Source organism: Arachis stenosperma, chromosome 5 (genome assembly GCF_014773155.1).
Source record: "Arachis stenosperma cultivar V10309 chromosome 5, arast.V10309.gnm1.PFL2, whole genome shotgun sequence".
In the NCBI taxonomy this organism is placed as follows: Eukaryota; Viridiplantae; Streptophyta; class Magnoliopsida; order Fabales; family Fabaceae; genus Arachis; species Arachis stenosperma.
In genome coordinates, this window is record NC_080381.1 from 137,164,047 (window position 1) to 137,283,139 (window position 119,093).

A 119,093-nucleotide genomic window follows, 5' to 3' on the forward strand; every position below is an offset into this window, starting at 1 on the left:
TAATACACAAATAAGGTACAAGTAGAACAAGTAGCATGTAATCAGGTAACATAGCATATATGATATAGAAATCCAAAACAAGTAGGCAAACCCAAACAATTCAAACATATGCAAATGATGTTTGCCTGCCCTATGGCTGATGATATCATCTGTCGGTTATATAGCCAACCCGACACGTCCTGGTAGCTAACCATGGACAGAAACACCCCTTGCGGAGCAAGTAGGTTTGAGCTACAACCCCCTTGCTACTACCTGCTCAGCCCAGAGCCAGTGGAACAACCACTACTGCGGCTACTACCTAGGCGGGTGTTTAACAGCTCAACCTGGAGCCAGTGGAACAACCACTACTGCGGCTACTACCCAGGCGTCACAATCTCTCACCTGGAGCAAGTGGGACGAACCACAACCCTTGCTACTGCCCAGGTATCTTAAGCATTAACCCGAAACAAGTGGGACGAGCCACAACCCTTGCTACTGCCCAGGTATCTTAAACATTAACCCGGAGCAAGTGGGACGAGCCACAACCCTTGCTACTGCCCAGGTATCTCAAACATATATTTATTCAATCTCAATTCATATTATCAATCCTCATTGTTATCAAATCTCAAACATTAACCTGGAGCAAGTGGACGAACCACACCCTTACTACTACCCAGGTATCACAAATACATTCATTCAAAACTCCATTAAACCCATTTTAAACATCCTTTTCCGTCTCACACCCGGAGCAAGTGGACAACGCCACTGCCTACTACCCGGGGTTACACATCACATTTCAACATCTTCCATTATTATCCATTTAACACATTCATTCATTAATCATATATGCAATTATTCTCAGCCATAATCAATAATGGCTTTGCCGTGACCCGGCAATAACTCAGCCATCCGGCTCATGGTCCAATCAGAAACCAGCCATTTATCAATAAATATAGCCCTTCGGCTCATGGCATACACGGTACTCCTACCGTCATCCTCCATATCTCATATAATCATCGTTGATCGCCATTAATCAAAACTTTTCCCCTTGCTTCACTCGCAAGTTACCACATCCCCTAGTTATTTTCTCATTACTAAGCATATCATAATGATTTAATACATAAGGAGTGAGATCGGAGGCTTAAAAGTATGAGATTTGGATTTTAATACTCAAAAATCAACTTTGGGATGAAAACAGGGCCACGCGTACGCGTACTCCACGCGCACGCGTGGATGGCCACAAAGCTTATCGACGCGTATACGTCATACACGCGGACGCGTGGATTGAAACACAGCCAGACGACGCGTACGCGTCAGTCACGCGTACGCGTGGGTGTATTTGCGCCCCAGGCACAAAACTGGCACAACTCTGGCACAACTCTCGGGAAAATGGCTGGGCATTAGGTGCAGCGCATCGACGCGCACGCGCACACCACGCGCACGCGTGGATGGTGCCTTCTCGAAGAACGACGCGTACGCGCCAAGTGCGCCTACGCGTGGAGGGTCATTCTGCTAAAAATTTTCCAAGTTAAAAGCTGCAGAATTCACAGATTCAACCCCCAATCTTCCGACGGACATAACTTTCTCATTTTAATCGTTTTCACCCGTTCTTCGAACGGCATGGACATCCCGGATCCAATTACATTTCTAAACAGATTTGGCACAAAACAGAGATCCGTAGTCCAAGTTATGTCCCGTCAAAGTATGCCCAAAAACCATGTTTCATATAAAACCACAAAGTGCCATTTTCAAAACAAGCCATTTTCAACTCTTTTCAAAATCAACCAAAACATGCCAATTTCAACCCTTTTTGAAACCAGTCAAAATATATCAAAATTAACATCAAGCCTCCTCAACTCATACATTAACATCTTACCACAATTCACAAAACCGCCATATGACCATCTTTACCCATTTCAAACAAATGGCTAAATTACAAACATCAACATGTCATACATTCTTCCTCATCCCAATTTCCAACAATACTATTTCCAATCAACCATCATTATAATAACCAATATCATACTCACTATCACGTGGTTTCACCCCCAAATCAACCTTAATCATTTCCCAAGCATATATCACAACATACATATCTCTCATGCATTATCATACCATCAAGGCATCAATAATCATACTCACATATATGACCACATAATATATCTCAACCAAAATCAAACATACCTCATCTATACAATTTCACCCAAAATTACCAATTTCCACACTTCAACTCCTCAAACCTCATTATCCAATAACCAACCCAATCATTCATATATTCATTATATGAAATTCATCCAATCACTTGTGTCATCATACAATGCACACATCAACTTACCTCCCTTACCTCTTTCCGGCCTCCGGCCCAAAATTTACGGCCTTCGGCCCAATTTCACAATTTAAATACATAAACCACAAATTAATACTCATTACCCAATACATCAATTTTCAATACACCAAACATACAAGGCCACACATTCTCAATCCAATCATTAATTTCACATTACATACCAACTATGCATATTAGCACCAACCATTTACACAATCCAAACTTAATCCTAGGGCATCTAGCCTAGGAATTCTCATCACACCACACGGTACTTAAATGAAACTTAAACCGTACCTCTTGTAGCCAAATCAATTGAGCCTCTTCTATGGAAGTCTCCACCAACCCTTAGCTCCAAGCCTCACCAAAGCTCCACAAGCAATACCAACCTCCCAATTGTGCATCAAAATCACCAAATACACTAACATAACCAATATACATACATACATCAACCTAGGGCTCATAAAGATGATAAATCACAAGGGTTTGAGCACTTCTTACCTCAGCCCATATGAAGTAGGGATAGAACCCACTTAGAATCCATGTTGGAGTATCCCTAAACACCCAAAATCACAAGATTTCAACACTAACTTCCCAAAAACGTGTAACAGTGGGGAATTTCGAAAACTGGGCAGAGATGAATGGAATACTCACCACAAAACTTAGATAGAATTGTAGAGAATGAGAAGAGCAACGCGTGGCCGCAAACGGCTCGTCAATCGGAGCTCCGTAGCTCAAGTTATGGTGGTTTGAAGATCAAAGAGAGTTAGGTTTTCTCTCTTCTCTTCTCTCTTCTCAATTCAGCGCCCCACACACCTTCTTTAGGGCAAAATGAGCTGAGATGCTCATAACTAATGTTTATATATGTTGGGTCTTGGGTCCACTTAGGCCCAATTCACTTATTTTTATCCGTTGGCCCAATTTTGGACCAAAACCTTTAAGATTAGCGCTCTAAATCGCACTTCAAATATTTCTACCTCCCCTAATTATAATTCCTCATTTCTTAATCCTATTTACTCATAATCAATTTTCTCAGCTGCAGTATCAGACAGGTCTCAGCCGGTACTGCCGGTCAAAATTCCACTGCGCGCTTTTACGCAGAAAACTATGTCTTCCGACTCGGAAAAACTCACTGAATCCAAATATCATATTTAAATTATCAAATTCCAATTGCCAAATCTTCCAAGCATATTCGCTCCTACTTAACTCATCATTTAATTAATTTCGGTTAGACCGGGTATTACAAATCTAGTGGAAGATTATGATGTCGATGATGAAGAAGCTTTCTCGTTTATTCGATACGAGGATGAACCTGGCTATTTTCAAAGGCCCTCTGAAAAGCAGACGTCTCATCTGTGCCCATTACATATCACAGCAGTTATAAGCAGGATTAAAATAAATAAAGTTTTGATTGATGGAAGAGCAGCAATTAGCCTCTTGCCAAAGAGGATGTAGATGAAGGTAGGAAAACACCCTTATGATTTAATCCCCACCAATATTTCCGTGACAGATTACAGAGGAAATTGAAGGTTTGATTAAAGCAAAATTTTTTTGAACTGCACGTTATGTAGAATGGGTTTCAAACATTGTTCCTGTAATGAAAGAAGAATGAAAAATTAAGAGTATGTATCGATTTTCAATATTTGAATAATGCTACTCTGAAGGATGAATACTTTATTCCCATAGCAGATATGTTAATTGATTCTGTTGCATGTAATGAAATTCTAAGTTTCATGGATGGCTATTTGGGATATAACTAGATCTTCATTCCAAAGGATGATGTGTCCAAAACTGCCTTTCGATGCCCTAGAGCATTGGGGACATAGGAATGGGTAGTCATGCCATTCAGCTTAAAGAATGCTGGTGCGACATATCAACACGCCATGAATACTATTTTTCATGAGTACATTGGAAAATTTATGGAAGTTTATATTGATGATGTTATGGTTAAGTCGAATTCAGTAACCCAACATCTCGATTATTTGAGATAGGCGCTTAACACGATGCAGAGAAAATGATTAAAAATGAATCCTTTAAAATGCGCATTTGGTGTATCTGCAGGAAACTTCCTGGAATTTGTGGTTACAAAAAGGGAATTGTTGTTGATAAAAACAAGGCTAATGTAATCTTGGAGTTGTCCCCTCCTAAGTCTAAAAAAAAGTGCAATCCTTTTTTGGAAAGGTTAATTATCTCAAAAGGTTTATATCAAACCTCTCAGGTCGAACTCGAGTATTTACACTTTTAGTAAAACTCAAGAATGAAATACAGTCCGAATGGACAGGAGAACATCAAGAAGCTTTCAAGTCAATCAAAGTTTATTTGTCCAAAGCCCCGGTAATGGAAAACATTCATCCTCATGAGCCTTTAAAATTATACATCGGAGCATCCACGAATACAATTGGATGTATGTTGGCTCAGGATGATGAAGACAGACATGAACAGGCCATATATTATCTTAGTCGGGTGCTAACTGACATAGAGACGAGGTACTCACTTGTTGAAAAGTTGTGTTTATCTCTCTATTACGGTTGCACAAAATTGAAGTGTTACATGGTAGCCAAAACAGTGAAAAGCCCTTGATAAATCTCCAATAATATCCTGCTAAACCTAAGAAGCTTCTAATCTCTGTCACTAATTTAGGTCGTCCCCAATCCATTACTGTCTCAACCTTAGAAGGATCCACAACTATTCCTTGCTTACTCATCCTTTATATACACATCATATACCATATACACAATTCATCAATAATTCATTCAGTTCATTCCTATCTTAGGGTCTTCTAGCCTAAATTTTCACATGACATTAAATATTAACTACGAGAAACTAAAATCATACCTTTGATGATTCTTCCCTAAGTTCAGAACACCTCAAGAATGCACTCTTCCACTAGCTCCAAACCCTCAATTACCAATTTCGCAAGCTTAATCACCTGGATTTCCTTATAAACCGCCTAATTGAACTCTAAATCAACAAAAACACAATCTAATTCACACAATATCACTATAATCATCATAGGGTTCATTAATTCAATGATTCACAAGGGTTCAATAGTTTCTTACCTTACTTATAGATTAATTGGACAAAACTCAATGATTACCCGCTACTAGAGTTCACCTAAACTATCAAATTACACAATCCCTCAATATCAAAAACCCAAAATTCACGAAATTGAGGAGGAAAAGAACTAGGTGAGAAATGCAAATTTTTTTTACCACTTTGTTCAGATAGAATTGAAAAGGATTCCGAGATGAACGCGTGGCCATAAATGACTTGTCAATCGGACCTCCGAATTGAAAGTTATAAGGATTTAAAATTAGAAATGGGGGGGGGGGTTAGGGTTTTTAAACATTAATCTTCTCTTCTTCAGCATATCTCCATAGGTGAATGGAAGGAAAGCTCGTTTGGTGTTTTATAGGTTGGGCCTTGAGCCTAATCCAACCAGTTCAGCCTGTTGGCTCGGTTTTGCGCCAAATTTTTTAAAATTAGTGTCAAAATTCGTATTTTAAATATTTCTACTTCTCTAAACTATAAAATTTGGATTTTTTAATTTTTTTGAATAATAATTAATTTATTGGCTGATTAGTTATTAATTTCGCAGGATTTACATCCTACCCACCTAATTAAGAATTTTGCCCTCAAAATTCAGATTCAGTTGCCTGATAATAGGTGCGAGTATTCTTTTCTCATTTCTGACTCAAGTTTCCAAGTGTGTTCCTTAATTTTAGCTCGACTCCAAACAACCTTTACCAACGAAACTTTCTTTCCATGTGATCACTTAATACTAGTATCGTCAATTCAGACCGGAGTCACTTGAAGCACCAGATTCTCTCTTAATTGAACTGATTCAGGTTCTAAAATATGGCTAGCATCAGAAGTGTATTTTCGAAGCCGCGAAACATGAAACATGTTGTGCAGGTTTGAAAAATGTGGTGGTAGAGCTATCCAATACGCCACCGGACCAATTCTCTTCAGGATTTAAAACGAACCGATATAACAAAGATTCAATTTCTTTGCCTTGATCGCTCTACCCACTCTTGTTGTTGGAGTAACTCTTAAGAATACATGATCTCCTTCATCAAATTCTAATGGGTTCCATGTCTGATCGGCGTAGCTCTTTTGACGACTCTAAGCGGTAAGCATTCTGTTGCGGATTTTTTTAATCTGTTCTGTGGTTTCAGCTACTAATGCAGGTCCCAATAAACTTGACTCTCCAGCTTCATACCAACATAGTGGAGATTGGCATTTTCTTCCATATAGAGCCTCATACAGAGCCATTTCGATGCTCGCATGGTAACTATTGTTGTATGCAAATTCCACTAGCGGCATATAACGATCCCAACTCGCCAGTTGATCTAACACATAAGCTATCAACATATCTTCCAGGGTTTGTATCGTCCTCTCTGATTGACCATATTGGTTTGAGGATGCTATGCGGTACTTAATCTCAATTGAGTTCCAAACACTTTCTGAAACGCTCTCCAGAATCTTGAAATGAAACAAGGATCTCTATTAGAAACTATAGTTATAAGCACACCATTCAGTCTTACAATCTCCTTGAGATACAAACGGGCTAACTCCTCTAAGGAAACATTTTTGTACATTTGTAGTAAAATTTCAGTATAAGAGTTCTGAATCAGAATTATTATTTTAATGAATCTGTTCCATTCTCGTTTCAGTGTATTTGGAAAAACTTTTGGTGTATTTTAGAAATTTTTTGGATTATTTATATTCTGATAAGTTCTGCATAATTCAAAATTCTTCCTCTTCCTCTTCCTCATCTTCTGCTACTGCTTCTTCTTCACCTTCTTATTTCATTTGCTCATAATTCTTCTCGGGAGGAACAAATTAAACAAAGAAAAAAAATACATAATATCGCAAAATCTATAGAAAGAGGAGAAGGAAAAAAATGCAGCAACAATAGCAACAATAAAAAGAATGATGATGAGGATGAAACACGTACAGAAGAAGGAACGGGAAGAAAAGGAGGATGAACTTAACGAAAAAGGAGAAGAAAGAGGAGGAGGAGAAGGAGGATACAAACATTGGAGGAAGAAGAAGAAACGCGGAGAAAAACATTATTTCACGCGCGCGTTATGTAAGTGGGTTTTGTTGGGTTAGGGTTAACTTATTTAGACTTGTTTGCCAAAAAGAGTTATATGAGTAACGGGACTATTTTTTACTCATTACATTACATTTTTCTTAATGATAATTTTAACCTCAAGGTTGTGAAAAAAATTTAAAATCTTAATTACAATTAATTTTAAAATAATATAGTTTTGATCTTATTTCTATTCTATTGTCCAAACTAAAAATTATCTCCAAGATTCTATTATTTAAAGAGTACTATACCCTTCATCTGTTTAATATATTTTTTTGTAATCCAAGATCTACTTGTTGATGTGAATTGAACTCTTATTGATATAAATTGAGCTTGAGATAAATATTGAAGGCCTAACTCAAGACTAGAGAGGTCATCAGACTTCCACCACTTTTCAAAATCTTCAGCCAACCACCCCCAATTCTCTCTCTCTCTCTCTCTCTCTCTCTCTCTCTCTCTCTCTCTCTCTCTCTCTGTGGTGACTTTGTCGGCATCAATGACATCCATGTATGCCTCCGTCGCCTATCTTCTCTAAATCCTGTGTGGTCTCCTTCATCGGCGGTGACCTTCTTTTGTTGCTTTGCCGTATTAAGACCTTCCTCCGTCATGATGTGTGTGATCATCGTCTTCTCTGTTCGTGTTTCATCCTCACGGTCCCAAGGAAAGAAAGAGGCAGTGGTAGTGACGGCTCTGCGATTACAATGAGCGATTACAATGTGTGGTAGTCACTCGCTCATTGTAATTGAAATCAAATCTTTTCCTCCCCTCTCTCTCTTTTTCTATATCTCTCATTCCTTCACCTACGCTATCTCTCTTACTCTTGTACTCACATTATCTCTTTTATATATCATTATCAATGACTAATTATAAATTTGACAATCAAAATGTGTAACATAATATTTTCTAATTGACTAATTACAATTAAAATTAAATTAAAACTAAAATTAAAATATTAAAATTAAAATATAACTATATTATGTATTACTAATTTTACAACCAAAATATACCACATGACACTCTTTCATTGCAATTGAAATCAAATCTTTTTCTCCAAAATTAAAGAGTTATTTCCTCCTCTCCCGCTCTTTTTCTATCTCTCTCATTTCTGCACCCATTCTATCTCTCTTATTCTTATACCCACTTTATCTCTTTAATATATCATTATCAATGACTAATTACAAATTTGACAATCAAAATGTGTAACATGATATTCTTTATTTGCAATTAAAATCGAATTAAAACTAAATTTAAAATTAAAATTAATATGTAGCTATATTATATTACTAATTTAACAACCAAAATATGTCACACAACATTCATTAAAATTAAGTGGAATATTTTTTTCAAAATTAATAAATTTCCTTCCTCCATTCTCTTATCTACTTTTCTCTCATTCTCTATTTCTCTCTACTATTCCCATTCTATATAACAAGGTTCTGAAAACTGATTCGAACCGACCGATTGAACCGTGAACTGCTGCAAAAAAATAGATTGGTCAGATGCCAAAACTGCAAATTTTGAAAACCGCCATTCGTATCGAACCAGACAGGAATTGGTTGTTTGAACCGAACTGTGATTCGGCCTGTTTTTTGAATTAGAAAGCAAACACTGTCGTTTTGGTTGTGCTTAACCCTAACTCTACTACTTCACTCCAGTCCAGCCCTAACTCTAGACTCTAGGAACGTGCTCTCTACCTCTCTCACATTCAGTCCAGAACTCCTTTCATCGAGCTTCTAGTCCTCCCTCACTTCCGTCCAACCACCGCCTGCTCCCTCACTTTCTCTCCATCGTGCAGCAGCCATCGCAACCTTCCTTCCCCTCCATCGCGCAGCCACCATGCGAACGTGGAATCCTCCGTCACGTAGGCACGGTCCCGCCGACGCTAGCTCTATTCCACCACAGCCACTGTCTCGTTCGAAGGTGCTCCTTGTCTCGATGTCTTACTCTTGCGTGCTCTGTTCAAGGCTTCAATGTTCTAGGCTCTAGGTAATTTTTTTTAACTATAATTGAATAATTTTTTGTTACTGTGAAGTTATGTGAACTGTGAACTGTGATTTTTTTTTGTGAACTATGAGCTGTGACTTTTGTTGAATAATTATGAATAATTATTGTTAGTTAAGCTGTAAATTTTGTTGTTATTACTTGTTACTGGGTTGAATAATTATTGAATAATTTTGACTGTTGAGATTATTGGGTTGAAATGGTTTGTCGTGGGTTGTTGTGAACATGTGATTGATGATGATTGATGACTCTGTCGTTGCTCATTGTTCATTGCTTTTTGCTTAAATTGAAAATCTTGTTAATTAAATTGAGCATTGATGATTCAGTCACTGTTCGTTGCTCATCCATTTAGAGATTTTCATTTTTATCTATTTCTTTTTTATGAGAGAAGAATTTTATTAAGATGAAGAGAAAAGAAAATGGAGACAGAAATAACAGAATCCACTTTACAAAAAATCAAGAAAAAAATCATATTGGTCATATGATCTACACAATCCATATATTTTCATATGTTCATAATATCTAAGTTGTGAATTTATCTTGTTACTAGGCTCAACATAGATGCTAATAGAAAACTGTTACTAAACTATGAATTTTTTGTCAAATGGTTGATATTTTTTGGGTTGGTGACTATGATAGGAAATACAAGGAAGCTTAGGACTAAAAATGAGTAAGATGCATTTTTTAATCCATTTTTTTTTTGAAACTCAATTTTGGCTTTCAACTGTATCAATTGCACAGCCTCTTTAAAATAATATAATGGTGAAACAACAAAATGTGTTTTTATTTTTTTATTTTTATTTGGTAACAATTTTAATTAGAAATTTTCATAAGTACATTCTCATATTTTTAGATTGGGAGATTGCAAACTTGACACTGCAGTTTCGGTAATGCCATTTTTAGCAAGCTTCCAATTTGTTTTAGTACCTGTCTCTACTTGTCAATTGTTGTATATATGAATGTGCATATATGTTGATTGTCTCTCTGTTCTCTCTTTTTTTTTCACCTCTTGTTGACTGTGTTGTTTGCCTATATTTATTCACTAAAGTATTTGTATTTTGATAAGATCATATGGTTTTGGTTGATGACATTTCATATAATATTTTAAATTTGGAAGATATTTTAAAATTTATATTAGGTTATAATTATATTTTAGAATATTTATTTATAATTTATCTATTATTTTATTCTAAAACAGTTTTTTAGTTGAACCACAATTAGACCAATTGGATCAATAAATCAGTGAATCAGTGACTAGAATGGTTCAATGACCGATCCGGTTCTCAGAACCTTGATATATAACTTATAGTTTATATTTTATATTACTAATTTGATAAACCAAAATGTGTTACGAAATATTTTTTTATTACAATTATAATAAGTTTTTTCTCCAAACTTAATAAACTCCATCTCTCATTTTTCTTTATCGTTCTCTCTCCTTTCTCTCTCATTATTCTTTCTTTTTCTACATTTCTGTTCTACAAAAAATAAAATTAATAAGATAACATAATTTAAATAAATTCATAAAATTATAAGAAATACATTAAATTTATAGTTAAATATAATTAAAAAATAATTTCCTAATTTTATTTATATAAAAATTTATTATTATTACTATATGCATAATTTTTTTAGTTTTTTTAATTTAGTTTTAAATTTTTACTATTTATCTTTTTAATTTATATTTTTATTTTTCTTTATTCAAATATTTATTACACATAATTTAATTGATAAATTTTTTTCATATAATTTTTTTGTAAAAGTAGTTTGATTCTATAAATTTTTTATTTTTTGTTATAATCTATAATATAATGTCAAAACAAAGCCTAAGTAATTTTCAGAAAAAATTATATTTTCGTAATAATATACGGACAAAAACACTGATATGGTAATATATTCGAGACCCTATATGATATAGCGACTCACAATTTAAATTTGGGATGCTATAGTATGTGAACGAAAGTTATGGAGAAAATAAAAAAACCATTGTTTTGAACCCCACAAAACAATTAGTTTATTGATAAAACAATATTTCGAAAAGTAGTGCTTTTTATTTTGTGGCATTTAAAAAATTAATTCTTCTTGACAAATTCACTAAAAGCCAAGATTAAACTGTCAATAATTTAATATTTTAAAAGAAAAATCTAATTCACTTAATATAAGGTGAAATATTACAATCTTTTATATTTTCAATTTTTAGAAATTGCTTTTCAGAGGAATGAACATATTAATTTATTATAAAATTAAACTTTACTTTTGTATTTAATTTAAAACTTAAATAAAAATCTTTAATTTAATGACTTCTCTAGTAACAACCAACAACCAGGAGGATCTTTTGTTTCTTATGATTGAAATTTACTTTGCCAATATTTTCTTAGGATTATTCAACACACTCATACTATTAACTCCAAACCCTGCTAGGTATTTAATATCATAGAACCCTTTCGAATATCAATACCACATGCAAATTTCAAACAGAAAAGTTAGTAGCAAAAAGGAAAATAAAGCAAAAACTTCAAGTAGTAAAATGTTTATATTAATATAACATTGTAGAAAGATACAAAATACAATAATTTATATATATACATTCTCTATCAATTTATATGCAAATTTTTTATGATGTGGGTATGAATTATATCAAGGACCATTCACTTAAATAAATTGTTTAGAGAATTTATTTATCCAAATATAACATTTTAAATGGTAATATCAAAATACAATTTTTTATATTACTATAGAAATTATTACTGGCAATAGCAGTTTAGAAGAGTACGTAAACTACTACTGACAGCCGTAATTTACGTGAAAGATGATACAAACAGAAACCACTATAGATAGCAATAATTTCTGTGGAATAAAATATAAAAATTTATGTTAATCAATTATTGACTAAAATTGATTCCCTCTAAAATTTTTGTTATTATTGTTATCATTTGTTAGACAAAAATATTAAATTAAAGGCTAGAAGCACTACAACATTTTCAGGTTGAGGCAATATTTAAAAAATGTTGCCTAAAGATTGACAAAAGGTTGCTTTTGATCTATGACAACACTTTTGGACTTAAGACAATATTTTTGGATAGCGTTGCAGATGCACCCGTTGCCTTAGATCAAGGCAACACTTCTTTGTTTCGAAAGCAACGCTTTTGAGAGCAACACTTTGAAGGTGTATTTGAGCAACACTTTTGCAATGTTGTCTTTTCTCATATTTTGGCCACTACTAAAAAATGTTGCCTATTTGCAATAAAATGCAATCCTTTTATATGTTGCTTATAAGTTTGAATTTGCAATACTTTAAAGTATTGTCCATTAATTTGGAATTTGCAACCTTTTAAAGCATTGCCTTTTCTTTTGAATATGCAACCTATACAAGTGTTGCTTTTTTTTGGATATGCAACCATACAAGTGTTATCTAATATTCAAAATATGCAACTAATAGAAAGGTTGTCTTTTTGATAAAAAAAATTACTTTTGTAATAAAAAAACAAAAAAAAAATTTACAATAAAATTTTTTGTTCATACATGTGTAATTATTTTAATTAATAAATAAATTTGTGCACAATAAAAAAATTTATAAAAAAGACAAAATAACTAATAATAAAATTCTAATTAAAATAGATATTAAAAAGTTCAATTAGTATTTCAAATACATGTTCATTAATAATTCTCAACAAAATAATAAAATTCCTGTCTAACAATAATTGTCATAACAAAATAGTAATTAATATTTATAAAAAAGATGTCAATCTACTTGCATATTTTATATCCATGCTTGACTTGTTCCATATGCTAAATCTGCAAATAATATACAACAAAAAATAAGCAACTTATCATTAAAACTGAAAAATTATAATAAAAATTTCTTTATGATATTAAATACTATGGATATAAAAGCAATAAATAGGTCTAAAAAACTCCTTCTAATGTGGCCAAGGTATAGGATGATAGGATTCCGTTGAAACAAAAGAAATATATTCAGAGACACAATTAATACAAAAAATGAAAGCTTAGTTAATGTCATGAGGCCACAGTCCAAAATTTAATTAATTTAGCAACAAATTCCACATCTAGCTACATATATATGTTCACTAAGATCTAACGAACACATACTAAAAGTCTTCTCATTAATGATTTTATTAAATTTAAATTCGTCTTAAGGTAGAGTTAAACGCCTTGAATTTTAGCTCAAGCATTTTAGCTCTACCTTTAAACAAAGGATTCTTTTTTCTAGCATTTAAATAAACAGAAGATTCATTTTTCTAGCATTTTGGCTCTACATTTTCTGTTTTATCAGAAGTGGGAAAGAAAAAGACATTTAATAAGTAAAAATTTCATATAAGGGAAAGAATCCACTTCCCGAAAGAGACTTCATCAAAGGCCTAAATTGTAAAGCAGAGTAAGGTGGGTGGGTTGATTCTGATGATTTTAGAAAATGCTATTTGTCGGACCCATAACCCATACCATGTATATAAATGTTTGCAAAAATCAAAAGCAAAATAAATCAAATTATTCTTGGCAGACAAGAAACAAATTTAAGGCAGTTCTACTTTAAGATTGTGATAAAAGCATACTTATCAAAGCAGTTCTACTTCAACTCATTATGACTTACAATAATAGCTTGTGTTCCTGAATCAAGCTCTTTTCCTTTTCATCCAGTTTGAGTTGCAACAAACACATCAACTTGTGACGGGTCTTCTTTGTTCTCATTCATCTCATGCTACAAGTAAGGGAGAAGAGTATTAAAAATGGCCAAAAATAATATTTATCTTGTTTTTAGATGGTCATTATACAACAAGATAAAATCAGAAATGGAGGCCTAATTTAAGGTGTTGAGATTACAAGAACCAAATTGCAGTGTGTTTGTCCATGTGTATAGCTTCAAGTTTGGTTCTTTCTTATGATGGACATACATAATGGCATTGAGACACATATAAAGTATTAGTAAAAATAGAACTAACCTGTTGCCAAAAGAAGCATGCAACTTAGTAATGATGGTTTTCTCTTCAATGGAGATGTTTTTTCTTTTGAGATCAGCTCTTCCATAGTTGATCCATTTCAATCTGCAACTCTTGCCATATCTTAGTAACCCTTCATGATGAAGAAGAAGAATAAGAGGCTGATGATGAAAGAAATGAAAAGAATAATAGAGATGGAAGCATGCATATATACCAGCATTCTTAGGCAAAGCCCTCCAAGAACCTTTTCCATTGGCTTGAATGTAGTTGGTCAAGATTTGATCCTCCTCTTTTGTCCAACAGCCTTTCTTGAGTCCCACCTTGTCACAACAGGGAGCCATTTCTATCTTTCTAAAGCTATGCCTCCTACAACTACAATAATAATATAATGAAATTGGAATTATACCAATTCAGGACAGGAAGGATGGCAAAGTGGGAAACAAATAACAACAAATAGTGTGGTGGCTAAGGTTAAGAGCGTGAAAAATGGGAAACAAGTAACAACAAATTCCTAACACAATTTTTGATGAACACAAATTTAGGTGGTTTCCAACGAGAACCAAGAAATAAAAGCTAGATAATATTCACCCCTGCATCCAGAATTACCGATCCACAGGACTCCCCAAAAGCATTAAGCCTGTAACAATAATAGAAAATCAGGGGGAAAAGTTATATTAGTAATTCCAACTATTTTTTTTATTTCCAACTCTGAATAGTGCTATGTTTTTTCCATTCCAAATAATAATAATAATAAAGGTTTAGGGAATAGTACTAGAATAACATACATGCTTTTAGAGTCTTTCAATCCATGAAATTTCGCTCCTTAATTAGAGGTACAGATACTTGACAAGAAATAAAAGTTCGAGTTCAATCCAAACGTGATCACATTTTCAAGCTAAATAGTTTAGTAGGGTATGACCTTGTTACATCAAAATGGTTGTTAGAAAACATACCCTCGATGCAGTCAAATTCTTTTATGAGCCTAGCAGTTGGCCTATCTAGATAGTCTCTTTCAGGAACATTAAATACAAAAACACCACTCAATTCTTGTATGTTTCTCTTCTCCCTCTGCAACAAATAATAGAGTAAAATAAGTCACTACTGACAAAAATTGGGGTTAATCCAAAACAAATGGCAATTAATAGAAAAAAGAACTTACAGTGTTGAAAAAGCTATAATAATTCAAAGGTAGACAAACATTACATTAAAAGAACTATATACATTAAAAAAAAGTGCAAAAGAATAACATAAACATATAAAAGAAAATAAGTATAAGATAGAAATATCTTACTAGGTCATGCCGCAACAATTTGCTATATATGTACAATTTGCATTTAGGTAGCATTTGTTTTGAGGTACTGAAACAGAGACTGGAAGACTGAGACTCAGTATCATGTTTGTTGGCCCAATACTTTTTGAGAAATGCTTTCTCCACACTTTTAAAAAAACTTGGAATTGCATATCCAGCAGCATAGCCCTGAGAACAAACAAAAGGCGATGAAGCTGTTTGGAAAGAGTACTTAAAGATTCAATTATGAGACAAACTTAAAATTCACGGATTAAAAATTGAAAATAAAATAAAATAAAGCCCTCTGCATTAAAACTTGACTATATTTCCAATCAAATCAACTTGTCACATGAACAAATACCTCTAGAAACAAAAAAGCAATATTTTATGTCAGAATTGGATGGTTCAATTAGACAGTTTTAGGCAGTTAAGAATGGGATGAAATACTAAAAGAGATATTTTGATAACCAATTTTACAATCAATTCTTTAGAGACAAAAAATCGTGAGATGCATAAAATCTCTTCAGTATAACAGTATTATCTTAAAGCTATACTGTTATAGAAAAGCAATACATTTTTTATGCAAGTTATATGTTCAATTAAGTTAATTGCCAAAAAATTTAGACCACTATATATAAATCACTTAGCTTGAATTTAAGAAATTAATACCACTGAGCCTGGAATTGGAAGATTTGTGTGCAAAATGGAAGAATCTCCTTAGTGTTTTCAATCAGAAGAAAGAAAACCTTGGCAGGAGCATCAGCAACTCTGAAAGCTTCTGCGGTTGCCCGTACTAACCACAAGCTAGGGAAAGCATTGAAAATTCAGCACAAAAAACTCAGAAAAGGCGCATATCATGATGATGAAAGTGAAAATAGAAAGAAAAGAAAAAATACACAGTACATACAGTTGTTTCTGAACATGTTTGGGCCTCGAAGCTCAAAGCATAGTATTTTATGCTAGCGACTCGAAAAAGCATATTCAATAAGCACATACACTAGACCCTCTCAAAGAATATATGTACATCCTAAACACATTCCTCAATTTCCCCAATTTGAGCATAGAATTAGCTTCCTAAGATTACGGAGGAGAAAAAACCCTAACTTGAGACATGATTGCAGCGAGCAGTGAGGATTACAGCAAAGACGGCTTAGGCAGAGCAGCGAAGACGTGAGGCATTGGCGAGCCGACGACAACCATCGAGCAGTGACGACGACCAGAAACGGCTCAGGCAGCACAAGGCAGAGAAGAGGGATTACAGCAGCAGCGGATCCGGCAGCGCAAGGTAGAAACGGCAATAGCAGCGCAAGGCAGAGATAGCCTAGAAGTGCAGGAAGCGGAGGTGGCGACTTCTCTCTCCATTGTCGCCTTCTCCATCTTTATTTCTCTTCTTCCTCCTTTGATGGCGAATCTCCCTTTCTCTCGTTCTCTTTGTCATTCTCCGTGTCCCTCCCCATTGCCGTGCTCACTTTTTCCAGCACAATGTAAAACCCTAAATCTTGGCCCTTTCCTTGTTCATTCTCGTTTGAGAAATACTTCTATTATTTCCTGCCAAGTTAGATTCATTTTATTTCAAATCGGGGGAAAACTGAAAACTAGGAAGCAAAGGTAAATTATGTACCAATTATAAGATTTATTTTTGAAAGAGGTATAAAAAATTCTAGGCAACACTTAGGAGACGAAGTTTAAATAAAGGCCAAGTCTCTGGTGACTATGGCTATAGTGGCTAATGGTGGCTAAGGTTACACTTAAAAGCGTATCCTTTCATAAAGAAAAGCGTCACCTAATGGAAAAAAGTAAATTAGAAGATTTAAGAGAAGAAATAATTAATCTATCGAAATTAATAGATCAAAAATTAATGATTTTAACCAATGTTAATTGTAATGACACTGAATTCTTAAAATCAATACAAAATGATTTTTCTCAAAATCTTTATTTTACTATAAGTTTTATTGAAGGACTTCAAAAACCCGAAAAAACTTACATTTCACATGGAGTTTCTAAAAAATGTTATCATGGAGAAAATTATCTCCATCTTCATCATACTTTTAATCCTCAATTAAATTCTATAATAGATATGCTTGAAGAAATTTTAGTTTCTCAAAAGTTTCAGAAAAATAAAGAAAAAGAAGAGCCTAATATAATAAATAAAATTGAACAAATTCTTGATAAATATTTCCAAAAAGAAATTCCTAAGAAAGAAGAAGTTCAAAATAAAATCAATACAACAAATCTAAAGATTAGACCACCTCTAAGACTATGAATATTGAGGAAAAATTAGAAGAAGTTACAATGCTTTTTAAACAATTAAAAATGGCTCAAGAAGACAATTCTATGGAACAAGGTTTTCAGATTAAAGAAGAACCAGAATTTTCTGAAAGAGAAGAATATGTTTTAGACTATTCAAGTGATGAAGAACCAGTACATCCAGTGCAAGTAAAAGATGAAGCTGGAACATCTGGGAATAATAATCAAACCCAATTTAAATGGGAAACAGGTTTTGAAAATTATGCCTTTAAAAAAGGTTTTATAAGCAAAAATTCGAAATATACTAAAATACCATCTAAATACGTTCCTAAAATCCAAGAACTAGAAGGAGAAAAAATGCTTGATCTAGATTGCAAAAAGAACGAAAAAGAAATTTTCGAAGATTGGATGAACTCTTTTCTATTAGAAGCTTATACAAACCCAAAATTAAATGAATTATCTGAAATGGATATCTGGAATTTCATAGGATTCCACACAAAAGGAACTATAAGAAATTATATGTTATCTGTAGATAATAAAATAATAGAAGAATTAGCTGAAAAAACAACAGCCTATGATAAAATAGCACACATAATGAGAGTTCTATACAAAGAATTCTTTGGAAAAAATGTCATAGATCATAGAAAAGAAATTTCTGAAAAAGAATATTTAGAGGCAAAAAATCATTTGGCCAATATTCAGATATTCGATCTTTGCCATATAGAATCCTATATTTGTGAATATAGAATATATTATTATAAATTAAAAGAAGAAGATAAAAGTCATTATCTTAGCATGTATATCACAAAACTTCCATATCCTGCTAATGAAATTATTATGGGAAGATTTATAAGAGAAATAAATAATAAAACAATTGAAAATAATTTCGGTGGAGCAACTTTTGCTATAAGAGAGGAAATAAAAGAACGCTGTATGCAAGAAGCTACTCAAAAAAGATTTAATAATATAATTAGAATTTGTTGTCAAGATAATGAGGAAATTCCTCAAAAATATGGTTCTAATAAAAATATTCGGAAATACCATCCTTATAAAAATATCCAAAGAAAAAGAAAATATCACTTTAGAAAAAGAAAATATTATCCAAATTGGAGAAAAAAGAGATATTTTAGGGAAAGAAGTATCAATAAAAAACAAAAAAACTTTTGCCCAAATAAAAAAGAAAACTGTAAATGTTGGTATTGTCAAGAAGAAGGACATTATGCAAATGAATGTCCAAAAAAGAAGGATAAAAAAAACCTAACTAAACAGCTGGAAGTTGCAAAAACTTGTTTTATGGAACCTCTAGAAGAATCTGATGATGAACTAAAATATATTTTTGAATATGTCTCAGAAACAGACTCAGAAACAATCTCAGGAACTGAGTAATAGCGCTACGTTTATTACTGTAAAAATTACAGAAAAATTTATTAATGCCTTTATAGACACAGGGGCAACAAAATGTTTTGCAAGTTCAAATATAAGACTTAATTGGAAAAAGTTAGAAAATCCACTAAGAATTAGAATAGCCGATAAATCTATACACAAAATTAATTTAAAAGCAGAAATGGTTGAAGTCTTCATTCAAAATTACAGATTCATTGTTCCATCTATATATAAATTAGAATCTGGAATAGATCTTATTATAGGAAATAATTTCCTAAAGTTATATCACCCTTTTATCCAAGAATTAACATATATAGTTCTAAAAGCCCCATATGATTCCTCCTTAAATCAAAAGGCAAAATTAATAAAAATTCCAACTACTACTATAAACGAAATTTTAAAATTCAAAATATTTTCAATTTTAGAAGAATGTTATTTGAACTTATATTTCCAGATAAAAAGTCCAAAAAATGATCTTGAAATCAAAATAGAAGAGCTTTTAAATGAAGTTTGTGCTGAAAATCCTCTAGATATTAAAAATACAAACAGAGAATTAATAAGCATTAGGCTAAAAGTTCCTACAAGGGAAATAAATGTTCCAAATAGAATTCCCTATTCAGCTAGAGATAAGGAAGAATTTTCATCTGAATGTAAGGATCTTTTGGATAAAGGAATTATAAGACTAAGTAAAAGCCCTCATGCGGCCCCAGCTTTCTATGTTGAAAACAAAAACGAAATTAAAAGAGGAAAACGAAGAATTGTTATTAATTATAAAAAAATGAATGAAGCAACCATAGGCGATGCTCATAAGCTCCCAAGAAAAGATTCCATTCTAGAAAAGATCAAAGGAGCAACTTGGTTTTCATCGCTCGATGCAAAATCAGGATATTGGCAACTTCGTTTAGACGAAGAAACAAAGAAATTAACTGCTTTTACTTGTCCAACAAAAGAATCAACAGGAGTATTACTCTACGAATGGAATGTCCTACCTTTTGGACTAAAACAAGCTCCAGGTATTTATCAAAGATTTATGGAAGAAAATTTAAAAGATTTAAATGAATTTGTTCTAGTTTACATTGATGATATATTAATCTTTACAAAACAAGATAAAGAAGATCATCTTCAAAAATTACTAATTGTCTTAGAAAGATGTAAAGAAAAAGGTTTAGTCCTTAGTAAAAAGAAAGCTAAACTAGCAAAACAAGAAATAGAATTTCTCGGATTAATTCTATCTACTGAAGGAAAGTTAAAACTTCAACCAAATGTACTAGAAAAAGTAGATTTATTTCCTAATAAAATGGAAGATAGAAAACAATTACAAAGATTTTTAGGATGCATAAATTATATTTCTGATCAAGGATTTTTAAAGAATATAACAGACTATACTAAAAACTTATTTTCAAAAATAAGTATAAAAAAGATTTGGAAATGGGAAGAAAAGGATAGCCTGGAAATTCAAAAAATAAAAGAACTTTGTAAAAATCTTCCAGAACTTTATATTCCAGAAGAAGATGACTATTTAATAGTAGAAACAGATGCTTCAGACAAGACCTGGTCAGGTTGTCTAAAAGCTAAAAAAGCTGAAAGAAGCTTGAACAAAGAAAAAGAATCACTAGATTCTAAACATTCCTCAAAGGAATTATTATGCAGATATATTTCTGGAACATTTACACCAACAGAACAAAGGTATACTACTCATGAAAAAGAAACTCTAGCAGCAATAAAAACTATTAAGAAATGGAGGATTGATCTACTTCCCAAGGAATTTACATTACGAACAGATTCAAGTTATTTAACAGGTTTTATTAGATATAATTTACAAGCTGATTATAATCAGGGTCGTCTGGTAAGATGGCAAATGTTTTTATTACAATACCCGATAAAAATCGAGTACATTAAAGGAAATAAAAATATTATTGCAGATACATTGACAAGAGAATGGAGTTCATTATCAACACAATGAATCAAGAAATCCAGAAGCTTGAGCAAGAGCTTGAAAGGTGCAATCACTGTCAGCAGCTAAGAGCTCAGATTCAATCAATCAAGAAGGCCATGGAAGCCATGAAAGTAACCCAGCAGACAAAATTACCTCCTTCAATACCAATGTTGGCAACACCATCAGAGTTCAGCCAGCTAAGCGTGGTGGACCAACCAAAAATTGAAAAAATTTCTGAAAATAAAACTTTGGCAGAAATAATTAAAAAATCAACTCAGGACAAAAAATATTATGTCATCTATAATGGCCCAATGAAAGGAGTCTATGATGATTGGGCTAAAGCAGCCCCATTTACTCACCAACCCAGAACTATTCACAAAGGAGGATTCTTAACAATAGAAGAAGCAAAAGAATCCCTCAGAGAATATGAAGTGCTCCATCCAGAGCAAATTTTAAAAAGAGCAGAAAAAGCTCCAGTCCAAATCCAAAGAACAGCCCAAGCCCAAAGGACTGGACTAATGAAAAATATTCCTACAAGGGCCGAAATAAATGACAAGAAAAGGGTCTGCAGATCAAACTGTAGAGAAACCTTAAATCTGGTTCTAAACTGGACTCTAGATAAAAGAGCAACATTGGGATATTATCCCATTAACAAAGAACAGCTAACAAAGCTGGTAATCTTCCCAGAGGCTTCACCCTCTGATACATATCAGTTTTTCCAATACGGATTAATTGATACGATCCTAATTTTTGACAATTTAAATATCATTAAAGAATTTCCTGCAGGTTTTATAGATGCAGTGAAAAAATTTAAAAATATGATTGATGCAAGAGAACCAAGGGATATATCCCTAAAATTTACAAGTAGTCAGCCAATCTTCAATGAAGAAGGAGAATGTTTGATTCCAGCATTCCAAGTAGTTTTCATGTCAGTTTTCCCAGGAGACTTTCAACCAATAGAACAAGTTCAAGATCTATCAATTTATAGCAACGAAGGAAGATTGGCCAGCACATTGGCAAGAGTCTTCGAGAGAGCTCAAAAAATAAACAAAGAATCCAGAACAAGAATAAACTACAAAAGCAGAAACACTCTAATTGTTTCTAGTAAGAAAAATCAAATTGAATCAAGAGAAATGAGACTCCTAGTGGATTTCGAATCAGCATTTTACAACTTTTCTGGGTTACTGGAAAAGCTTCCTGAAGGGATAAGGAGGAATCTATGCCATTTACTAAAAGACAAAGAAGACCATAGGTGCCAGCTATGCACCTCAGAAATGTCTGAAGAAAGCAACAATGCTGAAGACCCCACCCACGTGGGAAAAGAAGAGGATGAGACATCTGAGTCATCCATCAACATTATTGCTGAATGACGTAAGAGCTTACGTCACAAAAGCACCAATAATGTAGTTGGTGCAAATTTAGTGCTCAGTGACGCATGCAATGACGTCACAAGAAGGGTAAGGATGGGATTTGTCCATCAGACCCAACCACTATAAATAGAGTGATAAGTCATTTGTTAGAGGCATCAGAAATCAGAAAGCAGGAAGCTTAGAGTACTCACAGGCCAGGAGGGCAAAGAGGAAGTAGCTGAGGTGATTCTGGAGTCTGATCCATTAGAAAAATAATTCTAAGAAACTCCCCTCTGGAGTTAATTTGTAAAAACTCCCCTCTGGAGAAAAACACCTAGTGTAAAATAACATTAAATAAAAGTTCATCTCCAGAAAGGTACATCTTCATCTTAATCTTTTTATATTATGAATTACTTAGAAAATTTGGAAATAACTGAAGAATCCGATTATTATAAAATAACTGCTTTACTTGATAATGAAAAACAAGCTATTTTAAAATCAGAGCTAGATCTCAAAGCAAATGAGAATTTTAAACAAAGCTTTTTAAAAGAAATTTTTAATAGAAAGAACATAATATATTATGGAAAAATGCAGTTTGAAGCACCTGTAAAAATAGAATCTGCTAATGGAGAACTTGAAATAGCTCTAATAGATGAAGAACAAATAAACGAACAAATAAAGAAAATTAAAGATCAACAAAAAAGATATAAGATCGGATGGATTCATATTAGTACTATCCAAGTTTTAGTAAAATCAACATATATGAAAGGAATTAATTCACCAATAAGTTTAGCAATCTGTGATAAAAGAATTATTGATCCCACAGATCAAATAATTGGGATTATTCATGGAAATTTAGCAAATGTAAATGTTAAATTTAATACCCATATTGGATATGCTATCCCATTATCTACAAAGAATTTTGATAGATCCATAAGCTTAGCTTATAAGTTTCATAGACAAAGTTTAATGGAACAAAATGACGAACCTTTTTCAATTACATATGCAATAAACTATGCATTAACCAATAGTCATCATAGCATAGAATTTAAAAACAAAGAAGGAATTTATATTGATGATTTATTCCAGAAAGTTGTTAAAACTGAAACACCAAGTCGCAAACCTATTGAAAAACCAGTTTTATTATTAAGAGAACCATCAAGAAAATCGTGTTCCTCTAGTTTTCGAATAAGAGAATCTAAAATCAATAGTCTTTTAAGTTTATCCCATTTAAAAGAAGATGAAAAAGATTATGAAATAAAAGTTTTGACAAAAAAGATTGAAACACTAAATGAAACCTTAAAGAACAAGCTATGACAATAAATAAAGAAGAAATATACGTATCTTATCAAGATAAAAAACAAAAACTCTTTGAAAGAGAGAATCGTTTAAAATATTTAAGGTTTTCTAAAATAAATCGAAGAGCTTTCGAAGCCTTAGTATTATCTTACAACAATCTGAAAAAAGAGGTCAAAGAATTAGAAAGAATAATAGAATCTTTAGAAAATAACAATGAAGCTATGGCAGAAGATGCAGAAATTTTAATATGAAAGATTTCCAAAAAAGACTTTTTTCTTTAAAGACTACTAAAAGAAATATGAAGACAAGGTTTTTGGCTATAGCCATGAAAATAAGAAATTTGGCAACTGAATCCTCGGATTTAGAAGCAGAAATAAAAAAGGTAAATAAGAAAATAATCAGAACAAGAAAGTTAATACAACGTTTTAAAACTAAAAAATCAGTCAAAAGTTTAAAAGAAAATATTAAGAATAAACAGATTTATCGTGCTCGAAGATTGCATTATCTCCACATACAAAATATGATTGCATTACAAGCTTTTGAATCAAGAATACATGTTCAAAATATTCAAGTAATGCAACCTCTTCAGGTTGAACCCCTAGAACAAGAACAAATTGAATCTGAACAAGAATTACAAGTACCTTTTTCACTTTTACAAAATTCTGTAATTTAAAAAGCATATAAAATGCCTGGTTTAGCAAATCAAACGATACAAGATTTAAAAAATGATTTAGATCTTCAAAAAAGTCAAAAAAGATATTATGAAGTAAGATTACAGAATAGTAACATTTACACAAGAAATAGAGAAGAAGTAGAACAATTCTGTAAAAATTGTATAGAATGCATAACAAGAGAAATAGAAAAATTGCTAAAAGAAATAGAAGATTTTAATAATGCAAACCCAACCCAAGAAAGATATTTCAAAAATTAATTTTTAATATGAGCAAAACAGAATTTTTATTTACAAAAATTGGTATTGGAAAAATTATTACAAAAATTGGTATCAGAGCCAAGTTAACGATTAAGGGAAAAATTTTCTCTTTAAGTAACACTTTTAGTGAAACACTTTTAGTTGCCAAATGTCACAACCGGATTGGTGAATTGCTCATAGTCACCTTAGGCACGAGCAAGTTAATGCCACCACAGACGGCACCTTAAATAAAATGTAACATATTGACTTTATAATAATTGTCTTATATATTTGATAGAGCAACACTTGTTAAGTGTTTTTTAATTTATCTAAGACATCATTTATAATATGTTAATTAAAAATGTGTTGTAATAGTTCTATTTACTAGCAATTAATATAAAGTGTTGTCTATTTTTATTTTAGACAACTCTTTTAAAGTGTTGTCTTAAAAATATGTTACAATAGATAAAAAAATGTGATAGTGAAAATAAGAGATTTATTCATTAAAGGTGAATTAATTCAAAATTTCAATTATTAGTTCGATAATAATATACTAAATATTTTTACATTAGTATAAAATTACAGTTATGATTAATTAATTATATATTTAAATTTTTTTAGTTAATATAAAAATGCACATCATTTCTATAAGAAAATGTGAAAAAAAATATGAAATAAAAAAAAATGTGGAAGGTAGAGATGACAGAACAAAGTTTAAAGATAGAGAATACAATTTTTTTTTTACGGCAGTTGTGACACAACATTTGTTTTTTAAAATTTGGGGTGATAATTTTATGTAGGAGTTAAATTTGTTATTAAACTCAATTTTATTTTATTTGTGAGTTGAGAACAACTCAACTCTAACTCTATTTATAGATTGTGGGTATCTAATTTTATCTGAGTTTTTATAAATATACAATATTATTATATAATCTAATAAACATATAAATTAAAAGTTTAATATAAATAATACAATGGTCTCATAAACAATATAATCACATATAATTTTTTGTTTAAATTAATAACACAAACACAAATAAAATATTGTGATATAATATTGTATTTATATATCACTAAAATAGAATCAGTTTTTATATAAACAAAAATATTAAATTATCAATTAATTATCTTGGTTTAATAATAAAGACATTTATATATTACCTATAACATATTTTTATAATATATACATATATAAAGTATAGGTTGATATAGTCGGATAGAATTGAGACTCAACCCACATTCTACTCGACTCACGATCAAATCTACTTCGTATTTAATTTTGTTCACAACGAATCGGATTGACAATCCTACTTAATTCCATTAAATAAAATTGAATATCCGTAACCCCTATTCAAAACGTTAGCTATAATGCTTTCTCTACTAGTAATTAAAACATTATTGTTTTGAATCCGCAACTCTGGCCACGATAATGTTTCCTAACGGGGTTTGTTATAATAAATTGGTATTATGATAATAAATTTCCATGGAGTTCTTTGAATCTTATGTGGTGATACGTAAAATTAAAATTTTTTACTCACAATTTATGCATGTTTAATAGTATTTATATACTATATTTTTAGATATTCCATAAATATAATATGGCATAAAAAAACTTTATATAATAAATACGTGTGAAGTTAACAGTAAAATTGTTAAAATTAATTATACCAAATTTTGTTAAAATTGAACTTTAATAAAACTATAATCTACCAACTTATTTGTTATAAAATTTATACACTATTAATAATCTTGATATATAAAAAAGTATTTTAAATAGACAATGAATTATATTTCAAATGGCATAGTCTCCTCATACTCAAAAAGAGGTTGCAGGTTCGAGTCTTCTATTTTTGGTAAAAAAAAAACATATATATATATATATATATATATATATATATATATATATCTTAAATAATTTTTAATTATATTGCATATACAGAAAATATCAGCCACTATATGAAAATATATATTTGGTAATGTTATAAAAAAATTAATTATTTTAGTGATGGATCATTTTATTAAAAAAATATGTAAAACAACATATATACTTATACATAAATGTATAATAACTAAAATACTGTGATAACACAATAAAATATATGTATGTATATTACTCTAAAATTTATGTACATATAGCATTTTTTGTTAACAATAAATAAAATTTTAATTTAATAATAAATTTTATAAATAATTACTGTAATAAAATTTATGCAATCTTGTAATATTTATTTATTTAAATTTACAATAAAATTATTTATTTCTTCTATTAATAACATAAACATAATCCAAAAAAACAACTAAGAATGAAGCATTAGACGAAGAAATAAAATTGTTGTACACAACGCGGTGACATGACATTTTCATATGTGTGATTATTCAATTTTAACAATAATGTTAAAATCAATTTTTCACTACAAAATTTGCATATATATGGCCAAGCTAGAATCAATTTGTGTGTGACTATTAGTGCATACTAATTCACTGTTAATATAAAAAAAATTCAATTGATATCAAATTAATATTATTTTCATCAATTATTCTTTTTAAATTATTTAAACAAATTTAATTAAAAAATATACTAAGTATACATTAAAATTAACTAACTTGAATTAATTTAGTAATTAATTTATTAATTTATTTAAACAATTGTTAAAAATTCGAACTCGTATTGTGCATACAATAATAATTTTTTGACAAACAACAAACTTAATTTTATTGTGCATGTAATATTTTTGTAGATTTCATATCTTAATAAAATACACCAAACTTTAACAAAATTGGAAAACAGCAATAGAAATCCAATATCAAAATAAAAAAGTGCCCCTTCCTCCATTTTTTAAAAATGTATTTTTTATTATTATTATTATTATTATTATTATTATTATTATTATTATTATTATTATTATTATTATACGTAATATGTGTATTATTAATTAATTAATTATATGTTAATATATTGGACATAAAAAAAATAATATGTGAGTAACTTAGTATGTATAACATGTATTATAATAGTCAATAGCAAGTGAATTTTATAATAATAATAATAATAATAATAATAATAATAATAATAATAATGTATTAAGTATGAATATGTATAAATTTATAAGAATGAGTTAAAATAAAAATAATAAATTAATCTATTTAAAGATTAAGATGATTCAAATAAAATAAAATTATAATTTTTTAATTAAAAGTTTATTCATTTATATTTTTTCTATTTACTTTTCGTAAAGAAAGATTTAAAATTTTTTATTTCCTGCGACAACAATAACAATTAATGAATTTTTTTAGCTATAAAATTATTAAAACAATGTTTTCAAAACAATATGAAAGGCAAACTTTTAGAAAATTATATAATTTTATATATTGAAAAAAAGATTTTTAAACATTCATTTTAGATCTAATAACGGATGATTTTAGTTCTATAAAATATTGTCGAGTAAAATACTAATTTAAAACTAATTTATCTAATAAATATTATGAACTAATATATCTGTTACGACCCAGTTCAACTGACACATTGGCCAACTCGGCCCACGGACAACCCGATATGCGTGATCGGATTGGCATGCATAACCCGTCTAGTTTGCAATCCGGACACGCACTCCTGCTACCAGCTGCATGACAGCTGTGGGGAAAGAAACTTTCAGGAAGGAGGCCTTTTCTTGTGGGGCCTGCTCTACTGACAGGATATATATGGGGAGGGTCCTACCCCTCCCCCCAAGGTACGTCACCATATCCCTTCACTCTCATACTGCCTACACACTTTTTCTGACTTGAGTAGCATCGGAGTGTCCTTACAGGTGATACCCCCTTCACCTCTTGAAGAGCTCGGGAAGTCGGTTGCACCCGCCTCACACGCCCCAGACCCAGATCGAGGCTAAATCCAACCTTCGCACCCAGAAGACATTCCTGAACCGTTCGGAATTCGACCAACCGAATAATATCAATATTTATGTATTAGATACTAATTCATTTAGAGAAAAATATTAAAAACTAATTTGGAATATTATGTGTGTATATCCGTCTGCTAGTTAACATAAAATAAATATAATTAACATTATATATCTTTGCCGGTTATTTAAAAAAACATATAAAAAATTACTATAAAAAAATATTGAATATCAATAAAAAATAAAAATAATTTGTCAATGACATTATTATCATCAATTTTTTATCGAATTAAATTTGACGGTATAAACTTTATCGGTAATAGTTTATCATTGAATTTTTTTGTTTGTTGGTAACTTACGACGAATTTAACAACAAAATATGATGATTCGGGAATGAAAATCTGATAAACATTACCAGTGAAAAAAATCTGATGATAACATTAGCGCTATAAGTTGAGACTAGAATTTAACCAATTGTGGTAGTTTTTTAATGGGAGTTACTAAAAATCTCCATAATATATTTTATTTGTGACAAATTATAAAATTTCCTAAATAATTAACAAAAACTTTCACTGTTATAATATTCCTAATTCAATTAATTATAAAACAATTCAACCCAAACAAATATTTATTTCAGCACATAAAACAACAAAAAAATCAAAACAGGGCTGGGCTTCAAGAGAGGGAAAACGAAGGAGTGTGAGATCGAAATCCTAGAATCCACCGCCACCGCCACTGCCATTCATTTCTGTCATTGTTGCCGTTATTGTCTCCTTCGTCGACACGTCATTGTTGGAGTTATGAATGAAGGACAAGGTGATCGTGGAGCCTCTCCTCCTCTGCTTCTGCGTCATCTTCCACGGCGGGTTCTTCCGTTGGTTCTGCTTTTGCTCTGGTGGCTTGAAGCACTCAGAGCGCAATTTTGGCACGAACACGGTGGCACTGGCAGAGCAGGTCTGGAAGGCGAGCGAGCGGGAGTCTCTGGAAGCTTTGATTGAAGATGCTTTCGAAGCTATCAGATCTTGTGAAACTGATTCTCATGTCGTTCCAAGTCATTGCAGTGAGAATTTCTTCCTAATTTGTTCTTGTTTAGTTCGGAACTTAAATTTTCTCACTCACTTCCGTTCAGAATTTGTTCAAACAATCTCTGTGTTTGTGAGAGAGGTGAATTGAATTTGATATCTCTATTAACTCCAATTTGTGCCTAGTTTAGCTTCATACGGATACTTTCTCACTTGCTTCTATCATCTCAATGATTCCAGATTGCTATTTGTGAGAATGAAAGAAAGGCTAAGAGCAAACTTAGGGAGTAAAATAAGGTTTGCAAGGATTTTTAATAGAAAAGAACTTGTAGGGAGTTTTCATAGGAGTATTTTATTCTCATTCACTAAAATTATAGCATAGATGATACTATATATATTTCTGTAATAATGTAGCTAAAACATCATCAAAAATAAGAAAGAAAGTTAATTCACATCCTATTTTCTCATATTGGCTTTGTTATAGTTAGTGCATTATTGTGGGTAGTGTTCAATTTCATATTATTTTCTATCTATTAGAAGTCAAAATTTCGCTACAGACTCAACAATTGGTATCAAGAGCCAACGTTATATTATTCATTATTTGAGTGGTAAAATTCAATTTTGAATATAATGGCTTCTACTAGTAATAATGTCAAAGTAGGCAAATATGAAATCGAGAAGTTCAATGGGAAAAATGATTTTTCCTATTGGAGGATGCAGATGAAAAATCTGCTTATATCACAAAAGTTACACAAGGCACTAGCGGAAAAAGAGAAAAAGCCGGAAGGAATAAAAGATGAGGATTGGGAAGAATTAGATCTTGAAACACGAGCTGCAATAATCTTATGCCTTGAGAGGGATGTTGCTTTCTTGGTGAACAAAGAAGCAACTGCAGCAAGCGTCTGGTCAAAGTTAGAGAGTAACTTCATGACAAAGACTCTAACTAACAGGATCTACTTAAAATCCAAATTGTATACATGCAAGATGGAGGAAGGCACCTCAATCCGAGAATATATCAATAAGTTTGATAGGATCATATCAAACTTAAAGGATATAGATGTGAAGGTTGATGATGAAGACCAGGCACTCATATTGTTACTTTCATTACCAAAGTTCTATGAAAATCTGGTGCAGACATTGATGCTGGTGGGTGACACTCTGACCATGGATGAGACGAGGGCATCACTCTTAGCAGATGATCTACGTAAGGTTGCTACAAGTGTAAGGTCATCTTCAAATGGAAGAGAGTATAATGATCAAGCACAAGGATTGTTCGCGGCTAGAGGAAGGACTAATGAAAGAGGAAAAGGTAATAAGCATGGAAAGTCTAGGCCAAAATCTAGACCTCACGCGGAGAGAACATGCTTCAAATGTGGTGAGGCTTGACATTTCAAAGCAAATTGTCCAAATAAGAAGATAACTTTCAAGAAACAGAACAACGACAACCCAAAAGAAAAGCAAGAAGCAAGCTACGTCTCAAATGATGAGGATGAGGAGGATTGTTACTCTGTAACAGAACAATCTTATGAAATCTCCGGTAAGTGAATTCTTGATTCAGGAGCCTCTCACCATATGTGTCCAAATAGAAAGTGGTTTACTACCTATGAAAGCATAAATGGTGGCACAGTTTTAATGGGCAATGATCATGCTTGTAAAACTGTGGGGTTGGGTACTATAAGAATTAAGATGCATGATGGAATAGTAAGAATCTTAAAGGATGTGAGACATATTCCAGACTTGCGGAAAAATCTTATCTCCATAGGTTTGTTGGAGAAAAATGGTTGTAAAATAGTTGCGAAAAATGGGGTACTAAAAGTTGTTCATGGTTCTTTGGTAGTGATGAAGGGAGTTCGTCACGGTAATCTTTATTCTCTTTTGGGGACAACAGTCACATGTGAGTTAGCAGTTGGAATCGGTGGAAGTAGAGATCAAACAAATTGCACAAGGATATGGCACATGCGGCTTGGACATATGTTAGAGAAAGGTCTATCATTGCTTTGTGGACAAGGTTTGCTGAAGAATATGAAGAAACCACAAATAGAATTTTGTGAGCATTGTGTGTATGGAAAGGCACATAGGGTGAAGTTTTCTACAAGCAAGCATAAAAGCAGAGGGTTGTTAGACTACGTGCATACTGATGTTTGGGGCCCGGCTAAAGTTACTTCCAAGGGTGGTTCTAGGTATTTTGTTACTTCTGTTGATGATTATTCCAGGTATGTTTGGATTTACTTCCTCAAACATAAGAATGAGGTGTTCGATACTTTTAAGCAGTGGAGAGCAATGGTTGAAAACCGAACAGTTAGGAAGCTGAAAACTCTACGATCTGATAATGGCACAGAGTACATGGATGGGGCTTTCAAGGAGTTCTGTGACCGGAAAGCATTACAAGATACTGGACAGTTAGAGAAACATCACAACAGAATGGAGTCGTCGAACGACTAAATCGTACGCTACTTGAGAAGGCAATGTGTATGCGCTCTAATTCCGGATTAGGCAGAGAATAGTGGGCAGAATCAGTTGCTACAGCTTGCTACATAGTGAATTGATCCCCACATTCTTCTCTAAATAGAAACACACTTTATAAGGTGTGGTCAGGAGAACATGCAGATTACGAGAAACTCATAGTCTTTGGATGCACAGCCTATTATCATGTCAAAGATAATAAACTTGATGATAGAGCTAAGAAGGCAATCTTTTTAGGGTATCCAAGAGGGGTTCAAGGCTATCGCCTTTGGAGTGTAAATGATTCTAAGTTTGTAATTAGCAGGGATGTTACCTTTGATGAACTATCTATGGTAGCTTTGTCTAAAGATATGGTGCCAAATGATGGTGATGTTGGAAAAACTTCAAATACTCAAGTGGTGGAGATAGAGTCTAAATACCAACAAATAGACTCTAGTAATATTCAGGTGGAGCATCCTAATGCTACTCGAGATGACGCAGAGGATGAATTTGATCATGAGAAAATTCAACAAGAAAATGCACATGCATTACAACAGCAGCAGCAGGATTCTTTGGCATCTACTAGGCCAAAGAAGAATTATAAATTTGTCCAGAAGTTCGGGTCAGACAAGCCTTTGAGACATTATGGACAAGTAAACTTGGTAGATTATGCACTGTTAGTGGAGGATGATGAACCGATCACCTTCAAACATGCTATCAAAGACAAAGATAGAAAGAGTTGGTTTGTCGCTATGGAGGAAGAGATGCAATCTCTTCATAAGAACAAGACATGGGATGTGGTCCCATTACCCGTAGGAAAGACTGCAATTAGCTGTAAGTGGGTGAATAAAAGAAAAGAATATCCTACTAAGTCAGATGGTACAAGATTCAAAGCTAGGTTAGTAGCAAAGGGATTTGCACAGAAAGAAGGTGTTGATTACAATGAGATATTTTCTCCTGTGGTGAAACACACTTCCATACGGATGCTTTTAAGTCTTGTCGCTTATGGTGATCTTGAGTTGGAACAACTAGACGTGAAGACTACATTCTTGCACGGTGACTTAGAGGAAGAAATCTACATGTATCAACCTGAGGGTTTCAAGGTTGAGGGTAAAGAAAGTCAGGTATGTCGCTTGAGAAAATCGCTATATGGATTGAAACAATCTCCTCGGCAATGGTATAAGCGATTTGACTCCTTTATATTAAAACAAGGTTTTTTCAGAAGTAATTATGATTGTTGTGTATACATTCGTAAGCTTCCTGGAGGTGATTATATCTATCTTCTATTATATGTGGATGACATGCTTATTGCCTCTAAGAGCAAGGTAGAGATAGATATGTTAAAGGTTCAACTTGGTAAAGAATTTGAAACAAAAGACTTGGGTGCTGCACGAAAAATATTAGGCATGAAAATTGAAAGAGAGAGAGATCAAGCCAAAAATTGTTCTTAAGCCAAAGAGGATACATTGAGCGCATTATTGAAAGGTTTGAAATGAAAAATGCTAAATCGGTGGTAACGCCGTTGGCTCCACATTTTAGGCTCTCTGGTAAACAATCTCCCACAACAGCAAAGGATAAGGCTTACATGAAAAATGTACCTTATGCTAGTGCAGTCGGTAGCCTAATGTATGCTATGGTGTGTACACGACCAGATATTTCACAGACAGTCAGTGTTGTTAGCAGATTCATGGCAAACCCGGGTAAGGCACACTAGGAAGCACTCAAGTGGATATTAAGATACTTGAAGGGTACCATTGACACAGGTTTATGCTTTAGTGGAAAATCATGTGAAATCAGGGGCTTTGTTGATTCTGATTATGCTGGTGATCTAGATAGAAGACGTTCTACGACTGGTTATGTATATAAAATACAAGGTGCTCCAGTTAGTTGGCGATCGATGTTACAATTTACAGTGGCACTATCTACTATAGAAGCTGAGTACATGGCAGTAGCAGAAAGGGTGAAAGAAGCATTGTGGCTAAAGGGTCTTCTAGATGATTTGGGGTTGAAGCAAGATTGCGTGAATTTGAGTTGTGATAGTCAAAGTGCAATTTATTTGTCTAAAAATCAGGTTCATCATGCTCGTACCAAGCATATTGATGTAAGATATCACTTCGTACGCGATGTTATAGAGAAAGGTAACATTTCTCTTATAAAAGTACACACAGATGAAAACCCTGCTGATATGTTGACTAAAGTAGTGTCAGGAAACAAGTTCCAACACTGTTTGGAATTGCTCAATATTGCTTCGTGTTAGGCATTACATGGAGAAATAGAGGAACTACGATTGGTTTGATCTTGAACAAGGGTACGTAGGCAGTCATTGTAAAAATGATGCAACCAGATATGAATACCACACTTTGATCGTCCAAAATTTGAGTTGATTTCAAATTGTGAACGAGGTAGAGAATTGTGAGAATAAAAGAAAGGCTAAGAGCAAACTTAGGGAGTAAAATAAGGTTTGCAAGGAGTTTTAATAGAAAAGAACTTCTAAGAAGTTTTCATAGGAGTATTTTATTCTCATTCACTAAAAATATAGTATAGATGATATTATATATATTTATGTAACAATATAGTTGAAACATCATCAAAAATAAGAAAGAAAGTTAATTCATATCCTATTTTCTCATATTGGCTTTGTTATAGTTAGTGCATTATTGTGCGTAGTGTTCAATTTCATATTACTTTCTGTTCCGGGGCTTATCTAGAACCGGACGGTGGTTGGACTTGTTTGAAGCCCAAGCGCTGGAGGAGTGTGGTCTCCGACTTGGTTTACGTCTGGGAGCCGCCTCCGAGTTGTGTGTTCCAAGAGATGGGGGTGGTACCTGCAAAGACACTCCGATGCCTAAGTCAGCATGGGGTTAAGCAGGTTTAGAATGTATTGGAACTTAGAGATACCTGAGGAGTGTCAGGGTATTTATAGTGGTGATCCAATAACCACCGTTGGAGTAGTGCCACCTTTTTAGGTGGATAACCGTCCCTTTTATCTAGGGATTGTTGGGATATGGCTTCTAGAAGTGGTTAGAGAGATTTTAAGGGCAGTTACTTATTTGAATAAGTGTTATCTGCCAGCTATCTCTTGAACCCGACTTCTTTGGAAAGAAGTCTGTGTTGAGTCCGACCTCTTCTAAAGAGGTCGGTGAATAACGAAGGCCAATCTTTGGATTGGGCCTTTTGGTGTATTTGGACCTGGGCCATACCGTTGGGTCAGGGTAGGAACAGTGCCCCTACTCGAGTCCAATCTCTTTTGCTTATGAGTTGGATTCGAGTATTGAACTTGGTCTGTAGCTGACGTGACTTTTAAAACTGACGTGATTTTAAATTTCTTAACCGCCAAGTCTAATCAAACATCACGTCTGTTGGGGTTTTCGCATTTACACGTGGGAGCAGTTACATTGGTAACAGCGCGTTTCTTTAATGATCGCGTCAATTTACCCTTATGCCCCTGGCGTGCTATAAATACTTTTCCCTCTTTAAACGACTTGTTTTTGGTCAAGTCTTTTTTCTAAGACTGATTGGTACAACTCGTTCTTTCTGAGTTATTTAAGGCTTGTAGGCTTTGTATGACTGGTTTTAGCACATCGTGCTTAACCAGAAAACATTTCTTATCCTAATTTTGTACAACTCGTTCAGTTCGAGCTGTTTTGAGGATGCATGACTTGTTTTAATACAAATCACCTTTCTGAAACTTATTCTGATTTCTTACGACTTGTTTTGATACAAATCGTTTATTTCAAAACTCGTAATTATTTTTTAGTATAACCTCATCTAGCTCGTTCAATGCGAGTAGTTTTAAGGTCTTACGATTTGTTTCATTTCAAATCGTTTAATTAAAACGTGGCTATTTCTTGATCTAATTTCATACAACTCATTTAAATTCGAGCTGTTTTTTAGGACTTCACAACTTGTTTCAAGTACAAATTGTTTATCTTGAGTCCTTTTAAACTATCAGATCATCTTTATAACCATCGGACTTCGTTGCTTTATCCATTATGCCCCTGCTCGAGGTCGAGCTTTATGAAGTCGGACTCGAGCAATCAAGCAGAAAGGATTTTCGAATGAAGCCTTTTTTTGTTGAACTCATTCATTCTGAGTTTTCTAGATGACTTGTTTTTTATACAAGTCACTTTTTTGAAGCACAACTTGTTATATATCAAGTTGTTTTGCACAATTTAAATTACTTAGATCATATGGTTATTTTTTACTCGATTTTGTTCAACTCATGGGCTTGAGTTGTTTTAAATCATCAAGCCGTACTATAACCATTGGACACCAATTTATACCTCGTCGCTTTATCCGAGCGACCATTGAAAAGGCCAGCTCGTGATTTTTGCGCTTTGTCGAGCATAAATTGGCGCCTTAGGTGAAAGGATTATATGCTTATTCCCTCCCCTTTCTAGTTTTTACAAGGTTGTTGTCCTTGTGTATGATACAACTTGTTTTATCCAAGTTGTTTTGGAGGATAGTTTTTACGTTTCGATTTTGTTTAGAAACGTTTACAATCCTTCCTTTTTAACTCGTTTCTATACAAGTCGTTTGGTTGAAGTGATTCATTTTGATACAAATCACTTTTAAAGCTTTGCTTTTAGATAGACACGACTTGTGCTTAACACAATTTCGTTGAAAATATGGTTGACTGGCATAACTCGTTTAATCCAAGTTATCCTTATGTTGTTGTGAATGCTAGAACGAGTTTTCTTGGAACAACTTGTTTTTGTGAAAGTGTTCCATTTTATACGACTAGGTCGTTTATTTTTAGAACTTGTAGAGATGAGATTGTGGGCTTGAGATTTTGTACGATCCATTTGTTATCCGTGTGGATCGAGTTGTTAGATCGTATTTATGCCTCAAGGGACATATTTAGTTAAGTTACTTTTGCGACTTGTTCTAAACACAACTTTTTCAACCCGTTTGGCCTGAGCCGTTTCAAGGTGTTTTCTTTCCAATTCGCATATGTAACTTCTTTCCACCAATTGGTTCCTCGTCACTTCATCCAGGCGATTTCTATATAATCGGCCCGTGATTTTTGCAGTTTATCGAGCTTTAATTGGTGTGTGTTAATTGTAGAAAATCAATTTTCATAAGGAATTGTTGTATCTCCTTATGTTGGAGGTGTGTTGCGACTTGGGTAGTTTTTCACCCTCGAAGTTAGACACTTTGTAGTAGCCCTTTTCTAAGATTTCAGTAATCTTAGAAAAAACCTTTTTGATCTTTGTTTTGAAAAACCTTTTTCTTGGCTGACTGTCCCTTTCTTTAAGTTAAGTTTTCCTTAACAACTCGGGACAGCCTTTTGCCTTAGTGCTTTCAATAGGTTTCCTGATCTCTTTTTGGTATTCCTTATACTCAATTTTTGATTTATTGAGCTCTTATGATTTAGGTTATTTTTGCGATGCGTTTCCTTTTTTCTCGGTTTTTCCAACTTGTAAGTCAGATAATTTCCGAGTTTATTACGATCGACTTTTATAACCTCTTTACACCGACTTGTACCTCGTCGTTTTATCCTGACGACCATCTAGGTCGGTTCATGGGATTTTCATGCTTTGTCGAGCTTAAGTCGGCGCGTTTCGTAGAAAGAAAGAAAAACGAGAAGGAATTTATAAGAGATAAAAGATCTTTATTTATTTGCGAAGGTACTTTTATTGCTACTAAGGGTTTTTTTACTATCTATGATCCCTTAGTCTCTACTACGATGCCTCGTTAAAAACCCTTCTTCAGAAAAAATCCTTTAATTTTTGGGAAAAAATCATGAAGTTGGAAAAAGAGTACATCAGGGAGTAGAGTTCGTTTTTAGTACCTTTTCATGTTACAAGCATGCCACGACCTTGGTAGCTCGGTGCTGTTTAAGTCAGTCACCTTGTAATAACCTTTTCCTAAGATCTCAGTAATCTTGTAGGGTCCTATCCTTTTTGTTGTCAGCTTTCATTTGCCCGAACTCAGTAGCCTGATATTTTTTCTTATCAAGATGAGGTCTTTTGCGGCGAATCTCGTAGCCATCCTTTGTCTCAAGAGCTCTTTCCTTATCTGAGTTTGCTCTCAGGTTTCGGAAGGGGGTCACGTTCTTCTTTCGTGCTCTAGCATCATTGTAGAATGTTGTCTTTAGTTTTTAATAATTTTGGACTTAGCTTTCATGATAAGCCAGTGCCCCTACTCAAGGTCGAGCTTCATAAAGTCGGACTCGAGTATTCAGTCATGCCATTCTTGAATCTTACTATTTGTTGCTATGTGACTTTTACAAGTTATTTTGGACTCTCTTTTTGGGAGGTCGGATAACTTGTTTTATACTTGTTGTGTCAACTTAGTAAGGTTGGATACTTATCTCTTGGCTTGAGGAGGCATTCTTATAAATCGCCATCCTTTCTCAATTTGTTTTATACAAATTGTTGTGACGTCGGGTTTACATCCTCTTCGTGTTGATGTTTGATTATGATCATGTTGTCCTTAAGTTATTTGTGCAATTCATTTTAGGCTTTGCCCCTTGCCAGTTTGATTTAGTACAAGTGGCTTAATGAGGTCGGACCACGATTTGCATTTATAACTTCTTACGCCACTTTGGATCTCATCACTTCAAGTCAGAAAAAGTGTGTATTAAGGAGTAAGGTGCACTTTCTAGCTGTAGTATCCCTTTTGTTGTAAACATGGCACAATCTGAGTAAGTTGAGTATGTTGTAGTAGTTCTTTTTCAAGTCTTAAGTGACTTTGTTGGGATCTTTTTTTGGTGTTGGCCTTTCTTCGTCCGATTTTGGTTTTAAGAAAGAAGTCGGACTTTTCTTTGTAAGCTCTTAAAGGAAGTCGGATTTTTATTTGTGGACTTGAATCCTCAGAGGAGGTCAAATTATCTTCATAAGCTTGGATCTTTAGAAGAGGTCGGATTTTTCTTTCTAAGCTTGGAAAGAGGTCGGACTTTCTTTCTAAGCTTGGAGGTTTTCAACCTCATTGTAGACTCTGATCTTTAAAAGAAGTCGGAATCTCTTTCTGATATTCTTCGAGGTTTTTGACCTCATTGTAGAGTTGATCGTGAAAGAGGTCGGATTTTTTACAGACTCTAAAACGAGGTCGGATTTTTTTCTTGTCGGATCTAAAGAGGTCGGATTCTTCTGAGCAATGAGGTTTTAGACCTCATTGTAGAGTCTAACCTTTAAAAGAGGTCGGACTTTCTTCGTGGGATCTAAAAGAGGTCGGATTTTCTTTGTGATCTCCCAACTCATCTGACCTTGTTGTAAAGTCTGACCTTTAAAAGAGGTCGGACTTTTATTCGTGAGCTCTCAGAAAGAGGTCGGATTTTCTTTGGTGAGCTCCCAACTCATCCGACTTTGTTGTAAAGTCTGACCTTTAAAAGAGGTCGGACTTTTATTCGTGAGCTCTCAGAAAGAGGTCGGATTTTCTTTGGTGAGCTCCCAACTCATCCGACTTTGTTGTAAAGTCTGACCTTTAAAAGAGGTCGGACTTTTATTCGTGAGCTCTCAGAAAGAGGTCGGACTTTCTTTGGTGAGCTCCCAACTCATCCGACTTTGTTGTAAAGTCTGACCTTTAAAAGAGGTCGGACTTTTATTCGTGAGCTCTCTAAAAGAGGTCGGATTTTTTTGGTGAGCTCCCAACTCATCCGACCTTTGAAGAAAAGTCTGACCATCATTCCCTCCAATGAAGACTGGGCCTTTGTCGCTCCGACTTTCTTTTTTCTTTTTTCTTCCTGGAAGACGTCCATCTTTATTGGTGTGCAAACAACATCAAATTCTACCGCAGGAATATTTCTTTCCATATTCATTGGCAGTGATGTAATTTGTGAGCAACCAACGAAAGATGTACCATGTGAATTTTTCGTATTATTCACTGCTCTGTTGTAATTGATATGTGAATCCAATGAAGAAAAAACTGGATTCATCACTTCATTGTCGGATTGGGTTGCATTCAAATGGATTGATGCTGCACTTTTTGGCATAAGTTGAAAAGAAAGGTTTCATTGTTTTTATCAACAACATTTTCCCTTCTTTCTTCAATTACTGACTAATATGGGATATTTTATTTATTTATAAAACCTGTGAATTTGGAACATGCAACTGCTCCATTCCATGAGTGGGTATCATGGACTTTTCCGAGATTGTAAGTCGGCACAGATGTCATTGTCCATCCTATTTCACGAAGAGGTTGGGATTAGTCACGTTCCCTTTTCCTCTTTTTTTTTTTTTCACGTAACTTCTTTTGCCAGTTGAATTTTCTGAATTGAAAATTCTTTTATTCAATTGGCTTTCGAGTTCATTTTTTTTTTTCAAGTAACTTCTTTTGCCAATTGAATTTTTTGAATTGAAAATTCTTTTATTTAATTGGCTTTCAAGTTCGTCTTTTTTTTTCACGTAACTTCTTTTTGCCAATTGAATTTTCTGAATTGAAAATTCTTTTATTCAATTGGCTTTCGAGTTCGTCTTTGGTTTGCCTTCTACAATGGCCTTGGGACGGTGCTTTCTTCTCTTTTAATCCAATTTAACTGTAGAAGTAGAATCATCATCCCTATTTGATATCCTCTGCCCATTGGGAGAAGTTTTTACGGGATTTCTGGTATCCATAGAAACTGTACTCCAGCTTCTTTTTAACATGCTTTCATCTTATTCATGTCGAGAGGTTGTCTGACCATCTTGTTGATCATCCGCCATTATCAAGGATTGAGCTCCAGGTCCCCGGCAACGGCGCCAATGTTCCGGGGCTTACCTAGAACCGGACGGTGGTTGGACTTGTTTGAAGCCCAAGCGCTGGAGGAGTGTGGTCTCCGACTTGGTTTACGTCTGGGAGCCGCCTCCGAGTTGTGTGTTCCAAGAGATGGGGGTGGTACCTGCAAAGACACTCCGATGCCTAAGTCAGCATGGGGTTAAGCAGGTTTAGAATGTATTGGAACTTAGAGATACCTGAGGAGTGTCAGGGTATTTATAGTGGTGATCCAATAACCACCGTTGGAGTAGTGCCACCTTTTTAGGTGGATAACCGTCCCTTTTATCTAGGGATTGTTGGGATATGGCTTCTAGAAGTGGTTAGAGAGATTTTAGGGGCAGTTACTTATTTGAATAAGTGTTATCTGCCAGCTATCTCTTGAACCCGACTTCTTTGGAAAGAAGTCTGTGTTGAGTCCGACCTCTTCTAAAGAGGTCGGTGAATAACGAAGGCCAATCTTTGGATTGGGCCTTTTGGTGTATTTGGACCTGGGCCATACCGTTGGGTCAGGGTAGGAACACTTTCTATCTATTAGAAGTCAAAATTTCGCTGCAGACTCAACACTATTTCTGCACCTCTTCTGTGGATTTTGTGAACTGAATTGCAGAGAATGCAAGAATTTCAAGCCTCAACTCAAGCTTCTTACGATTTCTAAAGTGAACGATAACCAAACAATCACACAACTGATGCTCTCATTGCGGATTCAGAATCAGCATCTGCTACAATCAATGATAGCAAGAAAGTTTCATGCCAAGACATTGAATTTGTAAACAAATCCTACTAGCTTCTTGGAAAGCTAATTTAAAGAAATAAAATAAAATCTTAAAACAAAATTTGTTTACAGATGCAGAATTTGATAGAAAGGTGCCTACAAAATTTTTTAAATGATATTCTTGCTTATATGTTGTGTCTGCTTTGGTAATGTTAAATTTGTTATAACAGCCGTTACCAAACTGAGTGAAAGCCGTATTTGCCTTGGATAGTCTTATATACTCCTCCTTTTTTTTGACACCTGTGTTGCTTGAATTTGGCTGATGCAAAAAAGAAAGGCATTAAGGATGAACTTCAGAAGCTTATCTCCGAGTGGCCCAAGAAATTTATTAAGTACAGGAAAGGAGAGGATCAAAAGGTAAACCATCTCAGTGCTAAGAAATTTGCTTTTCATATTTCTGAGTTTTTGCCCTCTAAGACTAATGTGCCATATTCTCTCTTTTTTTATCTGATCTACTCGCAGACACTAGCATCGTCTTTAAAATCCGATATCCTTGCCATGGTTAGTCAACAGAACATGGGACTTGAGGCAAGTCTACATTTGGAAGACCTTAAGGGATAAATGCTTGTTCAAGGATGAGCTTCATACCGTGATGATTTTTCTGGGTCTTCTGTTAGGTCCTGAGTTCAAAGTAGGAAACGTTGATTACTTACATTGGAAATCATTCTTTTTTCTTCTAATCATACCTTTTTTCTTGTTTCTTGGTGCCAGCATATTGATTAATTTTCTTTGTTTGAATGCAGGTTTCAGCAATAGTCTCTTTTGTCTTTGTATTTGTTTGCAATTTCATCTTTGGCTTTCTGCCTTATGTCGACAACTTTGCAAGCATTGGAGGTTTCGTATCAAGGTTCCTTCTTGGATCTGTGCTTCTACCCAGTAGAAAGCTTGAAGTTTCGTATCAGGTTTCGTATCATGATTATTTTTGGATCTGTACTTCTTGCAATTCAATCTACCATGCATTGATATTTTCTTTAACAGATTTATTTAAGAGAGATTACATTCTTTTTAGGCATTGAGACTCATAAACAACCATCAAGCTCTAACCATTTGTATCAATCCAAATATATTAAGGATGTTTTATCAAAAGCTGGAATGGAAAATTCAAAAGGAGTCCATTAAACTCATTGGCCTTTACATGCAAACACCACAAATTCAGAGTTCGTTGGCCTCATGCACAAAGGTCTTGCTTCCAATCAAAGATGTTCCTGATGGCAATGATCCAATGTTAGGCCGCCAGAAAATACAAGTGAGACAACTTGCTTGAGAGGTTCTTATTTAACGTTTTTGTCAGCTCAGTTTGCTCAACCAGTATCAGACACTTAAGCTTTCTCTTGTTCTGTTTGATACCCGGAATTTTGTAGTACGCTAGATGATTTAATTTGTTGTTACTTACTCTTGGATGGCAAGACCTTGTTCTATTCAATGGCTTTCTGAAATTGTTAGCACAACAATACATAATGATCATACTCCCAATCTCTATTGTTTGTACTAAATCTATTTTTTCTTCTAATTGCTTTTATAGGGAAAAAAGTGCTGAGTAAAAAGGCTAAATTGGGTCTAGGTAATGTAGCTTTCACGTTACTTAGTATGTTTCACTTTCACAGTTATGTAATCACCTTCCACTGATATTTTGTTTTGGCTTTGTTCAGTAGGTTTGGGTATTGGCTTCTTAGTCATCTTGATAATTGGGTTGCTCTTGCTCTTCCGAATCTACAAGAGAAAACGTGGTTATAAATTCTTTTAGAATGCTTATGTATGCATTGGTTGAAATGTGCTATAAAACCGAATAAGGCCAAGAATGAGAAAGATTATGTTATCCAGTAATTTGGAAGAAAAATCACATCCTTAAAAATATAGTAAATTCCATCCTAATAAAAAATAATGTGCTATAAAATTATTTCTTAAACATGATTTCTCATGCCTTCAATCATCAGAAAATTATAGAGAGAGGGAGTCATCCAAATCATCAAAACTTTTCTTTTTATAGGTAAATTCAGGCCACATTTTTCTTTTTATTTTTATGGAATAATATCAGAATATGTAATAAAACTTTAATTTGATTGGTTTCAGAATTCAGTGGTCGCAATGCCAGGTGGAAATGGAATGCAAGCAGTGGCACTGAGGGTAAATAGTAAGTGTTCTATAAAGTTAAGATCAAAGGAATACAGGACACTCTCTTAGACAACACAGGAACACTCATCTTTGGCAGCCTAAATCACTCTATGAGGTATCAATAGCATTATTTACTCTTTTCATTTCCTAGTTTATTAGTTCACAGGCAGAGCTTTGTACTAATGTGGTTTTGGTAGGTTTTGCAATGGTGAACTGCCTAGTGATATTAGTATTTCCATTGATATTAGTGATATTAGTTTTGGTATACTAGTGTGGTTCTGGTAGCTTTGTTCCTTTAATATCTTGTATAAATTTTATTTTTGGATGCATGAAGTATAACTCCGTTTTACTGGGCATGCAAATTTGAGTTCTTCCAACTATATATTATAATTTCTGGTATCTCATTTCAGGTATACATTAATGATTATGGCCTTGCGAAAAAGTATAGGGATCTTTAAACTCGTAGACACATACCATACAGGTTAGTATCCTCATTATTTCAAGATATTAAGGTTCATTATTTAAGTAATGATCTTGCCTGGGAAAAAAGGGGTCGGCTTCTACTCCTCGGGATCAACCGATCTATGGATTGGAATACCGAACGCCGAGCTTCTTGCTGTCAAAGCCGTGCGAGAGTATGGGCGACGAAGAAAGGGGGGAGTGTACCTGCAAAGGCACTCCGATGCTTAAGTCAGTATGCAGAAATCAATATTCGAAGCTTAATAATCACTTACCTCCTTGAGATGCCTTTTCCCTCCTATTTAAGGAGGGTCCTTCTTGTTCGGCAATAAATTGTTGGTTTCTCGTTGTGCCATTTTGAAACGTCGGTTACGGAAATGCGTACGTTACCGAGTTATAGCTCATCAATTCCGAATAATAACGGCTGATGGCGAGTTATGATATTTGCCGATTAACGGTTAGGAAACCGAGGTATACGGCATGTGTTAATGATGACCATATCACAGCCCCCAAGCTTAAGCTGAGGAAAGTTTTTTAATGAAGCAGGTTGAGCTTTTGTGAGGAGTTATAACTCGGTTGAGTGGTTTCCTGGGTGGGCCCCCAGTTCAACGTACTTCATTAAAAGTAGTTTGCTTCTGCCACGTGGGACAACGTGTTTGTTTTTTGTTGAGGAGAGAGATTGAGTGGGTGCTTCATTAATAGTGTGGTAGTTTCCAATGCTTCATTTGCCTTTTCGTTTGATTGATGTAGTGGTGATAATGTGAAACGCCTTTTGATTAATGACGTTTTACTGATTGGAATTTGGGATTTTGACTCTCTCCTTCTCTGTGAAGAATGAGCAAGAGAGGTACGGCTAACTCTGTGTTTTTTATTATTTTCTTCCTTCTTCTTCTTTCTGTTTGCTGTTGCATGTTTGTTTGGATTTGCTTTCGTTGATGGGGTTTGTGAAGGAGAAGAGAGATAAGGTGGATTGGTCTTACGATTGGGTTGGGGATGATGTTAGGTCTCGGGTATCGTTATTTTGTGATGAAGTCGCGGTGAGGGAGGTTGATGTGACTAGGTTGGTGAGGCCTGGTTCTGGAGTTGGGATTGAGTTGCTGCCATGTAGTGCGGATGATAGGGTTTATCATCGTGGTAGTGGGTTTGAATTTTTCTACATGTATAGCTGTGTTCTGGAGGAACTGAGGGTGAAGTTGCCCTTCACGGATTTTGAGTGCCAAATTCTTAAACAGCTGAACTGCGCTCCGTCACAGCTTCATCCGAACGGGTGGGCGTTTCTGCGTTCGTTTGAAATTCTAATGGAGTTTCTAGAGCAGGTTCCTTCTGTTCATCTTTTCTTCTCACTATTTCAAGCAAAAGGGGTGTGGAAGGGGGGTTGGATAAATTTCAACAGCACCCCTGGGTTTGGCATTTTCAAGTTGTACAAGTCTTCGTTCAAAGATTTCAAAGAGATGTACTTTAAGGTTAGGGGTTTAGAGAGGGATTTCCCATTTTTCATAGATGAAAATTTGGCCGAGAAGTTTCCTTTGTATTGGTGTTCGGAACCTCAGAATATACTCGGACCCGAGGTTATATCTCCCAGAAATGCTTGTTTGATTGAGTATCTTGTCGAGAATATTGGTCGGGGGGATCTAATTTCAATGTATGAGCTTCTGAAGTGGGAAGAAGATAAGGATGCTGTTTTAAATTACTTGGGTGAGTTATAGGGCTGTGCGTAATGTGATTGTTATCAGATTTCGGTTTTCTGATGATGTTTTGTTTTTGCAGGTGGTAAATATCCTGGGGTTTCAGCTGCGTCTCTGAGGATGCGCTTTAAGAATAAGAATTTGGAGAAGGAAGTTTCATCTTCGAATGTTGAGAAAGTTGTCGGGAATGTTGAGAAGGTTGCCGGGGCTGGTGAGGTAACCCAGCCTCGGCAAGGTCGGAGGAAGGTTATTGCTAAACGGAAGAGGAAATCTGATGTTGTGGATTTGTCTGATGATTCTGAGGGAAAGTCGTTTGGGGTCCCTGTGGAGGAGATACAAGCTTTCATGGGTAATCAGAAGAGGCTTCACGAGATTTCTGAGCAAAGTGAGGGTTTTTCTGTTTGGGGCAGCGAATATCCCTATATGGCGGTGGTCGACGAGTATTGTCAGTCTTCAGCCGATGTTTCTCTAGCAAAGGAGGTTGGAGACATGGCGATTGGTCAGTATATGCAGGTAGGAGCTTTAACTTTTCTGACTTTGTTGATTTTTTTTGAAACTTTTACAAGTTTTGTATTTGTTTCTGTAGGTTGTTGGTCTTCGTCTTGCTAGTCTTGGTCGTAGCCAGGAGCTGAAATGTAAGAAGGTATCCTCTGATAAGGCCGAGGTTTCTGTCCTGAATGAGGAGTTGGTGAAGAGTAAAGGTGTTGCTGCTGAGCTTCAGGTACGCCTTACTGAGGCGGAAAAGTTATTGAAAGAAACAAAAGATAACTATGCTCGGGACGTGGAGGATTTGAAGAAGAAGGAGATTGAGTTGGTGAGCGCGCAGACTCGTGTTATTGAGGTAACTGCTGAGTTGAAAGATTTGCAGAAGAAAAAATCTGACGAAATTTTGGATTCCTTTGTTGAGGGATTTGAGCGGGCGGTGTTACAAGCCAAATTCTTGGCACCGGAGGTGGACTTGTCCGGCATGGATCCGGGGAAGGTTGTTCTTGATGGCAAAATGGTTGAAGATGATGGCGATGGCGAAGATCAAGCAGAAAATGTTTAGCTTGTTTTTTCGGTTTTGGTATGTTGTTTGATATTTTGAACCTTTTGTCTAACTATTTGAAAGAGTATTGTAATTTAGCTTTTGGGATTTTCTGAAGCGTTATTGTGAATTGATGCTTTTTCTCTTGTTGGAAAGCATTTGTATGACCCGGTTGAGATTGTTATTCTCGTTTGAATGTACTGCCGAGTAGTGGCAGGTTGCACATATATAGTTGAGCATTGTTATTGAATTGACAATGATTTGAGATAGAAATCGCATACTTTTATGGGTGATGCGGATAGTAAAATTGTAATTGTTTGAATACAAACTCTCAGGTAGGCTGGCCTCGTTAAAACCTCTCCAAGCAAAACCCTTTGGGAAAAAACTTGGTAGTAGGAAAAAGAGTACCAACCTGTCCCTGATTTAACTGTAAAATTTCTTTAGGGATGAAGCATTCCAACTATTCGGTAATACATGTCCATCAATTAATTCGAGTATGTATGCTCCGTTGCCGAGTACTTCTGATATTCGGTATGGGCCGTCCCAGTTGGCGGCGAGCTTCCCGTGTGAAGGTGGTTTCCGAGCAGTTTCGGTTTTGCGGAGGACTAGGTCCCCTTTGACGAATGCTCTTTTTTTGACCGACTTGTTGTAGTGTCGCGCGATTGCTTGCTGTGTTGCTCGTTGTCTTAAGGCGGTGATTTCTCTGATTTCTTCGATGATGTCAAGTTCGGCTCTCCGAGCTTCGTCGTGGTTGCTTGTGTGAGTTCTAATGGATTCTTGGGAGATCTCTAGAGGAATCATTGCTTCTGATCCGTATACCAGTCTGAAAGGGGTTTCTTTTGTAGATGTTTGAGGAGTGGTGTTGTATCCCCAGAGGACTTCAGGTATTAGCTCGGCCCAAAGTCCCTTTGTGTCATCAAGCTTTTTCTTTAGGGCATGAAGGATGACTTTGTTTGCAGCCTCGGCTAAGCCATTTGTTTGAGGATGTTCAACGGATGCGAAATGTTGCTTTATTTTGAGGTCCTGCAAAAAAGCTTGAAATTTCTGATCGGAAAACTGGCGACCGTTGTCAGTTGTGATGTGTTGAGGTATGCCGAAACGACAAATAATATTTTTCCAGACGAATGAAATCATTTGTTTTGATGTTATTTTTGCTAAAGGTTGGGCTTCCACCCATTTGGAGAAATAATCAATTCCTACAATTAGAAATCTTACCTGGCCCGGCGCCGTTGGGAATGGCCCGAGTATATCTAAACCCCATTGATTGAATGGCCAGCTGATGTCGGATTGATGTAATTCTTCAGCTGGTATGTGTATTAAGGGTGCATGCCGTTGGCAATTGTTACATGACCTGATCTTTTCTTGGCTATCCTGTTTCAAAGTTGGCCAGAAGAATCCGGCTCTCAGGATCTTGGATGTTAGACTCCGAGCTCCCGTATGGGTGCCGCAGATTCCTTCGTGTGCTTCTGCTAAAGCTATGTCGGCTTCTGTGTTGTTGAGACATTTGAGCAGAGGCCAAGTGTAACCTCGTCGGTACAATGTCCCGTTGAGTAGTGTGAAGAAAGATGCTTGTCGTCGGAATCTTTTATTGCTCTCAATCCCCTCTGGTATTGTACCTGTTTGTAAATATTGTATGAAGTTGTTCCTCCAATCTGCTATCTGTGATACACTCAACACATTTGTCAGAGTCACAGTGGGTGATGTTATTGTGAATTGTTGCAGTGTTGATAGCTCGGACTGTGTGCTTCCAAGTTTAGATAAGATATCTGCTCTTTGGTTTTGTTCACGTGGTATGTGTTCTAATTCAAACTTAGAAAATTTTTTTGTTAACTTTTTTACTAACGACAAGTATTTAGAGAGTAGAGGGTCTTTAACTTGAAAAAGGTCGTTTACCTGCTGGACGACTAGCATTGAATCACAGTATACCTTTATTGCTGAGATTTGTAGATCTAAACAGAGTTGGATTCCGGCGAGCAATGCCTCATACTCTGATTGGTTGTTGCTTGCTTTGAAACCAAAGTGTATTGAGTGTTCTAATATAAGCCCATCGTCGGCCTCCAGGCGAATTCCTGCACCGCATCCACCGTTGTTTGAAGAACCGTCGACATATAAGATCCAGTGTTTCGCATGGTCGTCTTCGGACGGGATTGTAAGCTCGGCGATAAAATCCGCCAGGAATTGTGACTTGATCGGTCCTCGGGATTGATATCTGATGTCAAATTCGGATAGTTCGACTGCCCATTTTATTAGTCTGCCTGCAAGTTCTGGCTTGTGTAACACCTGTCTTAATGGGTGATTGGTTCTGACGTGGACAACGTGACTTTAGAAATAAGGTCGGAGGCGCCGTGCCGAGAATACTAGTGCTAGGGCGAGCTTCTCAATCCTTGGATAGTTGAGCTCGGCATGTTGTAGTGTCTTACTGACGAGGTACACCGGGTGCTGAACATTGTTTCTTTCTGTCACAAGGGCTGAGCTTACCGCCCAATCAGTAACTGATAGATATAAAAATAAATCTTCCCCTTGTAGGGGTTTTTGTAAAACTGGCGGTTGTGAGAGTGTTGTTTTTAATTTTGAAAATGCTCTCTCACAATCGTCGTTCCACTCAAATTTGTTTTTCTTTTTAATTGTTTGGAAAAAAGGAATGGAAATTGAGGCAAGGCAAGGAACAAATCTGGAAAGTGCTGCGAGTCGTCCTGTTAGGCGCTGAACTTCTTTTACCGTTTTGGGGCTGGCCATTTCCAGCACTGCTCGGCATTTGTCTGGATTCGCCTCTATTCCTCTGCGGGTTAATAAAAAACCCAGAACTTACCCCCTTGGACGGCGAATGCACATTTCTCGGGGTTGAGCCGCATGTTGTATTTGCGGATCTGGCCGAAAATTTCTGTTAGGTCATTGATGTGGTTGTCTCCGACCTTTGTTTTGGCTACCATATCATCGACATATACTTCGATGTTTCTGCCGATTTGTTTAGCAAACATCCTATCCATGAGGCGTTGATAAGTTGCACCTGCGTTCTTTAATCCAAATGGCATAACTTTATAACAATAGTTACCCAAATCAGTGATAAAAGCTGTTTTATTTTGATCAGAAGAGTGCATCATTATCTGATTATATCCGGAATAAGCATCCATAAAACTTAAAGTGGCGTAGCCTGATGCATTGTCCACTAAAGAGTCTATGGATGGCAAAGGATAAGAATCCTTTGGGCATGCTTTGTTTAGATCAGTAAAGTCGACGCACATGCGCCACTTACCGTTTTGTTTTCTTACCATTACCACATTTGCTAACCAAGTGGTGAATCGGATCTCTTTGATAAATTCGGCGTTAATGAGCTTTTGTGTCTCTTCTAATGATGCTTTCTTTTTTTCCTCGCCGAGTTGACGTTTCTTCTGTTGCACTGGTCGGATGGACGAATTCGTCGCCAACCTGTGACTGATGATGTATGGATCTATGCCGGGCATGTCTGATGGTGTCCATGCAAAAAGGTCGGCGTGTTCTTGTAGGAAAGTTGTATGGCCTGCAACTCAGACGCATCTAGTGAGTTACCAACATACGTAAATTTATTAGGGTCGTTGTTGAAGTACACTTTTTGTAAGTCGTCAGAGGGTTTTGGGCGGTCGAGGAAATCTGCTCTTGGATCCAGTTCGGCTAGTGTGTGTTCTGTTGAGTTGAGGCCGACGTTGTTGACTTGTTGGGTTGGGCGACTTTGCAATTTCATGCTGATGTTGTAGCATTGTCGTGCTTCTTTATGGTCGCCGTGGATTGTGACAATCTGGTGATCCTGCAATGGGAACTTCACACAGAGATGAACAGTGGATACAATAGCGCCGAACTTATTTAAAAAAGGACGGCCGAGAATAATGTTATATGGACTGAAACAATCAACAACTAAATATTGAATATCATTAGATTTGGAAAGAGGTTGCTCACCCAGTGTGGTTTGTAACCACACTGACCCGAGTATCGGAACTCGTTCTCCTGAGAATTCGACTAAATCTCCTCCTGTTGACTGCAGCATGTTGTCGCTGAGCTTCATCTTTTGGAAGGTGGAGTAAAATAAAACATCGGCACTGCTTCCCGGATCTAAGAGAACTTTCTTTACTAGGAGATCTCCTAACTGCAGGGTGATTACTACAGGGTCGTCCAAGTTTTGTACATTGGAGTTAAAGTCGGCATGCGTAAAAGTGACTTCCGGTTGTGCATTAGTGATGGTTACGTCTCGTTCTGGTCTGTCTACCGAGCATATTGCCCTGTATGATCTTTTTCTTGCCAAATTGGAGTAGCCTCCACTTGCGTATCCCCCTGAAATACAATTGATTATACCTCGCGGTCTTTCGTATTGGCCTGAAGGCGCTTTTTCTTTTCCGCGGTGTTGTACAGGGACGTCATTTGCTGTTGAACTCGAGCCGCGCTTCTGGATGTGACTACCAATGTATTTGTCGAGGTGTCCCTGTCGGCCTAATTTCTCCAAAAGGTCCTTGGCGACCACGCAATCATCGGTATTGTGGCCATGCTTCTGGTGGAAAGTGCAGTACTTCGATTTGTCGATATTCCTTGTATCTTGGTATGTGCCTGCCTTTCTCGGTGGTATGATTAGTTTGGAATTTAGGATTTCCTTGATTATGTCTTCCCTCTTGGTGTTAAACTGCGTATAAGAATCAAATCGAGGTGTTAGCTTAAAACTTTTCTTACTGGACGAGCTCTTTTCTTCTTCGCGGAAGTGTGGCTTGTCAGACTTCCGAGCTTGTCTGAGCTCCTCAATGTCAATTTGTCCTTTGGCCTTTTCTCTAAACTCTGCTAAAGTCTTTGGTTTTGCTACTGCGATCGTCTCCTGGAACTTCCCGGGTCGGAGGCCGCTTTTAATTGCATGCAGATGGACCTCGGGATGGAGATCTGGGATACTGATTGCGACTTTGGTGAAGCGAGTCATATAGTCTTTTAAGCTTTCGTTTGGTCCTTGCTTGATAGTGTTCAGGTAGTCGGAGTCGTGCAGGTATATGGCAGATCCGGCAAAATGCTCTTCGAATAGCTTCGCCAACTGATGAAAGCGCGAAATGGAACCTGCAGGCAAAGCACACAACCAATCAAGTGCAGGGCCGTCTAAATAATTCGGAAAACATCGACATAAAACTGTATCTGATGCACCATTGACGATCATTATTGATCGGAATTTCTTTATAAACTTTTTTGGGTCTCCGAGTCCGTCATAAGGCGTGAGGGTCAGCGGCAGAGTGAACCTCTTCGGTAGTTCGAAGTTCATAACTTCTTCTGTAAAGGGGCCCACAGCGTCCTCAGACTCTTCTTTCTCGTCATGTGGCTGTCGTTCTTCATTCCGAGCGGTTTCCGACACATGGGACGGTTGGGACTGATGCTCCCCGTCCTCTTCTTGATGAGTGTTGCCATGTTCAATCCGAACATGATTCAGTTCAGCAATCTGTGCAGCCATTATCTGGTTCTCGTCAGCCATTCGTTGATTGGCTTGTTGCAGCTCGGCTACCATCCGCATGAGTTCGGACAGTGAAGGAGGCGGTACGTCTGCCATAGGTGTAGGTAGAAGCAAAAGGGCCAAAATAAAAATGTAATATCTTCGGCCCCACGGTGGGCGCCAATTGATCTTGCCTGGGAAAAAAGGGGTCGGCTTCTACTCCTCGGGATCAACCGATCTATGGATTGGAATACCGAACGCCTAGCTTCTTGCTGTCAAAGCCGTGCGAGAGTATGGGCGACGAAGAAAGGGGGGAGTGTACCTGCAAAGGCACTCCGATGCTTAAGTCAGTATGCAGAAATCAATATTCGAAGCTTAATAATCACTTACCTCCTTGAGATGCCTTTTCCCTCCTATTTAAGGAGGGTCCTTCTTGTTCGGCAATAAATTGTTGGTTTCTCGTTGTGCCATTTTGAAACGTCGGTTACGGAAATGCGTACGTTACCGAGTTATAGCTCATCAATTCCGAATAATAACGGCTGATGGCGAGTTATGATATTTGCCGATTAACGGTTAGGAAACCGAGGTATACGGCATGTGTTAATGATGACCATATCAAGTAAAAACATGAGCAAAACAAAGCTCGTAGTATTAAGGTTCATTATTTTGGCATCTCTTTAGCCAGCTTTAATGTCATTTTCTAGTGGAAAGTGAAAAGTTTAAAACTTAAGTTTTGGTAATATTAGAATATTTTATCTAATACCATCAAACTGGGTTCTACAAGTTCCACAAGTTCCACTTAACTCTTCTAGAAGAGTGCATTATGCGAATCCAAACCCAGTTACCCAAAACAGGAACTTAAGCAACCTGGGATTTATATTCGGTTTCAATATTTGAGTAAAAAGTCATGTTTATCTTCCTTGAACAGGGAAAATAAGAATCTTACTGAATAACGTACTTAAGCCTGGGACCCTTAACTGAAAAGGTTTCATTATTGTTGTAAATAATTTTAGTTTTGTTGTAAATGCTTATAACTATTTTATTGAGTTTTACTATATGTTATTGATTAATGTATGTATTTTGCATATATAGGTTTATTGATTGATGTGCCAGTGCAAGTGTATTCTTTTACTATAGAGGTTAAGCCTACTAATTAAGCCTACTAATCTCTTTGATGCTCAGAGATCAGCTGGTGATAGCAAAGAATATCCGAGAATAAATATTTAAGATTTTTATGTAATTAGATGATATTGAAATATTAAAGTTATTTTATTTTACTTTTTAAAGAAAAACAGTAATAGTTATGTAGAACAATACCATATGCAATTATGTTTGAAATTATTGACATTGAGAATTTTTTTTATATATAGAGTTATGTCTTATATTGAGGAATTGTGTTATAAAATATTTAGTTTTTAAATTTTGATATTAAAAAATAAATTTTTAATTTAAGAGTATGTAAATGAAATGAGATTAATGATTTATTTGAAATTAAAAATAAATAAATAATTACAGGATTTGTGAAAGTTTGAAAATCTCACACAATAGTTGATTTTTGTTAAATTAAAAAATTAATTTATGGGATTTTAAACTGTCACAAAAGTGATTTAAAATTGTTTAAAAAGTCCAATATAAAATTCCCCACTAAGCACATACAAAACCCCCCACTGAATAGATTGTGGAGGTTTTTAAAAACTTCTTACAAAAGGCCTTGTAGCACCTCAAATTTTGGGGGTTTTTAAACTCCCTAAACTATTTGGTGGGGGTTATAAACCTCTACAAATAAGAAAAAAACTCACACAAATAAATAAAAACCTTGTATTGTGCAACAACACAATTTATTAAAATTTTTAGAAAATTTGACAGGTGTCTCCTATAATTAAAACCTTCCACCAAATTCAATTATTGTTTTCTCCCAAACTAAATATATTTTAAATAATTTAAACGAAATTTTAGCATAATTTTTTTTTTAATTCAGAGACATCCACCAAATAAATATAACAGTTTTTACAGAAAAATAATTGCAGACATAAATTAGGACAAACACATATTCAATAACATATCAAATTCTAACTGTTCTAGTGCACAACCTCTCATAATTCCACATTTTTTTTTAACAAATAAGGGTTTCGAGAAAGCGCCTCTATATAACATTCTCTTACTTCCATCCTAAAATGCCATTCTAGAAAAAGTAAATCCGGTATAAAACTTAAATAATTGATTACATTTAGGCTTGAAACACGGATGTATAGACTACAAACTATAGAAGAAGCGAACTCTAATTGATCTCAGAAAATAACATTGTACGCCCTAATGAAAAAGACAACTTATTAAATTTAAAAGGTGAAATTAATTCAATAAACAAAATAAAATCTTCTAACAACTCAAGTACTCTTAATCTCACCCTACTTAACATATCCTAACTTAATTTAATATTTAGTTACATTAAATTAACATAACAAATCATAATCACGAACTTCATTACATTAAGTTAATCAATAATTTAATAAAATACCTAACAAAACTCTAAATTCACAAACAAATCTGAAAAAATAAATAAAATTATAGCAAAATTATCTCTAATGGTGGCTGTAGGATGGTGGAAGTGTGGTGGTGACAAGAGGCGGCAGTGACAGTGACAATGCAACCACCACCGACGGCGACGAACACAAACAGCGGTGATGGCGGCGACAACTACAGTAGCAGTGAAGACGACAACGACAGCTTCAACGGCGAAGAGAGAAGATGAGAGAGAGAAAACGAGAAGAGAGAGAGAGTTCGCAAAAATAAAGGAGAGGAATTTCGCGTTTGAATTTTACCCCAATTTGACCGTCGAAATTTCGCCGGTAAATTGCCTAAATGCCGCGTTTCACTAAACTGATATACCAGTGAAAAAATTTCGACAAAAAATCCGCAAATAAAGTTAGCGCTAATGAAATAGATTTCACGCCACTAATTACCGTCAGATTTAGTAACGGAATAAAAAATCCGACGGTAACCAATTATGGGAACAAAATCTTGCTCGTATCTGACACAAAAACTGCCGGTAATGACTGTCGCTAAATCTATGAAATTCGACGATATTTAGCGTTTTTTTTTTGTAGTGAATCTTAACTCATCCTCTTAATTATTTTTCTAATTTTTTAATTAATTTTTTTTAATTTTTTAGTATTTTTAAAAAATAATATATATTTAATTTTTACTAATTTAAGTATTAGAAAGAGAATAAAAAATAAATTAAAATTCTTAATCATTACCTTTTTTAAGTTTTTCAAAAAATTTAAACAATATCTTAATTTTTTTTAAATTTTTTAAAAATTATAATAAATTTATGTATATAATTACTTTTTTCTAAAAATTTAATAAATGATATTTTAATAATAGATATCTTTTTTTAAGAATACAATACTACAAAGAATTTTAATATTAAAAAGATTGAAAAAATATATAAAATATATTTTTGATACAATTAGTATTGAGTTAGTCCAATTAAAAAATTATATTATAAATAGGAGTATTATCTTATAATGTAAGATAAACATGATGAAATTGAAAACTCTATTTTTTCTCTTTTGGCCCTATTTCTAGGGATTTTTCTTCTATTCTTTGTGACTATATCTAACTCTATCTAGTTCTTGATACAATTTCGTATCAAATGGTGCTTTCATTGAGAGCCATGTCAAATTCCCATGATGACGCAATTTGGGATCAGATTCAAACTAGCTTAGAAAGCTTGAATTCAGATTATGAAAAACGATCCAAGATACTTGCAGAAATTCAGGCAACTTGCACCAAAATATGTGCTACCTTGAACAATCATCAACGACTCCAGCAGCCTCCAATTTTCCAGTTTCAGGCCAAATCAAACTCAGAATTCCCACTCCTCAGCAACAATTCAACAAAGCTAGCAACAGAAAATTCAATAATCACGGATCTCCGATTTTGGAATTCAGATCCAGAATATCAAATTGCAGAATTAGAGTCTACAACAGCGAAAGCTTCAGAATCAGCAAGGAATCCAGAAATTACAGAAGAAGTTCACATCAAAGGAGAAGAAGGAGACTCATCAGATTTCAAGTTTACATTTCAACCTCAACAACAAACAAAATCAACACAGGTGGCAGATCGAGCAATAATTCAGCATTCATCTTTGTCTATTTGTAATTACTACGATGCAGTATCACCATTTCAGCAACAACAACAAACTTCTTGTCTAAATTCAACTCTCATAGATGCAGAAAACGAAGAAGAAGCAACAGATTTGGCTGAAGTAGAAGAATTAGCTTTCAATTTTGAATTTCAACCAGTAGAATCAACAGCCATTTCAGTTCAAGCAGGATTCCAGAATTCAATTCCAGAACTGCAATCAAAATTACCTATCATTCCAGAACATACAAGAGAAGAACACCTAGATCTACATTTGGCGCATTTGGAGGAAACGGCTCTGGCCGAGGAAAAAGTTGTCATCCAGGGCGGCGGATCAGCAGTGGAGGAATTGAATCGCCCACCGCCAAAGCCACCTTACTCGCTTACAAAGGCGGCGGTTGGCCCGGCGACAGCAACTGGCGCTGGCAAAACTGCGGTTCTACCTCGAGCCAGCGGCGCCATCGCAAAGGTGGAGGGAAATGACATCGTGCATGAAGGAGGCCGCTGGGCCCAGAGCAGCGAGAACGACGATTCTACTACTTCTGCGCCCACTAGAGGCAGAGATCTCCAAGCTTGTGGGTTCCGTTGTGTTTCTCCTCTTGTGGCACGCCCACCGAAGCTCCTGGTGGCGGTCTTCCCTTGGGATCGAGGCGGAGGACGACACATCGACGATTGGCAGTGGCGAGCGGCGGTTTTGGCAAGTGGCAGAGGGAACACCACAGCGAGCGGTGCTGGCGCGGCTTTAATCCTGCACGGCGGTAGTGACGCCGAGGATGGCGCCCTCGCGAGGGGACAGCGAACACTCTTGAAGGCCTTGGTTGGTGGAGCAGCGACGGGTAAAGGCCGAGATCTCCACTCTCGGTGGTTCAGTTGCGGACTTCCGATGGCGGCTATACCATCACCGCTCATGGCGGCATCGTTTCCCTGGGATCGTGCTGTACCAGCGACAAGCCTCGAGTTCTCCAGCGGTGGCCATATTGATGGCGGCACACGCGGTTGTTGGCTCGTTTCGCAGTGGGCGGCGCGCGAGGAAGGAGCAAGGAAGAAGCGCGAGGTGGTGACAGAAGGGGAAAAGTCCTGGCGGCGCCGGTAACCACAACCCCTGCTCCAGTGGCGGCGTGTTTGGGCGGCAAAGGAGGGGCTCACCGTGTTGGAGGAAGGTTCTGGAAGGAGGTTGAAGGTGAATCCCTATGTTTTGGAATCCTGGGCTTAACTATATTTGATTTGGGCCCAATCTCTAATGCAGCACAGAATTTTGTAAGTATTGTGCATGTTTTACAAAAATTTGGCATAGGAGCTTACTTTAAGTGGACTCATGTTCTATCTATATATTTGGGCTTAACTCATGTTCTTCACACTCTCAGGTTAATTTGAAACACAGCATTAACTCCATTTCCATCACGCACACTTCGTGAAACACAAACGCAATGAAACACGTGTGCAAAAAAGCTAAGAGCTCAGTTGCGGACTTCCGATGGCGGCTATACCACCACCGCTCATGGCGGCATCGTTTCCCTGGGATCGTGCTGTACCAGCGACAAGCCTCGAGTTCTCCAGCGGTGGCCATATTGATGGCGGCACACGCGGTTGTTGGCTCGTTTCGCAGTGGGTGGCGCGCGAGGAAGGAGCAAGGAAGAAGCGCGAGGTGGTGACAGAAGGGGAAAAAGTCCTGGCGGCGCCGGTAACCACAACCCCTGCTCCAGTGGCGGCGTGTTTGGGCGGCAAAGGAGGGGCTTACCGTGCTGGAGGAAGGTTCTGGAAAGAGGTTGAAGGTGAATCCTTATGTTTTGGAATCCTGGGCTTAACTATATTTGATTTCGGCCCAATCTCTAATGCAGCACAGAATTTTGTAAGTATTGTGCATGTTTTACAAAAATTTGGCATACACGCTTACTTTAAGTGGACTCATGTTCTATCTAGATATTTGGGCTTAACTCATGTTCTTCACACTCTCAGGTTAATTTGAACACAGCATTAACTCCATTTCCATCACGCACACTTCGTGAAACACAAACGCAATGAAACACGTGTGCAAAAGAGCTAAGAGCTCAGTTAGTCAGCACACACTTTCCGTTTTCTGTTGTTAACTTCGAGTTCCGTTGTGCCGTGCTGTATATATACTCATACTTGTAATAATCCAAGGTCCCCACAGTTCCCCAACCTCTCCGCGCATCTTCTCATTCAAATCACCACTTTTGTGATACTTTCCTATTCAAATGCTACCGCCACAGCCTCCTCCTCCTCTTCCTCCCCCTCCGCCTCCTCCTCCTCCTCCTCCCCCTCCGCCTCCTCCGTTTGAATGTGCTTTGTGTGGGAAATCTTTTCCCCAAAAAAGAAGTTTAGAGGACCATTGGAGAACCAAGAAGCTTTCAAAGTACAGACACATCTGCGCGTACTGCATTAACAGGTTTGAAACGAAAGCCTCCTTAAAACAACACCTCTGTGAGGTAAGTTCTTCTTTCCATTCTTTATTTTCTTTGTGCAGTGTGTTCATTAATTCATTTTTAATTTAGTTTAATTCATCGTTTCCTGCAGTGCGTTCATTTCCTCCTCCACCACCAGAATCAGTGACGCTTTGCGTCACTCCTAAATTATTTTTTGTTCAATGACCTGGCTATTGGCATCTATGGATACAATCTTCAAAAACAAGATTGTGCACTGCAAATTCTTCTATGAGATGTGGGATACTATTCTTGAATTCTTTATAACATCATCAAGGGCAAGAATTCAGGTCTTTATAAAATCTGTAATATTGTTATAGTCAATTATCCTTTTTGGTGAATTTACTTGCATATTTCATTCACTTGTCTTATATAAACAATGGACTAACTGGTAAAAGTTGGCATTCATATTGTTCAGAAGAAAATTGAGAATCAAGGAAAGCATCTTTGTTCAGTGGTATATGACTCGCCGCCACCAGAAACTCGAACAAGGCAGGTGTGGACTCTTAATTACCTAAGTTTTAATTTCCCTGTTGCCTTTCACTTGTTTCATGGAAATCTGATATTTGAATTTAAAGTTTTACTCTCTCTTTTCATACAAAAATTTATGCTATTTGTTTCCTTATTTCGAAAACTTCACGTGTGTCAATAATTGACAATAAATATCATGCTAACCAAAATCAGTTGTGGTCCAGTGTTATTTATAATGGATTGTATTTGGATGCCAACCCTTAAGGATTTTCTGAGTTGAAATTTTAATTAGGACTTCATGCAAGCATGTTCAATGATGCAACAAGTGAGTTTGATGTTCTAGTGGCCAGTGATGCCATTGGAATGGGTCTTAATTTAAAATATCTAGGATCATATTTTCAACGTTGAAGAAGTTTGATGGTTTTGAATTTTGGGACTTGACACTACCTGAAATAAAACAGATTGCAGGTAACACAAGATTCAACTAAGTAGATAGACATCTTTTTGTAAAAAAGAAAAAAAAAGTCAATAATTGTATTTTATGTTAAGTTATTAAAAATTAATCAAATTATATTTTTATATTCTATTCAAATTTGGAGACTTGGATATTTGAATCTTATTTTATTCCAGGGTTTTTGCATGCATATTATTGAAGGGAGAGCTGGTAGATATGGGTCAAATTTTCCTGTTGGAGAAGTAACATGCATAGATGCAGAGGATCTACCCTTGCAAACGATGATGGGTCAAATTTTATAATATTGGTAGATATGGGTCAAATTTTCCTATAGTATTTTTAAAAACGATGATGATAATTAGTAGTTACGACTTAGACTAGTATTATGGTATTTTGCAATGATGATATAATGTGATTGTGGATCTTACATAATACTTTATAAATCAAATTTGATGGTAAATGTTCAATTAGTTTTCTTTAGTAACTTGATTCAAATAGTTAAGGTTATTTATTGATATTTAATTAAAAAAAAAGTTGGAACTATATGAACACTTGACACTGTATGAACAAAATTCAAAAAGGAAAATATAACATAGAGAAAGAATGAAAATAGTTGGGCCCAATCAAGCAACTTGAGATACTCAGAGAAATATGTGTGGGAATGGAAAAACTAACTTAATATTCATGTTAATAGTAGGACACATATACATAGAAATTACAAGATACTATGGTATTCAACACTATTTCCATTAAAGCACAATTTAGTATTGCCAGAATCAATTTCTTAATTTAGCATTTGGAGATAAATTTCAAATTGTTCATATATGCATGTGGAATTGTGAACAGAGAAAATGAGATAACTGGATCCAATCAGGAAATGCAGTAGCGCATAGAACTTATCACCTAAGCAGATGAAACATATTACCCAATGACATAAACATGAAATTCTAGCATTACAAACTCCAATTTCCTATAGCAGAATATATGACAAACCTGAAATCATGGCCCCAACTTGAGATGCAATGTGCCTGAAAATTTGGCAAAAGTGAAATTATTATAATAACCGGAAAAATCAGAAAAATCACCTGAATCATAATTTGAAATGTTTTTCTTTCACACCTCATCTATGGCAATGAGACTTAGCAGCCCCCTAGCATAAATCTTTTTCAGCTTTGGCATAAACCCCGCTGTTGCTATCAACTCTGGAGTCACATATGGCAGCCTTGTAGAGGGTTTTCCAGAATCAAGATCGTCATGAATCTTAAAACATAAAACAGAACATTTCAATTTCCTAAACTTGTGAATAAGTGAGGATTTGGTTACAGTCATATAAATGAAATTTACCTAAATTCTTTCCCTCCCCATAAGGACAAAATCACATAAAATCAATGACATTAGAGACAATAAATTCAAAGGGGGCACAACAAAGAAGCTTGAATGTACCAAACACAATGTGCTTTAGAATCAATATAAACCAAACCCACTCTTAATATAAATCTCAGGATCAGAGAATATATATATGTAACCATCTATTCAAACTGATAGACAAAGATAAATATCTTTTTCAAAACCTTCCCAAGAATCATTGGAACCATCATCAGAGCTGAACACTACATCAATTACGCCACTTGGGCTACCAGGGATTTCCTCATACTTTCTCTTCTTCCCCCTACCTCCATTATTATTATATTATTATTTGTCACCTCCACTATGCCATTATAACATTCATCTACATTCTCCTGTACACATGCATTGCAATTAATTAATTAATCTGCATTCTTTGCATCACCACTTACTACTAATCTAATCTATTCTAAGCTGCTCATTATTCATAACTAATATACTAACCTTGTTCATGTTGAGAACTCTAATATTCTTATTTATACCCCATTATTGTAACTGAAAAGACATGATCCTAGGCAGCAGGATTTGCTTGGTTGGAGTCTTGCTGCAGCTGTCTCCACTGCTCTGGGGTGACAGCTTTCTTGACAGAGAGAGCGTGAATCTCTTTCATTTCCTCCTCCAACGCAGCATTCACCATTCGATGCCTCTCCAGTAGCCTCTTGCCTTCGAATTCTTCTGATACAATCTCAACTACGAAACTTGCACCGCATCTGATACCGACATGAATTTTATTAGCTTTTCATCAACAAAACGGTTTAATAGCAAAAAATTCAAAGTAAGGTAAGTTTTTTTTACCCTCCAGATGTATCAACTACTTCCTGAAACAGAAATACAAAAAGTGTAAGAAAATAAAAGAATGCCAAAATTAATAGTTTCCCATGAAACATATCCAGTATAGATAAACAAAATCAAAGGAGTGGCTGTTAGTGGTTGAAAAAAGGAAAAAATATTCTAAAAGACCGTTGGGAAGAATTAATTATTAAAAATGACCTTTAATACCAAAATTATTAAGAAGGACCAAATTTTTTTATAATATTTAATAAGAAGAACTAAATCTTTTTATAAGAAGATAAATATATTCTTAACTATTTTTTATTTATTTTGTATAATCTTTAATATATGCTATTTGATTTACAATGTATGAAGATATTTATGAATATTCACTTGGAATTAATTAGTTATTTAATTTAAAAAGAACTATTCTACAAGATTGTTAGAGAGATTTAATTATTAATATATTGATTCTTAATATTTTTTATTTATTTTTTATAATTTTTATATTAAAAATTTTTATTTTTTCTAAAATTTTGATAATTTTTATTATTTATTTATTTATTTATTACTTTTATGATTTTTTGTCTTTTTTTCTTATTAGGTAAAGATCATAAAAATAAAAAATATATAAAAATAAATATTTAATTAATAAAAATTACTAAAATTTTAAGAAAAATAAAATTTATCAACATAAAAATTATAAAAAATAAATAAAAAATAATTAAAGATATATTTATCTCCTTATAATAAGATTTGATTCGTTTTCTAAAATATTATAAAAAGATTTGGTCTTTCTTAATAATTTTAGTATTAAAGATCCATTTTAATAATTAAATCTTCTTAATGGTCCTTTAGAATAATTTTTCCTTGAAAAAAAGCAAATGAAAGAACCAGAATTCTACTTAGAAAAAATGCAGCGTGGAATGAATGATCAATGATGCAAGAAAGAAACCCTTGGGAGAAGAAATTGAACGAAAACAAGTAGTGACATACCAGGTGAGTAGGGTTGAGTTTGGATTTCAAACAAGATTCAATTTGTAGTTTTTTGCACTTCGAGTTCAAAGAAACTCTAGCATAGAATGGCATGTTAAAATACACAAATCTATTCATGTGAGAAATGATTCATGACAAACAAAAACACACAAAGATAAACCCATTCATCCAGCAATGGAAAATGTACCTCAAATATTACAGAAATTATGATAATCTGGCGCGAAGTTCTCCGCCACGACCGATTTCTCCGATTGACCCTGGCCATAACCACAGCTTCCTCTTTGGAAATATACTGCAGCCTCTTCTTGAAATCATCGCTACGTCTTCTGAATATCAGATAATATCAGTGGCTTAAAAATTTCAGATTTTCAAGTAATATACTCTCCGGGTTCAAAATATATGTGGCTTAAAAAAATTGATAAGATAATATCAAGATACCAAATTCTCAAAGTGAAAGATATTTTAGAATAGAGGAAAACAATGGAAAGCATGAGGCATACATGATATGCCCATACAATAGGTTACACGGTTCTTGAAAATATACTACCATGGTACCAATCATATATGATTGTGTATAGTACTTGTGCATCATTAAATGGTGAACAAAGAATTTTGATATTATTATATGAAACAGAACAGGAAGCTAGTAGAACTTACTTCACCACTACTGCTGCTACAAAATGCACATTCTACTTGTAAATCAGAAGACCGCAAAGGCATTTACAGCCAATAAACTGAATTGATGAAATGCTAATGCAAACTAACCAACCCGACACTAAGGACAGATGCAGTAAGAATTGACTCTGCAAGGCAAATCAAGGAAATGCCAAATACTAAATGAAATAACAGTATGTTACATTTAAAGAAAAGCTACAGCCATCACAACAATTTGAGGGTTGTATATAAAGAAGCATATACTATGGAGAAATGAAAGGAAAGAATTGTAAAAACTCAAAAAAAAAAATCACCTACAAGACAAGCATGACCTTCTCCTTCTGCAGTGAGTCAGTGAAGAAAAAAAACAAAAGTGAGTCAGTGAAGAAAAACAAAACACATTCTTGTAATGTAATGTATCGTAGAACAAAGGGATAAAAATGAAGGTAAAAGACATCACAGTCATAGTATCAAAAATGTGGTGATCATTACCCCAAGTGGTGCCAATACAGAAGGCCTTCTCCTTCTGCACTTCCAAACACTCCTGCCAAATAAATAAATAAACAGGGAGTTTAAAAATGAATTAGAATTAGTATTCATAATTTCATCTGAATCAGAAGTGAAAGCGTGAAGTAGCTGAGGTGTTCACCTTGTCAAGATCCTCACGAGAACGAGAGGTTCTCGTAATTCTTGTACTGCTTCAATCGAGTCTCGCGGTACTTCTGTAGCTGTGGTTAAGCTTCATCCATGGAATCCGTTGTATATCTTTCCCATGGAGCTTCAGTACAGCCACACGCAGGAGGAGACAGAGACCGGCGACGCAGGAGGAAAAACAGAGCGTTATGGGTTTCAGCCATGGAGGAAGGAGCGACGTTTGAAGGCTTACGAGAGAGTGAGCACGACGGAGGCTTTGAGACAGAGGGAGCATCGATGGAGGGAGCGGCGAAGCAGGGGTTGGAAGTGAGACGAAGTTCTGGGGTTAGGATTGGAGGCGCGACGAAGCTCTGGGGTTAGGGTTGGATGCGACGACGGAGGGAGCCCGTGCGACGCAAGGGATGACAGAGAGAGATCCTGCGACGCGAGCGGCGGCGACAGTGGCGGAAGAAGCTGGTGCGACGGAGAGAAGAAGCAACTCGGTGACGAAGAGAGAGGAACAAGCTCATTTGATTTGGGTGGAGTGTAATGGATCGAGAGGGTAGAGATAAAATTAGGGTTAACTCAATATTTCCGACAAAAAATTTTAAATTACAGATGAATTTTTTGACGGTAATAATTTAATAAAATGCAGCATTTTGTTTATTTAATTACATATGGATTTTCCGTCTGTAATCATTTCCTACGAAAAAAATTAATTTTTTTGATAAATTTATTGACGGATTCTCCTTTTCGTCTGTAATTTATGCTATTTTTTTTGTTTTTCGACAAAAAATCCCTCTGAAATTCCGTCTGTATTTTCATGGGATAAAATCCATCAGAAATATCCGTCTGTAATAACTAGTTTTCTAGTAGTGCAATAAGCATCAGGTGAGTAATTGATTAATGATGTTGCTATGAATGGTGGATTGAGGTGAGAAATGTGCTGAGTTTCATTCATTGTTCCTTATTTTTTTTTCCGGTTTTCTCTACATAGTTATATCTTTTTTTCTTGATTCTTGTAAATTAATCATTTTATGTTTTAGGGTGCTACTACTCTAAATGATTGGAAGTTGGTCATCGCTGTTTGAAAAGAGCAATGCATTACAATTGCCCTGTTTGCTTTGAGGTATAAACTATAAAGACTATTATTCTGTTATGGTAAAATCTTTTGGGAAGAACCCCATGATTTCATTTTGTTTGGTTTATGAATTGGTTTCACTTATTATGAAATTTGTTGATTGTTGATTGTTGCTATGATGATGTTGGTTTGTTCTGCCATTAGTTACTTTGTTGATTGAATTTTTTTCTTTAATGATATTTTGTTCTGAGCAATGTTAAGAGAAAATAGTTTTGCTTCATCATCAGTTCCTACTTTGTCATCCGTTGTTGTCCATGCTCTCCTCTCCGCTTGCGTCCACTGCACCGTCCCCCACCCTCGTCCACTGAGGTTCGGTTATGGTGTGTTTGGATTAAGCTTATTTTCTGTTATAAATCAAAGATTAGCTGAACATGTTCTCTCAATGTAAAAAGTTAAGCATAGAAGTTTTGTTTTAGTTCAATTTGGTTTGAAATTAAGCTAAGTTGTTTTATTGAGCATAATGTTAATGTTAATGGTTGTTTCTCAATTGCTGGTTAGTTTATTTTGTTAGCATGTAAAGTGGCTGGGAATTCCAAATTGATTATCTCAATGGATGTCTTAATGTTTCACAAAATAAGTGTTTAAATTATGGTAATATTCAGGGACAAAATTTGTTTGATGACTCGGCTGAGGACATTCTCGGTGGCAGCAGACCTGGAAACAAATTCCGCAGCTTGTCTGAGAGCCAAGTCCTTAGGAGTCCCTCAACAGATAAAGAGAGAGCAAACAATGTTGCTAAGATCAAAGTTGTGGTATGCTTTGTGTTGTATGTTTCTTAGTTGGTAATGGCTTGGCTAGTGTCAACGTGTATAAATTTTAAATTTTGAAGTTTTTTAAGTGTGCAAACAATGAATTAATTGATTCTGATTTGGATTTGAATTTAGTTTGGTGCATTTTAAGTTGTCAAAATGATGCAAAGCAATGAGTACTACTTTTCTTTATTATGTATATTTTTCTTTAGTCAAACTTCAGTGACACAAAAATTTGTCTGTAATAATTTTTAAGTTTCAGCATTGTCATATTCAAAATGAATTAGAATTTTCACTTAAGATTATGCCTTGCTATTATATTTTGAAAAATGATGATATAATTTGAAGTAGTTATGACTTAGATTAGTATTATGGTATTTTGCATTGATGATATAATGTGATTATGGATTTTACATAATACTTTATAAATCAAATTTGATGGTAAATGTTTCATTATTAGTTTTCTTTAGTAATTTGATTCAAATAGTTAAGCTTATTTATTGACATTAAATTAAAAAAATAGTTGGAACTAATTTCAATGTAACATGAGAAAACTATTGTAAATAAAAATGTTAAAATTATAGAAAACCGTTGTCAAAAGTCACAAAAGGCAATGGTATTAAACCATTGTCAAAGGCAGCTACAAAATGACAATCGTATTAAAACCGTTGCAAAAAAAACCACCAAAGGCGACGCTTTTAAACCGTTGTCTTTATGAAAAACAAAACTATAACAATTTAAAACCGTTGCCTATCTAGTTATGGTTTTAAACTGTTACGTCATGAAAGATAACGATTTTAAACCGTTGCCTATCCAGTAACAGTTCTAAACCGTTCTTTAAAAATTGTTGTCAAAACTGTTGCCTATACCAGTAACTATGGCAACGGTTTTTTGGTTGCCGTTGCCTTAGGTAAAAAACGGTTGCCTATGAGCATTGGCAACGGCTGCATATACCACAGGTCAAAAACTGTTGCCAAAGCGTTGCCTAAAGTTTTAAGAATGGTTTTCTGATCTATGTTAACAGTTTTCTACCATCTATGTTAATTTTGCCACTTATTTATATGCACAATACAAATAACAAATACTAGTATTATTTTAATATACACTCCTATATACTTACAACAAAAGCTGGAGGTAAAAACTAATAACCACTTTTTCTGGTCAACTCTGTCTTTATCATATCTTCATATCTGCTACTAAGAGTAGCACAAGAGAATCAATTGGCTTGTTTGGTATCAAACTCTTGAATACATCTTTGCGAGTTGCAACTTCTGCAAAATATATCCTCTTTATCGCTGCCAAAGATAAATTAACATAAATAAAAATAGCTAAACAAATCCACAACATCGTTAAAAAACGATATGCTTATTAAGTTTACTTACTTATCCACCAATAGATTACCATACAAGTATGCTGTAATTGTAAGTTTAATATTGTCCACACCCATCGAAGCTGTTGGTTTAAAAGACACGTGATCCACTAAATATAAAAAAAAGCCTGTTACTATATTATTATTATTATTAATAATAATAATAATTATTATTATTATTATTATTATTATTATTATTGTTATTAAAGAACTAAACTACTTATTATATTGTACTCATAATCAATGTTGACAAAATTGCATGCAAGTTCGTAGAAATGCACGTTTTTACGATTCGACTCCCTCTTTTCATTGCGCTTCTGCTGTACGAGTGTGTAGAGTAGAAATCATGCAGAAGTGTTGTGTAAAATGTAAACTCTTCAGAATCGCGACTTTGCCAGAAAGAATATATCTCAAGAAGGGTGGTCTAAAACCTTGCTTTTCACTTAAAAAAATGTACATACTATATACATACTATTATTTTAATTTACTAAAATGTACATACTATTATTTTCAATTTTTAAAATATTAAATTATTGACATGCTATTTGTTTCCTTATTTCGAAAACTTCACGTGTGTCAATAATTGACAATAAATATCATGCTAACCAAAATCAGTTGTGGTCCAGTGTTATTTATAATGGATTGTATTTGGATGCCAACCCTTAAGGATTTTCTGAGTTGAAATTTTAATTAGGACTTCATGCAAGCATGTTCAATGATGCAACAAGTGAGTTTGATGTTCTAGTGGCCAGTGATGCCATTGGAATGGGTCTTAATTTAAAATATCTAGGATCATATTTTCAACGTTGAAGAAGTTTGATGGTTTTGAATTTTGGGACTTGACACTACCTGAAATAAAACAGATTGCAGGTAACACAAGATTCAACTAAGTAGATAGACATCTTTTTGTAAAAAAGAAAAAAAAAAGTCAATAATTGTATTTTATGTTAAGTTATTAGAAATTAATCAAATTATATTTTTATATTCTATTCAAATTTGGAGACTTGGATATTTGAATCTTATTTTATTCCAGGGTTTTTGCATGCATATTATTGAAGGGAGAGCTGGTAGATATGGGTCAAATTTTTCTGTTGGAGAAGTAACATGCATAGATGCAGAGGATCTACCCTTGCTTCATTCATCTTTAAACTCCCCATCACTCACTTTAAAGGTAACTTGACTTTGATCACCTTATATGTATGTGTTCCTAGACCAAAAAAAGTTGATGAAGAAGAAAAAATGAACAAGAAGGCTCACTTTAAGTATGAATCACTTTATGTCAAGCCTTTTTGATAACTTGATATGAATAAATTTCTTTATTTCAAGACTTCTATTTTGATGATTTATGTTTTAACGCTTAATCTGATGTAGTGTGCTGGATTACTTCCTACTTCACACTTTTGCTATTTTTTGTTTTATTTACAGGAAAACCATGTTGAAGGGAAAACGAACTTAATTAAGGTCACAAATTTTGAAGAACAAATGTTAGCGAGTAAAAGTAATGAACTTGTAGTCATGATGACGATAAATCTACATGCTACTTAGCTATTTCAACTCTCTTTTGTTGTATTTTTCGCAAAATTAGATGATATAGTTCATAATAGGCTAGTACTATAGTATTTTTAAAAACGATGGTGATAATTAGTAGTTACGACTTAGACTAATATTATAGTATTTTGCAATGATGATATAATGTGATTGTGGATCTTACATAATACTTTATAAATCAAATTTGATGGTAAATGTTCAATTAGTTTTCTTTAGTAACTTGATTCAAATAGTTAAGGTTATTTATTGGTATTTAATTAAAAAAAAAGTTGGAACTATATGAACACTTGACACTGTATGAACAAAATTCAAAAAGGAAAATATAACATAGAGAAAGAATGAAAATACTTGGGCCCAATCAAGCAACTTGAGATACTCAGAGAAATATGTGTGGGAATGGAAAAACTAACTTAATATTCATGTTAATAGTAGGACACATGTACATAGAAATTACAAGATACTATGGTATTCAACACTATTTCCATTAAAGCACAATTTAGTATTGCCAGAATCAATTTCTTAATTTAGCATTTGGAGATAAATTTCAAATTGTTCATATATGCATGTGGAATTGTGAACAGAGAAAATGAGATAACTGGATCCAATCAGGAAATGCAGTAGCGCATAGAACTTATCACCTAAGCAGATGAAATTTACAAGAATGAGTTAAAACAAAAATAATAAATTAATCTATTTAAAGGTTAAGATGATTCAAATAAAATAAAATTATAAATTTTTAATTAAAAGTTTATTCATTGATGTTTTTTTTATTTACTTTTCGTAAAGAAAGATTTAAAATTTTTTATTTCCTGCGACAACAACAACAATTAATGAATTTTTTTAGCTATAAAATTATTAAAACAATGTTTTCAAAACAATATGAAAGGGTTTAGAAAATTATATGATTTTATATATTGAAAAAAAGATTTTTAAACATTCATTTCAGATCTAATAACCGATGATTTTAATTCTATAAAACATTGTCGAGTAAAATACTAATTTAAAACTAATTTATCTAATAAATATTATGAACTAATGTATTTGTTACGGTCCAGTTCAATTGGTACATTGACCGACTCGGCCTGCGGACAACTCGATCTACTTGATTGGATTGGCGTGCATAATCCGTTCGGTTTGCGACCCGGATACGCACTCCTGCTACCAGCTGCATAACAGCTGTGGGGAAGAAAACTTTCAGGAAGGAGGTTTTTTCTATGGGGCCCGTCCTACTGACAGGGTATATATGGGGAGGGTCCTACCTCTCCGCCCCATCCTACTGACAGGGTATATATGAGAAGGGTCCGACCTCTCCTCCCAAGGTACGTCATCATATTCCTTCACTCTCATACTGTCTGCACACACTTTTTCTGACTTGAGCGTCGATGTGTCCTTGCATGTGACACCCCCCACCTCTTGAAGAGCTCGGGAAGTCGGCTGCACCTGCCTCACACGCCCCAGACCCAGATCGAGGCTGGATCCAACTTTCGCATCCAGAAGATATCCCCGAACCGTTCGGAATCCGACCAACCGAACAATATCAATATTTATTTATTAAATACTAATTCATTTAGAGAAAAATATTAAAAACTAATTTGAAATATTATGTGTGTATATCCGTCTGGTAGTTAAAATAAAATAAATATAATTAACAATTTAACATTATATATCTTTGCCGGTTATTTAAAAAAACATATAAAAAATTACTATAAAAAAATATTAAATATCAGTAGAAAATAATAATAATTTGTCGATGACATTATTATCATCAATTTTTTATTGAATTAAATTTGACGGTATAAATTTTATCGGTAATAGTTTATCAGTGAATTTTTCTGTTTGCTGGTAACTTACGACGAATTTAACAACAAAATATGATGATTCGGGAATGAAAATCTGATAAACATTACCGGTCGAAAATATCTGATGATAGCGTTAGCGCCATAAGTTGAGACTAGAATTTAACTAATTGTGATAGTTTTTTAATGAGAGCTACTAAAAAGTAAAAACCTCCAAATATATTTTATTTGTGGCAAATTATAAAACTTCCTAAATAATTAACAAAACATACTCAATTAAGAGGTTGCGGGTTCGAGTCTCCTATCTTTCCAAATTTTTAGCCAATGAATTATAACTCAAATGACATAATCTCCCCATACTCAATTAAAAAGTCGCGAATTCGAGTCTTCTATCTTTTTGGTAAAAAAAAAATTAACAAAAACTCTAAGTGTTATAATATTCCTAATTCAATTAATTATAAAACAATTCAACCCAAACAAATATTTATTCAACACATACAAAAAAAAAAAATCAAAACAGGGCTGGGCTTCGAGAGAGAGAAAACCAAGGAGAGTGAGATCGAAACCCTAGAATCCACCGCCACGGCCACGGCCACGGCCACCGCCATTCATTTATGTCATTGTTGCCGTTATTGTCTCCTTCGTCGACATGTCACTGCTGGAGTTATGAATGAAGGACAAGGTGATCGTGGAGCCTCTCCTCTGCTTCTGCGTTGTCTTCCACGGCGGGTTCTTCCGCTGGTTCTGCTTTTGCTCCGGTGGCTTGAAGCACTCAGAGAGCAGTTTCGGCGCGGACGCGGTGGCACTGGTGGAGCAGTTCTGGAAGGCGAGCGAGCGGGAGTCTCTGGAAGCTTCAATTGAAGATGCTTTCGAAGCTATCAGATCTTGTGGAACTGATTCTCATGTCGTTCCAAGTTATTGCGGTGAGAATTTCTTCCTAATTTGTTCTTGTTTAGTTCGGGACTTAAATTTTTTCACTCACTTCCGTTCAGAATTTGTTCAGACAATCTCCGTGTTTGTGAGAGAGGTGAATTGAATTTGATATCTCTATTAACTCCAATTTGTGCCTAGTTCAGCTTCATACGGATACTTTCTCACTTGCTTCTATCATCTCAATGATTCCAGGTTGCTATTTCTGCACCTCTTCTGTGGATTTTGTGAACTGAATTGCAGAGAATGCAAGAATTGCAACTCAAGGTTCTCACGATTTCTAAAGTGAACGATAACCAAACAATCACACAACTGATGCTCTCATTACGGATTCAGAATCAGTATCTGCTACAATTAATGATAGCAAGAAAGTTTCACGCCAAGACATTGAGCTTGTAAGCAAATCCTACTAGCTTCTTGGGAAGCTAATTTAAAGAAATAAAATAAAATCTTAAAACAAAATTTGTTTACAGATGCATAATTTGATAGAAAGGTGCCTACAAAATTTTTTAAATGATATTCTTGCTTATATATTGTGTCTGCTTTGGTAATGTTAAATTTGTTATAACAGCCGTTACCAAACTGAGTGAAAGCCGTATTTGTCTTGGATAGTCTTATATACTCCTCCTTTTTTTGACACCTGTGTTGCTAGAATTTGGTTGATGCAAAAAAGAAAGGCATTAAGGATGAACTTCACGAGCTTATCTCCGAGTGGCCCAAGGAAGTTATTAAGTACAGGAAAGGAGAAGATCAAAAGGTAAACCATCTCAGTGCTAAGAAATTTGCTTTTCATATTTCTGAGTTTTTGCCCTCTAAGACTAATGTGCCATATTCTCTCTTTTTTTATCTGATCTACTCGCAGACACTAGCATCGTCTTTAAAATCCGATATCCTTGCCATGGTTAGTCAACAGAACATGGGACTTGAGGCAAGTCTACATTTGGAAGACCTTAAGGGATAAATGCTTGTTCAAGGATGAGCTTCATACCGTGATGATTTTTCTGGGTCTTCTGTTAGGTCCTGAGTTCAAAGTAGGAAACGTTGATTACTTACATTGGAAATCATTCTTTTTTCTTCTAATCATACCTTTTTTCTTGTTTCTTGGTGCCAGCATATTGATTAATTTTCTTGTTTGAATGCAGGTTTCAGCAATAGTCTCTTTTGTCTTTGTATTTGTTTGCAATTTCATCTTTGGCTTTCTGCCTTATGTCGACAACTTTGCAAGCATTGGAGGTTTCGTATCAAGGTTCCTTCTTGGATCTGTGCTTCTACCCAGTAGAAAGCTTGAAGTTTCGTATCAGGTTTCGTATCATGATTATTCTTGGATCTGTACTTCTTGCAATTCAATCTACCATGCATTGATATTTTCTTTAACAGATTTATTTAAGAGAGATTACATTCTTTTTAGGCATTGAGACTCATAAACAACCATCAAGCTCTAACCATTTGTATCAATCCAAATATTAAGGATGTTTTATCAAAAGCTGGAATGGAAAATTCAAAAGGAGTCCATTAAACTCATTGGCCTTTACATGCAAACACCACAAATTCAGAGTTCGTTGGCCTCATGCACAAAGGTCTTGCTTCCAATCAAAGATGTTCCTGATGGCAATGATCCAATGTTAGGCCGCCAGAAAATACAAGTGAGACAACTTGCTTGAGAGGTTCTTATTTAACGTTTTTGTCAGCTCAGTTTGCTCAACCAGTATCAGACACTTAAGCTTTCTCTTGTTCTGTTTGATACCCGGAATTTTGTAGTACGCTAGATGATTTAATTTGTTGTTACTTACTCTTGGATGGCAAGACCTTGTTCTATTCAATGGCTTTCTGAAATTGTTAGCACAACAATACATAATGATCATACTCCCAATCTCTATTGTTTGTACTAAATCTATTTTTCTTCTAATTGCTTTTATAGGGAAAAAAGTGCTGAGTAAAAAGGCTAAATTGGGTCTAGGTAATGTAGCTTTCACGTTACTTAGTATGTTTCACTTTCACAGTTATGTAATCACCTTCCACTGATATTTTGTTTTGGCTTTGTTCAGTAGGTTTGGGTATTGGCTTCTTAGTCATCTTGATAATTGGGTTGCTCTTGCTCTTCCGAATCTACAAGAGAAAACGTGGTTATAAATTCTTTTAGAATGCTTATGTATGCATTGGTTGAAATGTGCTATAAAACCGAATAAGGCCAAGAATGAGAAAGATTATGTTATCCAGTAATTTGGAAGAAAAATCACATCCTTAAAAATATAGTAAATTCCATCCTAATAAAAAATAATGTGCTATAAAATTATTTCTTAAACATGATTTCTCATGCCTTCAATCATCAGAAAATTATAGAGAGAGGGAGTCATCCAAATCATCAAAACTTTTCTTTTTATAGGTAAATTCAGGCCACATTTTTCTTTTTATTTTTATGGAATAATATCAGAATATGTAATAAAACTTTAATTTGATTGGTTTCAGAATTCAGTGGTCGCAATGCCAGGTGGAAATGGAATGCAAGCAGTGGCACTGAGGGTAAATAGTAAGTGTTCTATAAAGTTAAGATCAAAGGAATACAGGACACTCTCTTAGACAACACAGGAACACTCATCTTTGGCAGCCTAAATCACTCTATGAGGTATCAATAGCATTATTTACTCTTTTCATTTCCTAGTTTATTAGTTCACAGGCAGAGCTTTGTACTAATGTGGTTTTGGTAGGTTTTGCAATGGTGAACTGCCTAGTGATATTAGTATTTCCATTGATATTAGTGATATTAGTTTTGGTATACTAGTGTGGTTCTGGTAGCTTTGTTCCTTTAATATCTTGTATAAATTTTATTTTTGGATGCATGAAGTATAACTCCGTTTTACTGGGCATGCAAATTTGAGTTCTTCCAACTATATATTATAATTTCTGGTATCTCATTTCAGGTATACATTAATGATTATGGCCTTGCGAAAAAGTATAGGGATCTTTAAACTCGTAGACACATACCATACAGGTTAGTATCCTCATTATTTCAAGATATTAAGGTTCATTATTTAAGTAAAAACATGAGCAAAACAAAGCTCGTAGTATTAAGGTTCATTATTTTGGCATCTCTTTAGCCAGCTTTAATGTCATTTTCTAGTGGAAAGTGAAAAGTTTAAAACTTAAGTTTTGGTAATATTAGAATATTTTATCTAATACCATCAAACTGGGTTCTACAAGTTCCACAAGTTCCACTTAACTCTTCTAGAAGAGTGCATTATGCGAATCCAAACCCAGTTACCCAAAACAGGAACTTAAGCAACCTGGGATTTATATTCGGTTTCAATATTTGAGTAAAAAGTCATGTTTATCTTCCTTGAACAGGGAAAATAAGAATCTTACTGAATAATGTACTTAAGCCTGGGACCCTTAACTGAAAAAGGTTTCATTATTGTTGTAAATAATTTTAGTTTTGTTGTAAATGCTTATAACTATTTTATTGAGTTTTACTATATGTTATTGATTAATGTATGTATTTTGCATATATAGGTTTATTGATTGATGTGCCAGTGCAAGTGTATTCTTTTACTATAGAGGTTAAGCCTACTAATTAAGCCTACTAATCTCTTTGATGCTCAGAGATCAGCTGGTGATAGCAAAGAATATCCGAGAATAAATATTTAAGATTTTTATGTAATTAGATGATATTGAAATATTAAAGTTATTTTATTTTACTTTTTAAAGAAAAACAGTAATAGTTATGTAGAACAATACCATATGCAATTATGTTTGGAATTATTGACATTGAGAATTTTTTTTATATATAGAGTTATGTCTTATATTGAGGAATTGTGTTATAAAATATTTAGTTTTTAAATTTTGATATTAAAAAATAAATTTTTAATTTAAGAGTATGTAAATGAAATGAGATTAATGATTTATTTGAAATTAAAAATAAATAAATAATTACAGGATTTGTGAAAGTTTGAAAATCTCACACAATAGTTGATTTTTGTTAAATTAAAAAATTAATTTATGGGATTTTAAACTGTCACAAAAGTGATTTAAAATTGTTTAAAAAGTCCAATATAAAATTCCCCACTAAGCACATACAAAACCCCCCACTGAATAGATTGTGGAGGTTTTTAAAAACTTCTTACAAAAGGCCTTGTAGCACCTCAAATTTTGGGGGTTTTAAACTCCCTAAACTATTTGGTGGGGGTTATAAACCTCCACAAATAGAAAAAAACTCACACAAATAAATAAAAACCTTGTATTGTGCAACAACACAATTATTAAAATTTTTAGAAAATTTGACAGGTGTCTCCTATAATTAAAACCTTCCACCAAATTCAATTATTGTTTTCTCCCAAACTAATATATTTTAAATAATTTAAACGAAATTTTAGCATAATTTTTTTTTTAATTCAGAGACATCCACCAAATAAATATAACAGTTTTTACAGAAAAATAATTGCAGACATAAATTAGGACAAACACATATTCAATAACATATCAAATTCTAACTGTTCTAGTGCACAACCTCTCATAATTCCACATTTTTTTTTAACAAATAAGGGTTTCGAGAAAGCGCCTCTATATAACATTCTCTTACTTCCATCCTAAAATGCCATTCTAGAAAAAGTAAATCCGGTATAAAACTTAAATAATTGATTACATTTAGGCTTGAAACACGGATGTATAGACTACAAACTATAGAAGAAGCGAACTCTAATTGATCTCAGAAAATAACATTGTACGCCCTAATGAAAAAGACAACTTATTAAATTTAAAAGGTGAATTAATTCAATAAACAAAATAAAATCTTCTAACAACTCAAGTACTCTTAATCTCACCCTACTTAACATATCCTAACTTAATTTAATATTTAGTTACATTAAATTAACATAACAAATCATAATCACGAACTCATTACATTAAGTTAATCAATAATTTAAAATACCTAACAAACTCTAAATTCACAAACAAATCTGAAAAAATAAATAAATTATAGCAAAATTATCTCTAATGGTGGCTGTAGGATGGTGGAAGTGTGGTGGTGACAAGAGGCGGCAGTGACAGTGACAATGCAACCACCACCGACGGCGACGACACAAACAGCGGTGATGGCGGCGACAACTACAGTAGCAGTGAAGACGACAACGACAGCTTCAACGGCGAAGAGAGAAGATGAGAGAGAAAACGAGAAGAGAGAGAGAGTTCGCAAAAATAAAGGAGAGGAATTTCGCGTTTGAATTTTACCCCAATTTGACCGTCGAAATTTCGCCGGTAAATTGCCTAAATGCCGCGTTTCACTAAACTGATATACCAGTGAAAAAATTTCGACAAAAAAATCCGCAAATAAAGTTAGCGCTAATGAAATAGATTTCACGCCACTAATTACCGTCAGATTTAGTAACGGAATAAAAAATCCGACGGTAACCAATTATGGGAACAAAATCTTGCTCGTATCTGACACAAAAACTGCCGGTAATGACTGTCGCTAAATCTATGAAATTCGACGATATTTAGCGTTTTTTTTTTGTAGTGAATCTTAACTCATCCTCTTAATTATTTTTCTAATTTTTTAATTAATTTTTTTTAATTTTTTAGTATTTTTAAAAAATAATATATTTAATTTTTACTAATTTAAGTATTAGAAAGAGAATAAAAATAATTAAAATTCTTATCATTACCTTTTTTAAGTTTTTCAAAAATTTAAACAATATCTTAATTTTTTTTAAATTTTTTAAAATTATAATAAATTTATGTATATATTACTTTTTTCTAAAATTTAATAAATGATATTTTAATAATAGATATCTTTTTTTAAGAATACAATACTACAAAGAATTTTAATATTAAAAGATTGAAAAAATATATAAATATATTTTTGATACAATAGTATTGAGTTAGTCCAATTAAAAATTATATTATAAATAGGAGTATTATCTTATAATGTAAGATAAACATGATGAAATTGAAAACTCTATTTTTTCTCTTTTGGCCCTATTTCTAGGGATTTTTCTTCTATTCTTTGTGACTATATCTAACTCTATCTAGTTCTTGATACAATTTCGTATCAAATGGTGCTTTCATTGAGAGCCATGTCAAATTCCCATGATGACGCAATTTGGGATCAGATTCAACTAGCTTAGAAAGCTTGAATTCAGATTATGAAAAACGATCCAAGATACTTGCAGAAATTCAGGCAACTTGCACCAAAATATGTGCTACCTTGAACAATCATCAACGACTCCAGCAGCCTCCAATTTTCCAGTTTCAGGCCAAATCAAACTCAGAATTCCCACTCCTCAGCAACAATTCAACAAAGCTAGCAACAGAAATTCAATAATCACGGATCTCCGATTTTGGAATTCAGATCCAGAATATCAAATTGCAGAATTAGAGTCTACAACAGCGAAAGCTTCAGAATCAGCAAGGAATCCAGAAATTACAGAAGAAGTTCACATCAAAGGAGAAGAAGGAGACTCATCAGATTTCAAGTTTACATTTCACCTCAACAACAAACAAAATCAACACAGGTGGCAGATCGAGCAATAATTCAGCATTCATCTTTGTCTATTTGTAATTACTACGATGCAGTATCACCATTTCAGCAACAACAACAAACTTCTTGTCTAAATTCAACTCTCATAGATGCAGAAAACGAAGAAGAAGCAACAGATTTGGCTGAAGTAGAAGATTAGCTTTCAATTTTGAATTTCAACCAGTAGAATCAACAGCCATTTCAGTTCAAGCAGGATTCCAGAATTCAATTCCAGAACTGCAATCAAAATTACCTATCATTCCAGAACATACAAGAGAAGAACACTAGATCTACATTTGGCGCATTTGGAGGAAACGGCTCTGGCCGAGGAAAAAGTTGTCATCCAGGGCGGCGGATCAGCAGTGGAGGAATTGAATCGCCCACCGCCAAAGCCACCTTACTCGCTTACAAAGGCGGCGGTTGGCCCGGCGACAGCAACTGGCGCTGGCAAAACTGCGGTTCTACCTCGAGCCAGCGGCGCCATCGCAAAGGTGGAGGGAAATGACATCGTGCATGAAGGAGGCCGCTGGGCCCAGAGCAGCGAGAACGACGATTCTACTACTTCTGCGCCCACTAGAGGCAGAGATCTCCAAGCTTGTGGGTTCCGTTGTGTTTCTCCTCTTGTGGCACGCCCACCGAAGCTCCTGGTGGCGGTCTTCCCTTGGGATCGAGGCGGAGGACGACACATCGACGATTGGCAGTGGCGAGCGGCGGTTTTGGCAAGTGGCAGAGGGAACACCACAGCGAGCGGTGCTGGCGCGGCTTTAATCCTGCACGGCGGTAGTGACGCCGAGGATGGCGCCCTCGCGAGGGGACAGCGAACACTCTTGAAGGCCTTGGTTGGTGGAGCAGCGACGGGTAAAGGCCGAGATCTCCACTCTCGGTGGTTCAGTTGCGGACTTCCGATGGCGGCTATACCATCACCGCTCATGGCGGCATCGTTTCCCTGGGATCGTGCTGTACCAGCGACAAGCCTCGAGTTCTCCAGCGGTGGCCATATTGATGGCGGCACACGCGGTTGTTGGCTCGTTTCGCAGTGGGCGGCGCGCGAGGAAGGAGCAAGGAAGAAGCGCGAGGTGTGACAGAAGGGGAAAAGTCCTGGCGGCGCCGGTAACCACAACCCCTGCTCCAGTGGCGGCGTGTTTGGGCGGCAAAGGAGGGGCTCACCGTGTTGGAGGAAGGTTCTGGAAGGAGGTTGAAGGTGAATCCCTATGTTTTGGAATCCTGGGCTTAACTATATTTGATTTGGGCCCAATCTCTAATGCAGCACAGAATTTTGTAAGTATTGTGCATGTTTTACAAAAATTTGGCATAGGAGCTTACTTTAAGTGGACTCATGTTCTATCTATATATTTGGGCTTAACTCATGTTCTTCACACTCTCAGGTTAATTTGAAACACAGCATTAACTCCATTTCCATCACGCACACTTCGTGAAACACAAACGCAATGAAACACGTGTGCAAAAAAGCTAAGAGCTCAGTTGCGGACTTCCGATGGCGGCTATACCACCACCGCTCATGGCGGCATCGTTTCCCTGGGATCGTGCTGTACCAGCGACAAGCCTCGAGTTCTCCAGCGGTGGCCATATTGATGGCGGCACACGCGGTTGTTGGCTCGTTTCGCAGTGGGTGGCGCGCGAGGAAGGAGCAAGGAAGAAGCGCGAGGTGGTGACAGAAGGGGAAAAAGTCCTGGCGGCGCCGGTAACCACAACCCCTGCTCCAGTGGCGGCGTGTTTGGGCGGCAAAGGAGGGGCTTACCGTGCTGGAGGAAGGTTCTGGAAAGAGGTTGAAGGTGAATCCTTATGTTTTGGAATCCTGGGCTTAACTATATTTGATTTCGGCCCAATCTCTAATGCAGCACAGAATTTTGTAAGTATTGTGCATGTTTTACAAAAATTTGGCATACACGCTTACTTTAAGTGGACTCATGTTCTATCTAGATATTTGGGCTTAACTCATGTTCTTCACACTCTCAGGTTAATTTGAACACAGCATTAACTCCATTTCCATCACGCACACTTCGTGAAACACAAACGCAATGAAACACGTGTGCAAAAGAGCTAAGAGCTCAGTTAGTCAGCACACACTTTCCGTTTTCTGTTGTTAACTTCGAGTTCCGTTGTGCCGTGCTGTATATATACTCATACTTGTAATAATCCAAGGTCCCCACAGTTCCCCAACCTCTCCGCGCATCTTCTCATTCAAATCACCACTTTTGTGATACTTTCCTATTCAAATGCTACCGCCACAGCCTCCTCCTCCTCTTCCTCCCCTCCGCCTCCTCCTCCTCCTCCTCCCCCTCCGCCTCCTCCGTTTGAATGTGCTTTGTGTGGGAAATCTTTTCCCCAAAAAAGAAGTTTAGAGGACCATTGGAGAACCAAGAAGCTTTCAAAGTACAGACACATCTGCGCGTACTGCATTAACAGGTTTGAAACGAAAGCCTCCTTAAAACAACACCTCTGTGAGGTAAGTTCTTCTTTCCATTCTTTATTTTCTTTGTGCAGTGTGTTCATTAATTCATTTTTAATTTAGTTTAATTCATCGTTTCCTGCAGTGCGTTCATTTCCTCCTCCACCACCAGAATCAGTGACGCTTTGCGTCACTCCTAAATTATTTTTTGTTCAATGACCTGGCTATTGGCATCTATGGATACAATCTTCAAAAACAAGATTGTGCACTGCAAATTCTTCTATGAGATGTGGGATACTATTCTTGAATTCTTTATAACATCATCAAGGGCAAGAATTCAGGTCTTTATAAAATCTGTAATATTGTTATAGTCAATTATCCTTTTTGGTGAATTTACTTGCATATTTCATTCACTTGTCTTATATAAACAATGGACTAACTGGTAAAAGTTGGCATTCATATTGTTCAGAAGAAAATTGAGAATCAAGGAAAGCATCTTTGTTCAGTGGTATATGACTCGCCTCCACCAGAAACTCGAACAAGGCAGGTGTGGACTCTTAATTACCTAAGTTTTAATTTCCCTGTTGCCTTTCACTTGTTTCATGGAAATCTGATATTTGAATTTAAAGTTTTACTCTCTCTTTTCATACAAAATTTATGCTATTTGTTTCCTTATTTCGAAAACTTCACGTGTGTCAATAATTGACAATAAATATCATGCTAACCAAAATCAGTTGTGGTCCAGTGTTATTTATAATGGATTGTATTTGGATGCCAACCCTTAAGGATTTTCTGAGTTGAAATTTTAATTAGGACTTCATGCAAGCATGTTCAATGATGCAACAAGTGAGTTTGATGTTCTAGTGGCCAGTGATGCCATTGGAATGGGTCTTAATTTAAAATATCTAGGATCATATTTTCAACGTTGAAGAAGTTTGATGGTTTTGAATTTTGGGACTTGACACTACCTGAAATAAAACAGATTGCAGGTAACACAAGATTCAACTAAGTAGATAGACATCTTTTTGTAAAAAAGAAAAAAAAAGTCAATAATTGTATTTTATGTTAAGTTATTAGAAATTAATCAAATTATATTTTTATATTCTATTCAAATTTGGAGACTTGGATATTTGAATCTTATTTTATTCCAGGGTTTTTGCATGCATATTATTGAAGGGAGAGCTGGTAGATATGGGTCAAATTTTCCTGTTGGAGAAGTAACATGCATAGATGCAGAGGATCTACCCTTGCAAACGATGATGGGTCAAATTTTATAATATTGGTAGATATGGGTCAAATTTTCCTATAGTATTTTTAAAAACGATGATGATAATTAGTAGTTACGACTTAGACTAGTATTATGGTATTTTGCAATGATGATATAATGTGATTGTGGATCTTACATAATACTTTATAAATCAAATTTGATGGTAAATGTTCAATTAGTTTTCTTTAGTAACTTGATTCAAATAGTTAAGGTTATTTATTGATATTTAATTAAAAAAAAGTTGGAACTATATGAACACTTGACACTGTATGAACAAAATTCAAAAAGGAAAATATAACATAGAGAAAGAATGAAAATAGTTGGGCCCAATCAAGCAACTTGAGATACTCAGAGAAATATGTGTGGGAATGGAAAAACTAACTTAATATTCATGTTAATAGTAGGACACATATACATAGAAATTACAAGATACTATGGTATTCAACACTATTTCCATTAAAGCACAATTTAGTATTGCCAGAATCAATTTCTTAATTTAGCATTTGGAGATAAATTTCAAATTGTTCATATATGCATGTGGAATTGTGAACAGAGAAAATGAGATAACTGGATCCAATCAGGAAATGCAGTAGCGCATAGAACTTATCACCTAAGCAGATGAAACATATTACCCAATGACATAAACATGAAATTCTAGCATTACAAACTCCAATTTCCTATAGCAGAATATATGACAAACCTGAAATCATGGCCCCAACTTGAGATGCAATGTGCCTGAAAATTTGGCAAAAGTGAAATTATTATAATAACCGGAAAAATCAGAAAAATCACCTGAATCATAATTTGAAATGTTTTTCTTTCACACCTCATCTATGGCAATGAGACTTAGCAGCCCCCTAGCATAAATCTTTTTCAGCTTTGGCATAAACCCCGCTGTTGCTATCAACTCTGGAGTCACATATGGCAGCCTTGTAGAGGGTTTTCCAGAATCAAGATCGTCATGAATCTTAAAACATAAAACAGAACATTTCAATTTCCTAAACTTGTGAATAAGTGAGGATTTGGTTACAGTCATATAAATGAAATTTACCTAAATTCTTTCCCTCCCCATAAGGACAAAATCACATAAAATCAATGACATTAGAGACAATAAATTCAAAGGGGGCACAACAAAGAAGCTTGAATGTACCAAACACAATGTGCTTTAGAATCAATATAAACCAAACCCACTCTTAATATAAATCTCAGGATCAGAGAAATATATATGTAACCATCTATTCAAACTGATAGACAAAGATAAATATCTTTTTCAAAACCTTCCCAAGAATCATTGGAACCATCATCAGAGCTGAACACTACATCAATTACGCCACTTGGGCTACCAGGGATTTCCTCATACTTTCTCTTCTTCCCCCTACCTCCATTATTATTATATTATTATTTGTCACCTCCACTATGCCATTATAACATTCATCTACATTCTCCTGTACACATGCATTGCAATTAATTAATTAATCTGCATTCTTTGCATCACCACTTACTACTAATCTAATCTATTCTAAGCTGCTCATTATTCATAACTAATATACTAACCTTGTTCATGTTGAGAACTCTAATATTCTTATTTATACCCCATTATTGTAACTGAAAAGACATGATCCTAGGCAGCAGGATTTGCTTGGTTGGAGTCTTGCTGCAGCTGTCTCCACTGCTCTGGGGTGACAGCTTTCTTGACAGAGAGAGCGTGAATCTCTTTCATTTCCTCCTCCAACGCAGCATTCACCATTCGATGCCTCTCCAGTAGCCTCTTGCCTTCGAATTCTTCTGATACAATCTCAACTACGAAACTTGCACCGCATCTGATACCGACATGAATTTTATTAGCTTTTCATCAACAAAACGGTTTAATAGCAAAAAATTCAAAGTAAGGTAAGTTTTTTTTACCCTCCAGATGTATCAACTACTTCCTGAAACAGAAATACAAAAAGTGTAAGAAAATAAAAGAATGCCAAAATTAATAGTTTCCCATGAAACATATCCAGTATAGATAAACAAAATCAAAGGAGTGGCTGTTAGTGGTTGAAAAAAGGAAAAATATTCTAAAAGACCGTTGGGAAGAATTAATTATTAAAAATGACCTTTAATACCAAAATTATTAAGAAGGACCAAATTTTTTTATAATATTTAATAAGAAGAACTAAATCTTTTTATAAGAAGATAAATATATTCTTAACTATTTTTTATTTATTTTGTATAATCTTTAATATATGCTATTTGATTTACAATGTATGAAGATATTTATGAATATTCACTTGGAATTAATTAGTTATTTAATTTAAAAAGAACTATTCTACAAGATTGTTAGAGAGATTTAATTATTAATATATTGATTCTTAATATTTTTTATTTATTTTTTATAATTTTTATATTAAAAATTTTTATTTTTTCTAAAATTTTGATAATTTTTATTATTTATTTATTTATTTATTACTTTTATGATTTTTTGTCTTTTTTTCTTATTAGGTAAAGATCATAAAAATAAAAAAATATATAAAAATAAATATTTAATTAATAAAAATTACTAAAATTTTAAGAAAAATAAAATTTATCAACATAAAAATTATAAAAAATAAATAAAAAATAATTAAAGATATATTTATCTGGGTAAAAAACCATAATAAGCCAACTGGCTCAAAAAATGACGTAAATACGCCAAAGCAAAAATCGTTTCAGCAATAAGCCAGACCGTATTTTTATATAATTCGAACCAGGTTGGTTCGAACTCTATTTGTTAGTAAATCGAACCAGGTGAGTTCGAATTACTATTTTCTGTTGGTAATAAATCGAACCAGCCTGGTTCGAATTATATTTGAAGGTAATTCGAACCAAGGTGGTTCGAATTATAGAGAGAGAAGGTTCGCATGTAATTCGAACCGGGCTGGTTCGAATTACACCAATCATAGTTCGAACCAGGCCGGTTCGAACTATGTGTGAGACTGACTGAGCTGTGTATCTATGGACGAGGCAGATCCGAATCGGCCAAAGAGATGCGGCCTATGTCGCCAACCCGCACACAGTTTAATAAGAAAAAATAAACGCTAAACTGTTTCAAGATTCATTGATCATACAAAATAAATGTCCCAGAACACAAATAAAAAAAAAACATAGGTAAACAGACTATAACATAACAAAAAAAGTACAAACCACTATCATACATGATTGAACTTTAAAGAAAAAAATACATAATTAAAGAAGCCATATTCATTACAACTCGCAACAATCAAACTAAAAGTCATGTGCACTAATGTAAATAATACTGACACTAACAACATGGGAAATAATCTAAATAACTCTAAGACTAGCAAGATGCGCACTACTGTAGATAATGCTAACACTAACAACATGCATACTAATGGTGTCCTGTCTGAGACGAGCCTCCAACCTGTGGGCAACTACGTCGTGTGTGTCCGGGTTGGCGACATAGGCCGCACCTCTTTGGCCGATTCGGATCCGCCTCGTCCATATTCGTCCGTATCCTAGTGGATCTAGGACGACCCTCTCTGGCACGCCTCTTGTCAGGGTCTGGAATCACCGTGGGCCCGTCGTAAGGTGGCCAGAAGCCCTCTGGGATCGGAGGTGTGAATCCCATCCGATACACATTGAAGACCGAGCTAATCTGATAGACGCTGTGAACGTAAGAGGTCCAGGTGACCCGTGAGTATGCACAGCACGCAAGTGCGTGCTGACACGGGAAATGAAGAGCCTGGAAGTACCCGCAGTCACATGTCCGAGAGGCAAGTGATACTCTGTAAGTACCCAAGGAGAAAGAACCAGTCGGAGTGGTCTCTGCTACAGTGAACTCGGAGTTATCCCGGTCATACAGCGTCACCGTGAAGCACCTGGCCGTCCTCATGTTGGCCTCAATACACTTCACCAAATGCTGACTGAATTGTTGTCCTGTTCCCATCTGGGCCTCAGCCTCTCTCCCCTTGCGAACAAACAGTTCCGCAAGCCTACAATATGTTGCCTTCACAAGGGATGCTACAGGGAGATTTCTGATTCCCTTCAGGATAGAGTTCACACACTCGGAGATGTTCGTCGTCATGTGACCGAATCTCCGCCCCTCATCACGATGCTGAGTCCACAACGAGTAATCAATCCGGTTCGCCCACTCACACATCGCCGGATCTTCAGATCGCAGGATATCAAACCAGTAATCAAATTCAACCTCCGTCTTCGCATACGCCGCGTTCACTAGTAGCCTCCTAGCGTCTTTGCCCTTGAATGTTAGGGCAAAGTTAGCCGCTACGTGTCGTATGCAGAATGCACGGTACGCAGATGGCGGTAGCCAACCGCCGTCAGGGGCCTCAAGCGCAGCCTTGATGCCGTTGTGCCTGTCCGATATAACCAGCAGACCAGGCTGCGGGGTCACGTGCTGTCGAAGGTGCGAGAGAAAGAATGTCCAGGATTCCGCATTCTCACCCTCTACTAGTGCGAATGCGACAGGTAGAATGTTGGAGTTCCCGTCCTGTGCAATTGCGATGAGCAACGTCCCCCCATACTTCCCATACAGATGTGTGCCGTCAATGCTCACTAGCGGCTTGCAATGACGGAATGCCTCGATGCACGTCGGGAAAGTCCAGAAAAGCCTGTGAAAGTACGCTTGAGACTCGTCCACTTGTCCTCCAACTCGAACCGGGGTCGTCTTAAGGACGACAACACTACCAGGCATCGTCAGCTGCACACCCAACACCCACCTAGGCAGGTCGTTGTAGGACTCATCCCAGTCACCGTATATGAGGGCAATAGATTTCTGCTTCGCCATCCAAACCCTCCGGTAAGTCGGCCTAAAACCAAAGTGCGCTGCCGTGGCGTTCAGGAGCACCTTGATGCTCACGGATGCATCGGCCCTAACCATTGGCATAATGAACGCCAAAATCACATGATAATCCAAACTCCTGTGGTCACTCAAGATGGATGTGGCCAGGCAAGTGTGAGGTCCATTGTACCGTTTGACCTCCCAAATGCCCTTGCGCTTCCGGAGACTCAGTCGAATCAACCATGTGCACCCATTCCCAAACTCGGAACACTTGCCCACATACCGGCGGTGATCGGACTCCACCACCTTGTACTGTACCCCTCACCGGATGCTGTAAGTCTTCACACTTAAAAGGGCCTCATCTTTATCCTGGAATTGCTGACCAACCTGGAACTCGGTCAGACCAGTAGTCCCTTCCGCATCTCTAGCTCCGAATCCAACAGCGTGCCCTAAAACCCCCTCATGTCTCATGGCGTCCAAGTCCAACGAGGAAAAATGTGGTGGATACTGCTGTGTGCCAGAGCTAGAACCACCTACCTCCAATGCAGGCCCAGTCGCTCCAATATCATCAGCGCTATCATCGTCAATCATATCCGGCTCGACATCATCCTCCTCTTCATCGTCAAAAAAACCGTCTCCTACGCCAACAGGTGCAACTCCCACTAAAGCGTTCGGCAAATTTTCCCTTTCCACTACCTCGTCGCCTTCGGTGCCATTGAGGTCAACAGCGAAAGATGGGGAGGCGACATGTTGGACCGCTGGTTCGTACACAGGGACGGACGAGGAAGCAACGGCAGGCCGGGAACTAGAACCTGCTGCATTCGCTATAGTGTTCGTATTCCTGTTCGAACCGCCGGAGCTGGATACAACATCAACCAGCCGTGCCAACAACTCCGGTGTCCTCACCTCCGAAAACTGCCGCCGACACAGAAACATTACTTGCAAGTCCACATCATTATTAATCGTGAAGCAATCATACTTCACCGTATTCTGTAGCACCGTGACTGGAATGCGATAGAAAAACTTCTTTACCCGCTTCGCACCTTCCAGACCGAGCTTCATTAGCACAGCGCTAACAAGGTCATCATAACTCGTCGTAGATGTTATGACAATACATAGAGGATTCTTATCTGTGAACTTTACTCCGGAACGAGTTTTTCTATTAACAGATCCTCTGTGGTGCACCAAAACCACAAAACTCTCCTCACTAGCCATCCTACTCCCTCTAATGAGACTAACTCACGTTTGGAACCATATATATACAGTCAGTCTGACACATAGTTCGAACTGGCCTGGTTCGAACTATGATTGGTGTAATTCGAACCAGCCCGGTTCGAATTACATGCGAACCTTCTCTCTCTATAATTCGAACCACCTTGGTTCGAATTACCTTCAAATATAATTCGAACCAGGCTGGTTCGATTTATTACCAACAGAAAATAGTAATTCGAACTCACCTGGTTCGATTTACTAACAAATAGAGTTCGAACCAACCTGGTTCGAATTATATAAAAATACGATCTGGCTTATTGCTGAAACGATTTTTGCTTTGGCGTATTTACGTCATTTTTTGAGCCAGTTGGCTTATTATGGTTTTTTACCCTATTTATCTCCTTATAATAAGATTTGATTCGTTTTCTAAAATATTATAAAAAGATTTGGTCTTTCTTAATAATTTTAGTATTAAAGATCCATTTTAATAATTAAATCTTCTTAATGGTCCTTTAGAATAATTTTTCCTTGAAAAAAAGCAAATGAAAGAACCAGAATTCTACTTAGAAAAAATGCAGCGTGGAATGAATGATCAATGATGCAAGAAAGAAACCCTTGGGAGAAGAAATTGAACGAAAACAAGTAGTGACATACCAGGTGAGTAGGGTTGAGTTTGGATTTCAAACAAGATTCAATTTGTAGTTTTTTGCACTTCGAGTTCAAAGAAACTCTAGCATAGAATGGCATGTTAAAATACACAAATCTATTCATGTGAGAAATGATTCATGACAAACAAAAACACACAAAGATAAACCCATTCATCCAGCAATGGAAAATGTACCTCAAATATTACAGAAATTATGATAATCTGGCGCGAAGTTCTCCGCCACGACCGGTTTCTCCGATTGACCCTGGCCATAACCGCAGCTTCCTCTTTGGAAATATACTGCAGCCTCTTCTCGAAATCATCGCTACGTCTTCTGAATATCAGATAATATCAGTGGCTTAAAAATTTCAGATTTTCAAGTAATATACTCTCCGGGTTCAAAATATATGTGGCTTAAAAAAATTGATAAGATAATATCAAGATACCAAATTCTCAAAGTGAAAGATATTTTAGAATAGAGGAAAACAATGGAAAGCATGAGGCATACATGATATGCCCATACAATAGGTTACACGGTTCTTGAAAATATACTACCATGGTACCAATCATATATGATTGTGTATAGTACTTGTGCATCATTAAATGGTGAACAAAGAATTTTGATATTATTATATGAAACAGAACAGGAAGCTAGTAGAACTTACTTCACCACTACTGCTGCTACAAAATGCACATTCTGCTTGTAAATCAGAAGACCGCAAAGGCATTTACAGCCAATAAACTGAATTGATGAAATGCTAATGCAAACTAACCAACCCGACACCAAGGACAGAGGCAGTAAGAATTGACTCTGCAAGGCAAATCAAGGAAATGCCAAATACTAAATGAAATAACAGTATGTTACATTTAAAGAAAAGCTACAGCCATCACAACAATTTGAGGGTTGTATATAAAGAAGCATATACTATGGAGAAATGAAAGGAAAGAATTGTAAAAACTCAAAAAAAAAAAAATCACCTACAAGACAAGCATGACCTTCTCCTTCTGCAGTGAGTCAGTGAAGAAAAAAAACAAAAGTGAGTCAGTGAAGAAAAACAAAACACATTCTTGTAATGTAATGTATCGTAGAATAAAGGGATAAAAATGAAGGTAAAAGACATCACAGTCATAGTATCAAAAATGTGGTGATCATTACCCCAAGTGGTGCCAATACAGAAGGCCTTCTCCTTCTGCACTTCCAAACACTCCTGCCAAATAAATAAATAAACAGGGAGTTTAAAAATGAATTAGAATTAGTATTCATAATTTCATCTGAATCAGAAGTGAAAGCGTGAAGTAGCTGAGGTGTTCACCTTGTCAAGATCCTCACGAGAACGAGAGGTTCTCGTAGTTCTTGTACTGCTTCAATCGAGTCTCGCGGTACTTCTGTAGCTGTGGTTAAGCTTCATCCATGGAATCCGTTGTATATCTTTCCCATGGAGCTTCAGTACAGCCACACGCAGGAGGAGACAGAGACCGGCGACGCAGGAGGAAAAACAGAGCGTTATGGGTTTCAGCCATGGAGGAAGGAGCGACGTTTGAAGGCTTACGAGAGAGTGAGCACGACGGAGGCTTTGAGACAGAGGGAGCATCGATGGAGGGAGCGGCGAAGCAGGGGTTGGAAGTGAGACGAAGTTCTGGGGTTAGGATTGGAGGCGCGACGAAGCTCTGGGGTTAGGGTTGGATGCGGCGACGGAGGGAGCCCGTGCGACGCATGGGATGACAGAGAGAGATCCTGCGACGCGAGCGGCGGCGACAGTGGCGGAAGAAGCTGGTGCGACGGAGAGAAGAAGCAACTCGGTGATGAAGAGAGAGGAACAAGCTCATTTGATTTGGGTGGAGTGTAATGGATCGAGAGGGTAGAGATAAAATTAGGGTTAACTCAATATTTCCGACAAAAAATTTTAAATTACAGATGAATTTTTTGACGGTAATAATTTAATAAAATGCAGCATTTTGTTTATTTAATTACATATGGATTTTCCGTCTGTAATCATTTCCTACGAAAAAAATTAATTTTTTTGATAAATTTATTGACGGATTCTCCTTTTCGTCTGTAATTTATGCTAATTTTTTTTTGTTTTTCGACAAAAAATCCCTCTGAAATTCCGTCTGTATTTTCATGGGATAAAATCCATCAGAAATATCCGTCTGTAATAACTAGTTTTCTAGTAGTGCAATAAGCATCAGGTGAGTAATTGATTAATGATGTTGCTATGAATGGTGGATTGAGGTGAGAAATGTGCTGAGTTTCATTCATTGTTCCTTATTTTTTTTCCGGTTTTCTCTACATAGTTATATCTTTTTTTCTTGATTCTTGTAAATTAATCATTATATGTTTTAGGGTGCTACTACTCTAAATGATTGGAAGTTGGTCATCGCTGTTTGAAAAGAGCAATGCATTACAATTGCCCTGTTTGCTTTGAGGTATAAACTATAAAGACTATTATTCTGTTATGGTAAAATCTTTTGGGAAGAACCCCATGATTTCATTTTGTTTGGTTTATGAATTGGTTTCACTTATTATGAAATTTGTTGATTGTTGATTGTTGCTATGATGATGTTGGTTTGTTCTGCCATTAGTTACTTTGTTGATTGAATTTTTTTCTTTAATGATATTTTGTTCTGAGCAATGTTAAGAGAAAATAGTTTTGCTTCATCATCAGTTCCTACTTTGTCATCCGTTGTTGTCCATGCTCTCCTCTCCGCTTGCGTCCACTGCACCGTCCCCCACCCTCGTCCACTGAGGTTCGGTTATGGTGTGTGTTTGGATTAAGCTTATTTTCTGTTATAAATCAAAGATTAGCTGAACATGTTCTCTCAATGTAAAAAGTTAAGCATAGAAGTTTTGTTTTAGTTCAATTTGGTTTGAAATTAAGCTAAGTTGTTTTATTGAGCATAATGTTAATGTTAATGGTTGTTTCTCAATTGCTGGTTAGTTTATTTTGTTAGCATGTAAAGTGGCTGGGAATTCCAAGTTGATTCTCTCAATGGATGTCTTAATGTTTCACAAAATAAGTGTTTAAATTATGGTAATATTCAGGGACAAAATTTGTTTGATGACTCGGCTGAGGACATTCTCGGTGGCAGCAGACCTGGAAACAAATTCCGCAGCTTGTCTGAGAGCCAAGTCCTTAGGAGTCCCTCAACAGATAAAGAGAGAGCAAACAATGTTGCTAAGATCAAAGTTGTGGTATGCTTTGTGTTGTATGTTTCTTAGTTGGTAATGGCTTGGCTAGTGTCAACGTGTATAAATTTTAAATTTTGAAGTTTTTTAAGTGTGCAAACAATGAATTAATTGATTCTGATTTGGATTTGAATTTAGTTTGGTGCATTTTAAGTTGTCAAAATGATGCAAAGCAATGAGTACTACTTTTCTTTATTATGTATATTTTTCTTTAGTCAAACTTCAGTGACACAAAAATTTGTCTGTAATAATTTTTAAGTTTCAGCATTGTCATATTCAAAATGAATTAGAATTTTCACTTAAGATTATGCCTTGCTATTATATTTTGAAAAATGATGATATAATTGAAGTAGTTATGACTTAGATTAGTATTATGGTATTTTGCATTGATGATATAATGTGATTATGGATTTTACATAATACTTTATAAATCAAATTTGATGGTAAATGTTTCATTATTAGTTTTCTTTAGTAATTTGATTCAAATAGTTAAGCTTATTTATTGACATTAAATTAAAAAAATAGTTGGAACTAATTTCAATGTAACATGAGAAAATTATTGTAAATAAAAATGTTAAAATTATAGAAAACCGTTGTCAAAAGTCACAAAAGGCAATGGTATTAAACCATTGTCAAAGGCAGCTACAAAATGACAATCGTATTAAAACCGTTGCAAAAAAAACCACCAAAGGCGACGCTTTTAAACCGTTGTCTTTATGAAAAATAAAACTATAACAATTTAAAACCGTTGCCTATCTAGTTATGGTTTTAAACTGTTACGTCATGAAAGATAACGATTTTAAACCGTTGCCTATCCAGTAACAGTTCTAAACCGTTCTTTAAAAATTGTTGTCAAAACCGTTGCCTATACCAGTAACTATGGCAACGGTTTTTTGGTTGCCGTTGCCTTAGGTAAAAAACGGTTGCCTATGAGCATTGGCAACGGCTGCATATACCACAGGTCAAAAACTGTTGCCAAAGCGTTGCCTAAAGTTTTAAGAATGGTTTTCTGATCTATGTTAACAGTTTTCTACCATCTATGTTAATTTTGCCACTTATTTATATGCACAATACAAATAACAAATACTAGTATTATTTTAATATACACTCCTATATACTTACAACAAAAGCTGGAGGTAAAAACTAATAACCACTTTTTCTGGTCAACTCTGTCTTTATCATATCTTCATATCTGCTACTAAGAGTAGCACAAGAGAATCAATTGGCTTGTTTGGTATCAAACTCTTGAATACATCTTTGCGAGTTGCAACTTCTGCAAATATTATATCCTCTTTATCGCTGCCAAAGATAAATTAACATAAATAAAAATAGCTAAACAAATCCACAACATCGTTAAAAAACGATATGCTTATTAAGTTTACTTACTTATCCACCAATAGATTACCATACAAGTATGCTGTAATTGTAAGTTTAATATTGTCCACACCCATCGAAGCTGTTGGTTTAAAAGACACGTGATCCACTAAATATAAAAAAAAGCCTGTTACTATAATAATAATAATAATAATAATAATAATAATAATAATAATAATAATAATAATAATAATAATAATAATAATAATAATAATAATTATTATTATAATTATTATTATTATTATTATTATTATTATTATTATTATTATTATTATTATTGTTATTAAAGAACTAAACTACTTATTATATTGTACTCATAATCAATGTTGACAAAATTGCATGCAAGCTCGTAGAAATGCACGTTTTTACGATTCGACTCCTTCTTTTCATTGCGCTTCTGCTGTACGAGTGTGTAGAGTAGAAATCATGCAGAAGTGTTGTGTAAAATGTAAACTCTTCAGAATCGCGACTTTGCCAGAAAGAATATATCTCAAGAAGGGTGGTCTAAAACCTTGCTTTTCACTTAAAAAAATATACATACTATATACATACTATTATTTTAATTTACTAAAATGTACATACTATTATTTTCAATTTTTAAAATATTAAATTATTGACATGCTATTTGTTTCCTTATTTCGAAAACTTCACGTGTGTCAATAATTGACAATAAATATCATGCTAACCAAAATCAGTTGTGGTCCAGTGTTATTTATAATGGATTGTATTTGGATGCCAACCCTTAAGGATTTTCTGAGTTGAAATTTTAATTAGGACTTCATGCAAGCATGTTCAATGATGCAACAAGTGAGTTTGATGTTCTAGTGGCCAGTGATGCCATTGGAATGGGTCTTAATTTAAAATATCTAGGATCATATTTTCAACGTTGAAGAAGTTTGATGGTTTTGAATTTTGGGACTTGACACTACCTGAAATAAAACAGATTGCAGGTAACACAAGATTCAACTAAGTAGATAGACATCTTTTTGTTAAAAAAAAAAAAGTCAATAATTGTACTTTATGTTAAGTTATTAGAAATTAATCAAATTATATTTTTATATTCTATTCAAATTTGGAGACTTGGATATTTGAATCTTATTTTATTCCAGGGTTTTTGCATGCATATTATTGAAGGGAGAGCTGGTAGATATGGGTCAAATTTTCCTGTTGGAGAAGTAACATGCATAGATGCAGAAGATCTACCCTTGCTTCATTCATCTTTAAACTCCCCATCACTCACTTTAAAGGTAACTTGACTTTGATCACCTTATATATATGTGTTCCTAGACCAAAAAAAGTTGATGAAGAAGAAAAAATGAACAAGAAGGCTCACTTTAAGTATGAATCACTTTATGTCAAGCCTTTTTGATAACTTGATATGAATAAATTTCTTTATTTCAAGACTTCTATTTTGATGATTTATGTTTTAACGCTTAATCTGATGTAGTGTGCTGGATTACTTCCTACTTCACACTTTTGCTATTTTTTGTTCTATTTACAGGAAAACCATGTTGAAGGGAAAACGAACTTAATTAAGGTCACAAATTTTGAAGAACAAATGTTAGCGAGTAAAAGTAATGAACTTGTAGTCATGATGACGATAAATCTACATGCTACTTAGCTATTTCAACTCTCTTTTGTTGTATTTTTCGCAAAATTAGATGATATAGTTCATAATAGGCTAGTACTATAGTATTTTTAAAAACGATGATGATAATTAGTAGTTACGACTTAGACTAGTATTATGGTATTTTGCAATGATGATATAATGTGATTGTGGATCTTACATAATACTTTATAAATCAAATTTGATGGTAAATGTTCAATTAGTTTTCTTTAGTAACTTGATTCAAATAGTTAAGGTTATTTATTGGTATTTAATTAAATAACTCGTAGAAGTAGCTCTTCTACCTTTCATTAATCTTCTCCTCTTGAGCCAACACCTCTCCATCCTTATCCAAACTTAAAAAATTATAATAAAAAATAAAAAATTTATAGAATCAAATTACTTTTACAAAAAAGTTATATGAAAAAAATCTTTATCAGTTAAATTATATGTAATAATTATTTGAAGAAAGAGAAGTGTAAATATAGATTAAAAAGATAAATAATAAAAATTTAAAACTAAATTAAAAAATTAAAAAATTAAAAATAATAATAATACTAATAATAATACATTTTTATGTAAATAATATTAGAAAATTATTTTTTAATTATATTTAACTATAAATTTAATGTATTTCTTATAATTTTATAAATTTATTTAAATTATATTATCTTATCATTTCTGAATTGTTTCCATCATATCATTTTTTTAAGAAAAGGAGATAAAAGAAACTATCTGGATAACATGGTAACTAAAAAAAAAATACTTATATTAATTTTTTTTAGTGAATATCATGCTATATGAATATCAACAATAAATTACTTGTATAGAACACGGAATGATCCTAATCAAATTTTATAACTGATATAAACAAATTATATTTATATTTGTAATTAAAATACGAATAAAAGTAAAAAGAAAATATAGTCACAGTTAATCTTTTATGTTCATGAAATTTTATTATAAAATGTTTGATAATTTTGGTGATTAATTATTTTACTAAAAATAGAAAAATATTATTTACATATTAAAAGTTAGTCATTATACTTTTTGTGTAAGAATATATATATCGTTTAATTTATTTTTGGAAAAGTATATGAACCAAGAGGTTACCAGCCAAAAACTAAACAAAATCACATTAATTTATATTAATAATTAATTAATTTTAAATTTTTTAAATTCAAAATTTAAAAAATTTAAAATTGATTAGGTAAACCTAATTAAAACCTATAAAAACCTTCCTTTTCTATCTCACATTAACCTACCCACCTCCAATAATCACACACAGACCCTTCTCTCTTACCGTCAAGTCCTCTCCGCCTCCCCACTGTGACCCATTCTTCTTCCATCACCGACATCTGGCTCGTCGAATTTGTCACCGTCGACAAAAACCACTTCCTTTTCATGAACCAGATGCGTTATCGGAGCCGCCGTTGCAGTTGGAGTTGAACTTGAGCTCGATCCCTAAGGCGGTCTTAGTTCCGCTACAGACGAAGCACACCAAACCTAGGTTTCTTTCTACCTCGTCAGAGAAGAAGGAAGAAATTGGTTCTGAATCAAATCCCATCGATAAAGTTCGAGTGCTTTGATGCTGCTGTTCTTTAGTGTAAGCGCAGTTTGCTCCTTTCTATACCAAAGTCAGTGTGAACCAAAGACAAGTAAAAACAGCCATTTATTTAACATTTAATAAGAAAGTTTTATGTTAATTTAAATAGAATTGCCCGATCGTGATGAATGTTAATTGACATTGGGTAATTCATAGAAGAATATAGCCATGCCATGATAGAATCACTGAAAGCCTGAATTCAACCACTCAAAAAGATCTAGCAAGATTGACTACAATTCAATTAGCAATGTTAACTGCAGACAAATTCTAGTTCAACCATTATAGCAAGAGGCGGAGCTTGATAGGAGCCCGAGCGTTTTAGGATATTAAGTGCCGTTTTGATGATTAAAGAGACTGCAAATTATACACTTGATCTTAGTCAAAAAGAGTTCTTGAACAATTACAGAAATATAAAAGAAACATTCATTTAATATGAAAAAAATCCTAATACTTAACAAAAAAAACATCTAATTATATTTTAGCAAAAATAATTAAATATTTATAAAATTTTAAAAAAATATGAAATTCTTAAAGAAATAGAGACATTTACGTTTACAATACAAAAAAATTCAAAAAATATATAAAAGAGCGTCCATTTAGTATGAAAAAGAAATATTCTGATACTTAACAGAAGAAACATCTATATATATTAACTCGTAGAGATTTTGGATTTACCCAAAGGTATTTGACTGATTTTTGGCTAATACTATTTTAGTTTTCTAGCATTGCTCTTTATTTTTTAATATATATTTTATATTTTTAACATGTATTTTATATGAATGATTGATTTTTTCTACATACCAAATATGATTACTAAAGTATACGTAAAATATGTATAAAATATATACAAATATATATTTGATGATTCCTGGGATTCATATAAAATTTTTCAGTAAAAATATGAAAGAAGAGATAGAGTGTAACTAAGCCATCTCAAAAAGAAAGAAGCATATTTTACTCACTTTAAAATGTTTAAAATCAAGGAAATAAATTGAGTATATTTGCAATGATCAGATAAAGAAAGAACTTAACAAATAACACATGAGCAAATAAGGGTAACACTTTAACGGTCTAATCTAATTTGTTTGCAAATAGTAAATATCCAGATCTATATGTATATAATATATTCCTAATCCATATTGCTGCAAGATAAGAAGTAAGATTGATCCTGTCAAGAGAATATTTAGAATCGAATTAGATCAATTAGTATTATTTGTATTTATATATCGTATCTGTATATTAATTGTAAAATTCTATACTTTTATTATTTTGATTCTATTAGCAGCTATATATACTCATTGTACATTGTACTTTTCCTCAACCTGAATAATACACAAAATATTTTTCACAGATTTCTCTCTTGTTTCTAACATGGTATCAAGAGTTTAAATTATTTTTTTCCAGAAACAATTGGTTTCTAGCTCTTTTATCCCATTTTACCGGCAGTACTTTATCCTCAGTTTTCGACTTCTTCCCGACGCATTGGTTCGTCACCGCCATCACCCTCGCCTTCTCCTTGTTGCAAGCTTTCCAACGCGTTTGCCACGCCGTCTGAAACCTCCGCACGCGCCACCGAAACATCGCTGGCCGCACCCATTGTCTCTCTTTCCACGTGTCGCGCTGCAGCTCTCCCAGCAACCCACCCGCGTGCACCCTGATCCGACTCGCAGCTCCAACTCGCGTACCAGCTCAGTGCTAGCGTGTCTCCTCCCTCCAGTCCGAAGCCACCACGTGTCTTTCTTTTGCTGACGTGGCACACAGTGGGACCCTCCTTAAGGTTTTTTGGTGAACTCTTTCCGATTTTGTCCTCTGTTTTCTCGTTTTCGGCTCCCAAGTTGCAATTTTTCTCTCCTTTCCTTGATCTTTGTATCTGCTATTATGGAAAAGTCAGATGTTTTTGCTACCCCAAACAGAAAGGATAAATTCTGTCAAAATTGTAACCGTTTTGGGCACCTCTTCTCCGTCTGTCCCTCTGTTGAATGTCACACATGCCACCAGAAAGGTCATATTAGCTACCATTGTTCACAACTTTTCTGCCATTATTGCAAACTTTCGGGACATTTGATTACTACTTGTCCTACTCGCCCAGCACGTCTTGAGCCTGCTTCTGCTGTTGATGCTACTACTGAATCTACCACCTCTGTTCCTCTCAACCCGTCTCCTGTCTCTCTATCTGATATTGCGTCTCTTCTTCAGCGTCTTCTATCCCTTTCTGGTAATACCCCTGCTGCTTTTTCGACTCCTCCAGGTAATTCTAAATGGTATTTTGACTCGGGATGCTTTAATCACATGTATCCAACTATCCATTGTGTAATCTCTTCTTGTCTCTGTCTACCACTACAAATGCACCTTCTGTCAATACTGCTAACGGTTCCCTCTTACACGCAAAACACAAGGGTTCTATCTCCCAGTCGACTCTTAATCTTCTTGATACTTATTTTATTCCTAACTTAAACTTTAATCTTATTTCTGTTGGTCAACTTGTTGATCTGGGTTTTGATGTCACTTTTTCCATCTCTGGTTGTCGTGTACAGGATCATTGAATGGGACAAGTCATCGGGACTGGACGTAAGGTTGGAAGGTTGTTTGAACTCGAGAATCTTCATATTCCTCCTATACCAAATCTCTATGCTGCTTCTTCTCCATCTACCCTTCACTTATGATTGCATTTCTTGTCAAACTGCCAAACAACCTGCTTTATCTTTTCACAATAATTCCTCTCTTACTTGCTCTCTTTTTGATCTCATTCACTCTGATGTTTGGGGTCCTGCTCCCACTGCTTCTATGGGAGGAGCTCGATACTTTGTTATTTTCATTGATGATTATTCACTCTTTACTTGGGTTTATTTGATGACCAATCACCATGAGTTACCTCAGATTTATATTAACTCTGCCACTATGATTAAAACTCAATTTTCCAAGGTCATTAAGGTTTTTTGCCGCGATAATGCTATGGAATACTGTGATTCCAAACTCTTAACCTTTCTTGCAGAACAGGGTACCTTGTCTGAGTTTTCTTGCCCTGGTACGTCTCAACAAAATGGCCGAGCTGAACGCAAACACCATCACATTCTTGACTCTGTTCGTGCAATGCTTCTTTCTTCTTCATGTCCTGAGCGTACTTGGGGTGAAGCTGTTCTTACTGCTGTTCATGTTATCAATAGACTCCTGGTGCACGAAATTGCAATCACACTTTTGCAATCTCGCACAACTAACCAGCAAGTGCACTGGGTCGTCCAAGTAATACCTTACGTGAGTAAGGGTCGATCCAACGGAGATTGTCGGCTTGAAGCAAGCTATGGTTATCTTGTAACTCTTAGTCAGGATATCAATAATTCTCAGGTTTAATTGTGAAAAGTGGAAGAACATGAAATAATTACTTGTTTTGCAGTAATGGAGAACAGGTTGAGGTTTTGGAGATGCTCCATCTTCTGAATCTCTGCTTTCCTACTGTCTTCTTCTTCAAGCACGCAAGGCTCCTTCCATGGCAAGCTGTATGTAGGGTTTCACCGTTGTCAATGGCTACCTCCCATCCTCTCAGTGAAAATGTTCAACGCGCTCTGTCACAGCACGGCTAATCAGGAGTTTGAAGCTCGTCATAGTCATTCAATCCTCAAATCTTACTCAGAATACCACAGACAAGGTTTAGACCTTCCAGATTCTCTTGAATGCCGCCATCAATTCTAGCTTATACCACAAAGATTCTGATTAAGGAATCCAAGAGATATCTACTCAATCTAAGGTAGAACGGAGGTGGTTATCAGGCACACGTTCATAGGTGAGAATGATGATGAGTGTCACGGATCATCATATTCATCAAGTTTAGGAACAAGTGATATCTTAGAATAGAAGCAAGCGTGATTGAATGAAAAATAGTAGTAATTGCATTAATCCATCAAGACACAGCAGAGCTCCCCACCCCCAACCATGGGGTTTAGAGACTCATGCTGTAGAAGATACAATGAGAAACGTGTAAAGTGTCATGAGGTAGAGATACAATGTCAAAAGGTCCTATTAATAGTGAACTAGTAACCTACGGTATACAGAATTGAGTAAATGACGTAAAAATCCACTTCCGGGGTCCACTTGGTGTGTGCTTGGGCTGAGCATTGAAGCTTTCATGTGTAGAGACTGTTTCTGGAGTTAAACGTTAGCTTTTATGCCAGTTTGGGCGTTTAACTCCAATTTTTGTGCCAGTTCCGGCGTTAAACGCCGGGAATTCTGAAGCTGATTTGTAACGCCGGTTTGGGCCATCAAATCTCGGGCAAAGTATGAACTATTATACATTGCTGGAAAGCCCAGGATGTCTACTTTCCAACGCAATTGAGAGCGCGCCAATTGGGCTTGTGTAGCTCCAGAAAATCCACTTCGAGTGCAGGGAAGTCAGAATCCAACAGCATCTGCAGTCCTTTTCAGCCTCTGAATCAGATTTTTGCTCAGATCCCTCAATTTCAGCCAGAAAATACCTGAAATCACAGAAAAACACACAAACTCATAGTAAAGCCCAGAAAAGTAAATTTTAACTACAAACCAATAAAAATGTAATAAAAACTAACTAAAATATACTAAAAACATACTAAAAATAATGCCAAAAAGCGTATAAATTATCCGCTCATCACAACACCAAACTTAAATTGTTGCTTGTCCCCAAGCAACTGAAGATCAAATAGGATAAAAAGAAGAGAACATACTATAGACTCCAAAATATCAATGAAACTTAGCTCCAATTAGATGAGCGGGACTAGTAGCTTTTTGCTTCTGAACAGTTTTGGCATCTCACTTTATCCTTTGAAGTTTAGAATGATTGGCATCTATAGGAACTCAGAATTCAGATAGTGTTATTGATTCTCCTAGTTAAGTATGATGATTCTTGAACATAGCTACTTTACGAGTCTTGGCTGTGGCCCAAAGCACTCTGTCTTCCAGTATTACCACCGGATACATACATGCCACAGACACATAACTGGGTGAATCTTTTTAGATTGTGACTCAACTTTGCTAGAGTTCCCAATTAGAGGTGTCCAGGGTTCTTAAGCACACTCTTTTTGCCTTGGATCACTTTTTATTTCTACCCTTGCCTTTTGGTTTAAAGGGCTATTGGCTTTTTCTGCTTGCTTTTTTTTCTTCTCTTTTTTTTTCACTGCTTTTTCTTGCTTCAAGAATCAATTTGATGATTTTTTAGATTCTCAATAACATTTCTCCTTTTCCATCATTCTTTCAAAAGACAACAAATTTAACATTCTTTGAACAACAAATTCAAAAGACATATGCACTGTTCAAGCATTCATTCAGAAAACAAAAAGTATTGTCACCACATCAAACTAATTCAACTAGTTTCAAAGATGAATTCGAAATCCTGTACTTCTTGTTCTTTTGTGATTAAAGCATTTTTCATTTAAGAGAGGTGATAGGTTCATAGGAAATTCATAGCTTTAAGGCATAGACACTAAGATACTAATGATCATGTAGTGAAGACACAAACATAGATAGAACATCAAGCATAAAAATCGAAAAATAGAATAATAAGAACAAGAAAATTAAGGAACGGGTCCACCTTAGTGATGACGGCTAGTTCTTCTTCTTGAAGATCCTATGGAGTGCTTTTGCTCCTCAATGTCTCTTCCTTGCCTTTGTTGCTCCTCTCTCATGATTCTTTGATCTTCTTTAATTTCATGGAGGAGGATGGAATGTTCTTGGTGCTCCACCCTTAGTTGTCCCATGTTGGAACTCAATTCTCCTAGGGAGGTGTTGATTTGCTCCCAATAGTTTTGTGGAGGAAAGTGAATCCCTTGAGGCATCTCAGGGATTTCATGATGAGGAATTTGCTCAAGCTCTTGTTTGCTCCATCCTTTTCTTAGTGATGAGCTTTTGAGATGAATCTCTCCATCTCCCATGACTCGGAGGTGGAAGCTTTTGCCTTTCCTTTCCTTTTTCTAGAGGTTTCTCCAGCCTTAGATGCCATAAATGGTTATGGAAAAATAAAAAGCAATGCTTTTACCACACCAAACTTAGAAGGTTTGCTCGTTTTCGAGCAAAAGAAGAAAGAAAGGAGTAGAAGAAGAAGAAAATAGAGGAGATGGAGAAGTAGTGTGTATGATGTGTGAAAATGAGGGGGTGAAGATGGGTTTATATAGGGGTGGAGAGAGGGGTAGGGTAGGTGGGGTTTTATAAAGGATGGATGTGAGTGGTGAAGAGAATGGTGGGATTTGAAAGGTGAGGGGTTTTTTGGGGAAGAGGTATTGAGGTGATTGGTGAATGGGTGAAGAAGAGAGAGAGTGGTGGGGTAGGTGGGGATCTTGTGGGGTCCACATATCCTGAGGTGTCAAGGATAATTCATCCCTGCACCAAGTGGCAAGCAAAAATGCTCCTTCTGCCAATCCTGGCGTTAAACGCCGGGCTGGTGCCCATTTCTGGCGTTTAACGCCAGCTTGGTGCCCATTCCTGGCGTTAAACGCCAATCTGGTGCCTCTTTCTGGCGTTAAACGCCCAGAATGGTACCAGACTGGGTGTTAAACGCCCATTTGCTGCCCTTACTGGCGTTTAAACGCCAGCAAGCTTTTCCTCCAGGGTGTGCTATTTTTCTTTCTGTTTTTCATTCTGTTTTTACTTTTTCAATTGTTTTTGTGACTTCCCATGATCATCAACCTATAAAAAACATAAAATAACAAAGGAGAATAGATAAATATAACATTGGGTTGCCTTCCAACAAGCGCTTCTTTAATGTCAATAGCTTGACAGTGGGCTCTCATGGAGCCTCACAGATACTCAGAGCCATGTTGGAACCTCCCAACACCAAACTTAGAGTTTGAATGTGGGGGTTCAACACCAAACTTAGAAGTTGGTTGTGGCCTCCCAACACCAAACTTAGAGTTTGACTGTGGGGGCTCTGTTTGACTCTGTTTTGAGAGAAGCTCTTCATGCTTCCTTTCCATGGTTACAGAAGGAGAACCTTGAGTCTTATAGTTTGCACTGTCTCCAAGCCACGGAGCTTACTGAATAGCAAATAATTGCTCATCCGGAAAGGTTTCAGAGATCTCAGTAGGAGGGAGGGACGCTCCTGCTACTGGTTCTATCCGGGACAAGTGATCAGCTACTTGATTCTCTGTCCCTTTTCTGTCTCTTATTTCTATATCAAACTCTTGCAGAAGCAACACCCATCTTATGAGCCTGGGTTTTGAATCCTACTTTGTGAGTAGATATTTAAGAGCAGCATGGTCAGTGTACACAATCACTTTTGATCCTACTAGATAAGATCTGAATTTGTCAATGGCATAAACCACTGCAAGTAACTCTTTTTCTGTGGTTGTGTAGTTTTTCTGTGCATCATTTAGAATACGGCTGCCATAATAAATGACGTGCAGAAGTTTACCATGCCTTTGTCCTAATACTGCACCAATGGCATGGTCACTGGCATCACACATTAGTTCAAATGGTAATGTCCAGTCTGGTGCAGAGATGACTGGTGCTGTGACCAGCTTAGCTTTCAGAGTTTCAAACGCCTGCAGACACTCCTTATCAAAGATAAATGGCGTGTCAGCAGCTAGCAGATTACTCAGAGGTTTGGCAATTTTTGAAAAATCCTTTATAAACCTTCTGTAGAATCCTGCATGCCCCAGAAAGCTTCTGATTGCCTTAACATTGGTAGGTGGTGGTAATTTTTCAATTACTTCAACTTTAGCTTGATCCACCTCTATTCCCTTGTTTGAAATTTTATGCCCAAGGACAATCCCTTCAGTCACCATAAAGTGATATTTTTCCCAGTTTAAAACTAGGTTGGTCTCTTGGCATCTTTTCAGAACAAGTGCTAGATGGTTAAGGCAGGAGCTGAATGAGTCTCCAAATACTGAAAAGTCATCCATGAAGACTTTCCGAAATTTCTCTACCATATCTGAGAAGATAGAGAGCATGTACCTCTGAAAGGTTGCAGGTGCATTGCACAGACCAAAAGGCATCCTTCTGTAGGCAAATACTCCAGAAGGACATGTAAATGCTGTTTTCTCTTGGTCCTGAGGATCTACTACAATTTGGTTGTAACCTGAATAGCCATCCAAAAAGCAGTAATATTCATGACCTGCCAGTCTCTCTAGCATCTGGTCTATGAATGGTAAAGGAAAATGATCCTTCCTGGTGGCTGTATTGAGCCTTCTGTAGTCAATACACATACGCCACCCTGTAACTGTTCTTGTAGGAACCAGTTCATTCTTTTCATTATGAACCACTGTCATGCCTCCCTTCTTGGGGACAACGTGGACAGGGCTCACCCAGGGACTATCAGAAATAGGATAAATAATCACAGCCTCTAGTAACTTAGTGACCTCTTTCTGCACCACCTCCTTCATGGCTGGATTTAGCCGCCTTTGTGGTTGGACCACTGGCTTAGTATCATCCTCCAATAGGATCTTGTGCATGCATCTTGCTGGGCTAATGCCCTTAAGATCACTTATGGACCACCCAAGAGCTGTCTTGTGTGTCCTTAGCACTTGAATTAGTGCTTCCTCTTCTTGTGGATTTAAAGCAGAGCTTATGATCACTGGAAAAGTGTCACCTTCTCCCAGAAATGCATATTTCAGGGATGGTGGTAGTGGCTTGGGCTCGGGTTTAGGAGGCTTATCTTCTTCTTGAGGAAATTTTAGAATTTCTTTTATTTCCTTTATTTCCTCCAGATCAGGCTGAACATCTTTAAAGATGTCCTCTAGCTCTGATTCGAGACTTTCAGTCATATTGACCTCCTCCACCAAAGAGTCAATAATATCAGCGCTCATGCAGTCATTTGATGTGTCTGGATGCTGCATAGCTTTGACAACATTCAACTTGAACTCATCCTCATTGACTCTCAGGGTTAATTCCCCTTTTTGGACGTCAATGAGGGTTCGTCCAGTTGCTAGGAAAGGTCTTCCTAGAATGAGAGTTGCACTCTTGTGCTCCTCCATTTCCAGTACTACAAAGTCAGTGGGAAAGGCAAATGGCCCAACCTTGATAATCATGTCCTCAATTATGCCTGATGGGTATTTAATGGAGCCATCAGCAAGTTGAAGACATATCCGGGTTGGTTTGACCTCTTCAGTCAAGCCGAGCTTTCTGATAGTGGATGCAGGTATTAGGTTGATACTTGCCCCAAGATCACATAGAGCTTTTTTGGTACAAGTACCCTCTAATGTGCATGGTATCATAAAGCTTCCTGGATCTTGAAGTTTTTCTGGTAAGCTTTTCAGAATGACTGCACTGCATTCTTTAGTGAGAAACACTTTTTCAGTTTCTCTCCAATCCTTCTTATGACTTAAGATCTCTTTCATGAACTTAGCATAAGAAGGTATTTGTTCAAGTGCCTCTGCAAACGGAATCTTTATTTCAAGAGTCCTTAGATAGTCTGCAAAGCGGGCAAATTGCTTATCCTGTTCCGCTTGGCAGAGTTTCTGAGGATAAGGCATCTTGGCTTTATATTCTTCAACCTTAGTTGCTGCAGATTTATTCCTTACAGAGGTGGTTGGAGAAGCCTTTTTAGAGGGGTTACTATACTCTCAGGTGTCTGCATTCTCATTGGCATCTTGGGCGTTTAACACCAGCTTTTCCCCCCTTTCTGGCATTTGAACGCCAAGAGTATTCCTCTCTGGGCTCTTACTGTCCTCAGATGGATTTTGGACAGTGGTTTGGTCATCCTCTGTCAATTGTTCCTTTCTTGGCTTTTTGCTACTTTGAGCATTGTTATTCAATGTCTTCCCACTCCTCAGTTGAACTGCTTGGCATTCTTCTGTTATCTGTTTAGATAACTGCTGTTTTATCTGATTCAACTGCGATTCTATGTTCTTGTTAGCAATTTTAGTCTCTTGGAGCATCTCTTTAAATTCGCTAACTGTTTGTCCATCAGGTGTAATTGCTGATTAAGCTCAACAATTTGTTCTGAGGATTAGGATCAGTGGCTACTGCCATAACTTCTTCTTTTGTAGAGGACTCACTGCTAGAGTACAAATGTTGATTTCTAGCAACAGTATCTATAAGCTCTTGAGCCTCTTCAATCGTCTTCCTTATATGTATAGATCCACCAGCTGAGTGGTCTAGAGACATCTGAGCTTTTTCTGTAAGCCCATAGTAGAAGATGTCTAACTGTACCCACTCTAAAAATATTTCAGAGGGGCATTTTCTTAGCATACCTCTATACCTCTCCCAGGCATTATAAAGGGATTCATTATCCTCTTGTTTAAAGCCTTGGATGTCCAGCCTTAGCTGTGTGATCCTTTTTGGAGGGTAAAATTGATTCAGGAATTTGTCTGATAACTGTCTCCATGTCTTTATGCTTGCTGTAGGTTGGTTATTCAACCACCTTTTGGCTTGATCTTTTACAACAAATGGAAACAGTAATAGTCTGTAGACATCCTGATCCACCTCTTTATCATGTACTGTGTCAGCAATTTATAAGAATTGTGCCAGAAACTCAGTAGGTTCTTCCTGTGAAAGACCGGAATACTGGCAATTTTGCTGCACCATGATAATGAGTTGAGGATTTAGCTCAAAGCTGCTTGCTTTAATGGGAGGTATACAGATGCTACTCCTATGCAGCTTGTAATGGGGTTAGCATATGACCCCAGAGTCCTTCTGGACTGCTCAATTCTACTTAGGTCCATGATGGAGAAAGGGAATATGATATGGATTCACAAGTAAAGTAAAATTGTTTTTTTTTATAAATAACCGAAAAAAATGAAATAAAATAAATGGAAATAAAATAAGAATTCGAAAACCAAAAGAATAAAATCAAAGCAAATTGAAAACTAAATTAAGTAATCAATTAAAAAAGATATGATTGAAATTATTTTAAAGAAGATTTGATTTTTTTTGAAAAGATTTGAAAGATCAATTTTTTGAAATTAGATTTTGACTTGACTAAAAAAAAAGATATGATTTTGAAATCTTTGACTAATTTAATGCAATTTCGAAATTATGAGTAAATAAGGAAAGGTATTTTTTGATTTTTAAATTTTAATGAGGAAAGAAAACAAAAAAAAAACACACGAAACTTAGAAATTTTAGATCAAAACAAAGAGAACAAACAAGAAACTTTGAATGTCAAGATGAACACCAAGAACACTTTGAAGATCAAGATGAACACAAGAACAAAAATTTTTTTTTAAGTGAATAAAAGCACAAAAGACACCAAACTTAAATATAAAACTAAACTCAAATAAAAGACTCTAAACCAACAAAAAAAACAGTCCTAATCTAACAACAAGATAACCGTCAGTTGTCCAAACTCGAACAATCCTAACCAGCAAGTGCACTGGGTCGTCCAAGTAATACCTTACGTGAGTAAGGGTCAATCCCACGGAGATTGTCGGCTTGAAGCAAGCTATGGTTATCTTGTAACTCTTAGTCAGGATATCAATAATTCTCAGGTTTAATTGTGAAAAGTGGAAGAACATGAAATAATTACTTGTTTTGCAGTAATGGAGAACAGGTTGAGGTTTTGGAGATGCTCCATCTTTTGAATCTCTGCTTTCCTACTGTCTTCTTCTTCAAGCACGCAAGGCTCCTTCCATGGCAAGCTGTATGTAGGGTTTCACCGTTGTCAATGGCTACCTCCCATCCTCTCAGTGAAAATGTTCAACGCGCTCTGTCACAGCACAGCTAATCAAGAGTTTGAAGCTCGTCACAGTCATTCAATCCTCGAATCTTACTCAGAATACCACAGACAAGGTTTAGACCTTCCGGATTCTCTTGAATGCCGCCATCAATTCTAGCTTATACCACGAAGATTCTGATTAAGGAATCCAAGAGATATCTACTCAATCTAAGGTAGAACGGAGGTGGTTGTCAGGCACACATTCATAGGTGAGAATGATGATGAGTGTCACGGATCATCATATTCATCAAGTTTAGGAACAAGTGATATCTTAGAATAGAAGCAAGCGTGATTGAATGAAAAATAGTAGTAATTGCATTAATCCATCAAGATACAGCAAAGCTCCTCACCCCCAACCATGGGGTTTAGAGACTCATGCTGTAGAAGATACAATGAGAAACGTGTAAAGTGTCATGAGGTAGAGATACAATGTCAAAAGGTCCTATTAATAGTGAACTAGTAACCTAGGGTATACAGAATTGAGTAAATGACGTAAAAATTCACTTCCGGGGTCCACTTGGTGTGTGCTTGGGCTGAGCATTGAAGCTTTCATGTGTAGAGACTATTTCTGGAGTTAAACGCCAGCTTTTATACCAGTTTGGGCGTTTAACTCCAATTTTTGTGCCAGTTTCGGCGTTAAACGCCGGGAATTCTGAAGCTGATTTGTAACGCCAGTTTGGGCCATCAAATCTCGGGCAAAGTATGGACTATTATATATTGCTGGAAAGCCCAGGATGTCTACTTTCCAACTCAATTGAGAGCGCGCCAATTGGGCTTGTGTAGCTCCAGAAAATCTACTTCGAGTGCAGGAAGGTCAGAATCCAACAGCATCTGCAGTCCTTTTCAGCCTCTGAATCAGATATTTGCTCAGATCCCTCAATTTCAGCCAGAAAATACCTGAAATCACAGAAAAACACACAAACTCATAGTAAAGCCCAGAAAAGTGAATTTTAACTAAAAACTAATAAAAATGTAATAAAAACTAACTAAAATATACTAAAAACATACTAAAAATAATGCCAAAAAGCGTATAAATTATCCGCTCATCAACTCCCTTCTTCTGTTCTTGGTAATGTAACTCCCTTTGAGCGTCTTTATCGTACCTCCCCAGATTATAGTTCTCTTCGAGTTTTTGGTTGTGTCTATTTTGTCCTTCTTCAGCCTCATGAACATAGTAAACTTGAACCTCGGGCTCGTATGTGTTGTTCCTTGGTTATGGCACTGAACACACGGGTTATTGTTCTTGGGATCCTCTTTCTAAACGTATTCGTATATCTCGTAATGTTGTCTTTTGGGAGCATCATATGTTTTCTCGGTTCTCCTCCTTTGAGTCCATTCCCCCTACTCAGTCACCTTTTTTCACTAACCCCAATGTTGATCTTTTTCCTAGTGATGATTCTACAGGTTCTATCTCGAGTCACCCTCCACAGCCTCATGTTCTTCCGACTTCTCCATCTCCCGATGATTCCGAACCAGACGACGCTCCTACTCCTACCGTCATGCCTCCTCCTTTCACTCACTCTTCCAGGGTGAGAAATCCACCTCCTCATCTTCTTGATTATCATTGTTTTTATACTATTTTTCATCAACATGAACCTAAGTCATTTAGAGAAGCCTCCACAAATCCAAATTGGCAACAAGCTATGCAGGAAGAAATACAGGCACTTGAAAAAGCACACACTTGGGACTTGGTTGATCCTCCTTCTAATCAAGAAGTTGTGGGAAGCAGATAGGTATACAAGATCAAGACTCGCTCTGATGGTTCTATTGACCGTTATAAGGCACGATTGGTTGCTCAGGGTTGTACGCAAGAGTATGGTATTGACTATGAAGAGACTTTTGCTCCTGTTGCTCATCTCATATCTATTCGAGCTCTTCTTGCCATTGCTGCGGTCAAAAAAATGGTCTCTCAGTCAGATGGATGTGAAGAATGAATTTCTTAATGGAAATTTGAAAAAGAAGGTCTATATGAAACCCCCTCCGGGTTATCCTTGTCCTTCTGGCAAAGCTTGTCTCTTTCGCAAGGCATTCTATGGGCTTCAACAAGCTCCTCATGAATGGTTTGACAAGTTCAGCACTACCATATGCAGTCTTGGTTTCACTGGCAGTCCTCATGAGAATGCTCTCTTCATTCATAAAAGTGAACGTGGAGTTGTTCTTCTACTTCTGTATGTTGATGACATGATCATTACTGAAGATGATGTTGATGGTATCTCTGATCTCAAGGCGTCCCTTCAGTGTACTTTTGAGATGAAAGATCTTGGTTCTCTCAGCTATTTTCTTGGTCTAGAAATCATATCCACCAATGATGGCATCTATCTCTCTCAAGCTAAATATGCTTCAGATCTTCTTGCTCGAGATGGAATTACAGATAGTCGCACTGAGTCTACTCCTCTTGAGCCTAATGTTCGATTTACTCCTATGGATGGCACTGTTTTGGATAATTCTACTCTCTATCGACAGCTAGTTGGAGGACTTGTCTACTAAACTGTTACTCGACCAGACATCGCCTATCCGGTTCATGTCCTTAGCAATTCTTGTCAGCTTCTCGTACTACTCACTATGCGGCAGTTCTCTGTATTCTTTGCTACATCAAAGGTACCCTATTCCATGGCCTTTATTTTTTTGCCCATTCATCTTTATCCCTTCAGGCATACTCAAATACTGATTGGGCTGGTGATCCCACTGATCGTCGTTCCACTACTGGTTATTGTTTGTTTCTTGGTGACTCTCTCATTTCCTGGCGAGCTAAGAAGCAAACATTCACTGGTCGATCAAGCACAGAAGCTGAGTATCACACTCTCGTTGACACCACTGCTGAAGTTATCTCGATTCAATGGCTTCTCGAAGACTTGGGTGCTCCTCAGACATCCCTAACTGAAGTTTTTTGTGACAACCGCAGTGCTATTCAGATTGCCCATAATGATGTGTTTCATAAACGCACCAAACACATTGAAAATGATTGTCACTTTGTTCGGCAACGTATCCTTATTGGTGCTGTTTGTCTCATCACTGTTGGAACACTGGATCAGACTGCTGATATCTTCATGAAGGCTCATCATCTGACTCGTTTCTGGACTCTGTTATCCAAACTCAAGTTGGTATTCTTAGCTCCCACTTGAGTTTGAGGGGGGTGTTAAGAGAATAATTAGAATCGAATTAGATTAATTAGTATCATTTGTATTTATATAGCGTATCTGTATATTAATTGTAGGATTCTATGCTTTTATTACTTTAATTCTACTAGCAGCTATATATACCCCTTGTATATTGTACTTTTCCTTAACCTGAATAATACACAAAACACTTTTCTCAAATTTTTCTCTTGTTTCTAACAGACTAACACATCGAATCAAGACATTATAGGTTTTTTTTATTTGGTGTCCAGACATTATAGTATATTTTTAGAATAGTAAATACTTAGATTTTTCTCTAAATAAAATAAAATCTATTAAATCTTTGTAGGACCTAAAGTAGCTAGTAATACTATTCATTCTTGAAAATAAAAAGAAAACTATGATTTAAATGTCTAACCTTACAGATAATAGAAAAAGCTATTGTGGTTATCTAATTAACAATGTTCTGAAAACCAGACCAAACTGGCCGATTCGATCAGGTTAACCGGGAACCAATCAGTTAACTGGTCCGGTCAATGCCTAAAACTGGCCTACAAAAAACCGTTGAAAAATCGGCCAGTTTTTTTTAAGTCTGGTTCTCCCCCCTTCAACACCAAACGGCGTCGTTTTAGTTTAACTAAAAAAAAACCAACAAAACGTGTAGCCCAAATGCCCCCCAATCCCCTCTCCCTTCCCTCACTCTCAGTGTCACCAACATACCAAAAATAAAAATCCCTAATTCAAATGTTCTTTGGAGAGCAGCGGAAGAATGAGGCTTGTCGGAGCATGGCAGCAGCGGAGGAAGGAGGCGGTGGAGCTATGGTTGATGTGCATGGCTTCCCGAGCTTCTCTACTTCTCTCTTCTCTCTTCTCTCTCACTCTCAGTCGTCCCCGTCGTCAGCCGCCTCTTTCTCGTCGTCAAAAATGCCTGTCTCCGAGACATCTCTCCTCTGTCTGTGTCAAGCACCTCTCTGTCTGAAGTGCGAACATACCTATGCCGCCGTGGTCTCTTCGCCGTCACCCGTGAGTTCTTCAATTTTCATCGTCCCTCAACATCTTCGTGGTCTTGTTGATTTTCATTGATTTCTTCCATTTTTTACTTTAGTTTTTTATTTGTTTCCTCTGTTGTGTTTGTTAATTTTATTTATTCTGATTTCTGAGTTGCTTCACTTGTTTGTTGCTAATTTGTTTGATTCTCAATTGATGGTGTTATGATGGATTGCTTCACTACATTGTTTATGTTGAAATTTTTCCTGGTTTTTGTTTTTTTCAATTAATTTTTTATTCAGTGAGAATTTAGGGCAGATTTGAGTTCATAACTTCAGATGCAGAGTTCTTGTTTTGAGTTCTTCTGCTTTTCAAATTTTTTTATTTTATTAATTATATGGATTTCGCTATGAATTGTATGAATATAAATTTGATGAAAGTTTAATTTTGGGACTCTATTTTTTGAATTTTTCTATATTAAATTTCTCTATATAAGTTCAATTGTGCTCTATTGAATTTTGCTATATTCAATTTTGGTGAATTAACTGTCTGAAATGCTGAATTTAATTATATTGAATGTTGTATGAATTGTATGAATTTAATCACTTCATTGCCGTATCATCTGAATTTATCAAGTTTAAATTTTATCTAATTTTGGTGTATTTTATGTGCTTGATTTTTGTTATATTATGTTGGTGGTGAAAGTATCTGAAAGTGATGCTTCTGAACCTGCCAGGAGGATGTCCCTCATGAATCTCCACCTGAAGATTGTAGAGAGAATGGTGAATGTGAAGATGGGAATGGAATGGCTCTTGATGAACCGTGCAACACAGTAGAGGAGCAGGTCAAGAACAATGAAGAATGCAACAGGGCAGGGGAGTCAATGAGTAATGCAGATGAAAAAGTTCACAGGGAACTGAAGCCACTAAGAGCTCTAGAGGTTATAGATTGTTTTTTAAGTTTGTGTTCCATTTACATAATTCATTTGGTATAGGCATCATCATTGTACAGTTAATAGCTATTGGATAATTTCCTCTTCAATACAGTATGGAACTCGTGTTGTGTTTAATGTGTTTATATACTAAATTTTTAATAATTTTATTTAATATTTAATTAAATTGGTTGTACCCCGGTTGAACCTGTGAACCAGTGAACCAGTCACCTCACCGGTTTATTGATCGGTCCGGTTCTTGCAACCTTGCTAATTAATGAACAAAATGGTAGTTTCCCGGGCCCCGAGGGGGGGGGGTTATCAAAATGAGTTTATTCAATCACAACTTCAATAATTGAGGAAAAGAATCGAAAGCATATCTTTTTTTTATTAGATGGATTAGACAATTTTTAATTTTTTTTTGGTGAAACAATCTCCAATTTTAGGTACTATAATCTTATTTTTAATTGAATTTTTTTTTGGTCATTTCCGTTGAAGCTAGAACATAAATGTCCTTATCCAAAAAAGGCTAGTTTATTTTCGGTTGATAAATTTTAGGGGCCTTATTCCCCAAAACAATAGTATGGATCATGGCCCTAAAATATGACCGAAGAAAACCAACAGAAAAAGTTTGTTAGCGAGTCAAAACAATCATTCAAGTTTTAGTCCGTCCAAGACCAAAAACCAAAAAAAAACTTTAGACCAAACAAAAGAAGAAGAAGATATAAGCAATTTATATTAATGACAAAAAAAATCATATTACTTTTACAATTTTAATTGAAATACGAAGTCAATTTCTACTTGGTTTGGTTTTCAATTTTTCATGTTGTTCCTACATTTTGCAAGAAAATGCAGCAACTAAAATCAATATCATATGCAAACTCTAAACATCTTAAATAGAGATATATTAAACAGTGTTGGTCGAAAATAAATTCATTTCAAAGAAGGGAGCTAGTTGAGAGTAAGTATGTGTCCTCAAAAGGAAGTTTACATCGAGAAGGTCCTTTTGACAAGGAATATCGAGTAAAAGTTTGACTGTCATAACTGGTTGACAAGTTGATCGATAAAATAGATCGAAGATCTCGAGACTTGAAGGTTGTTCTTTGGATGTTACATCATCAAGCAAAAGAAACGGGAACAGTTACATGTGATTTAATGGACGTGGGAGTTACATTTCAAATTGATTGGCTGAAGATGGTTATAAATACGAGGAGACTCGAAGGCACAAAGAATGGAACTTTGCATCAGAAAATACTCAAGCACACTCATATCCCAGCAACTTTCTGAGTCTGCGTTCGAGTTACTTTTCTGTAAGGTTTCTTCCACTATTTTTATCTTTTCATTTACATTTTCTGCAAACTTTACTTTTCGTGCAAGTTTATCTTTCAAACAACATTTAATTTCCTTGTCCAACTTTACATTCCAGTACCTTTATTTTCTGTTTCAGAAGTCCTTTGATCTAATCGAAGGCATTTTACCATTTTTAGATTTCCTTAAATCTTGTTTGATTGAAAGGTCTTTGATGAACTTTTAGAAAACTAGTACTCGCAAAGAAGAGTAGATTTCGCTCCCAAACCATTAGATATCAAACCACCTTTGATTTGCTAAAAATCGATAAAACAAATTGGCACGTCCGGTGGGACAATGTTAAAGTTCAGTGTGTCAAATGATTTTACTGTGGTCATAGTGTATGCGATAAAAAAGTGGTAGGATTATACACATGGCAGATGAGGTTTCGAATGCTAATGATGGTTCATCCACAAATGTTAGTGCACCAGTAGTTGCACAATCTTTGGACGTTACTTCACGTTTAGAAGGTGTGGTAGTAAGTGAAATTGTGGTGGTTATTAGTGTTCAGACGGGAAATAGTGGGTGTAATACGGGTCCACGTGGTAATCCTATACCAATGCAACCCCAAGTAACCGCTAGTTGGCCTCCTTATGGCCTTCCCCCCAGGTTATACGCCACTAGTAAGTGGTTTTGCCCATCCGATTTGATTTGGAGGCACTGGTGGAGTGAATAATGTTCAAATGCCACATCCTGAGCATTCTCGAGATTTTAATGTGGGTTCCATATCAAATGCTTCTAATTCAGTGGCAGCATTTCGACAGCATGTGAAAGAGAGTCATCAAGATTTGGTCAATTTGTTGACCTAACAAATGACCATGATCTTGAATCCCATGATGGTAGACCATGAGACAAAGTTTGATCGTTTTGTAAGACAAGTAGAGCGAATCGCTCGAATTGTCGATTATGATGAAGGTGAAAGGCAAAATGCAGGAGGAAATTATGAGGGTTTTAAAAACTTGTTTCAAAATGAAAATGATGCTCTTAGGGGCATGGAAAATCCTCGGTTAATTCCTCGTAGACAGAATGCTGATGATGTACTGGCTCGATTACGTGCTAATCAAGTCGGTGAACGTTATCAGGTCACAAGAATTGTGGAAGATATCCTCAATAAGGTCGGATTCAATATAGGATTCATGAATCGACCTCATTTTGTGTTAGTCTTTCCTCATAATGTTCAAATGGCTGAAGTGCCAATAGGAGTAAAAAATCCTAAGATAGTCACAAAATTTGCTGGAGAAGTTGGGGAATCAACTACTGAACATGTTGCTCGGTATTTGGTCGAGATTGAAAATTTAGCTAATGATGAAAATTTAAAAATGAAGTTTTTTCCTTCTTCATTAACGAAGAATGCATTTACTTGGTTTTCGAATCTTAAACCAAATTCAATAACAACATTGGCTCAGTTAGAGAATGCTTTTCATGCCCAATTTTATCGGGGAGAACTGAACGTGGCAGTTACTAATTTAGTGGTTTTGAAATGTGAAGATGGTGGAACCATCGATGATTATATATCGTTTCAAAAACATTAGAAGCCGATGCTATGTGTCTCTACCTAAAAGCGAAGTGGTAAAAATAGCAATCATAGGGCTAGGTTTTTATATGCGTCAAAAGTTGCTCAATGTTCATATACCTGATTTGGCTCATTTGGCTGCGAGAGTTCATCAGGTTGAAATTTTGAAGAAAAATAAAGAAAAATATAAGAGTGATGAAAGAATGTTGAAGAGTAAATCTTTTTCTCGAAAGGAAAAGGTTTCTTATGTAGCAATGGAATCCTCTGATGAGGAGTTTGATTTAGTGGCAGAAGTTGATTTGGCTGAACTTAAGAAAGGTCCACCTTATGTTTTTTCCTTACTTAGGAAAATCTCGAACAGCGATAAATCGAGTGATTCAAAACAGAAGAGTGGAAAGAGATATAGTTTTGATATCTCAAAATCGGATCAAATATTCGATGTGTTGCTTAAAGATAAACAGTTAATTTTACCTGAGGGCAGAACTTTGCTTTCAGTGAGAGATTTAAAAGGAAAACCTTACTATAAATTTTATCAAGCAACTAGCCATTCAACTAATAATTGTGTCCGTTTCAGGGACTTGGTACAAGAGGCCATCATGGAAGGGCGGTTAAAATTCAATGATGGAAAGAAAGAGATGAAGGTTGATTCTGAGCCCATTGATAGTGGAGCCAGTTTTTCTGAGCCATATTTTGGCATGAATATGGTTGGAATGTCTTATGACTTCGATGTGGCCTTGGGAGATTTCGAATCGAATGTTTGATCCGTTTACCCTAGTGTAGGAGATGGGCTACTGGAGTTTCTAATGCAGCAAAAACTTAAGGATCGGGACGTATCTCTGTGTCCTTGATGCAATGCAGTTTTCGATGCTGAAGCTACAGTAATATTTGAGAAGGAAATTATGAAGAAGGAATTGGCTCATAAGAAAGAGTAGGCGTGCCAAAAAATCCTATTCGACAAGTAGAGGGACAAAGTTTTGGTGGCCCTCAGAGAAATGTTGTTGCGCTTATGAGTCGTTCTCAGGCTTTGGGTGTGCAGTGGATTCAAAACTTTCAAGAATTTCAAAACAGGGATGCTCACTATAGGTGTAATCCACAGTGGGGCCACCGTGGTCCTCCTCGAGGTCGATACCTTTATTTCCGTGGTCGAGCCAGGGGGAATCAAAGGGGAAGAGGAAGAAGAGAACGCCCGGCACCCAAGGTATCTTAGGATAATAAGGTCAATGGGACAACCCCTTCTGTGCATTCTCGAGTGGTGTTCCCAGTTGATGGGGAGACTTATCCAAAGGGTATTCCATCTCCAGTGAAGCTGGATAAAGGCAAAGCTGTGGTGGTTGCATCTGAAGGCGATAAAGATAAAGTTGCTGATTTGGATGAGGAGTACTTCAAGGAAGGTGATGACAAAATGGTCAGTACTATTTCGATCATCTCAACTGAATATTTGGGGGAATATGAGGGCAATCTAGGGGAAGTTTATGATGTCAATTATGAAGAAGCTTTCTCGTTTATTCGATACGAGGATGAACCTGGCTATTTTCAAAGGCCCTCTGAAAAGCAAAAGTCTCATCTGCGCCCATTACATATCACAGCAGTTATGAGTGGGATTAAAATAAATAAAGTTCTGATTGATGGAAGATTAGCAATTAGCCTCTTGCTAGAGAGGATGTTGATGATGGTAGGAAAACAACCTGATGATTTAATCCCCACCAATATTTCGGTGACAAATTATAGTGGGGTCTCAACTCCTGCAAAAAGATTGGTAATGATTGGGGTGAAAGTTGGGTCTTCTGATTGAAACACTGTTTTTGTTGTGGTGTCTTCAAAAGCCAGTTATAACGCCTTGTTGGGGCGCGACTGGATCTTTGGAGTTGGAGCTGTTCCATCTACTGCGCATCAAAGTATCCTTTTATGGACAGAGGAAGGAAAACCTGAAATAGTTAGGGCTGATTCGAACATATATGTCGAATAGTTACATGTTGATTTCAGGGTATATAGTCCTAAACTGAAGCCTTTGTTTGTCGATAGGGTGCTTAATTCCTTCAACTGTGAAGTTTGTTATTTGACTTCAGAGGGTTTGAATGTGAAGCTCCGTCGTCCACAACTTAGTGCTCCTCCAACTGGTTGGGATTGCTCGGCGTAAGTCGTGATGTGAAGACTTTCTTCCATGGCAGGTGAACAAGATGCCTCGAATTACCTGGTAACTTTAAACAAGTATAAATAGTTTTCCTTCAGTCGAAAATAAAAGTGATTCTTCTGATGAAGTCGAATCATTTACGAATGTAGTTTCATCTTCTTCAATTTGTAGTATCGATTCGTTTCTTCCAATTGAATTTAGTCATGGTTTGAATTCCTTTTGTTTCCGTGGTTTAAATAATGTTATCAATCAATCTGCTGCCGATATAGCAGAAGTGCATTGTATTGAGAACAACGTTATTGCTAACTTGATTGATAATAAAGTATGATTTGGAACCCTTGGGTTTTGAAAAATATTCGGTAAAAGATGATGAAGTTGCAAAAGGCTTCGAGTCACAAGATCCTTTAGAAGAAGCTAATTTGGGATCTGTTGATGAGCTTTGAATCACTTACATATGTAAGAACCTTGCGAAACCATTTCGAATAGAATCACTCAATCTTTTACATGAATTTAAAGATTGCTTTGCTTGAGATTATCATGAAATGCCTGGTCTCGGTCGTTCTCTTGTGGAACATCGATTAGCATTAAAACCACATGCTTGACCAATGAAGCAAACATCTCGACAGTTTGCTCCTGAAATTAATCAAAAGATTAAAGAGGAAATTGAAGGTTTGATTAAAGCAAAATTCATTTGAACTGCACGTTATGTGGAATGGGTTTCAAACATCGTTCCTGTAATGAAGAAGAATAAAAAATTAAGAGTATGTATCGATTTTCAAGATTTGAATAATGCTACTCAGAAGGATGAATACTTTATGCCCATAGCAGATATGTTAATTGATTCTGCTCCAGGTAATGAAATTCTAAGTTTCATGGATGGCTATTCGGGATACAACTAGATCTTCATTCTAGAAGATGATGTGTTCAAAACTGCCTTTCGACGCCCTGGAGCATTGGGGACATATGAATGGGTAGTCATGCCATTCAGCTTAAAGAATGCTGGTGCGACATATCAACGCGCCATGAATACTATTTTCCATGAGTACATTGGAA

At 35.7% G+C, this 119,093-nt stretch overlaps 5 protein-coding genes and 2 long non-coding RNA genes across 31 annotated transcripts; 4 read left to right on the forward strand and 3 right to left on the reverse strand.

Annotated features, from left to right (window-relative positions):
• Positions 1-13,029: 13,029 nt before the first annotated feature.
• Positions 13,030-17,276, reverse strand: LOC130979769 (uncharacterized). Of its 7 annotated transcripts, XR_009086731.1 has the most exons (10): positions 16,552-17,276; positions 16,314-16,448; positions 15,648-15,833; positions 15,310-15,424; positions 15,142-15,198; positions 14,945-14,993; positions 14,571-14,728; positions 14,360-14,489; positions 14,011-14,118; positions 13,030-13,196 (listed from the first exon to the last, which is right to left on the reverse strand). It is a non-coding gene; the product is annotated as an uncharacterized LOC130979769 (long non-coding RNA). The 7 variants fall into 7 exon arrangements; XR_009086728.1 differs by lacking the exon at positions 15,142-15,198; XR_009086729.1 differs by having other exon boundaries at positions 14,571-14,993.
• A 24,653-nt stretch (positions 17,277-41,929) lies between these two features.
• On the forward strand, positions 41,930-53,633 carry LOC130979832 (uncharacterized). Of its 8 annotated transcripts, none has more exons than XR_009086749.1 (9): positions 41,930-41,954; positions 42,060-42,228; positions 42,341-42,499; positions 42,607-42,864; positions 43,120-43,158; positions 43,247-43,584; positions 43,668-43,824; positions 44,120-44,190; positions 53,398-53,633. XR_009086749.1 is itself a non-coding variant. In XM_057903378.1 (4 exons), the coding sequence occupies exons 2-4, from the start codon at positions 42,190-42,192 to the stop codon at positions 42,859-42,861; spliced, it is 453 nt and encodes a 150-aa protein (XP_057759361.1). In that variant the 5' UTR covers positions 41,934-41,954; positions 42,060-42,189; the 3' UTR covers positions 42,862-42,865. The 8 variants fall into 8 exon arrangements, 1 of the variants encoding a protein (XP_057759361.1); XR_009086748.1 differs by having other exon boundaries at positions 42,607-42,843; XR_009086750.1 differs by having other exon boundaries at positions 42,607-42,843; positions 43,250-43,584.
• Positions 53,634-55,855: 2,222 nt separating this feature from the next.
• Positions 55,856-60,277, forward strand: LOC130982967 (uncharacterized). 4 transcript variants are annotated; one of them, XM_057907126.1, is made up of 7 exons: positions 55,856-57,708; positions 57,816-58,300; positions 58,408-58,898; positions 58,987-59,182; positions 59,311-59,388; positions 59,656-59,831; positions 59,994-60,277. In XM_057907126.1, exon 1 carries the CDS (start codon positions 55,961-55,963, stop codon positions 57,542-57,544), a length of 1,584 nt encoding a protein of 527 aa, XP_057763109.1. In that variant the 5' UTR covers positions 55,856-55,960; the 3' UTR covers positions 57,545-57,708; positions 57,816-58,300; positions 58,408-58,898; positions 58,987-59,182; positions 59,311-59,388; positions 59,656-59,831; positions 59,994-60,277. The 4 variants fall into 4 exon arrangements, with proteins under 4 accessions (XP_057763109.1, XP_057763107.1, XP_057763108.1 ...); XM_057907124.1 differs by having other exon boundaries at positions 59,311-59,831; XM_057907125.1 differs by having other exon boundaries at positions 59,656-60,277.
• Positions 60,278-60,519: 242 nt separating this feature from the next.
• LOC130981492 (protein BOLA2-like) lies at positions 60,520-63,081 on the reverse strand. The gene is made up of 4 exons (XM_057905083.1): positions 62,989-63,081; positions 62,017-62,039; positions 60,937-61,931; positions 60,520-60,845 (listed from the first exon to the last, which is right to left on the reverse strand). The coding sequence occupies exons 1-3, from the start codon at positions 63,079-63,081 to the stop codon at positions 61,733-61,735; spliced, it is 315 nt and encodes a 104-aa protein (XP_057761066.1). The 3' UTR covers positions 60,520-60,845; positions 60,937-61,732.
• An 8,301-nt stretch (positions 63,082-71,382) lies between these two features.
• On the forward strand, positions 71,383-75,611 carry LOC130979223 (uncharacterized). Of its 6 annotated transcripts, none has more exons than XR_009086583.1 (11): positions 71,383-71,801; positions 72,004-72,203; positions 72,461-72,565; positions 72,671-72,839; positions 72,951-73,109; positions 73,217-73,472; positions 73,727-73,765; positions 73,854-74,191; positions 74,275-74,431; positions 74,727-74,797; positions 75,316-75,611. It is a non-coding gene; the product is annotated as an uncharacterized LOC130979223 (long non-coding RNA). The 6 variants fall into 6 exon arrangements; XR_009086586.1 differs by having other exon boundaries at positions 73,857-74,191; XR_009086581.1 differs by having other exon boundaries at positions 73,217-73,451.
• Positions 75,612-79,401: 3,790 nt separating this feature from the next.
• On the forward strand, positions 79,402-82,161 carry LOC130980277 (ATP-dependent RNA helicase SUV3, mitochondrial-like). Of its 4 annotated transcripts, XR_009086934.1 has the most exons (7): positions 79,402-79,594; positions 79,702-80,186; positions 80,294-80,783; positions 80,872-81,067; positions 81,196-81,273; positions 81,540-81,715; positions 81,878-82,161. XR_009086934.1 is itself a non-coding variant. In XM_057903960.1 (3 exons), the coding sequence occupies exons 1-3, from the start codon at positions 80,942-80,944 to the stop codon at positions 82,001-82,003; spliced, it is 330 nt and encodes a 109-aa protein (XP_057759943.1). In that variant the 5' UTR covers positions 80,873-80,941; the 3' UTR covers positions 82,004-82,161. The 4 variants fall into 4 exon arrangements, 2 of the variants coding, with proteins under 2 accessions (XP_057759943.1, XP_057759944.1); XR_009086933.1 differs by lacking the exon at positions 81,540-81,715; XM_057903960.1 differs by lacking the exons at positions 79,402-79,594; positions 79,702-80,186; positions 80,294-80,783; positions 81,540-81,715 and having other exon boundaries at positions 80,873-81,067.
• A 239-nt stretch (positions 82,162-82,400) lies between these two features.
• LOC130981493 (protein BOLA2-like) lies at positions 82,401-89,359 on the reverse strand. The gene is made up of 7 exons (XM_057905084.1): positions 89,277-89,359; positions 88,879-88,965; positions 88,640-88,748; positions 83,899-83,921; positions 83,271-83,813; positions 82,820-82,960; positions 82,401-82,728 (listed from the first exon to the last, which is right to left on the reverse strand). The coding sequence occupies exons 1-5, from the start codon at positions 89,357-89,359 to the stop codon at positions 83,615-83,617; spliced, it is 501 nt and encodes a 166-aa protein (XP_057761067.1). The 3' UTR covers positions 82,401-82,728; positions 82,820-82,960; positions 83,271-83,614.
• Between the last annotated feature and the right edge of the window lie 29,734 nt (positions 89,360-119,093).

What these genes read in the sequence shown, in the direction of transcription:
- LOC130979832 (XM_057903378.1), top strand. Translation starts at nt 42,190, where the DNA reads ATGATTTTTCTGGGTCTTCTGTTAGGTCCTGAGTTCAAA. An exon ending in TGTTAGGTCCTGAGTTCAAA is followed by an intron (nt 42,229 to 42,340) that starts GTAGGAAACGTT and finishes GTTTGAATGCAG; the next exon opens with GTTTCAGCAATAGTCTCTTT. An exon ending in AGCTTGAAGTTTCGTATCAG is followed by an intron (nt 42,500 to 42,606) that starts GTTTCGTATCAT and finishes CATTCTTTTTAG; the next exon opens with GCATTGAGACTCATAAACAA.
- LOC130982967 (XM_057907124.1), top strand. Translation starts at nt 55,961, where the DNA reads ATGGTGCTTTCATTGAGAGCCATGTCAAATTCCCATGATGACGCAATT.
- LOC130981492 (XM_057905083.1), bottom strand. Translation starts at nt 63,081, where the DNA reads ATGCCATTCTATGCTAGAGTTTCTTTGAACTCGAAGTGCAAAAAACTA. An exon ending in AACTCAACCCTACTCACCTG is followed by an intron (nt 62,040 to 62,988) that starts GTATGTCACTAC and finishes TTTCTGTTTCAG; the next exon opens with GAAGTAGTTGATACATCTGG. An exon ending in GTAGTTGATACATCTGGAGG is followed by an intron (nt 61,932 to 62,016) that starts GTAAAAAAAACT and finishes TGTCGGTATCAG; the next exon opens with ATGCGGTGCAAGTTTCGTAG.
- LOC130980277 (XM_057903960.1), top strand. Translation starts at nt 80,942, where the DNA reads ATGACCTGGCTATTGGCATCTATGGATACAATCTTCAAAAACAAGATT. An exon ending in CATCAAGGGCAAGAATTCAG is followed by an intron (nt 81,068 to 81,195) that starts GTCTTTATAAAA and finishes CATATTGTTCAG; the next exon opens with AAGAAAATTGAGAATCAAGG. An exon ending in CAGAAACTCGAACAAGGCAG is followed by an intron (nt 81,274 to 81,877) that starts GTGTGGACTCTT and finishes ATTTTATTCCAG; the next exon opens with GGTTTTTGCATGCATATTAT.
- LOC130981493 (XM_057905084.1), bottom strand. Translation starts at nt 89,359, where the DNA reads ATGCCTTTGCGGTCTTCTGATTTACAAGCAGAATGTGCATTTTGTAGC. An exon ending in GTAAGTTCTACTAGCTTCCT is followed by an intron (nt 88,966 to 89,276) that starts GTTCTGTTTCAT and finishes TCTGATATTCAG; the next exon opens with AAGACGTAGCGATGATTTCG. An exon ending in AACTCAACCCTACTCACCTG is followed by an intron (nt 83,922 to 88,639) that starts GTATGTCACTAC and finishes TTTCTGTTTCAG; the next exon opens with GAAGTAGTTGATACATCTGG.